Here is a 114,306-nt window from a genome sequence, read left to right as displayed (position 1 = left end):
CGCCTTGCCCTGGTTGGGATAAGTGATGAGTTTCTCTGCGCGGGATTTCTTGATGGCATTCCGCAGGGTGCGGAATACAAGGCGTCGCTTGCCGGCTGTTATGGTGGTACCGTCATGAGAGATCTCCACAGTGTGGTCGTCAGAAATTGTCCACGTGACTTTTAGGCGACGGGCTGCGCTTCTGGCCGCGGACCAAACTGATGAAATTGGGTTGGAGGTGCTCCTGGGAAAGTCTTCGTCACATCCCGAAAGGAAAGCTGCAATCTCAGAGAAGGAAGGAACCCTTTTCAGTCGTCCACTTACAAGTCGCGTAAGGTCCTCCCAAGCGAGCTGTTGTATCCCAGGGTCCAATGAAGTGAGCAACTTGAAAGCGCTGTCAATCCTTGCTATATCTGAGCTTTCGGCAGCCAGCGGGATACCAAAGCATGCAGATTCCTTCGCGCCGTAAAGATATTCATTTGCCGCCTCGGGAGGTAGGTTGAGAGTCCTCTTTAGTAGCGGGCGCACATGTGAGTCAATCTTTGCCCAGTCGGTTTTCTTCAACCGGGCCGTCCTCATATCAAAATCCATTGATGGAAACACAAAGGATTTGAGCGCGTCAATGCGCTGCCAGGGAGCAAGTGGCGAATTCAGGATCATCTCGCATTTCTGTAGGTAAGTATTGAGTGCCTCGATGTCCGGTGGTTGGTTGAATCCAATTGGTTTCCCCAAAAATTCCTCACCTTCACCCTCACGAAGACACCTGATGGCAGTGCCGTCGATCGAGAACTGAGAGTGGCGGACACCCGTTGGGCGAGCTCCGGAGATATGTAGGGAGAAGCATTTTCTGGGGTTGATGTAGAGGCCAAGCTTTCCAACCAGGTTGTGCGTCAGATTGAGTTGAGTTTGCAGCTCCGCAGGGGAGGGCGCGAGTAGCAGTAGGTCGTCGGCATACGCCAGTATGTGGTGTAGAGGACTTTGCCCTTGGACTGCGACAAGTATCGGGTTGATGGTTTAGTTGAACAACAGCCCACTTAGGGGGCAACCCTGACGTACTCCGATGTCAATTGGAATTGGATCCGTGCGGCCTTCCTCTGTGAAGACGCGTGTGGACGCATCCGTGTACAGCTCCTGTATCAGCTCGGTGAAATGATTCCCAACTCCAGAGGCTCGAAGCGCAGCAAAAATTGCATCGTGGGGCACGGATCCGAAGGCATTGGATAGGTCCAATGACGCCAGGCAGGTGTCAGATTGGCTGGTACGTGCTAGCTGGATTCTCTGCTGAACAACGAAGTTATTTTCAAACACCCCGTCGAAGGGTAGAAATCCCTTCTGTGACGGGGAAAGGATGCAGTTGTCGATGAGCCAAGAAGTGAACCGTCGTGCCAGGCAACCACAGAACAGCTTGGCAATCGTAACACTCAGCGAGATAGGACGCCAGTTTTTGATGTTATGCGGGTCACCCCCTTTGGGTAACAGGATAGTACGAGAGTCTTTCCAAGCTGCAGGGACTTTCCTAGCTTTCAAGCAGATGTTGAAGATGGCTGCGAGTACTGTACAGTCCGGATCAACGGCCTTCCAATGGTTGTATGAGAGTCGATCGTGTCCGGGTGCCGAGTTTTCAGCTGAATAGAGTTTCCTTGCGATCTCTGCAGGAGAAAATGGAGAGAGGTCAAGTTCTCTGGGGAGAGGGGATGGTGAGGTGTACACTGAGGTGTCAACTCGGTTGTTGCATAGGGCAGCAGCAAAGTGATCTTCTATATCCTGTCTTCCAATTGGGCATCTCTGTGAATCATCCCCGCAAATCAGTCGGACCGCTCTGCGTCGGTTACGACGGTAGAGTTTCTGGAGCAACTTTGGGTCATCACGTATCTTGGCGGAATTGTTGTTGTTTCCACTTACATCCTCGCTAGCGGGAGGAAGACGAACTGCACTCGCGGCGGCCATCAAGATCTCGTCAAGTAACGTGGAAAAGGCATCCCACTGCTCAGTGGTCATCGGGTCGGAAAACTCTTCCAGTCGTTCTACGAAGTGTTCAAGGGGGGACGTGACTTGTATTTCTACACCACCCAGTGGAGATCTCTCGGCATCATCCGATACGGCTTCTGGAACCGGTGAGTCGGGTGTAACTGTAGGACCGGTAGGTGAAGGCGAATCCGGGAAGGACGGCTCCGGGGAGTGTTCTTCAAAGGAAGGGTTGGTTCCCAGATTGTCAGTCAAAGGCGCATCAACCTGTGGGGTAGTCCTCGTGTCTGTTCCTGGAGGTGCGGCATCCTCTTGATAGGGCAAGGTATTAGGGTCTGTTGCACTTGTCGATTGGTAGGCAGTGGAAGGTCCATCAGTTCTAGCATCATCTTGGCGAGATGTACGGAATCGTGCAGTCCGTGCCTGTCGTCTTGCCGAGGTGGAGGGAAGGAGAGGCGTCACTAGAGGTGGCTGGAGTAAGCGCTGCCGTTCACGTCGGTGGCGTGCTTGGTGGTTAAGGAATCCACCCCGTGTTTGGCATGAGAAGTCGCACTGGGTACATCTCCAACGATGTTGAATGCCCGATTCGACGACTACGGGCCGGTCTCTAAAGCATTGATGGGTCGAGACCTTAACGGCGATGGGCAATAGGCAGTGTGCACACCAGTTCCGAGTGCTAGCAACATCTATGCCATGTGTGCACAAGAGGTGTCTGCAGAGCGAGTGGCGGAGTTGGGTCCAGCGTTTCGAATGGAATGTCCTATGGCAGTCCCTTTCGGTGCAGTGGAGTGTGTCTTGCATCGGGAAGAGTAGATGGACAATAGAGTCACGTCGGCAGGATGTCTCAGGGCAGGACTCATGATTCTCCACATGAGTGGGCATAGGCAAAGGCTCCCTCACTGACAGGTTCTGCAATGGCCTGCTAGGACGTGGGCCAGGTGCAATTTGCTCAGTAGAAGTCGTAGCAGCATGTGAGCGTATTACATTGCTGTCTGGTGCGGGCAATTCAGTAGAGAGCAGATCAGTCCTTTCTGAGGGAGTGAGGCATAGGATGAGGACGTCCGCATCAGTCGTGTCTCCAGCGCTGGAGGTAGTATCCAAGCGTGTCTGGCAGGGTACTTGAGGTGCGACATCGGATTCACCAGGTAGGTCTTTACTAGGCGAAGGGGTCACCGGGACAGTGGCAGTTAAAGCAGGTTGAGGAGCAGCGTCTGTTGAGCCAGAGGCAGTGCAGTCCGTGTGGACGGGGCCTGGTGCAGGAGCAGCGGGCGGTGAAGAAGCGGCGTCAGTCAGTGTCTCAGGAGTTGAGGAGGTAAAGTCATCGTCTCCAGGAGAGGTGGGAGGCGGAGCCTGTCTGTGACGGAGGTGACGATGGGACCGCAGCTGTTTCTTATTCAGGCAGGAGCGACCACAATCCGGGCAGGTGACGGCAGACGCCAGTTGAGGTGTGGAAGCATTAGTCTTTGGTCCAGGTATGACGGTGGGAATAGAATTCCTGGCCGGGAGGGTGAAGTATGGTGTCGACGGGATTGACGTCTCCGAAGGTGGCAGCAAGTTCCTTGTGTTCTCCGCAGGAAACACCTTGGATTTAGCAGGTACGTTGGACGTCAGAGACTCCGTCCCCGCGGTGGAGGTGATCACTGCGCAGAGAGGACCGGTTGAAGCAGGATGAGCAGAACTCTCTCTCATGGATGGCGAAGAAAGAGCTTCAGCGTAAGTGCGTGGGGGTGAGCTCGTGAGTGTGTTCGATGAGCAGGCATGACCAGCCGCCGTCCGAGCCCGTGTATGATGACATACGGGCGAGATCAATGACCCAGGAATGCTCGCAGCTACCCTTCTGTCAGGAGGTGGGTGGAGCTGACTGTCTTTCTCCTGCACGTGCGTCCTTGTATGCCTTCTGAGGCCCCTTCTGCTCGTACACTCCAATCCGCAGACGTAGCATGCGAATGTAGACTGGGGTGTGGTGGGCGTGTCCTTGGCAGAGGAGGACGTGTGAGCAGACTTGGCGAGTGATGAACCCTCTGGTGTCCTTCGTTCACTAGGTTGACAAGTGACCACAGGTAGGAGCGGTGTGCAGCCAGAAGTCTTGGCTTGAATTCTATCCAACAGTTGGCGTAAGTGTCCACCTTTGGAAAGGGGCGGTCCAGAGGGTGTAACGAAAGCTGGCACGTGTCTGGGCAAGGAGGACGACCCGGTGGGCGTGGCTTCACTAGTGGCGATACTCCCGTAGTAGTAGGTGGGCACACTCCTGGCAGACGAGCCGGCTCCGGGCAGGCAAGGCGTGGCACTAGGGACCACAGCGGCGACTCCAGGATGAGCAGTGGCACTAGAAGATGCAGGAACAGCTCTGGAACCTCCAGTGGCAATTTCGGGAGAGGCACTCGCTCCAAGGGCAAGAATAGCTCCGGCAGATCCAGCGACGACACAAGAGTTTCCATCGGAGGATCCATGGTCTGCAGCGGCGACTTGGGAAGTAGCCGGAACGGATTGGATCAATCCAGGGACAGATGCAACCGGGAAGGCTCCGGCCGTCACAGGGATGTCTTCAGAAGCTCCAGGGTAGGCAGGAATGGCCTCAGACAATCCGGGGGCCTCAGCTTCTGCATCAGGCGCACCAGGAGAGGCTCCAATAGATCCAGGGATGGCTTGGGAAGCATCAGCGGCTGATCCCGGAGCAAGAGGGACGACTCCATTGGATCCAGGGATAGCTCCAGCGGGAACGGCGGGCACTCCATGGTCAACAGCTGCTCCAGGGACTCCATGAACAGCACGGGAACAGGTTCCAATGGATCCAGCAACAGGACCTCCAGCGGGAACGGCAGGCACTCCACGGTCAACAGCTACAACAGGAACGTCTCCAGGGACTCCATGCACCGTATGGGAACCTGCTCCGGCATCCAGGACTCCAAAACTGGCTTCAGGAGGCGGTGAGCGTCTTCCAGGGCTCCGAACTCCAGGCGGTGGGCTGGGCCTCGGCGGTGGGCGAGGCCTAGAAACAGGAAACATCTTTAGCCACCAGTCTACCTGTAAAAACAGTAAGAAGTGACCAAAAAAGATGAAAAAGTATCGGCAACTCGACCGATTTACTACACTTTGATCTTAGCCAAAAGGCTACACTTTGATCTTAGCCAAAAGGCCGAGAAGCGATGCAGAATTCTCTGGCGTGATGAATTCACTTTCAATTTTTCATATTTCAAAAGTCCTGAGCATTCGTGCAGGGGGAGAAGGGGGTGCAGAAGACTCAGGTTAGCGAGTGCTGCTTGGGGGTTTTTTATGATATGTCGTTATTTCATCCTCCTCCTGTGTTACAAAAAAAGAGGTGTACAAGGATGACCAATTTCTGTCTAGTCAAGTGGATCATTTTGCGGTCCTTTCTAATGTTCCCATTCTGGAGGCGTCAGTCCCCTCCTCCTTGGGCGGGGCTAGTTTTAAAAAGCCAAGGACGTCAAAAGTTCATTTCATTCAAGATTCAATTGCAAATTTTATTCTTACTACAGCAAATGAACCACAATGCTGAAATATCCTCACAGATATTTCTACAATATCGCAATAACTTACAGTAGTTATATTGGACGTTTTACGGAAACGTTGGCCGGAACAAAATTCAAAGTAGAAAAAGTTAATCCGATCTCAACGCGAAATCGCTACAGTCAATAACAGCAGTAAGTAAACAACTGAATTCCGGTGTTTTCCTCCAGCTTTTATAAGCTTATGCACCATGCAACATAATATTCTCGTATTTTCTCAATTTTTTTTCTGATGGGAAAAGAGGACAATGAAATAAATATTCATGAAAGTGTTCATTTCTCTGGAGTAGCTTCCTCCTCCGAAAAATCTCATTCTTCACTGCAGGTGAATATAAAACAAATGTAATTACAAAGGCAATAAAAATAGCAAAACCAAAAATAAATAAATAAATATTCCTGGAGTTATCGAATGCCCATGCTTGGGAAGAAATTATTTTTTGTGATTAAACAAATATTGAGACAGTAAAATTTATCAGCCAAAACTGCATTACATAATGCCAGAGTTTGATTGACACAAACTCGACATGCACAGTCCAGCACATGGTTTCCAACTCAGAGATACTCTCTCTCTCTCTCTCTTCAGTTCAAACGTTGCACTTGAAAACACAGAGTGAAATATTAGGAACTTAAAACAATTAAACAAACAGAAAAATTACAAAAAACACTTTACAAATTCATTTGTAATATGTACAATAAAACAGTACTTTTTAATTTACAATTAATGATTACTTTGTATTCTACACTTCCACACTAGTGGCGGGCAAGCCATCTCAAAACTCAGAATAAACTGCTTCCTGCATAGTGCAGCCATCTATTGGCATTTTCCCGTTTGTTAATATTAATGTGCCAACAAAATAAATGAATGAATGAATAAAAACATAAATACAACAATCCTTAACAATAATTGTAGACCATTACAATTAGCTGGCGTTTAGAAATCATACAGAGACAAACAAAACATTAGGAAACAGACAGAAAAATCTTTGTTGCTGCAGTGTGCCTACAAACATTTTACACCCTTTTGAGAGTTATTTACAATAAAAAGGCTCGTGTGTTGAAAGAAGCAATGTGTATACGCGCGCTGTAGTGGGAAAGATCTGGCAAATGTGAATAGGAATTCTCTCAAACTTACATGAAATGAGACAAAAATGTTACTGCAAATGAAATTTGAGTGATATTTCGAGGCCGATCTTCCTTCAATCAGTCAGACAGAATGAGTAAGTTGTTAACAGTACGGGGAAAGAAATGTGGATTTTATGGGATTTCTGTAAATACGAATAAAACTTCGTATTTACAGAAACCAGAACGTGACACTGAAAAGAACGAGGGTTAAACCCGAGGCTCCAGAATGTTCCCATTCCGAGGAAAAGAACGAGGGGCCCGAGTTAAAAAAAAGGCAGGTCGCCGCACACTCGTACAAAGGTATGATGTTGTCAGACCTTCGGTTTTCTGAAATTTGAAGGGGCCATTTTAAAAGGACGTTTTCCTGAGGATGCAGTGGGTGAGTGAAGTTTCTGCTTTTTGGATATATTGTGGGCCGTATCCTGCAAGTAGTGCCATAGCAGGCCAACCCGTGGCGAGGGCGGAATAAATTCCTAACCACAAGCCTATCTGCAAAAATTAGTTTAATATCTTGACGTCATGTCGACGTCGTATCAGATATTAAGCTGATAAGAACAGATGTTTTTTATTGAACAATACTTTTGGCCACTTTACAGAAGAATGATATTTGCGTGGCAGAAATATCATTTTACAATTCTATTATACATTAATTTTCTATTTACAATTATTTACAGAGCGAAGCAGATATGTACAACAACTATTTTCAGAACCAAGCACTTATGTACAACATACTAGGTTTTTCTTTCTACTTACATATTTCGGGGGTTTGTACTTTGTGAACACTTAATCGGATAGTTCAGTGAGTCCATGTTAAATTTACCAGTTCTCCTGTCTGACGTCCGTGAGATGCTCCACATAGATATCCCTTGATTTACTTATTGTTTCACTTACGATGAGCTTTCGCATAAGTGATGCGTACTTCCTGCTGCAGATCCTGCTGAGAACTTTATCGTTGTTTGGATCCCATGATCCTAGTGCTCCGATTACAATTGCTTCTACGCGCACATCGTTGTATGTAGATTTCAGTGCTTCGATTAGCGGACGGTACTTGTTCATCTTCTCTCGGCGAGCAGCATCAAATGAAGACCGACGGTTGTCAAAAGCAACTGTTATGTCTAGGATGAGGCATGCGTTGTCTCTTGTTAGGATGATGTCCGGGCGTAGCGGGAGTCCTCTGACTGGCCGGTTCTCGGAGAGGAGCTGCCACCTTCCACTGGCTGCCTTTTTAATCCTCTCTACCACTGCATTGTGCCTCGCTTGGTAGAGACGGCTGTATCTCATGCAGTGGCAGAGGACATGCGGGAGGGTCTCGAGCTCAAAGTTGCATCTTCTGCAGCCACGGGAGCCATTCACATTGCGACGAACACCGTTCAGGGGGACGAGGTTTAGCCTTGCACGATGTATAAATCGCCAGTCGGCGAATCGTGTAAATGCCCCGTTCCGGAAAAAGTGAGAGCTTGCTTTGGCAGCCGCTGCGCATTCCATCGCCTTGCCCTGGTTGGGATAAGTGATGAGTTTCTCTGCGCGGGATTTCTTGATGGCATTCCGCAGGGTGCGGAATACAAGGCGTCGCTTGCCGGCTGTTATGGTGGTACCGTCATGAGAGATCTCCACAGTGTGGTCGTCAGAAATTGTCCACGTGACTTTTAGGCGACGGGCTGCGCTTCTGGCCGCGGACCAAACTGATGAAATTGGGTTGGAGGTGCTCCTGGGAAAGTCTTCGTCACATCCCGAAAGGAAAGCTGCAATCTCAGAGAAGGAAGGAACCCTTTTCAGTCGTCCACTTACAAGTCGCGTAAGGTCCTCCCAAGCGAGCTGTTGTATCCCAGGGTCCAATGAAGTGAGCAACTTGAAAGCGCTGTCAATCCTTGCTATATCTGAGCTTTCGGCAGCCAGCGGGATACCAAAGCATGCAGATTCCTTCGCGCCGTAAAGATATTCATTTGCCGCCTCGGGAGGTAGGTTGAGAGTCCTCTTTAGTAGCGGGCGCACATGTGAGTCAATCTTTGCCCAGTCGGTTTTCTTCAACCGGGCCGTCCTCATATCAAAATCCATTGATGGAAACACAAAGGATTTGAGCGCGTCAATGCGCTGCCAGGGAGCAAGTGGCGAATTCAGGATCATCTCGCATTTCTGTAGGTAAGTATTGAGTGCCTCGATGTCCGGTGGTTGGTTGAATCCAATTGGTTTCCCCAAAAATTCCTCACCTTCACCCTCACGAAGACACCTGATGGCAGTGCCGTCGATCGAGAACTGAGAGTGGCGGACACCTGTTGGGCGAGCTCCGGAGATATGTAGGGAGAAGCATTTTCTGGGGTTGATGTAGAGGCCAAGCTTTCCAACCAGGTTGTGCGTCAGATTGAGTTGAGTTTGCAGCTCCGCAGGGGAGGGCGCGAGTAGCAGTAGGTCGTCGGCATACGCCAGTATGCGGTGTAGAGGACTTTGCCCTTGGACTGCGACAAGTATCGGGTTGATGGTCAAGTTGAACAACAGCCCACTTAGGGGGCAACCCTGACGTACTCCGATGTCAATTGGAATTGGATCCGTGGGGCCTTCCTCTGTGAAGACGCGTGTGGACGCATCCGTGTACAGCTCCTGTATCAGCTCGGTGAAATGATTCCCAACTCCAGAGGCTCGAAGCGCAGCAAAAATTGCATCGTGGGGCACGGATCCGAAGGCATTGGATAGGTCCAATGACGCCAGGCAGGTGTCAGATTGGCTGGTCCGTGCTAGCTGGATTCTCTGCTGAACAACGAAGTTATTTTCAAACACCCCGTCGAAGGGCAGAAATCCCTTCTGTGACGGGGAAAGGATGCAGTTGTCGATGAGCCAAGAAGTGAACCGTCGTGCCAGGCAACCACAGAACAGCTTGGCAATCGTAACACTCAGCGAGATAGGACGCCAGTTTTTGATGTTATGCGGGTCACCCCCTTTGGGTAACAGGATAGTACGAGAGTCTTTCCAAGCTGCAGGGACTTTCCTAGCTTTCAAGCAGATGTTGAAGATGGCTGCGAGTACTGTACAGTCCGGATCAACGGCCTTCCAATGGTTGTATGAGAGTCGATCGTGTCCGGGTGCCGAGTTTTCAGCTGAATAGAGTTTCCTTGCGATCTCTGCAGGAGAAAATGGAGAGAGGTCAAGTTCTCTGGGGAGAGGGGATGGTGAGGTGTACACTGAGGTGTCAACTCGGTTGTTGCATAGGGCAGCAGCAAAGTGATCTTGTATATCCTGTCTTCCAATTGGGCATCTCTGTGAATCATCCCCGCAAATCAGTCGGACCGCTCTGCGTCGGTTACGACGGTAGAGTTTCTGGAGCAACTTTGGGTCATCACGTATCTTGGCGGAATTGTTGTTGTTTCCACTTACATCCTCGCTAGCGGGAGGAAGACGAACTGCACTCGCGGCGGCCATCAAGATCTCGTCAAGTAACGTGGAAAAGGCATCCCACTGCTCAGTGGTCATCGGGTCGGAAAACTCTTCCAGTCGTTCTACGAAGTGTTCAAGGGGGGACGTGACTTGTATTTCTACACCACCCAGTGGAGATCTCTCGGCATCATCCGATACGGCTTCTGGAACCGGTGAGTCGGGTGTAACTGTAGGACCGGTAGGTGAAGGCGAATCCGGGAAGGACGGCTCCGGGGAGTGTTCTTCAAAGGAAGGGTTGGTTCCCAGATTGTCAGTCAAAGGCGCATCAACCTGTGGGGTAGTCCTCGTGTCTGTTCCTGGAGGTGCGGCATCCTCTTGATAGGGCAAGGTATTAGGGTCTGTTGCACTTGTCGATTGGTAGGCAGTGGAAGGTCCATCAGTTCTAGCATCATCTTGGCGAGATGTACGGAATCGTGCAGTCCGTGCCTGTCGTCTTGCCGAGGTGGAGGGAAGGAGAGGCGTCACTAGAGGTGGCTGGAGTAAGCGCTGCCGTTCACGTCGGTGGCGTGCTTGGTGGTTAAGGAATCCACCCCGTGTTTGGCATGAGAAGTCGCACTGGGTACATCTCCAACGATGTTGAATGCCCGATTCGACGACTACGGGCCGGTCTCTAAAGCATTGATGGGTCGAGACCTTAACGGCGATGGGCAATAGGCAGTGTGCACACCAGTTCCGAGTGCTAGCAACATCTATGCCATGTGTGTACAAGAGGTGTCTGCAGAGCGAGTGGCGGAGTTGGGTCCAGCGTTTCGAATGGAATGTCCTATGGCAGTCCCTTTCGGTGCAGTGGAGTGTGTCTTGCATCGGGAAGAGTAGATGGACAATAGAGTCACGTCGGCAGGATGTCTCTGGGCAGGACTCATGATTCTCCACATGAGTGGGCATAGGCAAAGGCTCCCTCACTGACAGGTTCTGCAATGGCCTGCTAGGACGTGGGCCAGGTGCAATTTGCTCAGTAGAAGTCGTAGCAGCATGTGAGCGTATTACATTGCTGTCTGGTGCGGGCAATTCAGTAGAGAGCAGATCAGTCCTTTCTGAGGGAGTGAGGCATAGGATGAGGACCTCCGCATCAGTCGTGTCTCCCGCGCTGGAGGTAGTATCCAAGCGTGTCTGGCAGGGTACTTGAGGTGCGACATCGGATTCACCAGGTAGGTCTTTACTAGGCGAAGTGGTCACCGGGACAGTGGCAGTTAAAGCAGGTTGAGGAGCAGCGTCTGTTGAGCCAGAGGCAGTGCAGTCCGTGTGGACGGGGCCTGGTGCAGGAGCAGCGGGCGGTGAAGAAGCGGCGTCAGTCAGTGTCTCAGGAGTTGAGGAGGTAAAGTCATCGTCTCCAGGAGAGGTGGGAGGCGGAGCCTGTCTGTGACGGAGGTGACGATGGGACCGCAGCTGTTTCTTATTCAGGCAGGAGCGACCACAATCCGGGCAGGTGACGGCAGACGCCAGTTGAGGTGTGGAAGCATTAGTCTTTGGTCCAGGTATGACGGTGGGAGTAGAATTCCTGGCCGGGAGGGTGAAGTATGGTGTCGACGGGATTGACGTCTCCGAAGGTGGCAGCAAGTTCCTTGTGTTCTCCGCAGGAAACACCTTGGATTTAGCAGGTACGTTGGACGTCAGAGACTCCGTCCCCGCGGTGGAGGTGATCACTGCGCAGAGAGGACCGGTTGAAGCAGGATGAGCAGAACTCTCTCTCATGGATGGCGAAGAAAGAGCTTCAGCGTAAGTGCGTGGGGGTGAGCTCGTGAGTGTGTTCGATGAGCAGGCATGACCAGCCGCCGTCCGAGCCCGTGTATGATGACATACGGGCGAGATCAATGACCCAGGAATGCTCGCAGCTACCCTTCTGTCAGGAGGTGGGTGGAGCTGACTGTCTTTCTCCTGCACGTGCGTCCTTGTATGCCTTCTGAGGCCCCTTCTGCTCGTACACTCCAATCCGCAGACGTAGCATGCGAATGCAGACTGGGGTGTGGTGGGCGTGTCCTTGGCAGAGGAGGACGTGTGAGCAGACTTGGCGAGTGATGAACCCTCTGGTGTCCTTCGTTCACTAGGTTGACAAGTGACCACCGGTAGGAGCGGTGTGCAGCCAGAAGTCTTGGCTTGAATTCTATCCAACAGTTGGCGTAAGTGTCCACCTTTGGAAAGGGGCGGTCCAGAGGGTGTAACGAAAGCTGGCACGTGTCTGGGCAAGGAGGACAACCCGGTGGGCGTGGCTTCACTAGTGGCGATACTCCCGTAGTAGTAGGTGGGCACACTCCTGGCAGACGAGCCGGCTCCGGGCAGGCAAGGCGTGGCACTAGGGACCACAGCGGCGACTCCAGGATGAGCAGTGGCACTAGAAGATGCAGGAACAGCTCTGGAACCTCCAGTGGCAATTTCGGGAGAGGCACTCGCTCCAAGGGCAAGAATAGCTCCGGCAGATCCAGCGACGACACAAGAGTTTCCATCGGAGGATCCATGGTCTGCAGCGGCGACTTGGGAAGTAGCCGGAACGGATTGGATCAATCCAGGGACAGATGCAACCGGGAAGGCTCCGGCCGTCAGAGGGATGTCTTCAGAAGCTCCAGGGTAGGCAGGAATGGCCTCAGACAATCCGGGGGCCTCAGCTTCTGCATCAGGCGCACCAGGAGAGGCTCCAATAGATCCAGGGATGGCTTGGGAAGCATCAGCGGCTGATCCCGGAGCAAGAGGGACGACTCCATTGGATCCAGGGATAGCTCCAGCGGGAACGGCGGGCACTCCATGGTCAACAGCTGCTCCAGGGACTCCATGAACAGCACGGGAACAGGTTCCAATGGATCCAGCAACAGGACCTCCAGCGGGAACGGCAGGCACTCCACGGTCAACAGCTACAACAGGAACGTCTCCAGGGACTCCATGCACCGTATGGGAACCTGCTCCGGCATCCAGGACTCCAAAACTGGCTTCAGGAGGCGGTGAGCGTCTTCCAGGGCTCCGAACTCCAGGCGGTGGGCGGGGCCTCGGCGGTGGGCGAGGCCTAGAAACAGGAAACATCTTTAGCCACCAGTCTACCTGTAAAAACAGTAAGAAGTGACCAAAAAAGATGAAAAAGTATCGGCAACTCGACCGATTTACTACACTTTGATCTTAGCCAAAAGGCCGAGAAGCGATGCAGAATTCTCTGGCGTGATGAATTCACTTTCAATTTTTCATATTTCAAAAGTCCTGAGCATTCGTGCAGGGGGAGAAGGGGGTGCAGAAGACTCAGGTTAGCGAGTGCTGCTTGGGGGTTTTTTATGATATGTCGTTATTTCATCCTCCTCCTGTGTTACAAAAAAAGAGGTGTACAAGGATGACCAATTTCTGTCTAGTCAAGTGGATCATTTTGCGGTCCTTTCTAATGTTCCCATTCTGGAGGCGTCAGTCCCCTCCTCCTTGGGCGGGGCTAGTTTTAAAAAGCCAAGGACGTCAAAAGTTCATTTCATTCAAGATTCAATTGCAAATTTTATTCTTACTACAGCAAATGAACCACAATGCTGAAATATCCTCACAGATATTTCTACAATATCGCAATAACTTACAGTAGTTATATTGGACGTTTTACGGAAACGTTGGCCGGAACAAAATTCAAAGTAGAAAAAGTTAATCCGATCTCAACGCGAAATCGCTACAGTCAATAACAGCAGTAAGTAAACAACTGAATTCCGGTGTTTTCCTCCAGCTTTTATAAGCTTATGCACCATGCAACATAATATTCTCGTATTTTCTCAATTTTTTTTCAGATGGGAAAAGAGGACAATGAAATATTCATGAAAGTGTTCATTTCTCTGGAGTAGCTTCCTCCTCCGAAAAATCTCATTCTTCACTGCAGGTGAATATAAAACAAATGTAATTACAAAGGCAATAAAAATAGCAAAACCAAAAATAAATAAATAAATATTCCTGGAGTTATCGAATGCCCATGCTTGGGAAGAAATTATTTTTTGTGATTAAACAAATATTGAGACAGTAAAATTTATCAGCCAAAACTGCATTACATAATGCCAGAGTTTGATTGACACAAACTCGACATGCACAGTCCAGCACATGGTTTCCAACTCAGAGATACTCTCTCTCTCTCTCTCTTCAGTTCAAACGTTGCACTTGAAAACACAGAGTGAAATATTAGGAACTTAAAACAATTAAACAAACAGAAAAATTACAAAAAACACTTTACAAATTCATTTGTAATATGTACAATAAAACAGTACTTTTTAATTTACAATTAATGATTACTTTGTATTCTACACTTCCACACTAGTGGCGGGCAAGCCATCTCAAAACTCAGAATAAACTGCTTCCTGCATAGTGCAGCCATCTATTGGCATTTTCCCGTTTGTTAATATTAATGTGCCAACAAAATAAATGAATGAATGAATAAAAACATAAATACAACAATCCTTAACAATAATTGTAGACCATTACAATTAGCTGGCGTTTAGAAATCATACAGAGACAAACAAAACATTAGGAAACAGACAGAAAAATCTTTGTTGCTGCAGTGTGCCTACAAACATTTTACACCCTTTTGAGAGTTATTTACAATAAAAAGGCTCGTGTGTTGAAAGAAGCAATGTGTATACGCGCGCTGTAGTGGGAAAGATCTGGCAAATGTGAATAGGAATTCTCTCAAACTTACATGAAATGAGACAAAAATGTTACTGCAAATGAAATTTGAGTGATATTTCGAGGCCGATCTTCCTTCAATCAGTCAGACAGAATGAGTAAGTTGTTAACAGTACGGGGAAAGAAATGTGGATTTTATGGGATTTCTGTAAATACGAATAAAACTTCGTATTTACAGAAACCAGAACTTGACACTGAAAAGAACGAGGGTTAAACCCGAGGCTCCAGAATGTTCCCATTCCGAGGAAAAGAACGAGGGGCCCGAGTTAAAAAAAAGGCAGGTCGCCGCACACTCGTACAAAGGTATGATGTTGTCAGACCTTCGGTTTTCTGAAATTTGAAGGGGCCATTTTAAAAGGACGTTTTCCTGAGGATGCAGTGGGTGAGTGAAGTTTCTGCTTTTTGGATATATTGTGGGCCGTATCCTGCAAGTAGTGCCATAGCAGGCCAACCCGTGGCGAGGGCGGAATAAATTCCTAACCACAAGCCTATCTGCAAAAATTAGTTTAATATCTTGACGTCATGTCGACGTCGTATCAGATATTAAGCTGATAAGAACAGATACTACACTTTGATCTTAGCCAAAAGGCCGAGAAGCGATGCAGAATTCTCTGGCGTGATGAATTCACTTTCAATTTTTCATATTTCAAAAGTCCTGAGCATTCGTGCAGGGGGAGAAGGGGGTGCAGAAGACTCAGGTTAGCGAGTGCTGCTTGGGGGTTTTTTATGATATGTCGTTATTTCATCCTCCTCCTGTGTTACAAAAAAAGAGGTGTACAAGGATGACCAATTTCTGTCTAGTCAAGTGGATCATTTTGCGGTCCTTTCTAATGTTCCCATTCTGGAGGCGTCAGTCCCCTCCTCCTTGGGCGGGGCTAGTTTTAAAAAGCCAAGGACGTCAAAAGTTCATTTCATTCAAGATTCAATTGCAAATTTTATTCTTACTACAGCAAATGAACCACAATGCTGAAATATCCTCACAGATATTTCTACAATATCGCAATAACTTACAGTAGTTATATTGGACGTTTTACGGAAACGTTGGCCGGAACAAAATTCAAAGTAGAAAAAGTTAATCCGATCTCAACGCGAAATCGCTACAGTCAATAACAGCAGTAAGTAAACAACTGAATTCCGGTGTTTTCCTCCAGCTTTTATAAGCTTATGCACCATGCAACATAATATTCTCGTATTTTCTCAATTTTTTTTCAGATGGGAAAAGAGGACAATGAAATAATTATTCATGAAAGTGTTCATTTCTCTGGAGTAGCTTCCTCCTCCGAAAAATCTCATTCTTCACTGCAGGTGAATATAAAACAAATGTAATTACAAAGGCAATAAAAATAGCAAAACCAAAAATAAATAAATAAATATTCCTGGAGTTATCGAATGCCCATGCTTGGGAAGAAATTATTTTTTGTGATTAAACAAATATTGAGACAGTAAAATTTATCAGCCAAAACTGCATTACATAATGCCAGAGTTTGATTGACACAAACTCGACATGCACAGTCCAGCACATGGTTTCCAACTCAGAGATACTCTCTCTCTCTCTCTCTTCAGTTCAAACGTTGCACTTGAAAACACAGAGTGAAATATTAGGAACTTAAAACAATTAAACAAACAGAAAAATTACAAAAAACACTTTACAAATTCATTTGTAATATGTACAATAAAACAGTACTTTTTAATTTACAATTAATGATTACTTTGTATTCTACACTTCCACACTAGTGGCGGGCAAGCCATCTCAAAACTCAGAATAAACTGCTTCCTGCATAGTGCAGCCATCTATTGGCATTTTCCCGTTTGTTAATATTAATGTGCCAACAAAATAAATGAATGAATGAATAAAAACATAAATACAACAATCCTTAACAATAATTGTAGACCATTACAATTAGCTGGCGTTTAGAAATCATACAGAGACAAACAAAACATTAGGAAACAGACAGAAAAATCTTTGTTGCTGCAGTGTGCCTACAAACATTTTACACCCTTTTGAGAGTTATTTACAATAAAAAGGCTCGTGTTTTGAAAGAAGCAATGTGTATACGCGCGCTGTAGTGGGAAAGATCTGGCAAATGTGAATAGGAATTCTCTCAAACTTACATGAAATGAGACAAAAATGTTACTGCAAATGAAATTTGAGTGATATTTCGAGGCCGATCTTCCTTCAATCAGTCAGACAGAATGAGTAAGTTGTTAACAGTACGGGGAAAGAAATGTGGATTTTATGGGATTTCTGTAAATACGAATAAAACTTCGTATTTACAGAAACCAGAACTTGACACTGAAAAGAACGAGGGTTAAACCCGAGGCTCCAGAATGTTCCCATTCCGAGGAAAAGAACGAGGGGCCCGAGTTAAAAAAAAGGCAGGTCGCCGCACACTCGTACAAAGGTATGATGTTGTCAGACCTTCGGTTTTCTGAAATTTGAAGGGGCCATTTTAAAAGGACGTTTTCCTGAGGATGCAGTGGGTGAGTGAAGTTTCTGCTTTTTGGATATATTGTGGGCCGTATCCTGCAAGTAGTGCCATAGCAGGCCAACCCGTGGCGAGGGCGGAATAAATTCCTAACCACAAGCCTATCTGCAAAAATTAGTTTAATATCTTGACGTCATGTCGACGTCGTATCAGATATTAAGCTGATAAGAACAGATACTACACTTTGATCTTAGCCAAAAGGCCGAGAAGCGATGCAGAATTCTCTGGCGTGATGAATTCACTTTCAATTTTTCATATTTCAAAAGTCCTGAGCATTCGTGCAGGGGGAGAAGGGGGTGCAGAAGACTCAGGTTAGCGAGTGCTGCTTGGGGGTTTTTTATGATATGTCGTTATTTCATCCTCCTCCTGTGTTACAAAAAAAGAGGTGTACAAGGATGACCAATTTCTGTCTAGTCAAGTGGATCATTTTGCGGTCCTTTCTAATGTTCCCATTCTGGAGGCGTCAGTCCCCTCCTCCTTGGGCGGGGCTAGTTTTAAAAAGCCAAGGACGTCAAAAGTTCATTTCATTCAAGATTCAATTGCAAATTTTATTCTTACTACAGCAAATGAACCACAATGCTGAAATATCCTCACAGATATTTCTACAATATCGCAATAACTTACAGTAGTTATATTGGACGTTTTACGGAAACGTTGGCCGGAACAAAATTCAAAGTAGAAAAAGTTAATCCGATCTCAACGCGAAATCGCTACAGTCAATAACAGCAGTAAGTAAACAACTGAATTCCGGTGTTTTCCTCCAGCTTTTATAAGCTTATGCACCATGCAACATAATATTCTCGTATTTTCTCAATTTTTTTTCAGATGGGAAAAGAGGACAATGAAATAATTATTCATGAAAGTGTTCATTTCTCTGGAGTAGCTTCCTCCTCCGAAAAATCTCATTCTTCACTGCAGGTGAATATAAAACAAATGTAATTACAAAGGCAATAAAAATAGCAAAACCAAAAATAAATAAATAAATATTCCTGGAGTTATCGAATGCCCATGCTTGGGAAGAAATTATTTTTTGTGATTAAACAAATATTGAGACAGTAAAATTTATCAGCCAAAACTGCATTACATAATGCCAGAGTTTGATTGACACAAACTCGACATGCACAGTCCAGCACATGGTTTCCAACTCAGAGATACTCTCTCTCTCTCTCTCTTCAGTTCAAACGTTGCACTTGAAAACACAGAGTGAAATATTAGGAACTTAAAACAATTAAACAAACAGAAAAATTACAAAAAACACTTTACAAATTCATTTGTAATATGTACAATAAAACAGTACTTTTTAATTTACAATTAATGATTACTTTGTATTCTACACTTCCACACTAGTGGCGGGCAAGCCATCTCAAAACTCAGAATAAACTGCTTCCTGCATAGTGCAGCCATCTATTGGCATTTTCCCGTTTGTTAATATTAATGTGCCAACAAAATAAATGAATGAATGAATAAAAACATAAATACAACAATCCTTAACAATAATTGTAGACCATTACAATTAGCTGGCGTTTAGAAATCATACAGAGACAAACAAAACATTAGGAAACAGACAGAAAAATCTTTGTTGCTGCAGTGTGCCTACAAACATTTTACACCCTTTTGAGAGTTATTTACAATAAAAAGGCTCGTGTTTTGAAAGAAGCAATGTGTATACGCGCGCTGTAGTGGGAAAGATCTGGCAAATGTGAATAGGAATTCTCTCAAACTTACATGAAATGAGACAAAAATGTTACTGCAAATGAAATTTGAGTGATATTTCGAGGCCGATCTTCCTTCAATCAGTCAGACAGAATGAGTAAGTTGTTAACAGTACGGGGAAAGAAATGTGGATTTTATGGGATTTCTGTAAATACGAATAAAACTTCGTATTTACAGAAACCAGAACTTGACACTGAAAAGAACGAGGGTTAAACCCGAGGCTCCAGAATGTTCCCATTCCGAGGAAAAGAACGAGGGGCCCGAGTTAAAAAAAAGGCAGGTCGCCGCACACTCGTACAAAGGTATGATGTTGTCAGACCTTCGGTTTTCTGAAATTTGAAGGGGCCATTTTAAAAGGACGTTTTCCTGAGGATGCAGTGGGTGAGTGAAGTTTCTGCTTTTTGGATATATTGTGGGCCGTATCCTGCAAGTAGTGCCATAGCAGGCCAACCCGTGGCGAGGGCGGAATAAATTCCTAACCACAAGCCTATCTGCAAAAATTAGTTTAATATCTTGACGTCATGTCGACGTCGTATCAGATATTAAGCTGATAAGAACAGATTTTTTATATTTTCAATATTTCATGCCATTTTACAAAGCTATTGTTCTGATCATGGCACATCAGACAATAACGCACGCAGTGCGATTTTGATAATAATAGCATGAGTAAGATAAAGAGAAATTATAAAAAAATTGTCAAAATTTAGATTAGATATTTACATTAAACAAAGAATATTTACAGATGTGATGTGTACAGTTCCACACAGTATATACATGTAGTATAACTTTTTCAGGAGTGTCCATCTTTAATTTGTCTGCTGGGTCTGGCGAATTCCGGTAAGATGTTCGATGTATATATCCCTGGAATGTCTTATCGTCTCGCTGACGATGAGTTTTCTCATCAGGTTTGCATATTTATTTGAGCATAGTCTCCTGATGATCTTGTCGTTTTCTGGGTCCCATGATCCGAGCATACCAACAATGATAGCTTCGACGCGAACACTTCGGTAGGAACGGCGAAAGAGGTCGACGAGGGGAAGATATTTGTCCTCCTTGGCCTTCCTAGCGTCCCGAAAAGCTTGCCTCCGGTTTTCAAAGGGGACTGTGACGTCAATAATAATGCAGCAGTCATCCTTGGACAACACAAGGTCAGGCTTGAGGGAAGTCCCGGCAACGGTCTGGTTTTCATGTAGTACGTGCCATCTTCCGGAAGCGGCGTCTTTTATCCTTTTGACGATAGCGTTATGACGTTGCTGGTAGATTCTGGAGTTCCTCATGCAATGCCCAAGAACATGTGGAAGGGTCTCATCGGGGCAACGGCAGCGGCGACATCCCCTGCGTGAACGATCCCAGGGCTTGGCAGCATTCAAAGGTACCAGGTTAAGCCTGGCACGATGAACAAACCTCCAGTCGGCGAAGCGCAGAAAGGAACCATCTTGGAAAAAGTGTGAACTAGCCCGCGCAGCGGAGACACACTCCATGGCCTTTCCTTGATTTGGAAGCTGAATAAGATCCTGGAGCCTGGATGACCTTCTGAGGTGCCGAAAGGAGCTGAAGATGGTATTTCTGCCACTGGGGAAGATGGTGGACGTCCCACAGGAGATGGAAGGAGAGCCATGAGCATCCAGTGTCCAGGAAACGTGAAGACGGCGCGAGGCAGCACGTGCGGCGGACCAAAGAGAAGAGATGGGGTTGCTGGTGGCCGTGAACGGAGCTTCGTCCGAGGCGGAAAGGAACTGACTGACAAGTGCTGGGGAGGGCTCAAGATGAATCCGTGCCTTGATGTAGTTTCGCAGATCGTCCCAGGCAAGTTGGCGAACCAGGGGGTCCTTGGAGCAGAGTAACTTGAAAGCTCCATCCACAGCGGCAATGTCAGCATCCTCGGCAGCGATTGGAATCCCAAAAGCACCCTGTCCGGAAAGACCATAAAGATAATTGTTGGAGGCTTCCGGAGGAAGATTAAGGGTACGCTTGATGGCAGGCTTCAGGAAGTCATCTATCTTCTTCCAGTCCCCCTTCGAGAGCTGAGATGTTCTCATGTGAAAGAGGAGCGAAGGAAAGAAGAAGGTCTTTAGGGCGTTGATCCGTTGCCACGGAGCAAGCTTGGAATTCACAATGTCTTGGGCCAGAGAGAGGAAGTCCCGGAGCTGAGCACGAGCGGGGGGGAGATGGAACCCAATTGGCTTTCCCAGAAACCTGAAGAAGTCGCATTCCTTAAGGACAGGGATGGGAGTACTGTCAATGCAAAAGGTGGTCGGAAGAACCCTTGATCTGCGGACAGCAGAGAAGTGTAAGGAGCAACACTTCCTGGGGTTAAGGGCGAGACCAAGTCTTGTGCAGGCAGCATGAACTCTGTGGAGATTTTCTTGCAAGATGTCAGGAGATGGGGCCAGCAGAAGGATATCGTCAGCGTATGCGAGAATGGGCGGAACAGATGACGAAGTGTCAATACTGCGCAGGACAGGGTCAATAACAAGATTGAACAAGAGACCACTAAGGGGGCATCCTTGGCGTACACCGGCATTGATGTCCACAGGGCCAGACGTACCATCACTGGAGAGAAAGGTAGTGCTCGATCCACTGTAAAAAGACTTGATCAGAGAGACAAAGTCCTCACCAACTCCAGAGGAGGCGAGAGCAGAGAAGATGGCCAAGTGAGAGACGGAACCGAAGGCATTCGAAATATCTAAGGAAGCGAGGCAGAGACTGGATCTGGAACGTCGGGTAAGCTGTAGCTGACTGCTGACAATGAAGTTGTGCTCGAATACTCCATCATGAGCCATAAAGCCCTTCTGGCACGGACTAAGCACATCATTGGATGACAACCAGTTCGACAGGCGACGAGCCAAGCAGCCGGCAAAGAGTCTGGATATAGAAGAACTCAGGGCGATGGGTCTCCAGTTGTCAATATTATCTGCGTCACCATGCTTGTGGATCATGAAGGTGCGAGATAACTTCCAGGCAGGAGGAATCTTCTTGAACTTCATGCAGATGTTGAAGATGGCACATAGAGCTTTACAATCAGGATCAACTTCCTTCCAATGCAGAAAAGAGAGCCGGTCAGGGCCGGGCGCAGAATTCTCACAGGCAAGGAGTTTAGAACGAACTTCCATTGGAGAAAACGGTGACCAGTCCAGAGGAGGGCGATCCGCAGGGCACTGAGTGAAGATTGTAACATCGGCATCACGATGGGAGTACTTGTCAGTGAAGTAGGAAGCAAGTACTTCAGCAGGGATGGAGCAGAAGGAGGAAGAGTTAGAAGTGATCAATCGAAGAGCTCTTCTTCTGTTAGTACGATAAATCCGCTGGATAACTCGAGGATTGGAAGCATCAGGAGGGCGTCTGGCAACAGAGCCCGAGAAAGGCACAGGAGGCGGGAGCTTCACAAACTCTGCAGAAGAAGAGATGATGTAGTCGAGGCAGACCACGAACTCAGACCAGGACTCATCATTCACAGGCGAAGTCAGAAGGCGGGTGAGAGTGTCATTAAATTGTAGAAGCGGCGACTCGGGTGGCAGCAAGACATCAGTGGACGAGATCGGAGGTGAATCTTCTGCAGTCCCAGGAGGCGGGACAGAGTCAGAATCAGGCTGGAAATCCAACAAAGTGTCATCCATGGGAGCGGAAAGAGAGAGAGCAGGCGAAGAGCCTGAAGGCGAGGTCTGCAGAGAGGGAGTCCCAATGATCCGGGCAGGAGCGACGAAGTCCTGAGCAGGAGGAGAGGTGGAGCCAGTAGTGAGCGTCTGGGCTGGCGAAGTGTGGGCAGGCACAGCAAACAGGTCGGACACTCCAGACGGGCATGGAGGCGGGATGGGGCCAGAACAAGTCGGAAACGGCACAGAAGCTGAAGAAAGAGCAGGGGGAACATCAACGACAGGCGGAGGAGTCGTGCTGGAGTCACTGACGACAGGCGTGGTAGCGGCAGGAGCGCGTGACATGGAGGTGGTCAGTGGAGGCCGACGCGTAGTCCTTGATCTTTGAGACACAGGCCGAGGAAGGGGAATGGCATTCGACTCAGCATTTCGGGAAGCCCGTTGATGAAACGAGACGTGATTGAAGAGTCCCTTCTTGGATGGGCAGGAAAACGAGCATTCCGAACATTTCCAGCTAAAGGAGGCACCGGACGGGATCACAGTGGGAGAGTCTCTAAAACAGGAGTGCGTGGAAACCTTGTTAACGAGCAACGATGAGCAGAGACCACACCATTTCATGGTCGTCAGAATGGGAAGCTGATGCTCTTGAAGAAGGTGACGTACAAGAGACTTCTTCATCCGGGACCAAGAAGCACACTTGAACTGAAGACGGCAGTTCACCTCCGGGCAATCGAAGACATCTTTGACGGGGAAGACCAGATGAAGAAAGGAGTCGATACGGCATGTAGACGGCGGGCCCTGCGGTCCAATAGGAGGAGGCTCCAACGAGGTGGACGGTGATGTGCTGGTGACGCGAAGTGCATTAGAAGCAGGTAGCGAAGAAGTACCAACATCGGTAAAGTCATTCTCTCCCGGAGAGGCAGAGAGCCTGGTCAGTCCATGACGACGATATCTGTGGAAACGTAACTGCTTCTTGTTCAGGCAGGGTCTACCACATTCAGGACACGGAAAAGTCGGAGATGTAGGAACCGAAGCATCTTCAGGGGTGCAGGAAACCAGGTGAGGCAGAGTCATGGAAGCAGGAGTCCCAGAAGTAGGCTGACCGGCAGGCGCAGATTCCTGATGCAAGCAGGGCGTATCTGTGGACGACGAGGCAGCAGCGGAAAGAACCATGGCAGGCGGCGAAGTGAGGGAGGAGCATGCATGGCCGGCGGCTGCACGAGCACGCGTATGATGGCAAACAGGAGAGTGAGCAGGCAGGTCAGAAACAGTGTCAACAGTCGTCTGAACAGTCCCAGAGTGGGCGGAGTCATGCGTCAGCATGTGAGTCTGCAGGCGTTTCGCATTCGAGAAGATCATACCGCAAACGTAGCAAGAAAACTCCGAATGGCAGTCAGGAGTCCCGACAGGAACACGGTCATCATCCAGGCAAGCATGTGAGGAAGCCAAGCGAGGCGATGTGTCAGTCACAGCACTGGATGAAGGGCCCGGTAGCAAGGTTTCAGCGTGGGAAAGGACCGGTGAGGGAGTCTTAGCAGTGATTCTCGCAAGCAGCTGGCGCAGGTGACCACTTCGCAGCAGGGGTGGTCCAGACGGTGTGACGGAAGCAGCCACATGTCGACTAGGCACAGAGCATGAAGTACCAGCAGGGGGCGTGGCATCAGTTGCAGGCGTGTGAACAACACTGGAAGATGAAGGTCGCGCAGGGGACTTCCACGAAGCATAGTCATCAACCGGCACCAGAAGTGGCGTCGTAGGCATCGGCGGTAATCCAGGAGCAGTCGGAGAGCGAATCCGAGGAGGCCTCTCAGGCACTGGAAGGTCTTGTGAAGACATATCTGCATGGGAGTCACAGACAGGGCACAGACAAGTAGAACTGGCAAGATCAAAGCGGCACCAGAGAGCAAGAGCGTTCGACGGAACCAAGGGTCGACCTTAAAAAAAAATAGGAAGGGAGAAGAGAGAGACGGGTCGAGGAGGATAAGAAGACAGAGCGAAGAGGAAGAAACGAAGGAGTATACACGCCCACCACAAAGGGTAGGGTAGCGGAGAGGAAGAAAAGAGCTAATCACAACGAGAAAGACACTGCAAGCAGTGCTTTCCGAAATGAAAAGCGAGAAGTAATAGAAAAGAGACCACTTCCTTACTGAAAGAACTGTAAAACAGCCGAGACAGAAAGAAAAGGGGAGGGAAAGGAGAGACCCGTACAAACACCAAAGTAAGCTGCACGCAGCTTATTCAGTGGAGACGGGAAAGAACCGCTCACTCACAGGCAACCTGCTCGCTCGCAGGGGACAGGAAAGGGCCCCATTGAACGCAAGTAAAGAACGTATTCGAACCATCAAGCGTCAATGGGAAAAGAGGGAAATAAAGCAAAAAACATACTTACAGACAGCGTTGGCTCCGCCTTAGCTCCGCCCTCCAGAAGAGTGAAGTTAGTCCATCAGCATAGTCACCACTGTAAAAGTAAAAATAAAATAAGTGCACAAATTAAGCTGATAAGAACAGATACTACACTTTGATCTTAGCCAAAAGACCGAGAAGCGATGCAGAATTCTCTGGCGTGATGAATTCACTTTCAATTTTTCATATTTCAAAAGTCCTGAGCATTCGTGCAGGGGGAGAAGGGGGTGCAGAAGACTCAGGTTAGCGAGTGCTGCTTGGGGGTTTTTTATGATATGTCGTTATTTCATCCTCCTCCTGTGTTACAAAAAAAGAGGTGTACAAGGATGACCAATTTCTGTCTAGTCAAGTGGATCATTTTGCGGTCCTTTCTAATGTTCCCATTCTGGAGGCGTCAGTCCCCTCCTCCTTGGGCGGGGCTAGTTTTAAAAAGCCAAGGACGTCAAAAGTTCATTTCATTCAAGATTCAATTGCAAATTTTATTCTTACTACAGCAAATGAACCACAATGCTGAAATATCCTCACAGATATTTCTACAATATCGCAATAACTTACAGTAGTTATATTGGACGTTTTACGGAAACGTTGGCCGGAACAAAATTCAAAGTAGAAAACGTTAATCCGATCTCAACGCGAAATCGCTACAGTCAATAACAGCAGTAAGTAAACAACTGAATTCCGGTGTTTTCCTCCAGCTTTTATAAGCTTATGCACCATGCAACATAATATTCTCGTATTTTCTCAATTTTTTTTCAGATGGGAAAAGAGGACAATGAAATATTCATGAAAGTGTTCATTTCTCTGGAGTAGCTTCCTCCTCCGAAAAATCTCATTCTTCACTGCAGGTGAATATAAAACAAATGTAATTACAAAGGCAATAAAAATAGCAAAACCAAAAATAAATAAATAAATATTCCTGGAGTTATCGAATGCCCATGCTTGGGAAGAAATTATTTTTTGTGATTAAACAAATATTGAGACAGTAAAATTTATCAGCCAAAACTGCATTACATAATGCCAGAGTTTGATTGACACAAACTCGACATGCACAGTCCAGCACATGGTTTCCAACTCAGAGATACTCTCTCTCTCTCTCTCTTCAGTTCAAACGTTGCACTTGAAAACACAGAGTGAAATATTAGGAACTTAAAACAATTAAACAAACAGAAAAATTACAAAAAACACTTTACAAATTCATTTGTAATATGTACAATAAAACAGTACTTTTTAATTTACAATTAATGATTACTTTGTATTCTACACTTCCACACTAGTGGCGGGCAAGCCATCTCAAAACTCAGAATAAACTGCTTCCTGCATAGTGCAGCCATCTATTGGCATTTTCCCGTTTGTTAATATTAATGTGCCAACAAAATAAATGAATGAATGAATAAAAACATAAATACAACAATCCTTAACAATAATTGTAGACCATTACAATTAGCTGGCGTTTAGAAATCATACAGAGACAAACAAAACATTAGGAAACAGACAGAAAAATCTTTGTTGCTGCAGTGTGCCTACAAACATTTTACACCCTTTTGAGAGTTATTTACAATAAAAAGGCTCGTGTGTTGAAAGAAGCAATGTGTATACGCGCGCTGTAGTGGGAAAGATCTGGCAAATGTGAATAGGAATTCTCTCAAACTTACATGAAATGAGACAAAAATGTTACTGCAAATGAAATTTGAGTGATATTTCGAGGCCGATCTTCCTTCAATCAGTCAGACAGAATGAGTAAGTTGTTAACAGTACGGGGAAAGAAATGTGGATTTTATGGGATTTCTGTAAATACGAATAAAACTTCGTATTTACAGAAACCAGAACTTGACACTGAAAAGAACGAGGGTTAAACCCGAGGCTCCAGAATGTTCCCATTCCGAGGAAAAGAACGAGGGGCCCGAGTTAAAAAAAAGGCAGGTCGCCGCACACTCGTACAAAGGTATGATGTTGTCAGACCTTCGGTTTTCTGAAATTTGAAGGGGCCATTTTAAAAGGACGTTTTCCTGAGGATGCAGTGGGTGAGTGAAGTTTCTGCTTTTTGGATATATTGTGGGCCGTATCCTGCAAGTAGTGCCATAGCAGGCCAACCCGTGGCGAGGGCGGAATAAATTCCTAACCACAAGCCTATCTGCAAAAATTAGTTTAATATCTTGACGTCATGTCGACGTCGTATCAGATATTAAGCTGATAAGAACAGATGTTTTTTATTGAACAATATTTTTGGCCACTTTACAGAAGAATGATATTTGCGTGGCAGAAATATCATTTTACAATTCTATTATACATTAATTTTCTATTTACAATTATTTACAGAGCGAAGCAGATATGTACAACAACTATTTTCAGAACCAAGCACTTATGTACAACATACTAGGTTTTTCTTTCTACTTACATATTTCGGGGGTTTGTACTTTGTGAACACTTAATCGGATAGTTCAGTGAGTCCATGTTAAATTTACCAGTTCTCCTGTCTGACGTCCGTGAGATGCTCCACATAGATATCCCTTGATTTACTTATTGTTTCACTTACGATGAGCTTTCGCATAAGTGATGCGTACTTCCTGCTGCAGATCCTGCTGAGAACTTTATCGTTGTTTGGATCCCATGATCCTAGTGCTCCGATTACAATTGCTTCTACGCGCACATCGTTGTATGTAGATTTCAGTGCTTCGATTAGCGGACGGTACTTGTTCATCTTCTCTCGGCGAGCAGCATCAAATGAAGACCGACGGTTGTCAAAAGCAACTGTTATGTCTAGGATGAGGCATGCGTTGTCTCTTGTTAGGATGATGTCCGGGCGTAGCGGGAGTCCTCTGACTGGCCGGTTCTCGGAGAGGAGCTGCCACCTTCCACTGGCTGCCTTTTTAATCCTCTCTACCACTGCATTGTGCCTCGCTTGGTAGAGACGGCTGTATCTCATGCAGTGGCAGAGGACATGCGGGAGGGTCTCGAGCTCAAAGTTGCATCTTCTGCAGCCACGGGAGCCATTCACATTGCGACGAACACCGTTCAGGGGGACGAGGTTTAGCCTTGCACGATGTATAAATCGCCAGTCGGCGAATCGTGTAAATGCCCCGTTCCGGAAAAAGTGAGAGCTTGCTTTGGCAGCCGCTGCGCATTCCATCGCCTTGCCCTGGTTGGGATAAGTGATGAGTTTCTCTGCGCGGGATTTCTTGATGGCATTCCGCAGGGTGCGGAATACAAGGCGTCGCTTGCCGGCTGTTATGGTGGTACCGTCATGAGAGATCTCCACAGTGTGGTCGTCAGAAATTGTCCACGTGACTTTTAGGCGACGGGCTGCGCTTCTGGCCGCGGACCAAACTGATGAAATTGGGTTGGAGGTGCTCCTGGGAAAGTCTTCGTCACATCCCGAAAGGAAAGCTGCAATCTCAGAGAAGGAAGGAACCCTTTTCAGTCGTCCACTTACAAGTCGCGTAAGGTCCTCCCAAGCGAGCTGTTGTATCCCAGGGTCCAATGAAGTGAGCAACTTGAAAGCGCTGTCAATCCTTGCTATATCTGAGCTTTCGGCAGCCAGCGGGATACCAAAGCATGCAGATTCCTTCGCGCCGTAAAGATATTCATTTGCCGCCTCGGGAGGTAGGTTGAGAGTCCTCTTTAGTAGCGGGCGCACATGTGAGTCAATCTTTGCCCAGTCGGTTTTCTTCAACCGGGCCGTCCTCATATCAAAATCCATTGATGGAAACACAAAGGATTTGAGCGCGTCAATGCGCTGCCAGGGAGCAAGTGAGGAATTCAGGATCATCTCGCATTTCTGTAGGTAAGTATTGAGTGCCTCGATGTCCGGTGGTTGGTTGAATCCAATTGGTTTCCCCAAAAATTCCTCACCTTCACCCTCACGAAGACACCTGATGGCAGTGCCGTCGATCGAGAACTGAGAGTGGCGGACACCCGTTGGGCGAGCTCCGGAGATATGTAGGGAGAAGCATTTTCTGGGGTTGATGTAGAGGCCAAGCTTTCCAACCAGGTTGTGCGTCAGATTGAGTTGAGTTTGCAGCTCCGCAGGGGAGGGCGCGAGTAGCAGTAGGTCGTCGGCATACGCCAGTATGCGGTGTAGAGGACTTTGCCCTTGGACTGCGACAAGTATCGGGTTGATGGTCAAGTTGAACAACAGCCCACTTAGGGGGCAACCCTGACGTACTCCGATGTCAATTGGAATTGGATCCGTGGGGCCTTCCTCTGTGAAGACGCGTGTGGACGCATCCGTGTACAGCTCCTGTATCAGCTCGGTGAAATGATTCCCAACTCCAGAGGCTCGAAGCGCAGCAAAAATTGCATCGTGGGGCACGGATCCGAAGGCATTGGATAGGTCCAATGACGCCAGGCAGGTGTCAGATTGGCTGGTCCGTGCTAGCTGGATTCTCTGCTGAACAACGAAGTTATTTTCAAACACCCCGTCGAAGGGTAGAAATCCCTTCTGTGACGGGGAGAGGATGCAGTTGTCGATGAGCCAAGAAGTGAACCGTCGTGCCAGGCAACCACAGAACAGCTTGGCAATCGTAACACTCAGCGAGATAGGACGCCAGTTTTTGATGTTATACGGGTCACCCCCTTTGGGTAACAGGATAGTACGAGAGTCTTTCCAAGCTGCAGGGACTTTCCTAGCTTTCAAGCAGATGTTGAAGATGGCTGCGAGTACTGTACAGTCCGGATCAACGGCCTTCCAATGGTTGTATGAGAGTCGATCGTGTCCGGGTGCCGAGTTTTCAGCTGAATAGAGTTTCCTTGCGATCTCTGCAGGAGAAAATGGAGAGAGGTCAAGTTCTCTGGGGAGAGGGGATGGTGAGGTGTACACTGAGGTGTCAACTCGGTTGTTGCATAGGGCAGCAGCAAAGTGATCTTGTATATCCTGTCTTCCAATTGGGCATCTCTGTGAATCATCCCCGCAAATCAGTCGGACCGCTCTGCGTCGGTTACGACGGTAGAGTTTCTGGAGCAACTTTGGGTCATCACGTATCTTGGCGGAATTGTTGTTGTTTCCAGTTACATCCTCGCTAGCGGGAGGAAGACGAACTGCACTCGCGGCGGCCATCAAGATCTCGTCAAGTAACGTGGAAAAGGCATCCCACTGCTCAGTGGTCATCGGGTCGGAAAACTCTTCCAGTCGTTCTACGAAGTGTTCAAGGGGGGACGTGACTTGTATTTCTACACCACCCAGTGGAGATCTCTCGGCATCATCCGATACGGCTTCTGGAACCGGTGAGTCGGGTGTAACTGTAGGACCGGTAGGTGAAGGCGAATCCGGGAAGGACGGCTCCGGGGAGTGTTCTTCAAAGGAAGGGTTGGTTCCCAGATTGTCAGTCAAAGGCGCATCAACCTGTGGGGTAGTCCTCATGTCTGTTCCTGGAGGTGCGGCATCCTCTTGATAGGGCAAGGTATTAGGGTCTGTTGCACTTGTCGATTGGTAGGCAGTGGAAGGTCCATCAGTTCTAGCATCATCTTGGCGAGATGTACGGAATCGTGCAGTCCGTGCCTGTCGTCTTGCCGAGGTGGAGGGAAGGAGAGGCGTCACTAGAGGTGGCTGGAGTAAGCGCTGCCGTTCACGTCGGTGGCGTGCTTGGTGGTTAAGGAATCCACCCCGTGTTTGGCATGAGAAGTCGCACTGGGTACATCTCCAACGATGTTGAATGCCCGATTCGACGACTACGGGCCGGTCTCTAAAGCATTGATGGGTCGAGACCTTAACGGCGATGGGCAATAGGCAGTGTGCACACCAGTTCCGAGTGCTAGCAACATCTATGCCATGTGTGTACAAGAGGTGTCTGCAGAGCGAGTGGCGGAGTTGGGTCCAGCGTTTCGAATGGAATGTCCTATGGCAGTCCCTTTCGGTGCAGTGGAGTGTGTCTTGCATCGGGAAGAGTAGATGGACAATAGAGTCACGTCGGCAGGATGTCTCTGGGCAGGACTCATGATTCTCCACATGAGTGGGCATAGGCAAAGGCTCCCTCACTGACAGGTTCTGCAATGGCCTGCTAGGACGTGGGCCAGGTGCAATTTGCTCAGTAGAAGTCGTAGCAGCATGTGAGCGTATTACATTGCTGTCTGGTGCGGGCAATTCAGTAGAGAGCAGATCAGTCCTTTCTGAGGGAGTGAGGCATAGGATGAGGACGTCCGCATCAGTCGTGTCTCCAGCGCTGGAGGTAGTATCCAAGCGTGTCTGGCAGGGTACTTGAGGTGCGACATCGGATTCACCAGGTAGGTCTTTACTAGGCGAAGTGGTCACCGGGACAGTGGCAGTTAAAGCAGGTTGAGGAGCAGCGTCTGTTGAGCCAGAGGCAGTGCAGTCCGTGTGGACGGGGCCTGGTGCAGGAGCAGCGGGCGGTGAAGAAGCGGCGTCAGTCAGTGTCTCAGGAGTTGAGGAGGTAAAGTCATCGTCTCCAGGAGAGGTGGGAGGCGGAGCCTGTCTGTGACGGAGGTGACGATGGGACCGCAGCTGTTTCTTATTCAGGCAGGAGCGACCACAATCCGGGCAGGTGACGGCAGACGCCAGTTGAGGTGTGGAAGCATTAGTCTTTGGTCCAGGTATGACGGTGGGAGTAGAATTCCTGGCCGGGAGGGTGAAGTATGGTGTCGACGGGATTGACGTCTCCGAAGGTGGCAGCAAGTTCCTTGTGTTCTCCGCAGGAAACACCTTGGATTTAGCAGGTACGTTGGACGTCAGAGACTCCGTCCCCGCGGTGGAGGTGATCACTGCGCAGAGAGGACCGGTTGAAGCAGGATGAGCAGAACTCTCTCTCATGGATGGCGAAGAAAGAGCTTCAGCGTAAGTGCGTGGGGGTGAGATCGTGAGTGTGTTCGATGAGCAGGCATGACCAGCCGCCGTCCGAGCCCGTGTATGATGACATACGGGCGAGATCAATGACCCAGGAATGCTCGCAGCTACCCTTCTGTCAGGAGGTGGGTGGAGCTGACTGTCTTTCTCCTGCACGTGCGTCCTTGTATGCCTTCTGAGGCCCCTTCTGCTCGTACACTCCAATCCGCAGACGTAGCATGCGAATGTAGACTGGGGTGTGGTGGGCGTGTCCTTGGCAGAGGAGGACGTGTGAGCAGACTTGGCGAGTGATGAACCCTCTGGTGTCCTTCGTTCACTAGGTTGACAAGTGACCACAGGTAGGAGCGGTGTGCAGCCAGAAGTCTTGGCTTGAATTCTATCCAACAGTTGGCGTAAGTGTCCACCTTTGGAAAGGGGCGGTCCAGAGGGTGTAACGAAAGCTGGCACGTGTCTGGGCAAGGAGGACGACCCGGTGGGCGTGGCTTCACTAGTGGCGATACTCCCGTAGTAGTAGGTGGGCACACTCCTGGCAGACGAGCCGGCTCCGGGCAGGCAAGGCGTGGCACTAGGGACCACAGCGGCGACTCCAGGATGAGCAGTGGCACTAGAAGATGCAGGAACAGCTCTGGAACCTCCAGTGGCAATTTCGGGAGAGGCACTCGCTCCAAGGGCAGGAATAGCTCCGGCAGATCCAGCGACGACACAAGAGTTTCCATCGGAGGATCCATGGTCTGCAGCGGCGACTTGGGAAGTAGCCGGAACGGATTGGATCAATCCAGGGACAGATGCAACCGGGAAGGCTCCGGCCGTCACAGGGATGTCTTCAGAAGCTCCAGGGTAGGCAGGAATGGCCTCAGACAATCCGGGGGCCTCAGCTTCTGCATCAGGCGCACCAGGAGAGGCTCCAATAGATCCAGGGATGGCTTGGGAAGCATCAGCGGCTGATCCCGGAGCAAGAGGGACGACTCCATTGGATCCAGGGATAGCTCCAGCGGGAACGGCGGGCACTCCATGGTCAACAGCTGCTCCAGGGACTCCATGAACAGCACGGGAACAGGTTCCAATGGATCCAGCAACAGGACCTCCAGCGGGAACGGCAGGCACTCCACGGTCAACAGCTACAACAGGAACGTCTCCAGGGACTCCATGCACCGTATGGGAACCTGCTCCGGCATCCAGGACTCCAAAACTGGCTTCAGGAGACGGTGAGCGTCTTCCAGGGCTCCGAACTCCAGGCGGTGGGCGAGGCCTAGAAACAGGAAACATCTTTAGCCACCAGTCTACCTGTAAAAACAGTAAGAAGTGACCAAAAAAAGATGAAAAAGTATCGGCAACTCGACCGATTTACTACACTTTGATCTTAGCCAAAAGGCCGAGAAGCGATGCAGAATTCTCTGGCGTGATGAATTCACTTTCAATTTTTCATATTTCAAAAGTCCTGAGCATTCGTGCAGGGGGAGAAGGGGGTGCAGAAGACTCAGGTTAGCGAGTGCTGCTTGGGGTTTTTTTATGATATGTCGTTATTTCATCCTCCTCCTGTGTTACAAAAAAAGAGGTGTACAAGGATGACCAATTTCTGTCTAGTCAAGTGGATCATTTTGCGGTCCTTTCTAATGTTCCCATTCTGGAGGCGTCAGTCCCCTCCTCCTTGGGCGGGGCTAGTTTTAAAAAGCCAAGGACGTCAAAAGTTCATTTCATTCAAGATTCAATTGCAAATTTTATTCTTACTACAGCAAATGAACCACAATGCTGAAATATCCTCACAGATATTTCTACAATATCGCAATAACTTACAGTAGTTATATTGGACGTTTTACGGAAACGTTGGCCGGAACAAAATTCAAAGTAGAAAAAGTTAATCCGATCTCAACGCGAAATCGCTACAGTCAATAACAGCAGTAAGTAAACAACTGAATTCCGGTGTTTTCCTCCAGCTTTTATAAGCTTATGCACCATGCAACATAATATTCTCGTATTTTCTCAATTTTTTTTCAGATGGGAAAAGAGGACAATGAAATATTCATGAAAGTGTTCATTTCTCTGGAGTAGCTTCCTCCTCCGAAAAATCTCATTCTTCACTGCAGGTGAATATAAAACAAATGTAATTACAAAGGCAATAAAAATAGCAAAACCAAAAATAAATAAATAAATATTCCTGGAGTTATCGAATGCCCATGCTTGGGAAGAAATTATTTTTTGTGATTAAACAAATATTGAGACAGTAAAATTTATCAGCCAAAACTGCATTACATAATGCCAGAGTTTGATTGACACAAACTCGACATGCACAGTCCAGCACATGGTTTCCAACTCAGAGATACTCTCTCTCTCTCTCTCTTCAGTTCAAACGTTGCACTTGAAAACACAGAGTGAAATATTAGGAACTTAAAACAATTAAACAAACAGAAAAATTACAAAAAACACTTTACAAATTCATTTGTAATATGTACAATAAAACAGTACTTTTTAATTTACAATTAATGATTACTTTGTATTCTACACTTCCACACTAGTGGCGGGCAAGCCATCTCAAAACTCAGAATAAACTGCTTCCTGCATAGTGCAGCCATCTATTGGCATTTTCCCGTTTGTTAATATTAATGTGCCAACAAAATAAATGAATGAATGAATAAAAACATAAATACAACAATCCTTAACAATAATTGTAGACCATTACAATTAGCTGGCGTTTAGAAATCATACAGAGACAAACAAAACATTAGGAAACAGACAGAAAAATCTTTGTTGCTGCAGTGTGCCTACAAACATTTTACACCCTTTTGAGAGTTATTTACAATAAAAAGGCTCGTGTGTTGAAAGAAGCAATGTGTATACGCGCGCTGTAGTGGGAAAGATCTGGCAAATGTGAATAGGAATTCTCTCAAACTTACATGAAATGAGACAAAAATGTTACTGCAAATGAAATTTGAGTGATATTTCGAGGCCGATCTTCCTTCAATCAGTCAGACAGAATGAGTAAGTTGTTAACAGTACGGGGAAAGAAATGTGGATTTTATGGGATTTCTGTAAATACGAATAAAACTTCGTATTTACAGAAACCAGAACTTGACACTGAAAAGAACGAGGGTTAAACCCGAGGCTCCAGAATGTTCCCATTCCGAGGAAAAGAACGAGGGGCCCGAGTTAAAAAAAAGGCAGGTCGCCGCACACTCGTACAAAGGTATGATGTTGTCAGACCTTCGGTTTTCTGAAATTTGAAGGGGCCATTTTAAAAGGACGTTTTCCTGAGGATGCAGTGGGTGAGTGAAGTTTCTGCTTTTTGGATATATTGTGGGCCGTATCCTGCAAGTAGTGCCATAGCAGGCCAACCCGTGGCGAGGGCGGAATAAATTCCTAACCACAAGCCTATCTGCAAAAATTAGTTTAATATCTTGACGTCATGTCGACGTCGTATCAGATATTAAGCTGATAAGAACAGATACTACACTTTGATCTTAGCCAAGAGGCCGAGAAGCGATGCAGAATTCTCTGGCGTGATGAATTCACTTTCAATTTTTCATATTTCAAAAGTCCTGAGCATTCGTGCAGGGGGAGAAGGGGGTGCAGAAGACTCAGGTTAGCGAGTGCTGCTTGGGGGTTTTTTATGATATGTCGTTATTTCATCCTCCTCCTGTGTTACAAAAAAAGAGGTGTACAAGGATGACCAATTTCTGTCTAGTCAAGTGGATCATTTTGCGGTCCTTTCTAATGTTCCCATTCTGGAGGCGTCAGTCCCCTCCTCCTTGGGCGGGGCTAGTTTTAAAAAGCCAAGGACGTCAAAAGTTCATTTCATTCAAGATTCAATTGCAAATTTTATTCTTACTACAGCAAATGAACCACAATGCTGAAATATCCTCACAGATATTTCTACAATATCGCAATAACTTACAGTAGTTATATTGGACGTTTTACGGAAACGTTGGCCGGAACAAAATTCAAAGTAGAAAAAGTTAATCCGATCTCAACGCGAAATCGCTACAGTCAATAACAGCAGTAAGTAAACAACTGAATTCCGGTGTTTTCCTCCAGCTTTTATAAGCTTATGCACCATGCAACATAATATTCTCGTATTTTCTCAATTTTTTTTCAGATGGGAAAAGAGGACAATGAAATATTCATGAAAGTGTTCATTTCTCTGGAGTAGCTTCCTCCTCCGAAAAATCTCATTCTTCACTGCAGGTGAATATAAAACAAATGTAATTACAAAGGCAATAAAAATAGCAAAACCAAAAATAAATAAATAAATATTCCTGGAGTTATCGAATGCCCATGCTTGGGAAGAAATTATTTTTTGTGATTAAACAAATATTGAGACAGTAAAATTTATCAGCCAAAACTGCATTACATAATGCCAGAGTTTGATTGACACAAACTCGACATGCACAGTCCAGCACATGGTTTCCAACTCAGAGATACTCTCTCTCTCTCTCTCTTCAGTTCAAACGTTGCACTTGAAAACACAGAGTGAAATATTAGGAACTTAAAACAATTAAACAAACAGAAAAATTACAAAAAACACTTTACAAATTCATTTGTAATATGTACAATAAAACAGTACTTTTTAATTTACAATTAATGATTACTTTGTATTCTACACTTCCACACTAGTGGCGGGCAAGCCATCTCAAAACTCAGAATAAACTGCTTCCTGCATAGTGCAGCCATCTATTGGCATTTTCCCGTTTGTTAATATTAATGTGCCAACAAAATAAATGAATGAATGAATAAAAACATAAATACAACAATCCTTAACAATAATTGTAGACCATTACAATTAGCTGGCGTTTAGAAATCATACAGAGACAAACAAAACATTAGGAAACAGACAGAAAAATCTTTGTTGCTGCAGTGTGCCTACAAACATTTTACACCCTTTTGAGAGTTATTTACAATAAAAAGGCTCGTGTGTTGAAAGAAGCAATGTGTATACGCGCGCTGTAGTGGGAAAGATCTGGCAAATGTGAATAGGAATTCTCTCAAACTTACATGAAATGAGACAAAAATGTTACTGCAAATGAAATTTGAGTGATATTTCGAGGCCGATCTTCCTTCAATCAGTCAGACAGAATGAGTAAGTTGTTAACAGTACGGGGAAAGAAATGTGGATTTTATGGGATTTCTGTAAATACGAATAAAACTTCGTATTTACAGAAACCAGAACTTGACACTGAAAAGAACGAGGGTTAAACCCGAGGCTCCAGAATGTTCCCATTCCGAGGAAAAGAACGAGGGGCCCGAGTTAAAAAAAAGGCAGGTCGCCGCACACTCGTACAAAGGTATGATGTTGTCAGACCTTCGGTTTTCTGAAATTTGAAGGGGCCATTTTAAAAGGACGTTTTCCTGAGGATGCAGTGGGTGAGTGAAGTTTCTGCTTTTTGGATATATTGTGGGCCGTATCCTGCAAGTAGTGCCATAGCAGGCCAACCCGTGGCGAGGGCGGAATAAATTCCTAACCACAAGCCTATCTGCAAAAATTAGTTTAATATCTTGACGTCATGTCGACGTCGTATCAGATATTAAGCTGATAAGAACAGATGTTTTTTATTGAACAATATTTTTGGCCACTTTATAGAAGAATGATATTTGCGTGGCAGAAATATCATTTTACAATTCTATTATACATTAATTTTCTATTTACAATTATTTACAGAGCGAAGCAGATATGTACAACAACTATTTTCAGAACCAAGCACTTATGTACAACATACTAGGTTTTTCTTTCTACTTACATATTTCGGGGGTTTGTACTTTGTGAACACTTAATCGGATAGTTCAGTGAGTCCATGTTAAATTTACCAGTTCTCCTGTCTGACGTCCGTGAGATGCTCCACATAGATATCCCTTGATTTACTTATTGTTTCACTTACGATGAGCTTTCGCATAAGTGATGCGTACTTCCTGCTGCAGATCCTGCTGAGAACTTTATCGTTGTTTGGATCCCATGATCCTAGTGCTCCGATTACAATTGCTTCTACGCGCACATCGTTGTATGTAGATTTCAGTGCTTCGATTAGCGGACGGTACTTGTTCATCTTCTCTCGGCGAGCAGCATCAAATGAAGACCGACGGTTGTCAAAAGCAACTGTTATGTCTAGGATGAGGCATGCGTTGTCTCTTGTTAGGATGATGTCCGGGCGTAGCGGGAGTCCTCTGACTGGCCGGTTCTCGGAGAGGAGCTGCCACCTTCCACTGGCTGCCTTTTTAATCCTCTCTACCACTGCATTGTGCCTCGCTTGGTAGAGACGGCTGTATCTCATGCAGTGGCAGAGGACATGCGGGAGGGTCTCGAGCTCAAAGTTGCATCTTCTGCAGCCACGGGAGCCATTCACATTGCGACGAACACCGTTCAGGGGGACGAGGTTTAGCCTTGCACGATGTATAAATCGCCAGTCGGCGAATCGTGTAAATGCCCCGTTCCGGAAAAAGTGAGAGCTTGCTTTGGCAGCCGCTGCGCATTCCATCGCCTTGCCCTGGTTGGGATAAGTGATGAGTTTCTCTGCGCGGGATTTCTTGATGGCATTCCGCAGGGTGCGGAATACAAGGCGTCGCTTGCCGGCTGTTATGGTGGTACCGTCATGAGAGATCTCCACAGTGTGGTCGTCAGAAATTGTCCACGTGACTTTTAGGCGACGGGCTGCGCTTCTGGCCGCGGACCAAACTGATGAAATTGGGTTGGAGGTGCTCCTGGGAAAGTCTTCGTCACATCCCGAAAGGAAAGCTGCAATCTCAGAGAAGGAAGGAACCCTTTTCAGTCGTCCACTTACAAGTCGCGTAAGGTCCTCCCAAGCGAGCTGTTGTATCCCAGGGTCCAATGAAGTGAGCAACTTGAAAGCGCTGTCAATCCTTGCTATATCTGAGCTTTCGGCAGCCAGCGGGATACCAAAGCATGCAGATTCCTTCGCGCCGTAAAGATATTCATTTGCCGCCTCGGGAGGTAGGTTGAGAGTCCTCTTTAGTAGCGGGCGCACATGTGAGTCAATCTTTGCCCAGTCGGTTTTCTTCAACCGGGCCGTCCTCATATCAAAATCCATTGATGGAAACACAAAGGATTTGAGCGCGTCAATGCGCTGCCAGGGAGCAAGTGAGGAATTCAGGATCATCTCGCATTTCTGTAGGTAAGTATTGAGTGCCTCGATGTCCGGTGGTTGGTTGAATCCAATTGGTTTCCCCAAAAATTCCTCACCTTCACCCTCACGAAGACACCTGATGGCAGTGCCGTCGATCGAGAACTGAGAGTGGCGGACACCCGTTGGGCGAGCTCCGGAGATATGTAGGGAGAAGCATTTTCTGGGGTTGATGTAGAGGCCAAGCTTTCCAACCAGGTTGTGCGTCAGATTGAGTTGAGTTTGCAGCTCCGCAGGGGAGGGCGCGAGTAGCAGTAGGTCGTCGGCATACGCCAGTATGCGGTGTAGAGGACTTTGCCCTTGGACTGCGACAAGTATCGGGTTGATGGTCAAGTTGAACAACAGCCCACTTAGGGGGCAACCCTGACGTACTCCGATGTCAATTGGAATTGGATCCGTGGGGCCTTCCTCTGTGAAGACGCGTGTGGACGCATCCGTGTACAGCTCCTGTATCAGCTCGGTGAAATGATTCCCAACTCCAGAGGCTCGAAGCGCAGCAAAAATTGCATCGTGGGGCACGGATCCGAAGGCATTGGATAGGTCCAATGACGCCAGGCAGGTGTCAGATTGGCTGGTCCGTGCTAGCTGGATTCTCTGCTGAACAACGAAGTTATTTTCAAACACCCCGTCGAAGGGTAGAAATCCCTTCTGTGACGGGGAGAGGATGCAGTTGTCGATGAGCCAAGAAGTGAACCGTCGTGCCAGGCAACCACAGAACAGCTTGGCAATCGTAACACTCAGCGAGATAGGACGCCAGTTTTTGATGTTATACGGGTCACCCCCTTTGGGTAACAGGATAGTACGAGAGTCTTTCCAAGCTGCAGGGACTTTCCTAGCTTTCAAGCAGATGTTGAAGATGGCTGCGAGTACTGTACAGTCCGGATCAACGGCCTTCCAATGGTTGTATGAGAGTCGATCGTGTCCGGGTGCCGAGTTTTCAGCTGAATAGAGTTTCCTTGCGATCTCTGCAGGAGAAAATGGAGAGAGGTCAAGCTCTCTGGGGAGAGGGGATGGTGAGGTGTACACTGAGGTGTCAACTCGGTTGTTGCATAGGGCAGCAGCAAAGTGATCTTGTATATCCTGTCTTCCAATTGGGCATCTCTGTGAATCATCCCCGCAAATCAGTCGGACCGCTCTGCGTCGGTTACGACGGTAGAGTTTCTGGAGCAACTTTGGGTCATCACGTATCTTGGCGGAATTGTTGTTGTTTCCAGTTACATCCTCGCTAGCGGGAGGAAGACGAACTGCACTCGCGGCGGCCATCAAGATCTCGTCAAGTAACGTGGAAAAGGCATCCCACTGCTCAGTGGTCATCGGGTCGGAAAACTCTTCCAGTCGTTCTACGAAGTGTTCAAGGGGGGACGTGACTTGTATTTCTACACCACCCAGTGGAGATCTCTCGGCATCATCCGATACGGCTTCTGGAACCGGTGAGTCGGGTGTAACTGTAGGACCGGTAGGTGAAGGCGAATCCGGGAAGGACGGCTCCGGGGAGTGTTCTTCAAAGGAAGGGTTGGTTCCCAGATTGTCAGTCAAAGGCGCATCAACCTGTGGGGTAGTCCTCATGTCTGTTCCTGGAGGTGCGGCATCCTCTTGATAGGGCAAGGTATTAGGGTCTGTTGCACTTGTCGATTGGTAGGCAGTGGAAGGTCCATCAGTTCTAGCATCATCTTGGCGAGATGTACGGAATCGTGCAGTCCGTGCCTGTCGTCTTGCCGAGGTGGAGGGAAGGAGAGGCGTCACTAGAGGTGGCTGGAGTAAGCGCTGCCGTTCACGTCGGTGGCGTGCTTGGTGGTTAAGGAATCCACCCCGTGTTTGGCATGAGAAGTCGCACTGGGTACATCTCCAACGATGTTGAATGCCCGATTCGACGACTACGGGCCGGTCTCTAAAGCATTGATGGGTCGAGACCTTAACGGCGATGGGCAATAGGCAGTGTGCACACCAGTTCCGAGTGCTAGCAACATCTATGCCATGTGTGTACAAGAGGTGTCTGCAGAGCGAGTGGCGGAGTTGGGTCCAGCGTTTCGAATGGAATGTCCTATGGCAGTCCCTTTCGGTGCAGTGGAGTGTGTCTTGCATCGGGAAGAGTAGATGGACAATAGAGTCACGTCGGCAGGATGTCTCTGGGCAGGACTCATGATTCTCCACATGAGTGGGCATAGGCAAAGGCTCCCTCACTGACAGGTTCTGCAATGGCCTGCTAGGACGTGGGCCAGGTGCAATTTGCTCAGTAGAAGTCGTAGCAGCATGTGAGCGTATTACATTGCTGTCTGGTGCGGGCAATTCAGTAGAGAGCAGATCAGTCCTTTCTGAGGGAGTGAGGCATAGGATGAGGACGTCCGCATCAGTCGTGTCTCCAGCGCTGGAGGTAGTATCCAAGCGTGTCTGGCAGGGTACTTGAGGTGCGACATCGGATTCACCAGGTAGGTCTTTACTAGGCGAAGTGGTCACCGGGACAGTGGCAGTTAAAGCAGGTTGAGGAGCAGCGTCTGTTGAGCCAGAGGCAGTGCAGTCCGTGTGGACGGGGCCTGGTGCAGGAGCAGCGGGCGGTGAAGAAGCGGCGTCAGTCAGTGTCTCAGGAGTTGAGGAGGTAAAGTCATCGTCTCCAGGAGAGGTGGGAGGCGGAGCCTGTCTGTGACGGAGGTGACGATGGGACCGCAGCTGTTTCTTATTCAGGCAGGAGCGACCACAATCCGGGCAGGTGACGGCAGACGCCAGTTGAGGTGTGGAAGCATTAGTCTTTGGTCCAGGTATGACGGTGGGAGTAGAATTCCTGGCCGGGAGGGTGAAGTATGGTGTCGACGGGATTGACGTCTCCGAAGGTGGCAGCAAGTTCCTTGTGTTCTCCGCAGGAAACACCTTGGATTTAGCAGGTACGTTGGACGTCAGAGACTCCGTCCCCGCGGTGGAGGTGATCACTGCGCAGAGAGGACCGGTTGAAGCAGGATGAGCAGAACTCTCTCTCATGGATGGCGAAGAAAGAGCTTCAGCGTAAGTGCGTGGGGGTGAGATCGTGAGTGTGTTCGATGAGCAGGCATGACCAGCCGCCGTCCGAGCCCGTGTATGATGACATACGGGCGAGATCAATGACCCAGGAATGCTCGCAGCTACCCTTCTGTCAGGAGGTGGGTGGAGCTGACTGTCTTTCTCCTGCACGTGCGTCCTTGTATGCCTTCTGAGGCCCCTTCTGCTCGTACACTCCAATCCGCAGACGTAGCATGCGAATGTAGACTGGGGTGTGGTGGGCGTGTCCTTGGCAGAGGAGGACGTGTGAGCAGACTTGGCGAGTGATGAACCCTCTGGTGTCCTTCGTTCACTAGGTTGACAAGTGACCACAGGTAGGAGCGGTGTGCAGCCAGAAGTCTTGGCTTGAATTCTATCCAACAGTTGGCGTAAGTGTCCACCTTTGGAAAGGGGCGGTCCAGAGGGTGTAACGAAAGCTGGCACGTGTCTGGGCAAGGAGGACGACCCGGTGGGCGTGGCTTCACTAGTGGCGATACTCCCGTAGTAGTAGGTGGGCACACTCCTGGCAGACGAGCCGGCTCCGGGCAGGCAAGGCGTGGCACTAGGGACCACAGCGGCGACTCCAGGATGAGCAGTGGCACTAGAAGATGCAGGAACAGCTCTGGAACCTCCAGTGGCAATTTCGGGAGAGGCACTCGCTCCAAGGGCAGGAATAGCTCCGGCAGATCCAGCGACGACACAAGAGTTTCCATCGGAGGATCCATGGTCTGCAGCGGCGACTTGGGAAGTAGCCGGAACGGATTGGATCAATCCAGGGACAGATGCAACCGGGAAGGCTCCGGCCGTCACAGGGATGTCTTCAGAAGCTCCAGGGTAGGCAGGAATGGCCTCAGACAATCCGGGGGCCTCAGCTTCTGCATCAGGCGCACCAGGAGAGGCTCCAATAGATCCAGGGATGGCTTGGGAAGCATCAGCGGCTGATCCCGGAGCAAGAGGGACGACTCCATTGGATCCAGGGATAGCTCCAGCGGGAACGGCGGGCACTCCATGGTCAACAGCTGCTCCAGGGACTCCATGAACAGCACGGGAACAGGTTCCAATGGATCCAGCAACAGGACCTCCAGCGGGAACGGCAGGCACTCCACGGTCAACAGCTACAACAGGAACGTCTCCAGGGACTCCATGCACCGTATGGGAACCTGCTCCGGCATCCAGGACTCCAAAACTGGCTTCAGGAGACGGTGAGCGTCTTCCAGGGCTCCGAACTCCAGGCGGTGGGCGGGGCCTCGGCGGTGGGCGAGGCCTAGAAACAGGAAACATCTTTAGCCACCAGTCTACCTGTAAAAACAGTAAGAAGTGACCAAAAAAAGATGAAAAAGTATCGGCAACTTGACCGATTTACTACACTTTGATCTTAGCCAAAAGGCCGAGAAGCGATGCAGAATTCTCTGGCGTGATGAATTCACTTTCAATTTTTCATATTTCAAAAGTCCTGAGCATTCGTGCAGGGGGAGAAGGGGGTGCAGAAGACTCAGGTTAGCGAGTGCTGCTTGGGGTTTTTTTATGATATGTCGTTATTTCATCCTCCTCCTGTGTTACAAAAAAAGAGGTGTACAAGGATGACCAATTTCTGTCTAGTCAAGTGGATCATTTTGCGGTCCTTTCTAATGTTCCCATTCTGGAGGCGTCAGTCCCCTCCTCCTTGGGCGGGGCTAGTTTTAAAAAGCCAAGGACGTCAAAAGTTCATTTCATTCAAGATTCAATTGCAAATTTTATTCTTACTACAGCAAATGAACCACAATGCTGAAATATCCTCACAGATATTTCTACAATATCGCAATAACTTACAGTAGTTATATTGGACGTTTTACGGAAACGTTGGCCGGAACAAAATTCAAAGTAGAAAAAGTTAATCCGATCTCAACGCGAAATCGCTACAGTCAATAACAGCAGTAAGTAAACAACTGAATTCCGGTGTTTTCTCCAGCTTTTATAAGCTTATGCACCATGCAACATAATATTCTCGTATTTTCTCAATTTTTTTTCAGATGGGAAAAGAGGACAATGAAATATTCATGAAAGTGTTCATTTCTCTGGAGTAGCTTCCTCCTCCGAAAAATCTCATTCTTCACTGCAGGTGAATATAAAACAAATGTAATTACAAAGGCAATAAAAATAGCAAAACCAAAAATAAATAAATAAATATTCCTGGAGTTATCGAATGCCCATGCTTGGGAAGAAATTATTTTTTGTGATTAAACAAATATTGAGACAGTAAAATTTATCAGCCAAAACTGCATTACATAATGCCAGAGTTTGATTGACACAAACTCGACATGCACAGTCCAGCACATGGTTTCCAACTCAGAGATACTCTCTCTCTCTCTCTCTTCAGTTCAAACGTTGCACTTGAAAACACAGAGTGAAATATTAGGAACTTAAAACAATTAAACAAACAGAAAAATTACAAAAAACACTTTACAAATTCATTTGTAATATGTACAATAAAACAGTACTTTTTAATTTACAATTAATGATTACTTTGTATTCTACACTTCCACACTAGTGGCGGGCAAGCCATCTCAAAACTCAGAATAAACTGCTTCCTGCATAGTGCAGCCATCTATTGGCATTTTCCCGTTTGTTAATATTAATGTGCCAACAAAATAAATGAATGAATGAATAAAAACATAAATACAACAATCCTTAACAATAATTGTAGACCATTACAATTAGCTGGCGTTTAGAAATCATACAGAGACAAACAAAACATTAGGAAACAGACAGAAAAATCTTTGTTGCTGCAGTGTGCCTACAAACATTTTACACCCTTTTGAGAGTTATTTACAATAAAAAGGCTCGTGTGTTGAAAGAAGCAATGTGTATACGCGCGCTGTAGTGGGAAAGATCTGGCAAATGTGAATAGGAATTCTCTCAAACTTACATGAAATGAGACAAAAATGTTACTGCAAATGAAATTTGAGTGATATTTCGAGGCCGATCTTCCTTCAATCAGTCAGACAGAATGAGTAAGTTGTTAACAGTACGGGGAAAGAAATGTGGATTTTATGGGATTTCTGTAAATACGAATAAAACTTCGTATCTACAGAAACCAGAACTTGACACTGAAAAGAACGAGGGTTAAACCCGAGGCTCCAGAATGTTCCCATTCCGAGGAAAAGAACGAGGGGCCCGAGTTAAAAAAAAGGCAGGTCGCCGCACACTCGTACAAAGGTATGATGTTGTCAGACCTTCGGTTTTCTGAAATTTGAAGGGGCCATTTTAAAAGGACGTTTTCCTGAGGATGCAGTGGGTGAGTGAAGTTTCTGCTTTTTGGATATATTGTGGGCCGTATCCTGCAAGTAGTGCCATAGCAGGCCAACCCGTGGCGAGGGCGGAATAAATTCCTAACCACAAGCCTATCTGCAAAAATTAGTTTAATATCTTGACGTCATGTCGACGTCGTATCAGATATTAAGCTGATAAGAACAGATGTTTTTTATTGAACAATATTTTTGGCCACTTTACAGAAGAATGATATTTGCGTGGCAGAAATATCATTTTACAATTCTATTATACATTAATTTTCTATTTACAATTATTTACAGAGCGAAGCAGATATGTACAACAACTATTTTCAGAACCAAGCACTTATGTACAACATACTAGGTTTTTCTTTCTACTTACATATTTCGGGGGTTTGTACTTTGTGAACACTTAATCGGATAGTTCAGTGAGTCCATGTTAAATTTACCAGTTCTCCTGTCTGACGTCCGTGAGATGCTCCACATAGATATCCCTTGATTTACTTATTGTTTCACTTACGATGAGCTTTCGCATAAGTGATGCGTACTTCCTGCTGCAGATCCTGCTGAGAACTTTATCGTTGTTTGGATCCCATGATCCTAGTGCTCCGATTACAATTGCTTCTACGCGCACATCGTTGTATGTAGATTTCAGTGCTTCGATTAGCGGACGGTACTTGTTCATCTTCTCTCGGCGAGCAGCATCAAATGAAGACCGACGGTTGTCAAAAGCAACTGTTATGTCTAGGATGAGGCATGCGTTGTCTCTTGTTAGGATGATGTCCGGGCGTAGCGGGAGTCCTCTGACTGGCCGGTTCTCGGAGAGGAGCTGCCACCTTCCACTGGCTGCCTTTTTAATCCTCTCTACCACTGCATTGTGCCTCGCTTGGTAGAGACGGCTGTATCTCATGCAGTGGCAGAGGACATGCGGGAGGGTCTCGAGCTCAAAGTTGCATCTTCTGCAGCCACGGGAGCCATTCACATTGCGACGAACACCGTTCAGGGGGACGAGGTTTAGCCTTGCACGATGTATAAATCGCCAGTCGGCGAATCGTGTAAATGCCCCGTTCCGGAAAAAGTGAGAGCTTGCTTTGGCAGCCGCTGCGCATTCCATCGCCTTGCCCTGGTTGGGATAAGTGATGAGTTTCTCTGCGCGGGATTTCTTGATGGCATTCCGCAGGGTGCGGAATACAAGGCGTCGCTTGCCGGCTGTTATGGTGGTACCGTCATGAGAGATCTCCACAGTGTGGTCGTCAGAAATTGTCCACGTGACTTTTAGGCGACGGGCTGCGCTTCTGGCCGCGGACCAAACTGATGAAATTGGGTTGGAGGTGCTCCTGGGAAAGTCTTCGTCACATCCCGAAAGGAAAGCTGCAATCTCAGAGAAGGAAGGAACCCTTTTCAGTCGTCCACTTACAAGTCGCGTAAGGTCCTCCCAAGCGAGCTGTTGTATCCCAGGGTCCAATGAAGTGAGCAACTTGAAAGCGCTGTCAATCCTTGCTATATCTGAGCTTTCGGCAGCCAGCGGGATACCAAAGCATGCAGATTCCTTCGCGCCGTAAAGATATTCATTTGCCGCCTCGGGAGGTAGGTTGAGAGTCCTCTTTAGTAGCGGGCGCACATGTGAGTCAATCTTTGCCCAGTCGGTTTTCTTCAACCGGGCCGTCCTCATATCAAAATCCATTGATGGAAACACAAAGGATTTGAGCGCGTCAATGCGCTGCCAGGGAGCAAGTGAGGAATTCAGGATCATCTCGCATTTCTGTAGGTAAGTATTGAGTGCCTCGATGTCCGGTGGTTGGTTGAATCCAATTGGTTTCCCCAAAAATTCCTCACCTTCACCCTCACGAAGACACCTGATGGCAGTGCCGTCGATCGAGAACTGAGAGTGGCGGACACCCGTTGGGCGAGCTCCGGAGATATGTAGGGAGAAGCATTTTCTGGGGTTGATGTAGAGGCCAAGCTTTCCAACCAGGTTGTGCGTCAGATTGAGTTGAGTTTGCAGCTCCGCAGGGGAGGGCGCGAGTAGCAGTAGGTCGTCGGCATACGCCAGTATGCGGTGTAGAGGACTTTGCCCTTGGACTGCGACAAGTATCGGGTTGATGGTCAAGTTGAACAACAGCCCACTTAGGGGGCAACCCTGACGTACTCCGATGTCAATTGGAATTGGATCCGTGGGGCCTTCCTCTGTGAAGACGCGTGTGGACGCATCCGTGTACAGCTCCTGTATCAGCTCGGTGAAATGATTCCCAACTCCAGAGGCTCGAAGCGCAGCAAAAATTGCATCGTGGGGCACGGATCCGAAGGCATTGGATAGGTCCAATGACGCCAGGCAGGTGTCAGATTGGCTGGTCCGTGCTAGCTGGATTCTCTGCTGAACAACGAAGTTATTTTCAAACACCCCGTCGAAGGGTAGAAATCCCTTCTGTGACGGGGAGAGGATGCAGTTGTCGATGAGCCAAGAAGTGAACCGTCGTGCCAGGCAACCACAGAACAGCTTGGCAATCGTAACACTCAGCGAGATAGGACGCCAGTTTTTGATGTTATACGGGTCACCCCCTTTGGGTAACAGGATAGTACGAGAGTCTTTCCAAGCTGCAGGGACTTTCCTAGCTTTCAAGCAGATGTTGAAGATGGCTGCGAGTACTGTACAGTCCGGATCAACGGCCTTCCAATGGTTGTATGAGAGTCGATCGTGTCCGGGTGCCGAGTTTTCAGCTGAATAGAGTTTCCTTGCGATCTCTGCAGGAGAAAATGGAGAGAGGTCAAGCTCTCTGGGGAGAGGGGATGGTGAGGTGTACACTGAGGTGTCAACTCGGTTGTTGCATAGGGCAGCAGCAAAGTGATCTTGTATATCCTGTCTTCCAATTGGGCATCTCTGTGAATCATCCCCGCAAATCAGTCGGACCGCTCTGCGTCGGTTACGACGGTAGAGTTTCTGGAGCAACTTTGGGTCATCACGTATCTTGGCGGAATTGTTGTTGTTTCCAGTTACATCCTCGCTAGCGGGAGGAAGACGAACTGCACTCGCGGCGGCCATCAAGATCTCGTCAAGTAACGTGGAAAAGGCATCCCACTGCTCAGTGGTCATCGGGTCGGAAAACTCTTCCAGTCGTTCTACGAAGTGTTCAAGGGGGGACGTGACTTGTATTTCTACACCACCCAGTGGAGATCTCTCGGCATCATCCGATACGGCTTCTGGAACCGGTGAGTCGGGTGTAACTGTAGGACCGGTAGGTGAAGGCGAATCCGGGAAGGACGGCTCCGGGGAGTGTTCTTCAAAGGAAGGGTTGGTTCCCAGATTGTCAGTCAAAGGCGCATCAACCTGTGGGGTAGTCCTCATGTCTGTTCCTGGAGGTGCGGCATCCTCTTGATAGGGCAAGGTATTAGGGTCTGTTGCACTTGTCGATTGGTAGGCAGTGGAAGGTCCATCAGTTCTAGCATCATCTTGGCGAGATGTACGGAATCGTGCAGTCCGTGCCTGTCGTCTTGCCGAGGTGGAGGGAAGGAGAGGCGTCACTAGAGGTGGCTGGAGTAAGCGCTGCCGTTCACGTCGGTGGCGTGCTTGGTGGTTAAGGAATCCACCCCGTGTTTGGCATGAGAAGTCGCACTGGGTACATCTCCAACGATGTTGAATGCCCGATTCGACGACTACGGGCCGGTCTCTAAAGCATTGATGGGTCGAGACCTTAACGGCGATGGGCAATAGGCAGTGTGCACACCAGTTCCGAGTGCTAGCAACATCTATGCCATGTGTGTACAAGAGGTGTCTGCAGAGCGAGTGGCGGAGTTGGGTCCAGCGTTTCGAATGGAATGTCCTATGGCAGTCCCTTTCGGTGCAGTGGAGTGTGTCTTGCATCGGGAAGAGTAGATGGACAATAGAGTCACGTCGGCAGGATGTCTCTGGGCAGGACTCATGATTCTCCACATGAGTGGGCATAGGCAAAGGCTCCCTCACTGACAGGTTCTGCAATGGCCTGCTAGGACGTGGGCCAGGTGCAATTTGCTCAGTAGAAGTCGTAGCAGCATGTGAGCGTATTACATTGCTGTCTGGTGCGGGCAATTCAGTAGAGAGCAGATCAGTCCTTTCTGAGGGAGTGAGGCATAGGATGAGGACGTCCGCATCAGTCGTGTCTCCAGCGCTGGAGGTAGTATCCAAGCGTGTCTGGCAGGGTACTTGAGGTGCGACATCGGATTCACCAGGTAGGTCTTTACTAGGCGAAGTGGTCACCGGGACAGTGGCAGTTAAAGCAGGTTGAGGAGCAGCGTCTGTTGAGCCAGAGGCAGTGCAGTCCGTGTGGACGGGGCCTGGTGCAGGAGCAGCGGGCGGTGAAGAAGCGGCGTCAGTCAGTGTCTCAGGAGTTGAGGAGGTAAAGTCATCGTCTCCAGGAGAGGTGGGAGGCGGAGCCTGTCTGTGACGGAGGTGACGATGGGACCGCAGCTGTTTCTTATTCAGGCAGGAGCGACCACAATCCGGGCAGGTGACGGCAGACGCCAGTTGAGGTGTGGAAGCATTAGTCTTTGGTCCAGGTATGACGGTGGGAGTAGAATTCCTGGCCGGGAGGGTGAAGTATGGTGTCGACGGGATTGACGTCTCCGAAGGTGGCAGCAAGTTCCTTGTGTTCTCCGCAGGAAACACCTTGGATTTAGCAGGTACGTTGGACGTCAGAGACTCCGTCCCCGCGGTGGAGGTGATCACTGCGCAGAGAGGACCGGTTGAAGCAGGATGAGCAGAACTCTCTCTCATGGATGGCGAAGAAAGAGCTTCAGCGTAAGTGCGTGGGGGTGAGATCGTGAGTGTGTTCGATGAGCAGGCATGACCAGCCGCCGTCCGAGCCCGTGTATGATGACATACGGGCGAGATCAATGACCCAGGAATGCTCGCAGCTACCCTTCTGTCAGGAGGTGGGTGGAGCTGACTGTCTTTCTCCTGCACGTGCGTCCTTGTATGCCTTCTGAGGCCCCTTCTGCTCGTACACTCCAATCCGCAGACGTAGCATGCGAATGTAGACTGGGGTGTGGTGGGCGTGTCCTTGGCAGAGGAGGACGTGTGAGCAGACTTGGCGAGTGATGAACCCTCTGGTGTCCTTCGTTCACTAGGTTGACAAGTGACCACAGGTAGGAGCGGTGTGCAGCCAGAAGTCTTGGCTTGAATTCTATCCAACAGTTGGCGTAAGTGTCCACCTTTGGAAAGGGGCGGTCCAGAGGGTGTAACGAAAGCTGGCACGTGTCTGGGCAAGGAGGACGACCCGGTGGGCGTGGCTTCACTAGTGGCGATACTCCCGTAGTAGTAGGTGGGCACACTCCTGGCAGACGAGCCGGCTCCGGGCAGGCAAGGCGTGGCACTAGGGACCACAGCGGCGACTCCAGGATGAGCAGTGGCACTAGAAGATGCAGGAACAGCTCTGGAACCTCCAGTGGCAATTTCGGGAGAGGCACTCGCTCCAAGGGCAGGAATAGCTCCGGCAGATCCAGCGACGACACAAGAGTTTCCATCGGAGGATCCATGGTCTGCAGCGGCGACTTGGGAAGTAGCCGGAACGGATTGGATCAATCCAGGGACAGATGCAACCGGGAAGGCTCCGGCCGTCACAGGGATGTCTTCAGAAGCTCCAGGGTAGGCAGGAATGGCCTCAGACAATCCGGGGGCCTCAGCTTCTGCATCAGGCGCACCAGGAGAGGCTCCAATAGATCCAGGGATGGCTTGGGAAGCATCAGCGGCTGATCCCGGAGCAAGAGGGACGACTCCATTGGATCCAGGGATAGCTCCAGCGGGAACGGCGGGCACTCCATGGTCAACAGCTGCTCCAGGGACTCCATGAACAGCACGGGAACAGGTTCCAATGGATCCAGCAACAGGACCTCCAGCGGGAACGGCAGGCACTCCACGGTCAACAGCTACAACAGGAACGTCTCCAGGGACTCCATGCACCGTATGGGAACCTGCTCCGGCATCCAGGACTCCAAAACTGGCTTCAGGAGACGGTGAGCGTCTTCCAGGGCTCCGAACTCCAGGCGGTGGGCGGGGCCTCGGCGGTGGGCGAGGCCTAGAAACAGGAAACATCTTTAGCCACCAGTCTACCTGTAAAAACAGTAAGAAGTGACCAAAAAAAGATGAAAAAGTATCGGCAACTTGACCGATTTACTACACTTTGATCTTAGCCAAAAGGCCGAGAAGCGATGCAGAATTCTCTGGCGTGATGAATTCACTTTCAATTTTTCATATTTCAAAAGTCCTGAGCATTCGTGCAGGGGGAGAAGGGGGTGCAGAAGACTCAGGTTAGCGAGTGCTGCTTGGGGTTTTTTTATGATATGTCGTTATTTCATCCTCCTCCTGTGTTACAAAAAAAGAGGTGTACAAGGATGACCAATTTCTGTCTAGTCAAGTGGATCATTTTGCGGTCCTTTCTAATGTTCCCATTCTGGAGGCGTCAGTCCCCTCCTCCTTGGGCGGGGCTAGTTTTAAAAAGCCAAGGACGTCAAAAGTTCATTTCATTCAAGATTCAATTGCAAATTTTATTCTTACTACAGCAAATGAACCACAATGCTGAAATATCCTCACAGATATTTCTACAATATCGCAATAACTTACAGTAGTTATATTGGACGTTTTACGGAAACGTTGGCCGGAACAAAATTCAAAGTAGAAAAAGTTAATCCGATCTCAACGCGAAATCGCTACAGTCAATAACAGCAGTAAGTAAACAACTGAATTCCGGTGTTTTCCTCCAGCTTTTATAAGCTTATGCACCATGCAACATAATATTCTCGTATTTTCTCAATTTTTTTTCAGATGGGAAAAGAGGACAATGAAATATTCATGAAAGTGTTCATTTCTCTGGAGTAGCTTCCTCCTCCGAAAAATCTCATTCTTCACTGCAGGTGAATATAAAACAAATGTAATTACAAAGGCAATAAAAATAGCAAAACCAAAAATAAATAAATAAATATTCCTGGAGTTATCGAATGCCCATGCTTGGGAAGAAATTATTTTTTGTGATTAAACAAATATTGAGACAGTAAAATTTATCAGCCAAAACTGCATTACATAATGCCAGAGTTTGATTGACACAAACTCGACATGCACAGTCCAGCACATGGTTTCCAACTCAGAGATACTCTCTCTCTCTTCAGTTCAAACGTTGCACTTGAAAACACAGAGTGAAATATTAGGAACTTAAAACAATTAAACAAACAGAAAAATTACAAAAAACACTTTACAAATTCATTTGTAATATGTACAATAAAACAGTACTTTTTAATTTACAATTAATGATTACTTTGTATTCTACACTTCCACACTAGTGGCGGGCAAGCCATCTCAAAACTCAGAATAAACTGCTTCCTGCATAGTGCAGCCATCTATTGGCATTTTCCCGTTTGTTAATATTAATGTGCCAACAAAATAAATGAATGAATGAATAAAAACATAAATACAACAATCCTTAACAATAATTGTAGACCATTACAATTAGCTGGCGTTTAGAAATCATACAGAGACAAACAAAACATTAGGAAACAGACAGAAAAATCTTTGTTGCTGCAGTGTGCCTACAAACATTTTACACCCTTTTGAGAGTTATTTACAATAAAAAGGCTCGTGTGTTGAAAGAAGCAATGTGTATACGCGCGCTGTAGTGGGAAAGATCTGGCAAATGTGAATAGGAATTCTCTCAAACTTACATGAAATGAGACAAAAATGTTACTGCAAATGAAATTTGAGTGATATTTCGAGGCCGATCTTCCTTCAATCAGTCAGACAGAATGAGTAAGTTGTTAACAGTACGGGGAAAGAAATGTGGATTTTATGGGATTTCTGTAAATACGAATAAAACTTCGTATTTACAGAAACCAGAACTTGACACTGAAAAGAACGAGGGTTAAACCCGAGGCTCCAGAATGTTCCCATTCCGAGGAAAAGAACGAGGGGCCCGAGTTAAAAAAAAGGCAGGTCGCCGCACACTCGTACAAAGGTATGATGTTGTCAGACCTTCGGTTTTCTGAAATTTGAAGGGGCCATTTTAAAAGGACGTTTTCCTGAGGATGCAGTGGGTGAGTGAAGTTTCTGCTTTTTGGATATATTGTGGGCCGTATCCTGCAAGTAGTGCCATAGCAGGCCAACCCGTGGCGAGGGCGGAATAAATTCCTAACCACAAGCCTATCTGCAAAAATTAGTTTAATATCTTGACGTCATGTCGACGTCGTATCAGATATTAAGCTGATAAGAACAGATACTACACTTTGATCTTAGCCAAGAGGCCGAGAAGCGATGCAGAATTCTCTGGCGTGATGAATTCACTTTCAATTTTTCATATTTCAAAAGTCCTGAGCATTCGTGCAGGGGGAGAAGGGGGTGCAGAAGACTCAGGTTAGCGAGTGCTGCTTGGGGGTTTTTTATGATATGTCGTTATTTCATCCTCCTCCTGTGTTACAAAAAAAGAGGTGTACAAGGATGACCAATTTCTGTCTAGTCAAGTGGATCATTTTGCGGTCCTTTCTAATGTTCCCATTCTGGAGGCGTCAGTCCCCTCCTCCTTGGGCGGGGCTAGTTTTAAAAAGCCAAGGACGTCAAAAGTTCATTTCATTCAAGATTCAATTGCAAATTTTATTCTTACTACAGCAAATGAACCACAATGCTGAAATATCCTCACAGATATTTCTACAATATCGCAATAACTTACAGTAGTTATATTGGACGTTTTACGGAAACGTTGGCCGGAACAAAATTCAAAGTAGAAAAAGTTAATCCGATCTCAACGCGAAATCGCTACAGTCAATAACAGCAGTAAGTAAACAACTGAATTCCGGTGTTTTCCTCCAGCTTTTATAAGCTTATGCACCATGCAACATAATATTCTCGTATTTTCTCAATTTTTTTTCAGATGGGAAAAGAGGACAATGAAATATTCATGAAAGTGTTCATTTCTCTGGAGTAGCTTCCTCCTCCGAAAAATCTCATTCTTCACTGCAGGTGAATATAAAACAAATGTAATTACAAAGGCAATAAAAATAGCAAAACCAAAAATAAATAAATAAATATTCCTGGAGTTATCGAATGCCCATGCTTGGGAAGAAATTATTTTTTGTGATTAAACAAATATTGAGACAGTAAAATTTATCAGCCAAAACTGCATTACATAATGCCAGAGTTTGATTGACACAAACTCGACATGCACAGTCCAGCACATGGTTTCCAACTCAGAGATACTCTCTCTCTCTCTCTCTTCAGTTCAAACGTTGCACTTGAAAACACAGAGTGAAATATTAGGAACTTAAAACAATTAAACAAACAGAAAAATTACAAAAAACACTTTACAAATTCATTTGTAATATGTACAATAAAACAGTACTTTTTAATTTACAATTAATGATTACTTTGTATTCTACACTTCCACACTAGTGGCGGGCAAGCCATCTCAAAACTCAGAATAAACTGCTTCCTGCATAGTGCAGCCATCTATTGGCATTTTCCCGTTTGTTAATATTAATGTGCCAACAAAATAAATGAATGAATGAATAAAAACATAAATACAACAATCCTTAACAATAATTGTAGACCATTACAATTAGCTGGCGTTTAGAAATCATACAGAGACAAACAAAACATTAGGAAACAGACAGAAAAATCTTTGTTGCTGCAGTGTGCCTACAAACATTTTACACCCTTTTGAGAGTTATTTACAATAAAAAGGCTCGTGTGTTGAAAGAAGCAATGTGTATACGCGCGCTGTAGTGGGAAAGATCTGGCAAATGTGAATAGGAATTCTCTCAAACTTACATGAAATGAGACAAAAATGTTACTGCAAATGAAATTTGAGTGATATTTCGAGGCCGATCTTCCTTCAATCAGTCAGACAGAATGAGTAAGTTGTTAACAGTACGGGGAAAGAAATGTGGATTTTATGGGATTTCTGTAAATACGAATAAAACTTCGTATTTACAGAAACCAGAACTTGACACTGAAAAGAACGAGGGTTAAACCCGAAGCTCCAGAATGTTCCCATTCCGAGGAAAAGAACGAGGGGCCCGAGTTAAAAAAAAGGCAGGTCGCCGCACACTCGTACAAAGGTATGATGTTGTCAGACCTTCGGTTTTCTGAAATTTGAAGGGGACATTTTAAAAGGACGTTTTCCTGAGGATGCAGTGGGTGAGTGAAGTTTCTGCTTTTTGGATATATTGTGGGCCGTATCCTGCAAGTAGTGCCATAGCAGGCCAACCCGTGGCGAGGGCGGAATAAATTCCTAACCACAAGCCTATCTGCAAAAATTAGTTTAATATCTTGACGTCATGTCGACGTCGTATCAGATATTAAGCTGATAAGAACAGATTCTTTATTTAAAATATTCCATGCCATTTTACACAGCATTGATCTGATCATGGCGTGTCAGACAATGACGCACGCAGTGCGATTTTCGTTATTAATAAATAATATAAAGAATTTCGACAAAAAGATAAAACAATGAAGACGTAACAATATAATTTCTTTAACGTTATTTACAATAAAATATTTAGCATTATGTACATCACTGGTTGTTTTGATTGTTTTGGCGTGTGCCTGTTAAATGTTCGATATAAATGTCTCTCGATGCCCGGATGGTTTCGCTAACAATAAGTTTGCGCATTAAGTTTGCATACTTATTTGTGCAGAGACGTCTCACAACTCTGTCATTTGCCGGATCCCATGATCCTAGAGCACCAACAACAATGGCCTCGGTACGAACATTTCTAAACTTTCTTCTTAGAAGGTCGGCAACAGGACGATATTTGGTCTCCTTCTCAGTTCTTGCATGTTGAAAAGAGGCGAGTCGATTCTCAAAGGCGACGGTCACATCAATAATGAGGCAAGAGTCGTCTTTGGAAAGGACAAGATCGGGTCTCAGGGAAGATCCTTCAATAGCCAGATTCTCAGAAAGGACGTTCCAGCGACCAGAAGCAGCATCCTTTAGCCTCTTGACGATGGAATTGTGCCTGTTCTGGTAGAGCCGCGAATACTTCATGCAATGACAGATTACATGAGGCAGAGTCTCCTCTGGAAAGGGGCAGCGACGACATGCACGGCGAGTGCGATCCCATGGTTTGGAGGCGTTCAGTGGCACGAGGTTGAGGCGGGCGCGGTGGATAAAGCGCCAGTCGGCAAAGCGAATGAACGATCCCTCATGGAAGAAGTGTGAGCTTGCACGTGCAGCCGAAACGCATTCCATGGATTTTCCTTGACTTGGGAGATTCACCAAATCTTGGAGCCTGCAAGATCTTCTAAGGTGACGAAAGGATTTGAAAATAGAGTTCCTGTTGCTAGGAAAGATGGTAGAATTCCCACAGGAGATGGAAGGGCAGCCGTCGTTGTCAAAGCTCCAGGAGATGTTAAGGCGGCGAGAGGCAGCGCGGGCAGCAGACCATAGTGAAGAGGTGGGGTTGCTGGTGGCGGCGAATGGTCCCTCATCCGATGCAGAAAGGAACTGGCTGACGATAGAAGGAGATGGAGACAGCTGGATCCGAGCGCGAATGTATCCACAAAGATCATCCCAAGCAAGCTTGCGAACGAGTGGGTCCCTAGATGTTAGGAGCTTAAACGCACCGTCCACAGCAGCAATGTCGGAGTCTTCGGCGGCAAGAGGGACACCGAAGGAACCTTTCCCGGAGAGGCCGTAGAGATAGTTATTGGAGGCTTCTGGGGGGAGGTTCAGGGTCCTTTTAATGGCAGGCTTGAGGAGATCGTCGATCTTTTTCCAGTCAGTTTTGGAGAACTGAGACGTCCTCATGTGAAACAGGAGCGACGGGAAGAAGAAGGTCTTAAGAGCATCAATCCGTTGCCAGGGTGCCAGCTTAGATTCAGAAATACACTTGGCCAGTGACAAGAAGTCGCGGAGTTGGGCACGTGCAGGCGGGAGGTTGAAGCCAATGGGCTTACCAAGAAACTTGAAGAATTCACCCTCTTTAAGTGCAGGAATTGGAACTTCAGAGATGTAGAAGGCAGTCGGAAGAACACGGGAGGAGCGAACAGCAGAGAAGTGGAAGGAGCGGCACTTCTTGGGGTTCAGCAAGAGATTGAGCCTGGAACATGCATCTTGGACCCGGAGGAGGTCATGCTGGAGTGCTTCAGGAGAAGGCGCCAACAGGAGGAGGTCATCAGCATAGGCCAGAATCTTTGGAACCGGAGACATCGATTCAACACAGCGAAGGACGGGGTCGATGACAAGGTTGAATAGGAGTCCGCTAAGTGGGCAGCCTTGGCGAACCCCAGCGTGGATGTCGACAGGACAGGACGTGCCATCACTTGACAAGAAGGAGGTGGTAGAGCCACTGTAGAAGGACCTGATGAGGGAAGAGAAGTCGTCACCAACACCGGAGTCAGAGAGAGCAGCATAGATGGCTGAGTGTGGCACGGATCCAAAGGCATTAGAAATGTCTAAGGATGCTAAGCACAATTCAGACCTGGATCGACGAGCTAATTGGAGTTGACTGTGGAGGATGAAATTGTGTTCAAAGACACCATCATGAGCAAGGAAACCTTTCTGGCAGGGGCTGAGAACGTCGTGTGTAGAAAGCCAGCTGGAGAAACGACGTGCCATGCAACCAGCAAAGAGCCTTGATATGCACGAGCTAAGGGCGATGGGTCGCCAGTTGTCAATAACGGAGGGGTCCCCATCCTTGAAGATAAGAAACGTGCGAGAGGACTTCCAAGAGGCCGGAATGCGTCGCAGCTTCAAGCAGATGTTAAAAATAGCACAAAGTGCCTTGCATTCGGGGTCGACATCTCTCCAGTGTCTGTAAGAAAGCCGATCAGGGCCAGGCGCGGAATTTTCACAAGCCATCAGCTTGGAACGCACTTCAGAAGGGGAGAACGGCGACATGTCAACAGGAGGACGATCAGAAGCATGCTGGCAGAAGATGGAAGTGTCTGCATCCCGTGGAGAGTACTTTTCAGAGAAGTGGGCAGCAAGATCTTCCGCAGGAATCGCACAGAAAGAGGAGTCACGTTGGGTGATGAGTCGGAGGGCTCTCCGACGATTCATCCGGTAGATCCTCTGTATGACACGGGGATTGGAGGCGTCCGGTGTGCGGCGAAACCCAGACTCTTCAGGAGGCACAGGTGGAGGGAGCTTGACAGTATCAGAGGCAGAGGAGATGATGGCATCAAGGCAGGTCTCGAATTCGGACCAGGTGTTATTGTCATCTGGAGCAGAGGAGAGGCGCTGGAGGGTCTCGCTGAACTGCAGCAGTGGGGAATCATCCGGAAGCAGGGTGTCAATGGAGGGAACAGTCGCGGAGTCACGAAGGCTACCGGAAGGAACGGAGAATCCATCATCAAGGAAGCTTGAATTGAGAAAGTCGTCCGCTGGAGCAGAGAGCGAGAGAGCCGGCGAGGAAAGTGCAGGAGAGACTGGAGAAGCAGAAGGAGATGATCTTCTGGCAGGAGAAGCAGGAGTACCAGGTGAAGAAGTAGGAGATGAGTGAGGACGCTCTGGAGAGACTGCAGCAGAAGGAACAGGAGGCGAGGGTGCGGCAGTCGAGGCAAGAGCATCATTCATAGGAACGGCGGGTACAGCAGGCGGAGGAGCAGGCACCGTGGAAGCAGCAGCAGGAGAAACCTGGGTAGGTTGTTGGCGTGGTCTTCTCGGTCTTTGAGGGACAGGAAGAGGGAGAGCAATATTATCAGAGGTAGCATTACGTTCAGCTCGCTGATGGAAGGCAGAGTGGTTGAAGAGACCTTTTCTGGAAGGACAGGAGAAGGGACACACTGAACATTTCCACCGGAACGAAGCACCAGACGAGAGGACAGTAGGAGAAGAACGGAAGCAGGAATGGGAAGACACCTTGTTCACCAAGAGCATGCAACAGTGACTGCACCATTTCATGCAGGAAGAGATGGGAAGCTGATGCTCCTGGAGAAGGTGGCGTGTGAGAGACTTCTTCATCCTTGACCAGGAGTTGGACCTAAATAGAAGGCTGCAGTTTACTTCCGTGCAGGAGAAGACGTCGTTGACAGGAAAGACGAGATGCAGCGTAGAGTCGACCCGACAAGTGGAATCATGACCGTGAGGGCCGATGTAGGTGGTGTCAAGGCCAGGAAAACTGGGAGGAGGCGAAGTTCTGGGGGCGGCAGTCGGAGAATCAGAAGCAGGAAGCCGGAAATCACGAGGAGAGTCAGAGCTGGGAGAGGATCTGTGACGTCGGTACCAGTGGAAGCGCAGCTGTTTCTTGTTGATACAGGACATTCCATAGTCACCACAGATGATCAAGGCAGGCGGAGGAGGAGAAGGGGAAACGGAGGTGCTGGCATCCGGCAGACAGGAGGACACGGCAGTCGGATCACTGGCGCAAGATGAGGAACCTGGGGCAGACGTCACAGGGCAGACAGGAGGCAAGATGTCGCCGCTAGGTGCAGGGACAACTGTGCAATCAGGAGACATCGTGGAAGGAGATCCAGGAGGAGGCGGTCCAGAGCAGGTATGTTTGACAGCAGCACGCGAACGAGTGTGGTGGCACACTGGCGAGTCAGAGGAAACATCAAAGAGAGAAGAGGCAGGCGAGTCAGACGAAGATCCAGTGGGATGAAGATCCAAGGTGGGAGACTGTGAAGAGCGGGGTCCAGGAGGTGAGCCACAAGAGCGACGGTAAACTGAGTCAGGCGACCTTTCGTAGATCTTTGCTAGGAGTTGCCTGAGATTACCACCTCGTAGCAGTGGAGGACCGGAAGGCGTGGCAGCCGCAGCAACATGTCGGACAGGAGGTCTTGAGCTGGAACGCATAGCAGAAGCATGGTTTTCAACAGGCAGACAGGTGACAGAGCAGGGCTGAGGTGACGACACATCAAGAGAGGAGCGCATATCCACAGCAGGTATCGTAGAAGCCGTAGGCAACATCCGAGGTAGGCCAGGAGTTGTTGGCGACGGGATTCTGGGCGGACGAACCGGAACTGGAATGTAGTCACTCGAGGAGCCGGCATCATTCGGTGGTCCAGGCATAGCTGAAAAAAAATGGAGAGAAACACAGCAGCACAAAAAGCAAGAACAAAGCACTTTTGGCAAGATCAAACATAAAACAGTCAGAGGGCAAGAGCAACTGTCGAAGCTTTGGGTGGATCTGGTAGGAAAAAAAAAAAAAAAAAAAAAAACATAACCAGGGTAGGCGGAGAAACTAGCGCGTGCAACTAGCCGATTTGGATGGAAATTGGTGTCGAGCTAAGGATTCACTCAGCCGAGTGGCTTGTCTGCTAAGACACCAATGGAGGTAAGTCCCTGGACCCACGACGAACTGGGGGTCGAGGCACCTATCGAGACTAAATACTCGAAAGGAAAAACCATTGACAGGAGAGCAAAGACGATGACCAGGACTTGGAAGATTACGCCCCACTAAAGGCCGTACCCAGCCGGGTGTCCTTTTCACATGGATGGGTAATCGGAAGCTTACTCGATCCCTGACCTGTGGCAGAACACAGGCTAAGGGCTCACGGCTACTCCGGGACACTAATCCGAGTAAGCATAAAAACCAACCAGTTAGATCGAAACTAACCTGGACATGGGAAAAATAAATAAAACGAAACAAACGATAGCGGAAGGAGCAAAGAGATAGGGATGAAATAAAGGAAAGACCACGCCCACCATAATAGTGAGTTTGTGCAAAGGAAAAAACTAAGGGCTCAACGAAAGCATTTTAACACTAAATAGCGAAAAAATACTAAAGAAGAGCAAGAATAGACAGGAAAGAGGTAGAAAAAGTTAGACCCCACCCATCACATGGATTAACCGAAAACGGCTAGTTCGGTGATAGCGGGAAAAGACACCTGCACGCTCACAGGGAAAGGAAAGGTTCCTACTGACGCAAGTAAAGGTCACCAACCCATCAAGCATCAGTAGGAGAAAAAGAGACAAAATAAAGCAAAACTTACCAAAGATCCACCTTGGCTCCGCCCTCCGGACGAGGCAACTACTCTATCAGCATATCCACCGGTGAACCTATAAAAATAAATCAAACCGGCAAATTAAGCTGATAAGAACAGATGTTTTTTATTGAACAATATTTTTGGCCACTTTACAGAAGAATGATATTTGCGTGGCAGAAATATCATTTTACAATTCTATTATACATTAATTTTCTATTTACAATTATTTACAGAGCGAAGCAGATATGTACAACAACTATTTTCAGAACCAAGCACTTATGTACAACATACTAGGTTTTTCTTTCTACTTACATATTTCGGGGATTTGTACTTTGTGAACACTTAATCGGATAGTTCAGTGAGTCCATGTTAAATTTACCAGTTCTCCTGTCTGACGTCCGTGAGATGCTCCACATAGATATCCCTTGATTTACTTATTGTTTCACTTACGATGAGCTTTCGCATAAGTGATGCGTACTTCCTGCTGCAGATCCTGCTGAGAACTTTATCGTTGTTTGGATCCCATGATCCTAGTGCTCCGATTACAATTGCTTCTACGCGCACATCGTTGTATGTAGATTTCAGTGCTTCGATTAGCGGACGGTACTTGTTCATCTTCTCTCGGCGAGCAGCATCAAATGAAGACCGACGGTTGTCAAAAGCAACTGTTATGTCTAGGATGAGGCATGCGTTGTCTCTTGTTAGGATGATGTCCGGGCGTAGCGGGAGTCCTCTGACTGGCCGGTTCTCGGAGAGGAGCTGCCACCTTCCACTGGCTGCCTTTTTAATCCTCTCTACCACTGCATTGTGCCTCGCTTGGTAGAGACGGCTGTATCTCATGCAGTGGCAGAGGACATGCGGGAGGGTCTCGAGCTCAAAGTTGCATCTTCTGCAGCCACGGGAGCCATTCACATTGCGACGAACACCGTTCAGGGGGACGAGGTTTAGCCTTGCACGATGTATAAATCGCCAGTCGGCGAATCGTGTAAATGCCCCGTTCCGGAAAAAGTGAGAGCTTGCTTTGGCAGCCGCTGCGCATTCCATCGCCTTGCCCTGGTTGGGATAAGTGATGAGTTTCTCTGCGCGGGATTTCTTGATGGCATTCCGCAGGGTGCGGAATACAAGGCGTCGCTTGCCGGCTGTTATGGTGGTACCGTCATGAGAGATCTCCACAGTGTGGTCGTCAGAAATTGTCCACGTGACTTTTAGGCGACGGGCTGCGCTTCTGGCCGCGGACCAAACTGATGAAATTGGGTTGGAGGTGCTCCTGGGAAAGTCTTCGTCACATCCCGAAAGGAAAGCTGCAATCTCAGAGAAGGAAGGAACCCTTTTCAGTCGTCCACTTACAAGTCGCGTAAGGTCCTCCCAAGCGAGCTGTTGTATCCCAGGGTCCAATGAAGTGAGCAACTTGAAAGCGCTGTCAATCCTTGCTATATCTGAGCTTTCGGCAGCCAGCGGGATACCAAAGCATGCAGATTCCTTCGCGCCGTAAAGATATTCATTTGCCGCCTCGGGAGGTAGGTTGAGAGTCCTCTTTAGTAGCGGGCGCACATGTGAGTCAATCTTTGCCCAGTCGGTTTTCTTCAACCGGGCCGTCCTCATATCAAAATCCATTGATGGAAACACAAAGGATTTGAGCGCGTCAATGCGCTGCCAGGGAGCAAGTGAGGAATTCAGGATCATCTCGCATTTCTGTAGGTAAGTATTGAGTGCCTCGATGTCCGGTGGTTGGTTGAATCCAATTGGTTTCCCCAAAAATTCCTCACCTTCACCCTCACGAAGACACCTGATGGCAGTGCCGTCGATCGAGAACTGAGAGTGGCGGACACCCGTTGGGCGAGCTCCGGAGATATGTAGGGAGAAGCATTTTCTGGGGTTGATGTAGAGGCCAAGCTTTCCAACCAGGTTGTGCGTCAGATTGAGTTGAGTTTGCAGCTCCGCAGGGGAGGGCGCGAGTAGCAGTAGGTCGTCGGCATACGCCAGTATGCGGTGTAGAGGACTTTGCCCTTGGACTGCGACAAGTATCGGGTTGATGGTCAAGTTGAACAACAGCCCACTTAGGGGGCAACCCTGACGTACTCCGATGTCAATTGGAATTGGATCCGTGGGGCCTTCCTCTGTGAAGACGCGTGTGGACGCATCCGTGTACAGCTCCTGTATCAGCTCGGTGAAATGATTCCCAACTCCAGAGGCTCGAAGCGCAGCAAAAATTGCATCGTGGGGCACGGATCCGAAGGCATTGGATAGGTCCAATGACGCCAGGCAGGTGTCAGATTGGCTGGTCCGTGCTAGCTGGATTCTCTGCTGAACAACGAAGTTATTTTCAAACACCCCGTCGAAGGGTAGAAATCCCTTCTGTGACGGGGAGAGGATGCAGTTGTCGATGAGCCAAGAAGTGAACCGTCGTGCCAGGCAACCACAGAACAGCTTGGCAATCGTAACACTCAGCGAGATAGAACGCCAGTTTTTGATGTTATACGGGTCACCCCCTTTGGGTAACAGGATAGTACGAGAGTCTTTCCAAGCTGCAGGGACTTTCCTAGCTTTCAAGCAGATGTTGAAGATGGCTGCGAGTACTGTACAGTCCGGATCAACGGCCTTCCAATGGTTGTATGAGAGTCGATCGTGTCCGGGTGCCGAGTTTTCAGCTGAATAGAGTTTCCTTGCGATCTCTGCAGGAGAAAATGGAGAGAGGTCAAGTTCTCTGGGGAGAGGGGATGGTGAGGTGTACACTGAGGTGTCAACTCGGTTGTTGCATAGGGCAGCAGCAAAGTGATCTTTTATATCCTGTCTTCCAATTGGGCATCTGTGAATCATCCCCGCAAATCAGTCGGACCGCTCTGCGTCGGTTACGACGGTAGAGTTTCTGGAGCAACTTTGGGTCATCACGTATCTTGGCGGAATTGTTGTTGTTTCCAGTTACATCCTCGCTAGCGGGAGGAAGACGAACTGCACTCGCGGCGGCCATCAAGATCTCGTCAAGTAACGTGGAAAAGGCATCCCACTGCTCAGTGGTCATCGGGTCGGAAAACTCTTCCAGTCGTTCTACGAAGTGTTCAAGGGGGGACGTGACTTGTATTTCTACACCACCCAGTGGAGATCTCTCGGCATCATCCGATACGGCTTCTGGAACCGGTGAGTCGGGTGTAACTGTAGGACCGGTAGGTGAAGGTGAATCCGGGAAGGACGGCTCCGGGGAGTGTTCTTCAAAGGAAGGGTTGGTTCCCAGATTGTCAGTCAAAGGCGCATCAACCTGTGGGGTAGTCCTCATGTCTGTTCCTGGAGGTGCGGCATCCTCTTGATAGGGCAAGGTATTAGGGTCTGTTGCACTTGTCGATTGGTAGGCAGTGGAAGGTCCATCAGTTCTAGCATCATCTTGGCGAGATGTACGGAATCGTGCAGTCCGTGCCTGTCGTCTTGCCGAGGTGGAGGGAAGGAGAGGCGTCACTAGAGGTGGCTGGAGTAAGCGCTGCCGTTCACGTCGGTGGCGTGCTTGGTGGTTAAGGAATCCACCCCGTGTTTGGCATGAGAAGTCGCACTGGGTACATCTCCAACGATGTTGAATGCCCGATTCGACGACTACGGGCCGGTCTCTAAAGCATTGATGGGTCGAGACCTTAACGGCGATGGGCAATAGGCAGTGTGCACACCAGTTCCGAGTGCTAGCAACATCTATGCCATGTGTGTACAAGAGGTGTCTGCAGAGCGAGTGGCGGAGTTGGGTCCAGCGTTTCGAATGGAATGTCCTATGGCAGTCCCTTTCGGTGCAGTGGAGTGTGTCTTGCATCGGGAAGAGTAGATGGACAATAGAGTCACGTCGGCAGGATGTCTCTGGGCAGGACTCATGATTCTCCACATGAGTGGGCATAGGCAAAGGCTCCCTCACTGACAGGTTCTGCAATGGCCTGCTAGGACGTGGGCCAGGTGCAATTTGCTCAGTAGAAGTCGTAGCAGCATGTGAGCGTATTACATTGCTGTCTGGTGCGGGCAATTCAGTAGAGAGCAGATCAGTCCTTTCTGAGGGAGTGAGGCATAGGATGAGGACGTCCGCATCAGTCGTGTCTCCAGCGCTGGAGGTAGTATCCAAGCGTGTCTGGCAGGGTACTTGAGGTGCGACATCGGATTCACCAGGTAGGTCTTTACTAGGCGAAGTGGTCACCGGGACAGTGGCAGTTAAAGCAGGTTGAGGAGCAGCGTCTGTTGAGCCAGAGGCAGTGCAGTCCGTGTGGACGGGGCCTGGTGCAGGAGCAGCGGGCGGTGAAGAAGCGGCGTCAGTCAGTGTCTCAGGAGTTGAGGAGGTAAAGTCATCGTCTCCAGGAGAGGTGGGAGGCGGAGCCTGTCTGTGACGGAGGTGACGATGGGACCGCAGCTGTTTCTTATTCAGGCAGGAGCGACCACAATCCGGGCAGGTGACGGCAGACGCCAGTTGAGGTGTGGAAGCATTAGTCTTTGGTCCAGGTATGACGGTGGGAGTAGAATTCCTGGCCGGGAGGGTGAAGTATGGTGTCGACGGGATTGACGTCTCCGAAGGTGGCAGCAAGTTCCTTGTGTTCTCCGCAGGAAACACCTTGGATTTAGCAGGTACGTTGGACGTCAGAGACTCCGTCCCCGCGGTGGAGGTGATCACTGCGCAGAGAGGACCGGTTGAAGCAGGATGAGCAGAACTCTCTCTCATGGATGGCGAAGAAAGAGCTTCAGCGTAAGTGCGTGGGGGTGAGATCGTGAGTGTGTTCGATGAGCAGGCATGACCAGCCGCCGTCCGAGCCCGTGTATGATGACATACGGGCGAGATCAATGACCCAGGAATGCTCGCAGCTACCCTTCTGTCAGGAGGTGGGTGGAGCTGACTGTCTTTCTCCTGCACGTGCGTCCTTGTATGCCTTCTGAGGCCCCTTCTGCTCGTACACTCCAATCCGCAGACGTAGCATGCGAATGTAGACTGGGGTGTGGTGGGCGTGTCCTTGGCAGAGGAGGACGTGTGAGCAGACTTGGCGAGTGATGAACCCTCTGGTGTCCTTCGTTCACTAGGTTGACAAGTGACCACAGGTAGGAGCGGTGTGCAGCCAGAAGTCTTGGCTTGAATTCTATCCAACAGTTGGCGTAAGTGTCCACCTTTGGAAAGGGGCGGTCCAGAGGGTGTAACGAAAGCTGGCACGTGTCTGGGCAAGGAGGACGACCCGGTGGGCGTGGCTTCACTAGTGGCGATACTCCCGTAGTAGTAGGTGGGCACACTCCTGGCAGACGAGCCGGCTCCGGGCAGGCAAGGCGTGGCACTAGGGACCACAGCGGCGACTCCAGGATGAGCAGTGGCACTAGAAGATGCAGGAACAGCTCTGGAACCTCCAGTGGCAATTTCGGGAGAGGCACTCGCTCCAAGGGCAGGAATAGCTCCGGCAGATCCAGCGACGACACAAGAGTTTCCATCGGAGGATCCATGGTCTGCAGCGGCGACTTGGGAAGTAGCCGGAACGGATTGGATCAATCCAGGGACAGATGCAACCGGGAAGGCTCCGGCCGTCACAGGGATGTCTTCAGAAGCTCCAGGGTAGGCAGGAATGGCCTCAGACAATCCGGGGGCCTCAGCTTCTGCATCAGGCGCACCAGGAGAGGCTCCAATAGATCCAGGTATGGCTTGGGAAGCATCAGCGGCTGATCCCGGAGCAAGAGGGACGACTCCATTGGATCCAGGGATAGCTCCAGCGGGAACGGCGGGCACTCCATGGTCAACAGCTGCTCCAGGGACTCCATGAACAGCACGGGAACAGGTTCCAATGGATCCAGCAACAGGACCTCCAGCGGGAACGGCAGGCACTCCACGGTCAACAGCTACAACAGGAACGTCTCCAGGGACTCCATGCACCGTATGGGAACCTGCTCCGGCATCCAGGACTCCAAAACTGGCTTCAGGAGGCGGTGAGCGTCTTCCAGGGCTCCGAACTCCAGGCGGTGGGCGGGGCCTCGGCGGTGGGCGAGGCCTAGAAACAGGAAACATCTTTAGCCACCAGTCTACCTGTAAAAACAGTAAGAAGTGACCAAAAAAAGATGAAAAAGTATCGGCAACTTGACCGATTTACTACACTTTGATCTTAGCCAAAAGGCCGAGAAGCGATGCAGAATTCTCTGGCGTGATGAATTCACTTTCAATTTTTCATATTTCAAAAGTCCTGAGCATTCGTGCAGGGGGAGAAGGGGGTGCAGAAGACTCAGGTTAGCGAGTGCTGCTTGGGGGTTTTTTATGATATGTCGTTATTTCATCCTCCTCCTGTGTTACAAAAAAAGAGGTGTACAAGGATGACCAATTTCTGTCTAGTCAAGTGGATCATTTTGCGGTCCTTTCTAATGTTCCCATTCTGGAGGCGTCAGTCCCCTCCTCCTTGGGCGGGGCTAGTTTTAAAAAGCCAAGGACGTCAAAAGTTCATTTCATTCAAGATTCAATTGCAAATTTTATTCTTACTACAGCAAATGAACCACAATGCTGAAATATCCTCACAGATATTTCTACAATATCGCAATAACTTACAGTAGTTATATTGGACGTTTTACGGAAACGTTGGCCGGAACAAAATTCAAAGTAGAAAAAGTTAATCCGATCTCAACGCGAAATCGCTACAGTCAATAACAGCAGTAAGTAAACAACTGAATTCCGGTGTTTTCCTCCAGCTTTTATAAGCTTATGCACCATGCAACATAATATTCTCGTATTTTCTCAATTTTTTTTCAGATGGGAAAAGAGGACAATGAAATATTCATGAAAGTGTTCATTTCTCTGGAGTAGCTTCCTCCTCCGAAAAATCTCATTCTTCACTGCAGGTGAATATAAAACAAATGTAATTACAAAGGCAATAAAAATAGCAAAACCAAAAATAAATAAATAAATATTCCTGGAGTTATCGAATGCCCATGCTTGGGAAGAAATTATTTTTTGTGATTAAACAAATATTGAGACAGTAAAATTTATCAGCCAAAACTGCATTACATAATGCCAGAGTTTGATTGACACAAACTCGACATGCACAGTCCAGCACATGGTTTCCAACTCAGAGATACTCTCTCTCTCTTCAGTTCAAACGTTGCACTTGAAAACACAGAGTGAAATATTAGGAACTTAAAACAATTAAACAAACAGAAAAATTACAAAAAACACTTTACAAATTCATTTGTAATATGTACAATAAAACAGTACTTTTTAATTTACAATTAATGATTACTTTGTATTCTACACTTCCACACTAGTGGCGGGCAAGCCATCTCAAAACTCAGAATAAACTGCTTCCTGCATAGTGCAGCCATCTATTGGCATTTTCCCGTTTGTTAATATTAATGTGCCAACAAAATAAATGAATGAATGAATAAAAACATAAATACAACAATCCTTAACAATAATTGTAGACCATTACAATTAGCTGGCGTTTAGAAATCATACAGAGACAAACAAAACATTAGGAAACAGACAGAAAAATCTTTGTTGCTGCAGTGTGCCTACAAACATTTTACACCCTTTTGAGAGTTATTTACAATAAAAAGGCTCGTGTTTTGAAAGAAGCAATGTGTATACGCGCGCTGTAGTGGGAAAGATCTGGCAAATGTGAATAGGAATTCTCTCAAACTTACATGAAATGAGACAAAAATGTTACTGCAAATGAAATTTGAGTGATATTTCGAGGCCGATCTTCCTTCAATCAGTCAGACAGAATGAGTAAGTTGTTAACAGTACGGGGAAAGAAATGTGGATTTTATGGGATTTCTGTAAATACGAATAAAACTTCGTATTTACAGAAACCAGAACTTGACACTGAAAAGAACGAGGGTTAAACCCGAGGCTCCAGAATGTTCCCATTCCGAGGAAAAGAACGAGGGGCCCGAGTTAAAAAAAAGGCAGGTCGCCGCACACTCGTACAAAGGTATGATGTTGTCAGACCTTCGGTTTTCTGAAATTTGAAGGGGACATTTTAAAAGGACGTTTTCCTGAGGATGCAGTGGGTGAGTGAAGTTTCTGCTTTTTGGATATATTGTGGGCCGTATCCTGCAAGTAGTGCCATAGCAGGCCAACCCGTGGCGAGGGCGGAATAAATTCCTAACCACAAGCCTATCTGCAAAAATTAGTTTAATATCTTGACGTCATGTCGACGTCGTATCAGATATTAAGCTGATAAGAACAGATGTTTTTTATTGAACAATATTTTTGGCCACTTTACAGAAGAATGATATTTGCGTGGCAGAAATATCATTTTACAATTCTATTATACATTAATTTTCTATTTACAATTATTTACAGAGCGAAGCAGATATGTACAACAACTATTTTCAGAACCAAGCACTTATGTACAACATACTAGGTTTTTCTTTCTACTTACATATTTCGGGGGTTTGTACTTTGTGAACACTTAATCGGATAGTTCAGTGAGTCCATGTTAAATTTACCAGTTCTCCTGTCTGACGTCCGTGAGATGCTCCATATAGATATCCCTTGATTTACTTATTGTTTCACTTACGATGAGCTTTCGCATAAGTGATGCGTACTTCCTGCTGCAGATCCTGCTGAGAACTTTATCGTTGTTTGGATCCCATGATCCTAGTGCTCCGATTACAATTGCTTCTACGCGCACATCGTTGTATGTAGATTTCAGTGCTTCGATTAGCGGACGGTACTTGTTCATCTTCTCTCGGCGAGCAGCATCAAATGAAGACCGACGGTTGTCAAAAGCAACTGTTATGTCTAGGATGAGGCATGCGTTGTCTCTTGTTAGGATGATGTCCGGGCGTAGCGGGAGTCCTCTGACTGGCCGGTTCTCGGAGAGGAGCTGCCACCTTCCACTGGCTGCCTTTTTAATCCTCTCTACCACTGCATTGTGCCTCGCTTGGTAGAGACGGCTGTATCTCATGCAGTGGCAGAGGACATGCGGGAGGGTCTCGAGCTCAAAGTTGCATCTTCTGCAGCCACGGGAGCCATTCACATTGCGACGAACACCGTTCAGGGGGACGAGGTTTAGCCTTGCACGATGTATAAATCGCCAGTCGGCGAATCGTGTAAATGCCCCGTTCCGGAAAAAGTGAGAGCTTGCTTTGGCAGCCGCTGCGCATTCCATCGCCTTGCCCTGGTTGGGATAAGTGATGAGTTTCTCTGCGCGGGATTTCTTGATGGCATTCCGCAGGGTGCGGAATACAAGGCGTCGCTTGCCGGCTGTTATGGTGGTACCGTCATGAGAGATCTCCACAGTGTGGTCGTCAGAAATTGTCCACGTGACTTTTAGGCGACGGGCTGCGCTTCTGGCCGCGGACCAAACTGATGAAATTGGGTTGGAGGTGCTCCTGGGAAAGTCTTCGTCACATCCCGAAAGGAAAGCTGCAATCTCAGAGAAGGAAGGAACCCTTTTCAGTCGTCCACTTACAAGTCGCGTAAGGTCCTCCCAAGCGAGCTGTTGTATCCCAGGGTCCAATGAAGTGAGCAACTTGAAAGCGCTGTCAATCCTTGCTATAGCTGAGCTTTCGGCAGCCAGCGGGATACCAAAGCATGCAGATTCCTTCGCGCCGTAAAGATATTCATTTGCCGCCTCGGGAGGTAGGTTGAGAGTCCTCTTTAGTAGCGGGCGCACATGTGAGTCAATCTTTGCCCAGTCGGTTTTCTTCAACCGGGCCGTCCTCATATCAAAATCCATTGATGGAAACACAAAGGATTTGAGCGCGTCAATGCGCTGCCAGGGAGCAAGTGGCGAATTCAGGATCATCTCGCATTTCTGTAGGTAAGTATTGAGTGCCTCGATGTCCGGTGGTTGGTTGAATCCAATTGGTTTCCCCAAAAATTCCTCACCTTCACCCTCACGAAGACACCTGATGGCAGTGCCGTCGATCGAGAACTGAGAGTGGCGGACACCCGTTGGGCGAGCTCCGGAGATATGTAGGGAGAAGTATTTTCTGGGATTGATGTAGAGGCCAAGCTTTCCAACCAGGTTGTGCGTCAGATTGAGTTGAGTTTGCAGCTCCGCAGGGGAGGGCGCGAGTAGCAGTAGGTCGTCGGCATACGCCAGTATGCGATGTAGAGGACTTTGCCCTTGGACTGCGACAAGTATCGGGTTGATGGTCAAGTTGAACAACAGCCCACTTAGGGGGCAACCCTGACGTACTCCGATGTCAATTGGAAATGGATCCGTGGGGCCTTCCTCTGTGAAGACGCGTGTGGACGCATCCGTGTACAGCTCCTGTATCAGCTCGGTGAAATGATTCCCAACTCCAGAGGCTCGAAGCGCAGCAAAAATTGCATCGTGGGGCACGGATCCGAAGGCATTGGATAGGTCCAATGACGCCAGGCAGGTGTCAGATTGGCTGGTCCGTGCTAGCTGGATTCTCTGCTGAACAACGAAGTTATTTTCAAACACCCCGTCGAAGGGTAGAAATCCCTTCTGTGACGGGGAGAGGATGCAGTTGTCGATGAGCCAAGAAGTGAACCGTCGTGCCAGGCAACCACAGAACAACTTGGCAATCGTAACACTCAGCGAGATAGGACGCCAGTTTTTGATGTTATGCGGGTCACCCCCTTCGGGTAACAGGATAGTACGAGAGTCTTTCCAAGCTGCAGGGACTTTCCTAGCTTTCAAGCAGATGTTGAAGATGGCTGCGAGTACTGTACAGTCCGGATCAACGGCCTTCCAATGGTTGTATGAGAGTCGATCGTGTCCGGGTGCCGAGTTTTCAGCTGAATAGAGTTTCCTTGCGATCTCTGCAGGAGAAAATGGAGAGAGGTCAAGTTCTCTGGGGAGAGGGGATGGTGAGGTGTACACTGAGGTGTCAACTCGGTTGTTGCATAGGGCAGCAGCAAAGTGATCTTGTATATCCTGTCTTCCAATTGGGCATCTCTGTGAATCATCCCCGCAAATCAGTCGGACCGCTCTGCGTCGGTTACGACGGTAGAGTTTCTGGAGCAACTTTGGGTCATCACGTATCTTGGCGGAATTGTTGTTGTTTCCAGTTACATCCTCGCTAGCGGGAGGAAGACGAACTGCACTCGCGGCGGCCATCAAGATCTCGTCAAGTAACGTGGAAAAGGCATCCCACTGCTCAGTGGTCATCGGGTCGGAAAACTCTTCCAGTCGTTCTACGAAGTGTTCAAGGGGGGACGTGACTTGTATTTCTACACCACCCAGTGGAGATCTCTCGGCATCATCCGATACGGCTTCTGGAACCGGTGAGTCGGGTGTAACTGTAGGACCGGTAGGTGAAGGCGAATCCGGGAAGGACGGCTCCGGGGAGTGTTCTTCAAAGGAAGGGTTGGTTCTCAGATTGTCAGTCAAAGGCGCATCAACCTGTGGGGTAGTCCTCATGTCTGTTCCTGGAGGTGCGGCATCCTCTTGATAGGGCAAGGTATTAGGGTCTGTTGCACTTGTCGATTGGTAGGCAGTGGAAGGTCCATCAGTTCTAGCATCATCTTGGCGAGATGTACGGAATCGTGCAGTCCGTGCCTGTCGTCTTGCCGAGGTGGAGGGAAGGAGAGGCGTCACTAGAGGTGGCTGGAGTAAGCGCTGCCGTTCACGTCGGTGGCGTGCTTGGTGGTTAAGGAATCCACCCCGTGTTTGGCATGAGAAGTCGCACTGGGTACATCTCCAACGATGTTGAATGCCCGATTCGACGACTACGGGCCGGTCTCTAAAGCATTGATGGGTCGAGACCTTAACGGCGATGGGCAATAGGCAGTGTGCACACCAGTTCCGAGTGCTAGCAACATCTATGCCATGTGTGTACAAGAGGTGTCTGCAGAGCGAGTGGCGGAGTTGGGTCCAGCGTTTCGAATGGAATGTCCTATGGCAGTCCCTTTCGGTGCAGTGGAGTGTGTCTTGCATCGGGAAGAGTAGATGGACAATAGAGTCACGTCGGCAGGATGTCTCTGGGCAGGACTCATGATTCTCCACATGAGTGGGCATAGGCAAAGGCTCCCTCACTGACAGGTTCTGCAATGGCCTGCTAGGACGTGGGCCAGGTGCAATTTGCTCAGTAGAAGTCGTAGCAGCATGCGAGCGTATTACATTGCTGTCTGGTGCGGGCAATTCAGTAGAGAGCAGATCAGTCCTTTCTGAGGGAGTGAGGCATAGGATGAGGACGTCCGCATCAGTCGTGTCTCCAGCGCTGGAGGTAGTATCCAAGCGTGTCTGGCAGGGTACTTGAGGTGCGACATCGGATTCACCAGGTAGGTCTTTACTAGGCGAAGTGGTCACCGGGACAGTGGCAGTTAAAGCAGGTTGAGGAGCAGCGTCTGTTGAGCCAGAGGCAGTGCAGTCCGTGTGGACGGGGCCTGGTGCAGGAGCAGCGGGCGGTGAAGAAGCGGCGTCAGTCAGTGTCTCAGGAGTTGAGGAGGTAAAGTCATCGTCTCCAGGAGAGGTGGGAGGCGGAGCCTGTCTGTGACGGAGGTGACGATGGGACCGCAGCTGTTTCTTATTCAGGCAGGAGCGACCACAATCCGGGCAGGTGACGGCAGACGCCAGTTGAGGTGTGGAAGCATTAGTCTTTGGTCCAGGTATGACGGTGGGAGTAGAATTCCTGGCCGGGAGGGTGAAGAATGGTGTCGACGGGATTGACGTCTCCGAAGGTGGCAGCAAGTTCCTTGTGTTCTCCGCAGGAAACACCTTGGATTTAGCAGGTACGTTGGACGTCAGAGACTCCGTCCCCGCGGTGGAGGTGATCACTGCGCAGAGAGGACCGGTTGAAGCAGGATGAGCAGAACTCTCTCTCATGGATGGCGAAGAAAGAGCTTCAGCGTAAGTGCGTGGGGGTGAGATCGTGAGTGTGTTCGATGAGCAGGCATGACCAGCCGCCGTCCGAGCCCGTGTATGATGACATACGGGCGAGATCAATGACCCAGGAATGCTCGCAGCTACCCTTCTGTCAGGAGGTGGGTGGAGCTGACTGTCTTTCTCCTGCACGTGCGTCCTTGTATGCCTTCTGAGGCCCCTTCTGCTCGTACACTCGAATCCGCAGACGTAGCATGCGAATGTAGACTGGGGTGAGGTGGGCGTGTCCTTGGCAGAAGAGGACGTGTGAGCAGACTTGGCGAGTGATGAACCCTCTGGTGTCCTTCGTTCACTAGGTTGACAAGTGACCACAGGTAGGAGCGGTGTGCAGCCAGAAGTCTTGGCTTGAATTCTATCCAACAGTTGGCGTAAGTGTCCACCTTTGGAAAGGGGCGGTCCAGAGGGTGTAACGAAAGCTGGCACGTGTCTGGGCAAGGAGGACGACCCGGTGGGCGTGGCTTCACTAGTGGCGATACTCCCGTAGTAGTAGGTGGGCACACTCCTGGCAGACGAGTCGGCTCCGGGCAGGCAAGGCGTGGCACTAGGGACCACAGCGGCGACTCCAGGATGAGCAGTGGCACTAGAAGATGCAGGAACAGCTCTGGAACCTCCAGTGGCAATTTCGGGAGAGGCACTCGCTCCAAGGGCAGGAATAGCTCCGGCAGATCCAGCGACGACACAAGAGTTTCCATCGGAGGATCCATGGTCTGCAGCGGCGACTTGGGAAGTAGCCGGAACGGATTGGATCAATAAAGGGACAGATGCAACCGGGAAGGCTCGGGCCGTCACAGGGATGTCTTCAGAAGCTCCAGGGTAGGCAGGAATGGCCTCAGACAATCCGGGGGCCTCAGCTTCTGCATCAGGCGCACCAGGAGAGGCTCCAATAGATCCAGGGATGGCATGGGAAGCATCAGCGGCTGATCCCGGAGCAAGAGGGACGACTCCATTGGATCCAGGGATAGCTCCAGCGGGAACGGCGGGCACTCCATGGTCAACAGCTGCTCCAGGGACTCCATGAACAGCACGGGAACAGGTTCCAATGGATCCAGCAACAGGACCTCCAGCGGGAACGGCAGGCACTCCACGGTCAACAGCTACAACAGGAACGTCTCCAGGGACTCCATGCACCGTATGGGAACCTGCTCCGGCATCCAGGACTCCAAAACTGGCTTCAGGAGGCGGTGAGCGTCTTCCAGGGCTCCGAACTCCAGGCGGTGGGCGGGGCCTCGGCGGTGGGCGAGGCCTAGAAACAGAAAACATCTTTAGCCACCAGTCTACCTGTAAAAACAGTAAGAAGTGACCAAAAAAGATGAAAAAGTATCGGCAACTTGACCGATTTACTACACTTTGATCTCAGCCAAAAGGCCGAGAAGCGATGCAGAATTCTCTGGCGTGATGAATTCACTTTCAATTTTTCATATTTCAAAAGTCCTGAGCATTCGTGCAGGGGGAGAAGGGGGTGCAGAAGACTCAGGTTAGCGAGTGCTGCTTGGGGGGTTTTTATGATATGTCGTTATTTCATCCTCCTCCTGTGTTACAAAAATAGAGGTGTACAAGGATGACCAATTTCTGTCTAGTCAAGTGGATCATTTTGCGGTCCTTTCTAATGTTCCCATTCTGGAGGCGTCAGTCCCCTCCTCCTTGGGCGGGGCTAGTTTTAAAAAGCCAAGGACGTCAAAAGTTCATTTCATTCAAGATTCAATTGCAAATTTTATTCTTACTACAGCAAATGAACCACAATGCTGAAATATCCTCACAGATATTTCTACAATATCGCAATAACTTACAGTAGTTATATTGGACGTTTTACGGAAACGTTGGCCGGAACAAAATTCAAAGTAGAAAAAGTTAATCCGATCTCAACGCGAAATCGCTACAGTCAATAACAGCAGTAAGTAAACAACTGAATTCCGGTGTTTTCCTCCAGCTTTTATAAGCTTATGCACCATGCAACATAATATTCTCGTATTTTCTCAATTTTTTTTCAGATGGAAAAAGAGGACAATGAAATATTCATGAAAGTGTTCATTTCTCTGGAGTCGCTTCCTCCTCCGAAAAATCTCATTCTTCACTGCAGGTGAATATAAAACAAATGTAATTACAAAGGCAATAAAAATAGCAAAACCAAAAATAAATAAATAAATATTCCTGGAGTTATCGAATGCCCATGCTTGGGAAGAAATTATTTTTTGTGATTAAACAAATATTGAGACAGTAAAATTTATCAGCCAAAACTGCATTACATAATGCCAGAGTTTGATTGACACAAACTCGACATGCACAGTCCAGCACATGGTTTCCAACTCAGAGATACTCTCTCTCTCTCTTCAGTTCAAACGTTGCACTTGAAAACACAGAGTGAAATATTAGGAACTTAAAACAATTAAACAAACAGAAAAATTACAAAAAACACTTTACAAATTCATTTGTAATATGTACAATAAAACAGTACTTTTTAATTTACAATTAATGATTACTTTGTATTCTACACTTCCACACTAGTGGCGGGCAAGCCATCTCAAAACTCAGAATAAACTGCTTCCTGCATAGTGCAGCCATCTATTGGCATTTTCCCGTTTGTTAATATTAATGTGCCAACAAAATAAATGAATGAATGAATAAAAACATAAATACAACAATCCTTAACAATAATTGTAGACCATTACAATTAGCTGGCGTTTAGAAATCATACAGAGACAAACAAAACATTAGGAAACAGACAGAAAAATCTTTGTTGCTGCAGTGTGCCTACAAACATTTTACACCCTTTTGAGAGTTATTTACAATAAAAAGGCTCGTGTGTTGAAAGAAGCAATGTGTATACGCGCGCTGTAGTGGGAAAGATCTGGCAAATGTGAATAGGAATTCTCTCAAACTTACATGAAATGAGACAAAAATGTTACTGCAAATGAAATTTGAGTGATATTTCGAGGCCGATCTTCCTTCAATCAGTCAGACAGAATGAGTAAGTTGTTAACAGTACGGGGAAAAAATGTGGATTTTATGGGATTTCTGTAAATACGAATAAAACTTCGTATTTACAGAAACCAGAACTTGACACTGAAAAGAACGAGGGTTAAACCCGAGGCTCCAGAATGTTCCCATTCCGAGGAAAAGAACGAGGGGCCCGAGCAATAGCAAGTTAAAAAAAAGGCAGGTCGCCGCACACTCGTACAAAGGTATGATGTTGTCAGACCTTCGGTTTTCTGAAATTTGAAGGGGCCACTTTAAAAGGACGTTTTCCTGAGGATGCAGTGGGTGAGTGAAGTTTCTGCTTTTTGGATATATTGTGGGCCGTATCCTGCAAGTAGTGCCATAGCAGGCCAACCCGTGGCGAGGGCGGAATAAATTCCTAACCACAAGCCTATCTGCAAAAATTAGTTTAATATCTTGACGTCATGTCGACGTCGTATCAGATATTAAGCTGATAAGAACAGATGTTTTTTATTGAACAATACTTTTGGCCACTTTACAGAAGAATGATATTTGCGTGGCAGAAATATCATTTTACAATTCTATTATACATTAATTTTCTATTTACAATTATTTACAGAGCGAAGCAGATATGTACAACAACTATTTTCAGAACCAAGCACTTATGTACAACATACTAGGTTTTTCTTTCTACTTACATATTTCGGGGGTTTGTACTTTGTGAACACTTAATCGGATAGTTCAGTGAGTCCATGTTAAATTTACCAGTTCTCCTGTCTGACGTCCGTGAGATGCTCCACATAGATATCCCTTGATTTACTTATTGTTTCACTTACGATGAGCTTTCGCATAAGTGATGCGTACTTCCTGCTGCAGATCCTGCTGAGAACTTTATCGTTGTTTGGATCCCATGATCCTAGTGCTCCGATTACAATTGCTTCTACGCGCACATCGTTGTATGTAGATTTCAGTGCTTCGATTAGCGGACGGTACTTGTTCATCTTCTCTCGGCGAGCAGCATCAAATGAAGACCGACGGTTGTCAAAAGCAACTGTTATGTCTAGGATGAGGCATGCGTTGTCTCTTGTTAGGATGATGTCCGGGCGTAGCGGGAGTCCTCTGACTGGCCGGTTCTCGGAGAGGAGCTGCCACCTTCCACTGGCTGCCTTTTTAATCCTCTCTACCACTGCATTGTGCCTCGCTTGGTAGAGACGGCTGTATCTCATGCAGTGGCAGAGGACATGCGGGAGGGTCTCGAGCTCAAAGTTGCATCTTCTGCAGCCACGGGAGCCATTCACATTGCGACGAACACCGTTCAGGGGGACGAGGTTTAGCCTTGCACGATGTATAAATCGCCAGTCGGCGAATCGTGTAAATGCCCCGTTCCGGAAAAAGTGAGAGCTTGCTTTGGCAGCCGCTGCGCATTCCATCGCCTTGCCCTGGTTGGGATAAGTGATGAGTTTCTCTGCGCGGGATTTCTTGATGGCATTCCGCAGGGTGCGGAATACAAGGCGTCGCTTGCCGGCTGTTATGGTGGTACCGTCATGAGAGATCTCCACAGTGTGGTCGTCAGAAATTGTCCACGTGACTTTTAGGCGACGGGCTGCGCTTCTGGCCGCGGACCAAACTGATGAAATTGGGTTGGAGGTGCTCCTGGGAAAGTCTTCGTCACATCCCGAAAGGAAAGCTGCAATCTCAGAGAAGGAAGGAACCCTTTTCAGTCGTCCACTTACAAGTCGCGTAAGGTCCTCCCAAGCGAGCTGTTGTATCCCAGGGTCCAATGAAGTGAGCAACTTGAAAGCGCTGTCAATCCTTGCTATATCTGAGCTTTCGGCAGCCAGCGGGATACCAAAGCATGCAGATTCCTTCGCGCCGTAAAGATATTCATTTGCCGCCTCGGGAGGTAGGTTGAGAGTCCTCTTTAGTAGCGGGCGCACATGTGAGTCAATCTTTGCCCAGTCGGTTTTCTTCAACCGGGCCGTCCTCATATCAAAATCCATTGATGGAAACACAAAGGATTTGAGCGCGTCAATGCGCTGCCAGGGAGCAAGTGGCGAATTCAGGATCATCTCGCATTTCTGTAGGTAAGTATTGAGTGCCTCGATGTCCGGTGGTTGGTTGAATCCAATTGGTTTCCCCAAAAATTCCTCACCTTCACCCTCACGAAGACACCTGATGGCAGTGCCGTCGATCGAGAACTGAGAGTGGCGGACACCCGTTGGGCGAGCTCCGGAGATATGTAGGGAGAAGCATTTTCTGGGGTTGATGTAGAGGCCAAGCTTTCCAACCAGGTTGTGCGTCAGATTGAGTTGAGTTTGCAGCTCCGCAGGGGAGGGCGCGAGTAGCAGTAGGTCGTCGGCATACGCCAGTATGCGGTGTAGAGGACTTTGCCCTTGGACTGCGACAAGTATCGGGTTGATGGTCAAGTTGAACAACAGCCCACTTAGGGGGCAACCCTGACGTACTCCGATGTCAATTGGAATTGGATCCGTGGGGCCTTCCTCTGTGAAGACGCGTGTGGACGCATCCGTGTACAGCTCCTGTATCAGCTCGGTGAAATGATTCCCAACTCCAGAGGCTCGAAGCGCAGCAAAAATTGCATCGTGGGGCACGGATCCGAAGGCATTGGATAGGTCCAATGACGCCAGGCAGGTGTCAGATTGGCTGGTCCGTGCTAGCTGGATTCTCTGCTGAACAACGAAGTTATTTTCAAACACCCCGTCGAAGGGTAGAAATCCCTTCTGTGACGGGGAGAGGATGCAGTTGTCGATGAGCCAAGAAGTGAACCGTCGTGCCAGGCAACCACAGAACAGCTTGGCAATCGTAACACTCAGCGAGATAGGACGCCAGTTTTTGATGTTATACGGGTCACCCCCTTTGGGTAACAGGATAGTACGAGAGTCTTTCCAAGCTGCAGGGACTTTCCTAGCTTTCAAGCAGATGTTGAAGATGGCTGCGAGTACTGTACAGTCCGGATCAACGGCCTTCCAATGGTTGTATGAGAGTCGATCGTGTCCGGGTGCCGAGTTTTCAGCTGAATAGAGTTTCCTTGCGATCTCTGCAGGAGAAAATGGAGAGAGGTCAAGTTCTCTGGGGAGAGGGGATGGTGAGGTGTACACTGAGGTGTCAACTCGGTTGTTGCATAGGGCAGCAGCAAAGTGATCTTGTATATCCTGTCTTCCAATTGGGCATCTCTGTGAATCATCCCCGCAAATCAGTCGGACCGCTCTGCGTCGGTTACGACGGTAGAGTTTCTGGAGCAACTTTGGGTCATCACGTATCTTGGCGGAATTGTTGTTGTTTCCAGTTACATCCTCGCTAGCGGGAGGAAGACGAACTGCACTCGCGGCGGCCATCAAGATCTCGTCAAGTAACGTGGAAAAGGCATCCCACTGCTCAGTGATCATCGGGTCGGAAAACTCTTCCAGTCGTTCTACGAAGTGTTCAAGGGGGGACGTGACTTGTATTTCTACACCACCCAGTGGAGATCTCTCGGCATCATCCGATACGGCTTCTGGAACCGGTGAGTCGGGTGTAACTGTAGGACCGGTAGGTGAAGGCGAATCCGGGAAGGACGGCTCCGGGTAGTGTTCTTCAAAGGAAGGTTTGGTTCCCAGATTGTCAGTCAAAGGCGCATCAACCTGTGGGGTAGTCCTCATGTCTGTTCCTGGAGGTGCGGCATCCTCTTGATAGGGCAAGGTATTAGGGTCTGTTGCACTTGTCGATTGGTAGGCAGTGGAAGGTCCATCAGTTCTAGCATCATCTTGGCGAGATGTACGGAATCGTGCAGTCCGTGCCTGTCGTCTTGCCGAGGTGGAGGGAAGGAGAGGCGTCACTAGAGGTGGCTGGAGTAAGCGCTGCCGTTCACGTCGGTGGCGTGCTTGGTGGTTAAGGAATCCACCCCGTGTTTGGCATGAGAAGTCGCACTGGGTACATCTCCAACGATGTTGAATGCCCGATTCGACGACTACGGGCCGGTCTCTAAAGCATTGATGGGTCGAGACCTTAACGGCGATGGGCAATAGGCAGTGTGCACACCAGTTCCGAGTGCTAGCAACATCTATGCCATGTGTGTACAAGAGGTGTCTGCAGAGCGAGTGGCGGAGTTGGGTCCAGCGTTTCGAATGGAATGTCCTATGGCAGTCCCTTTCGGTGCAGTGGAGTGTGTCTTGCATCGGGAAGAGTAGATGGACAATAGAGTCACGTCGGCAGGATGTCTCTGGGCAGGACTCATGATTCTCCACATGAGTGGGCATAGGCAAAGGCTCCCTCACTGACAGGTTCTGCAATGGCCTGCTAGGACGTGGGCCAGGTGCAATTTGCTCAGTAGAAGTCGTAGCAGCATGTGAGCGTATTACATTGCTGTCTGGTGCGGGCAATTCAGTAGAGAGCAGATCAGTCCTTTCTGAGGGAGTGAGGCATAGGATGAGGACGTCCGCATCAGTCGTGTCTCCAGCGCTGGAGGTAGTATCCAAGCGTGTCTGGCAGGGTACTTGAGGTGCGACATCGGATTCACCAGGTAGGTCTTTACTAGGCGAAGTGGTCACCGGGACAGTGGCAGTTAAAGCAGGTTGAGGAGCAGCGTCTGTTGAGCCAGAGGCAGTGCAGTCCGTGTGGACGGGGCCTGGTGCAGGAGCAGCGGGCGGTGAAGAAGCGGCGTCAGTCAGTGTCTCAGGAGTTGAGGAGGTAAAGTCATCGTCTCCAGGAGAGGTGGGAGGCGGAGCCTGTCTGTGACGGAGGTGACGATGGGACCGCAGCTGTTTCTTATTCAGGCAGGAGCGACCACAATCCGGGCAGGTGACGGCAGACGCCAGTTGAGGTGTGGAAGCATTAGTCTTTGGTCCAGGTATGACGGTGGGAGTAGAATTCCTGGCCGGGAGGGTGAAGTATGGTGTCGACGGGATTGACGTCTCCGAAGGTGGCAGCAAGTTCCTTGTGTTCTCCGCAGGAAACACCTTGGATTTAGCAGGTACGTTGGACGTCAGAGACTCCGTCCCCGCGGTGGAGGTGATCACTGCGCAGAGAGGACCGGTTGAAGCAGGATGAGCAGAACTCTCTCTCATGGATGGCGAAGAAAGAGCTTCAGCGTAAGTGCGTGGGGGTGAGATCGTGAGTGTGTTCGATGAGCAGGCATGACCAGCCGCCGTCCGAGCCCGTGTATGATGACATACGGGCGAGATCAATGACCCAGGAATGCTCGCAGCTACCCTTCTGTCAGGAGGTGGGTGGAGCTGACTGTCTTTCTCCTGCACGTGCGTCCTTGTATGCCTTCTGAGGCCCCTTCTGCTCGTACACTCCAATCCGCAGACGTAGCATGCGAATGTAGACTGGGGTGTGGTGGGCGTGTCCTTGGCAGAGGAGGACGTGTGAGCAGACTTGGCGAGTGATGAACCCTCTGGTGTCCTTCGTTCACTAGGTTGACAAGTGACCACAGGTAGGAGCGGTGTGCAGCCAGAAGTCTTGGCTTGAATTCTATCCAACAGTTGGCGTAAGTGTCCACCTTTGGAAAGGGGCGGTCCAGAGGGTGTAACGAAAGCTGGCACGTGTCTGGGCAAGGAGGACGATCCGGTGGGCGTGGCTTCACTAGTGGCGATACTCCCGTAGTAGTAGGTGGGCACACTCCTGGCAGACGAGCCGGCTCCGGGCAGGCAAGGCGTGGCACTAGGGACCACAGCGGCGACTCCAGGATGAGCAGTGGCACTAGAAGATGCAGGAACAGCTCTGGAACCTCCAGTGGCAATTTTGGGAGAGGAACTCGCTCCAAGGGCAGGAATAGCTCCGGCAGATCCAGCGACGACACAAGAGTTTCCATCGGAGGATCCATGGTCTGCAGCGGCGACTTGGGAAGTAGCCGGAACGGATTGGATCAATCCAGGGCAGATGCAACCGGGAAGGCTCCGGCCGTCACAGGGATGTCTTCAGAAGCTCCAGGGTAGGCAGGAATGGCCTCAGACAATCCGGGGGCCTCAGCTTCTGCATCAGGCGCACCAGGAGAGGCTCCAATAGATCCAGGGATGGCTTGGGAAGCATCAGCGGCTGATCCCGGAGCAAGAGGGACGACTCCATTGGATCCAGGGATAGCTCCAGCGGGAACGGCGGGCACTCCATGGTCAACAGCTGCTCCAGGGACTCCATGAACAGCACGGGAACAGGTTCCAATGGATCCAGCAACAGGACCTCCAGCGGGAACGGCAGGCACTCCACGGTCAACAGCTACAACAGGAACGTCTCCAGGGACTCCATGCACCGTATGGGAACCTGCTCCGGCATCCAGGACTCCAAAACTGGCTTCAGGAGGCGGTGAGCGTCTTCCAGGGCTCCGAACTCCAGGCGGTGGGCGGGGCCTCGGCGGTGGGCGAGGCCTAGAAACAGGAAACATCTTTTACCACCAGTCTACCTGTAAAAACAGTAAGAAGTGACCAAAAAAGATGAAAAAGTATCGGTAACTCGACCGATTTACTACACTTTGATCTTAGCCAAAAGGCCGAGAAGCGATGCAGAATTCTCTGGCGTGATGAATTCACTTTCAATTTTTCATATTTCAAAAGTCCTGAGCATTCGTGCAGGGGGAGAAGGGGGTGCAGAAGACTCAGGTTAGCGAGTGCTGCTTGGGGGTTTTTTATGATATGTCGTTATTTCATCCTCCTCCTGTGTTACAAAAAAAGAGGTGTACAAGGATGACCAATTTCTGTCTAGTCAAGTGGATCATTTTGCGGTCCTTTCTAATGTTCCCATTCTGGAGGCGTCAGTCCCCTCCTCCTTGGGCGGGGCTAGTTTTAAAAAGCCAAGGACGTCAAAAGTTCATTTCATTCAAGATTTAATTGCAAATTTTATTCTTACTACAGCAAATGAACCACAATGCTGAAATATCCTCACAGATATTTCTACAATATCGCAATAACTTACAGTAGTTATATTGGACGTTTTACGGAAACGTTGGCCGGAACAAAATTCAAAGTAGAAAAAGTTAATCCGATCTCAACGCGAAATCGCTACAGTCAATAACAGCAGTAAGTAAACAACTGAATTCCGGTGTTTTCCTCCAGCTTTTATAAGCTTATGCACCATGCAACATAATATTCTCGTATTTTCTCAATTTTTTTTCAGATGGGAAAAGAGGACAATGAAATATTCATGAAAGTGTTCATTTCTCTGGAGTCGCTTCCTCCTCCGAAAAATCTCATTCTTCACTGCAGGTGAATATAAAACAAATGTAATTACAAAGGCAATAAAAATAGCAAAACCAAAAATAAATAAATAAATATTCCTGGAGTTATCGAATGCCCATGCTTGGGAAGAAATTATTTTTTGTGATTAAACAAATATTGAGACAGTAAAATTTATCAGCCAAAACTGCATTACATAATGCCAGAGTTTGATTGACACAAACTCGACATGCACAGTCCAGCACATGGTTTCCAACTCAGAGATACTCTCTCTCTCTCTTCAGTTCAAACGTTGCACTTGAAAACACAGAGTGAAATATTAGGAACTTAAAACAATTAAACAAACAGAAAAATTACAAAAAACACTTTACAAATTCATTTGTAATATGTACAATAAAACAGTACTTTTTAATTTACAATTAATGATTACTTTGTATTCTACACTTCCACACTAGTGGCGGGCAAGCCATCTCAAAACTCAGAATAAACTGCTTCCTGCATAGTGCAGCCATCTATTGGCATTTTCCCGTTTGTTAATATTAATGTGCCAACAAAATAAATGAATGAATGAATAAAAACATAAATACAACAATCCTTAACAATAATTGTAGACCATTACAATTAGCTGGCGTTTAGAAATCATACAGAGACAAACAAAACATTAGGAAACAGACAGAAAAATCTTTGTTGCTGCAGTGTGCCTACAAACATTTTACACCCTTTTGAGAGTTATTTACAATAAAAAGGCTCGTGTGTTGAAAGAAGCAATGTGTATACGCGCGCTGTAGTGGGAAAGATCTGGCAAATGTGAATAGGAATTCTCTCAAACTTACATGAAATGAGACAAAAATGTTACTGCAAATGAAATTTGAGTGATATTTCGAGGCCGATCTTCCTTCAATCAGTCAGACAGAATGAGTAAGTTGTTAACAGTACGGGGAAAAAAATGTGGATTTTATGGGATTTCTGTAAATACGAATAAAACTTCGTATTTACAGAAACCAGAACTTGACACTGAAAAGAACGAGGGTTAAACCCGAGGCTCCAGAATGTTCCCATTCCGAGGAAAAGAACGAGGGGCCCGAGCAATAGCAAGTTAAAAAAAAGGCAGGTCGCCGCACACTCGTACAAAGGTATGATGTTGTCAGACCTTCGGTTTTCTGAAATTTGAAGAGGCCACTTTAAAAGGACGTTTTCCTGAGGATGCAGTGGGTGAGTGAAGTTTCTGCTTTTTGGATATATTGTGGGCCGTATCCTGCAAGTAGTGCCATAGCAGGCCAACCCGTGGCGAGGGCGGAATAAATTCCTAACCACAAGCCTATCTGCAAAAATTAGTTTAATATCTTGACGTCATGTCGACGTCGTATCAGATATTAAGCTGATAAGAACAGATGTTTTTTATTGAACAATACTTTTGGCCACTTTACAGAAGAATGATATTTGCGTGGCAGAAATATCATTTTACAATTCTATTATACATTAATTTTCTATTTACAATTATTTACAGAGCGAAGCAGATATGTACAACAACTATTTTCAGAACCAAGCACTTATGTACAACATACTAGGTTTTTCTTTCTACTTACATATTTCGGGGGTTTGTACTTTGTGAACACTTAATCGGATAGTTCAGTGAGTCCATGTTAAATTTACCAGTTCTCCTGTCTGACGTCCGTGAGATGCTCCACATAGATATCCCTTGATTTACTTATTGTTTCACTTACGATGAGCTTTCGCATAAGTGATGCGTACTTCCTGCTGCAGATCCTGCTGAGAACTTTATCGTTGTTTGGATCCCATGATCCTAGTGCTCCGATTACAATTGCTTCTACGCGCACATCGTTGTATGTAGATTTCAGTGCTTCGATTAGCGGACGGTACTTGTTCATCTTCTCTCGGCGAGCAGCATCAAATGAAGACCGACGGTTGTCAAAAGCAACTGTTATGTCTAGGATGAGGCATGCGTTGTCTCTTGTTAGGATGATGTCCGGGCGTAGCGGGAGTCCTCTGACTGGCCGGTTCTCGGAGAGGAGCTGCCACCTTCCACTGGCTGCCTTTTTAATCCTCTCTACCACTGCATTGTGCCTCGCTTGGTAGAGACGGCTGTATCTCATGCAGTGGCAGAGGACATGCGGGAGGGTCTCGAGCTCAAAGTTGCATCTTCTGCAGCCACGGGAGCCATTCACATTGCGACGAACACCGTTCAGGGGGACGAGGTTTAGCCTTGCACGATGTATAAATCGCCAGTCGGCGAATCGTGTAAATGCCCCGTTCCGGAAAAAATGAGAGCTTGCTTTGGCAGCCGCTGCGCATTCCATCGCCTTGCCCTGGTTGGGATAAGTGATGAGTTTCTCTGCGCGGGATTTCTTGATGGCATTCCGCAGGGTGCGGAATACAAGGCGTCGCTTGCCGGCTGTTATGGTGGTACCGTCATCAGAGATCTCCACAGTGTGGTCGTCAGAAATTGTCCACGTGACTTTTAGGCGACGGGCTGCGCTTCTGGCCGCGGACCAAACTGATGAAATTGGGTTGGAGGTGCTCCTGGGAAAGTCTTCGTCACATCCCGAAAGGAAAGCTGCAATCTCAGAGAAGGAAGGAACCCTTTTCAGTCGTCCACTTACAAGTCGCGTAAGGTCCTCCCAAGCGAGCTGTTGTATCCCAGGGTCCAATGAAGTGAGCAACTTGAAAGCGCTGTCAATCCTTGCTATATCTGAGCTTTCGGCAGCCAGCGGGATACCAAAGCATGCAGATTCCTTCGCGCCGTAAAGATATTCATTTGCCGCCTCGGGAGGTAGGTTGAGAGTCCTCTTTAGTAGCGGGCGCACATGTGAGTCAATCTTTGCCCAGTCGGTTTTCTTCAACCGGGCCGTCCTCATATCAAAATCCATTGATGGAAACACAAAGGATTTGAGCGCGTCAATGCGCTGCCAGGGAGCAAGTGGCGAATTCAGGATCATCTCGCATTTCTGTAGGTAAGTATTGAGTGCCTCGATGTCCGGTGGTTGGTTGAATCCAATTGGTTTCCCCAAAAATTCCTCACCTTCACCCTCACGAAGACACCTGATGGCAGTGCCGTCGATCGAGAACTGAGAGTGGCGGACACCCGTTGGGCGAGCTCCGGAGATATGTAGGGAGAAGCATTTTCTGGGGTTGATGTAGAGGCCAAGCTTTCCAACCAGGTTGTGCGTCAGATTGAGTTGAGTTTGCAGCTCCGCAGGGGAGGGCGCGAGTAGCAGTAGGTCGTCGGCATACGCCAGTATGCGGTGTAGAGGACTTTGTCCTTGGACTGCGACAAGTATCGGGTTGATGGTCAAGTTGAACAACAGCCCACTTAGGGGGCAACCCTGACGTACTCCGATGTCAATTGGAATTGGATCCGTGGGGCCTTCCTCTGTGAAGACGCGTGTGGACGCATCCGTGTACAGCTCCTGTATCAGCTCGGTGAAATGATTCCCAACTCCAGAGGCTCGAAGCGCAGCAAAAATTGCATCGTGGGGCACGGATCCGAAGGCATTGGATAGGTCCAATGACGCCAGGCAGGTGTCAGATTGGCTGGTCCGTGCTAGCTGGATTCTCTGCTGAACAACGAAGTTATTTTCAAACACCCCGTCGAAGGGTAGAAATCCCTTCTGTGACGGGGAGAGGATGCAGTTGTCGATGAGCCAAGAAGTGAACCGTCGTGCCAGGCAACCACAGAACAGCTTGGCAATCGTAACACTCAGCGAGATAGGACGCCAGTTTTTGATGTTATACGGGTCACCCCCTTTGGGTAACAGGATAGTACGAGAGTCTTTCCAAGCTGCAGGGACTTTCCTAGCTTTCAAGCAGATGTTGAAGATGGCTGCGAGTACTGTACAGTCCGGATCAACGGCCTTCCAATGGTTGTATGAGAGTCGATCGTGTCCGGGTGCCGAGTTTTCAGCTGAATAGAGTTTCCTTGCGATCTCTGCAGGAGAAAATGGAGAGAGGTCAAGTTCTCTGGGGAGAGGGGATGGTGAGGTGTACACTGAGGTGTCAACTCGGTTGTTGCATAGGGCAGCAGCAAAGTGATCTTGTATATCCTGTCTTCCAATTGGGCATCTCTGTGAATCATCCCCGCAAATCAGTCGGACCGCTCTGCGTCGGTTACGACGGTAGAGTTTCTGGAGCAACTTTGGGTCATCACGTATCTTGGCGGAATTGTTGTTGTTTCCAGTTACATCCTCGCTAGCGGGAGGAAGACGAACTGCACTCGCGGCGGCCATCAAGATCTCGTCAAGTAACGTGGAAAAGGCATCCCACTGCTCAGTGGTCATCGGGTCGGAAAACTCTTCCAGTCGTTCTACGAAGTGTTCAAGGGGGGACGTGACTTGTATTTCTACACCACCCAGTGGAGATCTCTCGGCATCATCCGATACGGCTTCTGGAACCGGTGAGTCGGGTGTAACTGTAGGACCGGTAGGTGAAGGCGAATCCGGGAAGGACGGCTCCGGGTAGTGTTCTTCAAAGGAAGGTTTGGTTCCCAGATTGTCAGTCAAAGGCGCATCAACCTGTGGGGTAGTCCTCATGTCTGTTCCTGGAGGTGCGGCATCCTCTTGATAGGGCAAGGTATTAGGGTCTGTTGCACTTGTCGATTGGTAGGCAGTGGAAGGTCCATCAGTTCTAGCATCATCTTGGCGAGATGTACGGAATCGTGCAGTCCGTGCCTGTCGTCTTGCCGAGGTGGAGGGAAGGAGAGGCGTCACTAGAGGTGGCTGGAGTAAGCGCTGCCGTTCACGTCGGTGGCGTGCTTGGTGGTTAAGGAATCCACCCCGTGTTTGGCATGAGAAGTCGCACTGGGTACATCTCCAACGATGTTGAATGCCCGATTCGACGACTACGGGCCGGTCTCTAAAGCATTGATGGGTCGAGACCTTAACGGCGATGGGCAATAGGCAGTGTGCACACCAGTTCCGAGTGCTAGCAACATCTATGCCATGTGTGTACAAGAGGTGTCTGCAGAGCGAGTGGCGGAGTTGGGTCCAGCGTTTCGAATGGAATGTCCTATGGCAGTCCCTTTCGGTGCAGTGGAGTGTGTCTTGCATCGGGAAGAGTAGATGGACAATAGAGTCACGTCGGCAGGATGTCTCTGGGCAGGACTCATGATTCTCCACATGAGTGGGCATAGGCAAAGGCTCCCTCACTGACAGGTTCTGCAATGGCCTGCTAGGACGTGGGCCAGGTGCAATTTGCTCAGTAGAAGTCGTAGCAGCATGTGAGCGTATTACATTGCTGTCTGGTGCGGGCAATTCAGTAGAGAGCAGATCAGTCCTTTCTGAGGGAGTGAGGCATAGGATGAGGACGTCCGCATCAGTCGTGTCTCCAGCGCTGGAGGTAGTATCCAAGCGTGTCTGGCAGGGTACTTGAGGTGCGACATCGGATTCACCAGGTAGGTCTTTACTAGGCGAAGTGGTCACCGGGACAGTGGCAGTTAAAGCAGGTTGAGGAGCAGCGTCTGTTGAGCCAGAGGCAGTGCAGTCCGTGTGGACGGGGCCTGGTGCAGGAGCAGCGGGCGGTGAAGAAGCGGCGTCAGTCAGTGTCTCAGGAGTTGAGGAGGTAAAGTCATCGTCTCCAGGAGAGGTGGGAGGCGGAGCCTGTCTGTGACGGAGGTGACGATGGGACCGCAGCTGTTTCTTATTCAGGCAGGAGCGACCACAATCCGGGCAGGTGACGGCAGACGCCAGTTGAGGTGTGGAAGCATTAGTCTTTGGTCCAGGTATGACGGTGGGAGTAGAATTCCTGGCCGGGAGGGTGAAGTATGGTGTCGACGGGATTGACGTCTCCGAAGGTGGCAGCAAGTTCCTTGTGTTCTCCGCAGGAAACACCTTGGATTTAGCAGGTACGTTGGACGTCAGAGACTCCGTCCCCGCGGTGGAGGTGATCACTGCGCAGAGAGGACCGGTTGAAGCAGGATGAGCAGAACTCTCTCTCATGGATGGCGAAGAAAGAGCTTCAGCGTAAGTGCGTGGGGGTGAGATCGTGAGTGTGTTCGATGAGCAGGCATGACCAGCCGCCGTCCGAGCCCGTGTATGATGACATACGGGCGAGATCAATGACCCAGGAATGCTCGCAGCTACCCTTCTGTCAGGAGGTGGGTGGAGCTGACTGTCTTTCTCCTGCACGTGCGTCCTTGTATGCCTTCTGAGGCCCCTTCTGCTCGTACACTCCAATCCGCAGACGTAGCATGCGAATGTAGACTGGGGTGTGGTGGGCGTGTCCTTGGCAGAGGAGGACGTGTGAGCAGACTTGGCGAGTGATGAACCCTCTGGTGTCCTTCGTTCACTAGGTTGACAAGTGACCACAGGTAGGAGCGGTGTGCAGCCAGAAGTCTTGGCTTGAATTCTATCCAACAGTTGGCGTAAGTGTCCACCTTTGGAAAGGGGCGGTCCAGAGGGTGTAACGAAAGCTGGCACGTGTCTGGGCAAGGAGGACGATCCGGTGGGCGTGGCTTCACTAGTGGCGATACTCCCGTAGTAGTAGGTGGGCACACTCCTGGCAGACGAGCCGGCTCCGGGCAGGCAAGGCGTGGCACTAGGGACCACAGCGGCGACTCCAGGATGAGCAGTGGCACTAGAAGATGCAGGAACAGCTCTGGAACCTCCAGTGGCAATTTTGGGAGAGGAACTCGCTCCAAGGGCAGGAATAGCTCCGGCAGATCCAGCGACGACACAAGAGTTTCCATCGGAGGATCCATGGTCTGCAGCGGCGACTTGGGAAGTAGCCGGAACGGATTGGATCAATCCAGGGCAGATGCAACCGGGAAGGCTCCGGCCGTCACAGGGATGTCTTCAGAAGCTCCAGGGTAGGCAGGAATGGCCTCAGACAATCCGGGGGCCTCAGCTTCTGCATCAGGCGCACCAGGAGAGGCTCCAATAGATCCAGGGATGGCTTGGGAAGCATCAGCGGCTGATCCCGGAGCAAGAGGGACGACTCCATTGGATCCAGGGATAGCTCCAGCGGGAACGGCGGGCACTCCATGGTCAACAGCTGCTCCAGGGACTCCATGAACAGCACGGGAACAGGTTCCAATGGATCCAGCAACAGGACCTCCAGCGGGAACGGCAGGCACTCCACGGTCAACAGCTACAACAGGAACGTCTCCAGGGACTCCATGCACCGTATGGGAACCTGCTCCGGCATCCAGGACTCCAAAACTGGCTTCAGGAGGCGGTGAGCGTCTTCCAGGGCTCCGAACTCCAGGCGGTGGGCGGGGCCTCGGCGGTGGGCGAGGCCTAGAAACAGGAAACATCTTTTACCACCAGTCTACCTGTAAAAACAGTAAGAAGTGACCAAAAAAGATGAAAAAGTATCGGTAACTCGACCGATTTACTACACTTTGATCTTAGCCAAAAGGCCGAGAAGCGATGCAGAATTCTCTGGCGTGATGAATTCACTTTCAATTTTTCATATTTCAAAAGTCCTGAGCATTCGTGCAGGGGGAGAAGGGGGTGCAGAAGACTCAGGTTAGCGAGTGCTGCTTGGGGGTTTTTTATGATATGTCGTTATTTCATCCTCCTCCTGTGTTACAAAAAAAGAGGTGTACAAGGATGACCAATTTCTGTCTAGTCAAGTGGATCATTTTGCGGTCCTTTCTAATGTTCCCATTCTGGAGGCGTCAGTCCCCTCCTCCTTGGGCGGGGCTAGTTTTAAAAAGCCAAGGACGTCAAAAGTTCATTTCATTCAAGATTTAATTGCAAATTTTATTCTTACTACAGCAAATGAACCACAATGCTGAAATATCCTCACAGATATTTCTACAATATCGCAATAACTTACAGTAGTTATATTGGACGTTTTACGGAAACGTTGGCCGGAACAAAATTCAAAGTAGAAAAAGTTAATCCGATCTCAACGCGAAATCGCTACAGTCAATAACAGCAGTAAGTAAACAACTGAATTCCGGTGTTTTCCTCCAGCTTTTATAAGCTTATGCACCATGCAACATAATATTCTCGTATTTTCTCAATTTTTTTTCAGATGGGAAAAGAGGACAATGAAATATTCATGAAAGTGTTCATTTCTCTGGAGTAGCTTCCTCCTCCGAAAAATCTCATTCTTCACTGCAGGTGAATATAAAACAAATGTAATTACAAAGGCAATAAAAATAGCAAAACCAAAAATAAATAAATAAATATTCCTGGAGTTATCGAATGCCCATGCTTGGGAAGAAATTATTTTTTGTGATTAAACAAATATTGAGACAGTAAAATTTATCAGCCAAAACTGCATTACATAATGCCAGAGTTTGATTGACACAAACTCGACATGCACAGTCCAGCACATGGTTTCCAACTCAGAGATACTCTCTCTCTCTCTTCAGTTCAAACGTTGCACTTGAAAACACAGAGTGAAATATTAGGAACTTAAAACAAATAAACAAACAGAAAAATTACAAAAAACACTTTACAAATTCATTTGTAATATGTACAATAAAACAGTACTTTTTAATTTACAATTAATGATTACTTTGTATTCTACACTTCCACACTAGTGGCGGGCAAGCCATCTCAAAACTCAGAATAAACTGCTTCCTGCATAGTGCAGCCATCTATTGGCATTTTCCCGTTTGTTAATATTAATGTGCCAACAAAATAAATGAATGAATGAATAAAAACATAAATACAACAATCCTTAACAATAATTGTAGACCATTACAATTAGCTGGCGTTTAGAAATCATACAGAGACAAACAAAACATTAGGAAACAGACAGAAAAATCTTTGTTGCTGCAGTGTGCCTACAAACATTTTACACCCTTTTGAGAGTTATTTACAATAAAAAGGCTCGTGTGTTGAAAGAAGCAATGTGTATACGCGCGCTGTAGTGGGAAAGATCTGGCAAATGTGAATAGGAATTCTCTCAAACTTACATGAAATGAGACAAAAATGTTACTGCAAATGAAATTTGAGTGATATTTCGAGGCCGATCTTCCTTCAATCAGTCAGACAGAATGAGTAAGTTGTTAACAGTACGGGGAAAAAAATGTGGATTTTATGGGATTTCTGTAAATACGAATAAAACTTCGTATTTACAGAAACCAGAACTTGACACTGAAAAGAACGAGGGTTAAACCCGAGGCTCCAGAATGTTCCCATTCCGAGGAAAAGAACGAGGGGCCCGAGCAATAGCAAGTTAAAAAAAGGCAGGTCGCCGCACACTCGTACAAAGGTATGATGTTGTCAGACCTTCGGTTTTCTGAAATTTGAAGGGGCCACTTTAAAAGGACGTTTTCCTGAGGATGCAGTGTGTGAGTGAAGTTTCTGCTTTTTGGATATATTGTGGGCCGTATCCTGCAAGTAGTGCCATAGCAGGCCAACCCGTGGCGAGGGCGGAATAAATTCCTAACCACAAGCCTATTTGCAAAAATTAGTTTAATATCTTGACGTCATGTCGACGTCGTATCAGATATTAAGCTGATAAGAACAGATGTTTTTTATTGAACAATATTTTTGGCCACTTTACAGAAGAATGATATTTGCGTGGCAGAAATATCATTTTACAATTCTATTATACATTAATTTTCTATTTACAATTATTTACAGAGCGAAGCAGATATGTACAACAACTATTTTCAGAACCAAGCACTTATGTACAACATACTAGGTTTTTCTTTCTACTTACATATTTCGGGGGTTTGTACTTTGTGAACACTTAATCGGATAGTTCAGTGAGTCCATGTTAAATTTACCAGTTCTCCTGTCTGACGTCCGTGAGATGCTCCACATAGATATCCCTTGATTTACTTATTGTTTCACTTACGATGAGCTTTCGCATAAGTGATGCGTACTTCCTGCTGCAGATCCTGCTGAGAACTTTATCGTTGTTTGGATCCCATGATCCTTGTGCTCCGATTACAATTGCTTCTACGTGCACATCGTTGTATGTAGATTTCAGTGCTTCGATTAGCGGACGGTACTTGTTCATCTTCTCTCGGCGAGCAGCATCAAATGAAGACCGACGGTTGTCAAAAGCAACTGTTATGTCTAGGATGAGGCATGCGTTGTCTCTTGTTAGGATGATGTCCGGGCGTAGCGGGAGTCCTCTGACTGGCCGGTTCTCGGAGAGGAGCTGCCACCTTCCACTGGCTGCCTTTTTAATCCTCTCTACCACTGCATTGTGCCTCGCTTGGTAGAGACGGCTGTATCTCATGCAGTGGCAGAGGACATGCGGGAGGGTCTCGAGCTCAAAGTTGCATCTTCTGCAGCCACGGGAGCCATTCACATTGCGACGAACACCGTTCAGGGGGACGAGGTTTAGCCTTGCACGATGTATAAATCGCCAGTCGGCGAATCGTGTAAATGCCGCGTTCCGGAAAAAGTGAGAGCTTGCTTTGGCAGCCGCGGCGCATTCCATCGCCTTGCCCTGGTTGGGATAAGTGATGAGTTTCTCTGCGCGGGATTTCTTGATGGCATTCCGCAGGGTGCGGAATACAAGGCGTCGCTTGCCGGCTGTTATGGTGGTACCGTCATGAGAGATCTCCACAGTGTGGTCGTCAGAAATTGTCCACGTGACTTTTAGGCGACGGGCTGCGCTTCTGGCCGCGGACCAAACAGATGAAATTGGGTTGGAGGTGCTCCTGGGAAAGTCTTCGTCACATCCCGAAAGGAAAGCTGCAATCTCAGAGAAGGAAGGAACCCTTTTCAGTCGTCCACTTACAAGTCGCGTAAGGTCCTCCCAAGCGAGCTGTTGTATCCCAGGGTCCAATGAAGTGAGCAACTTGAAAGCGCTGTCAATCCTTGCTATATCTGAGCTTTCGGCAGCCAGCGGGATACCAAAGCATGCAGATTCCTTCGCGCCGTAAAGATATTCATTTGCCGCCTCGGGAGGTAGGTTGAGAGTCCTCTTTAGTAGCGGGCGCACATGTGAGTCAATCTTTGCCCAGTCGGTTTTCTTCAACCGGGCCGTCCTCATATCAAAATCCATTGATGGAAACACAAAGGATTTGAGCGCGTCAATGCGCTGCCAGGGAGCAAGTGAGGAATTCAGGATCATCTCGCATTTCTGTAGGTAAGTATTGAGTGCCTCGATGTCCGGTGGTTGGTTGAATCCAATTGGTTTCCCCAAAAATTCCTCACCTTCACCCTCACGAAGACACCTGATGGCAGTGCCGTCGATCGAGAACTGAGAGTGGCGGACACCCGTTGGGCGAGCTCCGGAGATATGTAGGGAGAAGCATTTTCTGGGGTTGATGTAGAGGCCAAGCTTTCCAACCAGGTTGTGCGTCAGATTGAGTTGAGTTTGCAGCTCCGCAGGGGAGGGCGCGAGTAGCAGTAGGTCGTCGGCATACGCCAGTATGCGGTGTAGAGGACTTTGTCCTTGGACTGCGACAAGTATCGGGTTGATGGTCAAGTTGAACAACAGCCCACTTAGGGGGCAACCCTGACGTACTCCGATGTCAATTGGAATTGGATCCGTGGGGCCTTCCTCTGTGAAGACGCGTGTGGACGCATCCGTGTACAGCTCCTGTATCAGCTCGGTGAAATGATTCCCAACTCCAGAGGCTCGAAGCGCAGCAAAAATTGCATCGTGGGGCACGGATCCGAAGGCATTGGATAGGTCCAATGACGCCAGGCAGGTGTCAGATTGGCTGGTCCGTGCTAGCTGGATTCTCTGCTGAACAACGAAGTTATTTTCAAACACCCCGTCGAAGGGTAGAAATCCCTTCTGTGACGGGGAGAGGATGCAGTTGTCGATGAGCCAAGAAGTGAACCGTCGTGCCAGGCAACCACAGAACAGCTTGGCAATCGTAACACTCAGCGAGATAGGACGCCAGTTTTTGATGTTATACGGGTCACCCCCTTTGGGTAACAGGATAGTACGAGAGTCTTTCCAAGCTGCAGGGACTTTCCTAGCTTTCAAGCAGATGTTGAAGATGGCTGCGAGTACTGTACAGTCCGGATCAACGGCCTTCCAATGGTTGTATGAGAGTCGATCGTGTCCGGGTGCCGAGTTTTCAGCTGAATAGAGTTTCCTTGCGATCTCTGCAGGAGAAAATGGAGAGAGGTCAAGTTCTCTGGGGAGAGGGGATGGTGAGGTGTACACTGAGGTGTCAACTCGGTTGTTGCATAGGGCAGCAGCAAAGTGATCTTGTATATCCTGTCTTCCAATTGGGCATCTCTGTGAATCATCCCCGCAAATCAGTCGGACCGCTCTGCGTCGGTTACGACGGTAGAGTTTCTGGAGCAACTTTGGGTCATCACGTATCTTGGCGGAATTGTTGTTGTTTCCAGTTACATCCTCGCTAGCGGGAGGAAGACGAACTGCACTCGCGGCGGCCATCAAGATCTCGTCAAGTAACGTGGAAAAGGCATCCCACTGCTCAGTGGTCATCGGGTCGGAAAACTCTTCCAGTCGTTCTACGAAGTGTTCAAGGGGGGACGTGACTTGTATTTCTACACCACCCAGTGGAGATCTCTCGGCATCATCCGATACGGCTTCTGGAACCGGTGAGTCGGGTGTAACTGTAGGACCGGTAGGTGAAGGCGAATCCGGGAAGGACGGCTCCGGGGAGTGTTCTTCAAAGGAAGGGTTGGTTCCCAGATTGTCAGTCAAAGGCGCATCAACCTGTGGGGTAGTCCTCATGTCTGTTCCTGGAGGTGCGGCATCCTCTTGATAGGGCAAGGTATTAGGGTCTGTTGCACTTGTCGATTGGTAGGCAGTGGAAGGTCCATCAGTTCTAGCATCATCTTGGCGAGATGTACGGAATCGTGCAGTCCGTGCCTGTCGTCTTGCCGAGGTGGAGGGAAGGAGAGGCGTCACTAGAGGTGGCTGGAGTAAGCGCTGCCGTTCACGTCGGTGGCGTGCTTGGTGGTTAAGGAATCCACCCCGTGTTTGGCATGAGAAGTCGCACTGGGTACATCTCCAACGATGTTGAATGCCCGATTCGACGACTACGGGCCGGTCTCTAAAGCATTGATGGGTCGAGACCTTAACGGCGATGGGCAATAGGCAGTGTGCACACCAGTTCCGAGTGCTAGCAACATCTATGCCATGTGTGTACAAGAGGTGTCTGCAGAGCGAGTGGCGGAGTTGGGTCCAGCGTTTCGAATGGAATGTCCTATGGCAGTCCCTTTCGGTGCAGTGGAGTGTGTCTTGCATCGGGAAGAGTAGATGGACAATAGAGTCACGTCGGCAGGATGTCTCTGGGCAGGACTCATGATTCTCCACATGAGTGGGCATAGGCAAAGGCTCCCTCACTGACAGGTTCTGCAATGGCCTGCTAGGACGTGGGCCAGGTGCAATTTGCTCAGTAGAAGTCGTAGCAGCATGTGAGCGTATTACATTGCTGTCTGGTGCGGGCAATTCAGTAGAGAGCAGATCAGTCCTTTCTGAGGGAGTGAGGCATAGGATGAGGACGTCCGCATCAGTCGTGTCTCCAGCGCTGGAGGTAGTATCCAAGCGTGTCTGGCAGGGTACTTGAGGTGCGACATCGGATTCACCAGGTAGGTCTTTACTAGGCGAAGTGGTCACCGGGACAGTGGCAGTTAAAGCAGGTTGAGGAGCAGCGTCTGTTGAGCCAGAGGCAGTGCAGTCCGTGTGGACGGGGCCTGGTGCAGGAGCAGCGGGCGGTGAAGAAGCGGCGTCAGTCAGTGTCTCAGGAGTTGAGGAGGTAAAGTCATCGTCTCCAGGAGAGGTGGGAGGCGGAGCCTGTCTGTGACGGAGGTGACGATGGGACCGCAGCTGTTTCTTATTCAGGCAGGAGCGACCACAATCCGGGCAGGTGACGGCAGACGCCAGTTGAGGTGTGGAAGCATTAGTCTTTGGTCCAGGTATGACGGTGGGAGTAGAATTCCTGGCCGGGAGGGTGAAGTATGGTGTCGACGGGATTGACGTCTCCGAAGGTGGCAGCAAGTTCCTTGTGTTCTCCGCAGGAAACACCTTGGATTTAGCAGGTACGTTGGACGTCAGAGACTCCGTCCCCGCGGTGGAGGTGATCACTGCGCAGAGAGGACCGGTTGAAGCAGGATGAGCAGAACTCTCTCTCATGGATGGCGAAGAAAGAGCTTCAGCGTAAGTGCGTGGGGGTGAGATCGTGAGTGTGTTCGATGAGCAGGCATGACCAGCCGCCGTCCGAGCCCGTGTATGATGACATACGGGCGAGATCAATGACCCAGGAATGCTCGCAGCTACCCTTCTGTCAGGAGGTGGGTGGAGCTGACTGTCTTTCTCCTGCACGTGCGTCCTTGTATGCCTTCTGAGGCCCCTTCTGCTCGTACACTCCAATCCGCAGACGTAGCATGCGAATGTAGACTGGGGTGTGGTGGGCGTGTCCTTGGCAGAGGAGGACGTGTGAGCAGACTTGGCGAGTGATGAACCCTCTGGTGTCCTTCGTTCACTAGGTTGACAAGTGACCACAGGTAGGAGCGGTGTGTAGCCAGAAGTCTTGGCTTGAATTCTATCCAACAGTTAGCGTAACTGTCCACCTTTGGAAAGGGGCGGTCCAGAGGGTGTAACGAAAGCTGGCACGTGTCTGGGCAAGGAGGACGACCCGGTGGGCGTGGCTTCACTAGTGGCGATACTCCCGTAGTAGTAGGTGGGCACACTCCTGGCAGACGAGCCGGCTCCGGGCAGGCAAGGCGTGGCACTAGGGACCACAGCGGCGACTCCAGGATAAGCAGTGGCACTAGAAGATGCAGGAACAGCTCTGGAACCTCCAGTGGCAATTTCGGGAGAGGCACTCGCTCCAAGGGCAGGAATAGCTCCGGCAGATCCAGCGACGACACAAGAGTTTCCATCGGAGGATCCATGGTCTGCAGCGGCGACTTGGGAAGTAGCCGGAACGGATTGGATCAATCCAGGGACAGATGCAACCGGGAAGGCTCCGGCCGTCACAGGGATGTCTTCAGAAGCTCCAGGGTAGGCAGGAATGGCCTCAGACAATCCGGGGGCCTCAGCTTCTGCATCAGGCGCACCAGGAGAGGCTCCAATAGATCCAGGGATGGCTTGGGAAGCATCAGCGGCTGATCCCGGAGCAAGAGGGACGACTCCATTGGATCCAGGGATAGCTCCAGCGGGAACGGCGGGCACTCCATGGTCAACAGCTGCTCCAGGGACTCCATGAACAGCACGGGAACAGGTTCCAATGGATCCAGCAACAGGACCTCCAGCGGGAACGGCAGGCACTCCACGGTCAACAGCTACAACAGGAACGTCTCCAGGGACTCCATGCACCGTATGGGAACCTGCTCCGGCATCCAGGACTCCAAAACTGGCTTCAGGAGGCGGTGAGCGTCTTCCAGGGCTCCGAACTCCAGGCGGTGGGCGGCCTCGGCGGTGGGCGAGGCCTAGAAACAGGAAACATCTTTAGCCACCAGTCTACCTGTAAAAACAGTAAGAAGTGACCAAAAAAGATGAAAAAGTATCGGCAACTTGACCGATTTACTACACTTTGATCTTAGCCAAAAGGCCGAGAAGCGATGCAGAATTCTCTGGCGTGATGAATTCACTTTCAATTTTTCATATTTCAAAAGTCCTGAGCATTCGTGCAGGGGGAGAAGGGGGTGCAGAAGACTCAGGTTAGCGAGTGCTGCTTGGAGGGTTTTTATGATATGTCGTTATTTCATCCTCCTCCTGTGTTACAAAAATAGAGGTGTACAAGGATGACCAATTTCTGTCTAGTCAAGTGGATCATTTTGCGGTCCTTTCTAATGTTCCCATTCTGGAGGCGTCAGTCCCCTCCTCCTTGGGCGGGGCTAGTTTTAAAAAGCCAAGGACGTCAAAAGTTCATTTCATTCAAGATTCAATTGCAAATTTTATTCTTACTACAGCAAATGAACCACAAAAAGTTAATCTGATCTCAACGCGAAATCGCTACAGTCAATAACAGCAGTAAGTAAACAACTGAATTCCGGTGTTTTCCTCCAGCTTTTATAAGCTTATGCACCATGCAACATAATATTCTCGTATTTTCTCAATTTTTTTTCAGATGGGAAAAGAGGACAATGAAATATTCATGAAAGTGTTCATTTCTCTGGAGTAGCTTCCTCCTCCGAAAAATCTCATTCTTCACTGCAGGTGAATATAAAACAAATGTAATTACAAAGGCAATAAAAATAGCAAAACCAAAAATAAATAAATAAATATTCCTGGAGTTATCGAATGCCCATGCTTGGGAAGAAATTATTTTTTGTGATTAAACAAATATTGAGACAGTAAAATTTATCAGCCAAAACTGCATTACATAATGCCAGAGTTTGATTGACACAAACTCGACATGCACAGTCCAGCACATGGTTTCCAACTCAGAGATACTCTCTCTCTCTCTTCAGTTCAAACGTTGCACTTGAAAACACAGAGTGAAATATTAGGAACTTAAAACAATTAAACAAACAGAAAAATTACAAAAAACACTTTACAAATTCATTTGTAATATGTACAATAAAACAGTACTTTTTAATTTACAATTAATGATTACTTTGTATTCTACACTTCCACACTAGTGGCGGGCAAGCCATCTCAAAACTCAGAATAAACTGCTTCCTGCATAGTGCAGCCATCTATTGGCATTTTCCCGTTTGTTAATATTAATGTGCCAACAAAATAAATGAATGAATGAATAAAAACATAAATACAACAATCCTTAACAATAATTGTAGACCATTACAATTAGCTGGCGTTTAGAAATCATACAGAGACAAACAAAACATTAGGAAACAGACAGAAAAATCTTTGTTGCTGCAGTGTGCCTACAAACATTTTACACCCTTTTGAGAGTTATTTACAATAAAAAGGCTCGTGTGTTGAAAGAAGCAATGTGTATACGCGTGCTGTAGTGGGAAAGATCTGGCAAATGTGAATAGGAATTCTCTCAAACTTACATGAAATGAGACAAAAATGTTACTGCAAATGAAATTTGAGTGATATTTCGAGGCCGATCTTCCTTCAATCAGTCAGACAGAATGAGTAAGTTGTTAACAGTACGGGGAAAAAAATGTGGATTTTATGGGATTTCTGTAAATACGAATAAAACTTCGTATTTACAGAAACCAGAACTTGACACTGAAAAGAACGAGGGTTAAACCCGAGGCTCCAGAATGTTCCCATTCCGAGGAAAAGAACGAGGGGCCCGAGCAATAGCAAGTTAAAAAAAAGGCAGGTCGCCGCACACTCGTACAAAGGTATGATGTTGTCAGACCTTCGGTTTTCTGAAATTTGAAGGGGCCATTTTAAAAGGACGTTTTCCTGAGGATGCAGTGGGTGAGTGAAGTTTCTGCTTTTTGGATATATTGTGGGCCGTATCCTGCAAGTAGTGCCATAGCAGGCCAACCCGTGGCGAGGGCGGAATAAATTCCTAACCACAAGACTATCTGCAAAAATTAGTTTAATATCTTGACGTCATGTCGACGTCGTATCAGATATTAAGCTGATAAGAACAGATGTTTTTTATTGAACAATATTTTTGGCCACTTTACAGAAGAATGATATTTGCGTGGCAGAAATATCATTTTACAATTCTATTATACATTAATTTTCTATTTACAATTATTTACAGAGCGAAGCAGATATGTACAACAACTATTTTCAGAACCAAGCACTTATGTACAACATACTAGGTTTTTCTTTCTACTTACATATTTCGGGGGTTTGTACTTTGTGAACACTTAATCGGATAGTTCAGTGAGTCCATGTTAAATTTACCAGTTCTCCTGTCTGACGTCCGTGAGATGCTCCACATAGATATCCCTTGATTTACTTATTGTTTCACTTACGATGAGCTTTCGCATAAGTGATGCGTACTTCCTGCTGCAGATCCTGCTGAGAACTTTATCGTTGTTTGGATCCCATGATCCTAGTGCTCCGATTACAATTGCTTCTACGCGCACATCGTTGTATGTAGATTTCAGTGCTTCGATTAGCGGACGGTACTTGTTCATCTTCTCTCGGCGAGCAGCATCAAATGAAGACCGACGGTTGTCAAAAGCAACTGTTATGTCTAGGATGAGGCATGCGTTGTCTCTTGTTAGGATGATGTCCGGGCGTAGCGGGAGTCCTCTGACTGGCCGGTTCTCGGAGAGGAGCTGCCACCTTCCACTGGCTGCCTTTTTAATCCTCTCTACCACTGCATTGTGCCTCGCTTGGTAGAGACGGCTGTATCTCATGCAGTGGCAGAGGACATGCGGGAGGGTCTCGAGCTCAAAGTTGCATCTTCTGCAGCCACGGGAGCCATTCACATTGCGACGAACACCGTTCAGGGGGACGAGGTTTAGCCTTGCACGATGTATAAATCGCCAGTCGGCGAATCGTGTAAATGCCCCGTTCCGGAAAAAGTGAGAGCTTGCTTTGGCAGCCGCTGCGCATTCCATCGCCTTGCCCTGGTTGGGATAAGTGATGAGTTTCTCTGCGCGGGATTTCTTGATGGCATTCCGCAGGGTGCGGAATACAAGGCGTCGCTTGCCGGCTGTTATGGTGGTACCGTCATGAGAGATCTCCACAGTGTGGTCGTCAGAAATTGTCCACGTGACTTTTAGGCGACGGGCTGCGCTTCTGGCCGCGGACCAAACTGATGAAATTGGGTTGGAGGTGCTCCTGGGAAAGTCTTCGTCACATCCCGAAAGGAAAGCTGCAATCTCAGAGAAGGAAGGAACCCTTTTCAGTCGTCCACTTACAAGTCGCGTAAGGTCCTCCCAAGCGAGCTGTTGTATCCCAGGGTCCAATGAAGTGAGCAACTTGAAAGCGCTGTCAATCCTTGCTATATCTGAGCTTTCGGCAGCCAGCGGGATACCAAAGCATGCAGATTCCTTCGCGCCGTAAAGATATTCATTTGCCGCCTCGGGAGGTAGGTTGAGAGTCCTCTTTAGTAGCGGGCGCACATGTGAGTCAATCTTTGCCCAGTCGGTTTTCTTCAACCGGGCCGTCCTCATATCAAAATCCATTGATGGAAACACAAAGGATTTGAGCGCGTCAATGCGCTGCCAGGGAGCAAGTGGCGAATTCAGGATCATCTCGCATTTCTGTAGGTAAGTATTGAGTGCCTCGATGTCCGGTGGTTGGTTGAATCCAATTGGTTTCCCCAAAAATTCCTCACCTTCACCCTCACGAAGACACCTGATGGCAGTGCCGTCGATCGAGAACTGAGAGTGGCGGACACCCGTTGGGCGAGCTCCGGAGATATGTAGGGAGAAGCATTTTCTGGGGTTGATGTAGAGGCCAAGCTTTCCAACCAGGTTGTGCGTCAGATTGAGTTGAGTTTGCAGCTCCGCAGGGGAGGGCGCGAGTAGCAGTAGGTCGTCGGCATACGCCAGTATGCGGTGTAGAGGACTTTGCCCTTGGACTGCGACAAGTATCGGGTTGATGGTCAAGTTGAACAACAGCCCACTTAGGGGGCAACCCTGACGTACTCCGATGTCAATTGGAATTGGATCCGTGGGGCCTTCCTCTGTGAAGACGCGTGTGGACGCATCCGTGTACAGCTCCTGTATCAGCTCGGTGAAATGATTCCCAACTCCAGAGGCTCGAAGCGCAGCAAAAATTGCATCGTGGGGCACGGATCCGAAGGCATTGGATAGGTCCAATGACGCCAGGCAGATGTCAGATTGGCTGGTCCGTGCTAGCTGGATTCTCTGCTGAACAACGAAGTTATTTTCAAACACCCCGTCGAAGGGTAGAAATCCCTTCTGTGACGGGGAGAGGATGCAGTTGTCGATGAGCCAAGAAGTGAACCGTCGTGCCAGGCAACCACAGAACAGCTTGGCAATCGTAACACTCAGCGAGATAGGACGCCAGTTTTTGATGTTATGCGGGTCACCCCCTTTGGGTAACAGGATAGTACGAGAGTCTTTCCAAGCTGCAGGGACTTTCCTAGCTTTCAAGCAGATGTTGAAGATGGCTGCGAGTACTGTACAGTCCGGATCAACGGCCTTCCAATGGTTGTATGAGAGTCGATCGTGTCCGGGTGCCGAGTTTTCAGCTGAATAGAGTTTCCTTGCGATCTCTGCAGGAGAAAATGGAGAGAGGTCAAGTTCTCTGGGGAGAGGGGATGGTGAGGTGTACACTGAGGTGTCAACTCGGTTGTTGCATAGGGCAGCAGCAAAGTGATCTTGTATATCCTGTCTTCCAATTGGGCATCTCTGTGAATCATCCCCGCAAATCAGTCGGACCGCTCTGCGTCGGTTACGACGGTAGAGTTTCTGGAGCAACTTTGGGTCATCACGTATCTTGGCGGAATTGTTGTTGTTTCCAGTTACATCCTCGCTAGCGGGAGGAAGACGAACTGCACTCGCGGCGGCCATCAAGATCTCGTCAAGTAACGTGGAAAAGGCATCCCACTGCTCAGTGGTCATCGGGTCGGAAAACTCTTCCAGTCGTTCTACGAAGTGTTCAAGGGGGGACGTGACTTGTATTTCTACACCACCCAGTGGAGATCTCTCGGCATCATCCGATACGGCTTCTGGAACCGGTGAGTCGGGTGTAACTGTAGGACCGGTAGGTGAAGGCGAATCCGGGAAGGACGGCTCCGGGGAGTGTTCTTCAAAGGAAGTGTTGGTTCCCAGATTGTCAGTCAAAGGCGCATCAACCTGTGGGGTAGTCCTCATGTCTGTTCCTGGAGGTGCGGCATCCTCTTGATAGGGCAAGGTATTAGGGTCTGTTGCACTTGTCGATTGGTAGGCAGTGGAAGGTCCATCAGTTCTAGCATCATCTTGGCGAGATGTACGGAATCGTGCAGTCCGTGCCTGTCGTCTTGCCGAGGTGGAGGGAAGGAGAGGCGTCACTAGAGGTGGCTGGAGTAAGCGCTGCCGTTCACGTCGGTGGCGTGCTTGGTGGTTAAGGAATCCACCCCGTGTTTGGCATGAGAAGTCGCACTGGGTACATCTCCAACGATGTTGAATGCCCGATTCGACGACTACGGGCCGGTCTCTAAAGCATTGATGGGTCGAGACCTTAACGGCGATGGGCAATAGGCAGTGTGCACACCAGTTCCGAGTGCTAGCAACATCTATGCCATGTGTGTACAAGAGGTGTCTGCAGAGCGAGTGGCGGAGTTGGGTCCAGCGTTTCGAATGGAATGTCCTATGGCAGTCCCTTTCGGTGCAGTGGAGTGTGTCTTGCATCGGGAAGAGTAGATGGACAATAGAGTCACGTCGGCAGGATGTCTCTGGGCAGGACTCATGATTCTCCACATGAGTGGGCATAGGCAAAGGCTCCCTCACTGACAGGTTCTGCAATGGCCTGCTAGGACGTGGGCCAGGTGCAATTTGCTCAGTAGAAGTCGTAGCAGCATGTGAGCGTATTACATTGCTGTCTGGTGCGGGCAATTCAGTAGAGAGCAGATCAGTCCTTTCTGAGGGAGTGAGGCATAGGATGAGGACGTCCGCATCAGTCGTGTCTCCAGCGCTGGAGGTAGTATCCAAGCGTGTCTGGCAGGGTACTTGAGGTGCGACATCGGATTCACCAGGTAGGTCTTTACTAGGCGAAGTGGTCACCGGGACAGTGGCAGTTAAAGCAGGTTGAGGAGCAGCGTCTGTTGAGCCAGAGGCAGTGCAGTCCGTGTGGACGGGGCCTGGTGCAGGAGCAGCGGGCGGTGAAGAAGCGGCGTCAGTCAGTGTCTCAGGAGTTGAGGAGGTAAAGTCATCGTCTCCAGGAGAGGTGGGAGGCGGAGCCTGTCTGTGACGGAGGTGACGATGGGACCGCAACTGTTTCTTATTCAGGCAGGAGCGACCACAATCCGGGCAGGTGACGGCAGACGCCAGTTGAGGTGTGGAAGCATTAGTCTTTGGTCCAGGTATGACGGTGGGAGTAGAATTCCTGGTCGGGAGGGTGAAGTATGGTGTCGACGGGATTGACGTCTCCGAAGGTGGCAGCAAGTTCCTTGTGTTCTCCGCAGGAAACACCTTGGATTTAGCAGGTACGTTGGACGTCAGAGACTCCGTCCCCGCGGTGGAGGTGATCACTGCGCAGAGAGGACCGGTTGAAGCAGGATGAGCAGAACTCTCTCTCATGGATGGCGAAGAAAGAGCTTCAGCGTATGTGCGTGGGGGTGAGATCGTGAGTGTGTTCGATGAGCAGGCATGACCAGCCGCCGTCCGAGCCCGTGTATGATGACATACGGGCGAGATCAATGACCCAGGAATGCTCGCAGCTACCCTTCTGTCAGGAGGTGGGTGGAGCTGACTGTCTTTCTCCTGCACGTGCGTCCTTGTATGCCTTCTGAGGCCCCTTCTGCTCGTACACTCCAATCCGCAGACGTAGCATGCGAATGTAGACTGGGGTGTGGTGGGCGTGTCCTTGGCAGAGGAGGACGTGTGAGCAGACTTGGCGAGTGATGAACCCTCTGGTGTCCTTCGTTCACTAGGTTGACAAGTGACCACAGGTAGGAGCGGTGTGCAGCCAGAAGTCTTGGCTTGAATTCTATCCAACAGTTGGCGTAAGTGTCCACCTTTGGAAAGGGGCGGTCCAGAGGGTGTAACGAAAGCTGGCACGTGTCTGGGCAAGGAGGACGACCCGGTGGGCGTGGCTTCACTAGTGGCGATACTCCCGTAGTAGTAGGTGGGCACACTCCTGGCAGACGAGCCGGCTCCGGGCAGGCAAGGCGTGGCACTAGGGACCACAGCGGCGACTCCAGGATGAGCAGTGGCACTAGAAGATGCAGGAACAGCTCTGGAACCTCCAGTGGCAATTTCGGGAGAGGCACTCGCTCCAAGGGCAGGAATAGCTCCGGCAGATCCAGCGACGACACAAGAGTTTCCATCGGAGGATCCATGGTCTGCAGCGGCGACTTGGGAAGTAGCCGGAACGGATTGGATCAATCCAGGGACAGATGCAACCGGGAAGGCTCCGGCCGTCACAGGGATGTCTTCAGAAGCTCCAGGGTAGGCAGGAATGGCCTCAGACAATCCGGGGGCCTCAGCTTCTGCATCAGGCGCACCAGGAGAGGCTCCAATAGATCCAGGGATGGCTTGGGAAGCATCAGCGGCTGATCCCGGAGCAAGAGGGACGACTCCATTGGATCCAGGGATAGCTCCAGCGGGAACGGCGGGCACTCCATGGTCAACAGCTGCTCCAGGGACTCCATGAACAGCACGGGAACAGGTTCCAATGGATCCAGCAACAGGACCTCCAGCGGGAACGGCAGGCACTCCACGGTCAACAGCTACAACAGGAACGTCTCCAGGGACTCCATGCACCGTATGGGAACCTGCTCCGGCATCCAGGACTCCAAAACTGGCTTCAGGAGGCGGTGAGCGTCTTCCAGGGCTCCGAACTCCAGGCGGTGGGCGGGGCCTCGGCGGTGGGCGAGGCCTAGAAACAGGAAACATCTTTAACCACCAGTCTACCTGTAAAAACAGTAAGAAGTGACCAAAAAAGATGAAAAAGTATCGGTAACTCGACCGATTTACTACACTTTGATCTTAGCCAAAAGGCCGAGAAGCGATGCAGAATTCTCTGGCGTGATGAATTCACTTTCAATTTTTCATATTTCAAAAGTCCTGAGCATTCGTGCAGGGGGAGAAGGGGGTGCAGAAGACTCAGGTTAGCGAGTGCTGCTTGGGGGTTTTTTATGATATGTCGTTATTTCATCCTCCTCCTGTGTTACAAAAAAAGAGGTGTACAAGGATGACCAATTTCTGTCTAGTCAAGTGGATCATTTTGCGGTCCTTTCTAATGTTCCCATTCTGGAGGCGTCAGTCCCCTCCTCCTTGGGCGGGGCTAGTTTTAAAAAGCCAAGGACGTCAAAAGTTCATTTCATTCAAGATTCAATTGCAAATTTTATTCTTACTACAGCAAATGAACCACAATGCTGAAATATCCTCACAGATATTTCTACAATATCGCAATAACTTACAGTAGTTATATTGGACGTTTTACGGAAACGTTGGCCGGAACAAAATTCAAAGTAGAAAAAGTTAATCCGATCTCAACGCGAAATCGCTACAGTCAATAACAGCAGTAAGTAAACAACTGAATTCCGGTGTTTTCCTCCAGCTTTTATAAGCTTATGCACCATGCAACATAATATTCTCGTATTTTCTCAATTTTTTTTCAGATGGGAAAAGAGGACAATGAAATATTCATGAAAGTGTTCATTTCTCTGGAGTAGCTTCCTCCTCCGAAAAATCTCATTCTTCACTGCAGGTGAATATAAAACAAATGTAATTACAAAGGCAATAAAAATAGCAAAACCAAAAATAAATAAATAAATATTCCTGGAGTTATCGAATGCCCATGCTTGGGAAGAAATTATTTTTTGTGATTAAACAAATATTGAGACAGTAAAATTTATCAGCCAAAACTGCATTACATAATGCCAGAGTTTGATTGACACAAACTCGACATGCACAGTCCAGCACATGGTTTCCAACTCAGAGATACTCTCTCTCTCTCTTCAGTTCAAACGTTGCACTTGAAAACACAGAGTGAAATATTAGGAACTTAAAACAATTAAACAAACAGAAAAATTACAAAAAACACTTTACAAATTCATTTGTAATATGTACAATAAAACAGTACTTTTTAATTTACAATTAATGATTACTTTGTATTCTACACTTCCACACTAGTGGCGGGCAAGCCATCTCAAAACTCAGAATAAACTGCTTCCTGCATAGTGCAGCCATCTATTGGCATTTTCCCGTTTGTTAATATTAATGTGCCAACAAAATAAATGAATGAATGAATAAAAACATAAATACAACAATCCTTAACAATAATTGTAGACCATTACAATTAGCTGGCGTTTAGAAATCATACAGAGACAAACAAAACATTAGGAAACAGACAGAAAAATCTTTGTTGCTGCAGTGTGCCTACAAACATTTTACACCCTTTTGAGAGTTATTTACAATAAAAAGGCTCGTGTGTTGAAAGAAGCAATGTGTATACGCGCGCTGTAGTGGGAAAGATCTGGCAAATGTGAATAGGAATTCTCTCAAACTTACATGAAATGAGACAAAAATGTTACTGCAAATGAAATTTGAGTGATATTTCGAGGCCGATCTTCCTTCAATCAGTCAGACAGAATGAGTAAGTTGTTAACAGTACGGGGAAAAAAATGTGGATTTTATGGGATTTCTGTAAATACGAATAAAACTTCGTATTTACAGAAACCAGAAATTGACACTGAAAAGAACGAGGGTTAAACCCGAGGCTCAGAATGTTCCCATTCCGAGGAAAAGAACGAGGGGCCCGAGCAATAGCAAGTTAAAAAAAAGGCAGGTCGCCGCACATTCGTACAAAGGTATGATGTTGTCAGACCTTCGGTTTTCTGAAATTTGAAGGGGCCATTTTAAAAGGACGTTTTCCTGAGGATGCAGTGGGTGAGTGAAGTTTCTGCTTTTTGGATATATTGTGGGCCGTATCCTGCAAATAGTGCCATAGTAGGCCAACCCGTGGCGAGGGCGGAATAAATTCCTAACCACAAGCCTATCTGCAAAAATTAGTTTAATATCTTGACGTCATGTCGACGTCGTATCAGATATTAAGCTGATAAGAACAGATGTTTTTTATTGAACAATATTTTTGGCCACTTTACAGAAGAATGATATTTGCGTGGCAGAAATATCATTTTACAATTCTATTATACATTAATTTTCTATTTACAATTATTTACAGAGCGAAGCAGATATGTACAACAACTATTTTCAGAACCAAGCACTTATGTACAACATACTAGGTTTTTCTTTCTACTTACATATTTCGGGGGTTTGTACTTTGTGAACACTTAATCGGATAGTTCAGTGAGTCCATGTTAAATTTACCAGTTCTCCTGTCTGACGTCCGTGAGATGCTCCACATAGATATCCCTTGATTTACTTATTGTTTCACTTACGATGAGCTTTCGCATAAGTGATGCGTACTTCCTGCTGCAGATCCTGCTGAGAACTTTATCGTTGTTTGGATCCCATGATCCTAGTGCTCCGATTACAATTGCTTCTACGCGCACATCGTTGTATGTAGATTTCAGTGCTTCGATTAGCGGACGGTACTTGTTCATCTTCTCTCGGCGAGCAGCATCAAATGAAGACCGACGGTTGTCAAAAGCAACTGTTATGTCTAGGATGAGGCATGCGTTGTCTCTTGTTAGGATGATGTCCGGGCGTAGCGGGAGTCCTCTGACTGGCCGGTTCTCGGAGAGGAGCTGCCACCTTCCACTGGCTGCCTTTTTAATCCTCTCTACCACTGCATTGTGCCTCGCTTGGTAGAGACGGCTGTATCTCATGCAGTGGCAGAGGACATGCGGGAGGGTCTCGAGCTCAAAGTTGCATCTTCTGCAGCCACGGGAGCCATTCACATTGCGACGAACACCGTTCAGGGGGACGAGGTTTAGCCTTGCACGATGTATAAATCGCCAGTCGGCGAATCGTGTAAATGCCCCGTTCCGGAAAAAGTGAGAGCTTGCTTTGGCAGCCGCTGCGCATTCCATCGCCTTGCCCTGGTTGGGATAAGTGATGAGTTTCTCTGCGCGGGATTTCTTGATGGCATTCCGCAGGGTGCGGAATACAAGGCGTCGCTTGCCGGCTGTTATGGTGGTACCGTCATGAGAGATCTCCACAGTGTGGTCGTCAGAAATTGTCCACGTGACTTTTAGGCGACGGGCTGCGCTTCTGGCCGCGGACCAAACTGATGAAATTGGGTTGGAGGTGCTCCTGGGAAAGTCTTCGTCACATCCCGAAAGGAAAGCTGCAATCTCAGAGAAGGAAGGAACCCTTTTCAGTCGTCCACTTACAAGTCGCGTAAGGTCCTCCCAAGCGAGCTGTTGTATCCCAGGGTCCAATGAAGTGAGCAACTTGAAAGCGCTGTCAATCCTTGCTATATCTGAGCTTTCGGCAGCCAGCGGGATACCAAAGCATGCAGATTCCTTCGCGCCGTAAAGATATTCATTTGCCGCCTCGGGAGGTAGGTTGAGAGTCCTCTTTAGTAGCGGGCGCACATGTGAGTCAATCTTTGCCCAGTCGGTTTTCTTCAACCGGGCCGTCCTCATATCAAAATCCATTGATGGAAACAAAGGATTTGAGCGCGTCAATGCGCTGCCAGGGAGCAAGTGGCGAATTCAGGATCATCTCGCATTTCTGTAGGTAAGTATTGAGTGCCTCGATGTCCGGTGGTTGGTTGAATCCAATTGGTTTCCCCAAAAATTCCTCACCTTCACCCTCACGAAGACACCTGATGGCAGTGCCGTCGATCGAGAACTGAGAGTGGCGGACACCCGTTGGGCGAGCTCCGGAGATATGTAGGGAGAAGCATTTTCTGGGGTTGATGTAGAGGCCAAGCTTTCCAACCAGGTTGTGCGTCAGATTGAGTTGAGTTTGCAGCTCCGCAGGGGAGGGCGCGAGTAGCAGTAGGTCGTCGGCATACGCCAGTATGCGGTGTAGAGGACTTTGCCCTTGGACTGCGACAAGTATCGGGTTGATGGTCAAGTTGAACAACAGCCCACTTAGGGGGCAACCCTGACGTACTCCGATGTCAATTGGAATTGGATCCGTGGGGCCTTCCTCTGTGAAGACGCGTGTGGACGCATCCGTGTACAGCTCCTGTATCAGCTCGGTGAAATGATTCCCAACTCCAGAGGCTCGAAGCGCAGCAAAAATTGCATCGTGGGGCACGGATCCGAAGGCATTGGATAGGTCCAATGACGCCAGGCAGATGTCAGATTGGCTGGTCCGTGCTAGCTGGATTCTCTGCTGAACAACGAAGTTATTTTCAAACACCCCGTCGAAGGGTAGAAATCCCTTCTGCGACGGGGAGAGGATGCAGTTGTCGATGAGCCAAGAAGTGAACCGTCGTGCCAGGCAACCACAGAACAGCTTGGCAATCGTAACACTCAGCGAGATAGGACGCCAGTTTTTGATGTTATGCGGGTCACCCCCTTTGGGTAACAGGATAGTACGAGAGTCTTTCCAAGCTGCAGGGACTTTCCTAGCTTTCAAGCAGATGTTGAAGATGGCTGCGAGTACTGTACAGTCCGGATCAACGGCCTTCCAATGGTTGTATGAGAGTCGATCGTGTCCGGGTGCCGAGTTTTCAGCTGAATAGAGTTTCCTTGCGATCTCTGCAGGAGAAAATGGAGAGAGGTCAAGTTCTCTGGGGAGAGGGGATGGTGAGGTGTACACTGAGGTGTCAACTCGGTTGTTGCATAGGGCAGCAGCAAAGTGATCTTGTATATCCTGTCTTCCAATTGGGCATCTCTGTGAATCATCCCCGCAAATCAGTCGGACCGCTCTGCGTCGGTTACGACGGTAGAGTTTCTGGAGCAACTTTGGGTCATCACGTATCTTGGCGGAATTGTTGTTGTTTCCAGTTACATCCTCGCTAGCGGGAGGAAGACGAACTGCACTCGCGGCGGCCATCAAGATCTCGTCAAGTAACGTGGAAAAGGCATCCCACTGCTCAGTGGTCATCGGGTCGGAAAACTCTTCCAGTCGTTCTACGAAGTGTTCAAGGGGGGACGTGACTTGTATTTCTACACCACCCAGTGGAGATCTCTCGGCATCATCCGATACGGCTTCTGGAACCGGTGAGTCGGGTGTAACTGTAGGACCGGTAGGTGAAGGCGAATCCGGGAAGGACGGCTCCGGGGAGTGTTCTTCAAAGGAAGGGTTGGTTCCCAGATTGTCAGTCAAAGGCGCATCAACCTGTGGGGTAGTCCTCATGTCTGTTCCTGGAGGTGCGGCATCCTCTTGATAGGGCAAGGTATTAGGGTCTGTTGCACTTGTCGATTGGTAGGCAGTGGAAGGTCCATCAGTTCTAGCATCATCTTGGCGAGATGTACGGAATCGTGCAGTCCGTGCCTGTCGTCTTGCCGAGGTGGAGGGAAGGAGAGGCGTCACTAGAGGTGGCTGGAGTAAGCGCTGCCGTTCACGTCGGTGGCGTGCTTGGTGGTTAAGGAATCCACCCCGTGTTTGGCATGAGAAGTCGCACTGGGTACATCTCCAACGATGTTGAATGCCCGATTCGACGACTACGGGCCGGTCTCTAAAGCATTGATGGGTCGAGACCTTAACGGCGATGGGCAATAGGCAGTGTGCACACCAGTTCCGAGTGCTAGCAACATCTATGCCATGTGTGTACAAGAGGTGTCTGCAGAGCGAGTGGCGGAGTTGGGTCCAGCGTTTCGAATGGAATGTCCTATGGCAGTCCCTTTCGGTGCAGTGGAGTGTGTCTTGCATCGGGAAGAGTAGATGGACAATAGAGTCACGTCGGCAGGATGTCTCTGGGCAGGACTCATGATTCTCCACATGAGTGGGCATAGGCAAAGGCTCCCTCACTGACAGGTTCTGCAATGGCCTGCTAGGACGTGGGCCAGGTGCAATTTGCTCAGTAGAAGTCGTAGCAGCATGTGAGCGTATTACATTGCTGTCTGGTGCGGGCAATTCAGTAGAGAGCAGATCAGTCCTTTCTGAGGGAGTGAGGCATAGGATGAGGACGTCCGCATCAGTCGTGTCTCCAGCGCTGGAGGTAGTATCCAAGCGTGTCTGGCAGGGTACTTGAGGTGCGACATCGGATTCACCAGGTAGGTCTTTACTAGGCGAAGTGGTCACCGGGACAGTGGCAGTTAAAGCAGGTTGAGGAGCAGCGTCTGTTGAGCCAGAGGCAGTGCAGTCCGTGTGGACGGGGCCTGGTGCAGGAGCAGCGGGCGGTGAAGAAGCGGTGTCAGTCAGTGTCTCAGGAGTTGAGGAGGTAAAGTCATCGTCTCCAGGAGAGGTGGGAGGCGGAGCCTGTCTGTGACGGAGGTGACGATGGGACCGCAGCTGTTTCTTATTCAGGCAGGAGCGACCAAAATCCGGGCAGGTGACGGCAGACGCCAGTTGAGGTGTGGAAGCATTAGTCTTTGGTCCAGGTATGACGGTGGGAGTAGAATTCCTGGCCGGGAGGGTGAAGTATGGTGTCGACGGGATTGACGTCTCCGAAGGTGGCAGCAAGTTCCTTGTGTTCTCCGCAGGAAACACCTTGGATTTAGCAGGTACGTTGGACGTCAGAGACTCCGTCCCCGCGGTGGAGGTGATCACTGCGCAGAGAGGACCGGTTGAAGCAGGATGAGCAGAACTCTCTCTCATGGATGGCGAAGAAAGAGCTTCAGCGTAAGTGCGTGGGGGTGAGATCGTGAGTGTGTTCGATGAGCAGGCATGACCAGCCGCCGTCCGAGCACGTGTATGATGACATACGGGCGAGATCAATGACCCAGGAATGCTCGCAGCTACCCTTCTGTCAGGAGGTGGGTGGAGCTGACTGTCTTTCTCCTGCACGTGCGTCCTTGTATGCCTTCTGAGGCCCCTTCTGCTCGTACACTCCAATCCGCAGACGTAGCATGCGAATGTAGACTGGGGTGTGGTGGGCGTGTCCTTGGCAGAGGAGGACGTGTGAGCAGACTTGGCGAGTGATGAACCCTCTGGTGTCCTTCGTTCACTAGGTTGACAAGTGACCACAGGTAGGAGCGGTGTGCAGCCAGAAGTCTTGGCTTGAATTCTATCCAACAGTTGGCGTAAGTGTCCACCTTTGGAAAGGGGCGGTCCAGAGGGTGTAACGAAAGCTGGCACGTGTCTGGGCAAGGAGGACGACCCGGTGGGCGTGGCTTC

At 48.7% G+C, this 114,306-nt stretch overlaps 5 non-coding genes and 23 pseudogenes across 5 annotated transcripts; all 28 read right to left on the bottom strand.

Moving 5' to 3' along the window:
* Nucleotides 1-4,917: 4,917 nt before the first annotated feature.
* Nucleotides 4,918-5,092, bottom strand: LOC146994667 (U2 spliceosomal RNA; annotated as a pseudogene).
* A 1,906-nt stretch (nt 5,093-6,998) lies between these two features.
* LOC146994666 (U2 spliceosomal RNA) lies at nt 6,999-7,200 on the bottom strand (annotated as a pseudogene).
* A 5,795-nt stretch (nt 7,201-12,995) lies between these two features.
* Nucleotides 12,996-13,145, bottom strand: LOC146994665 (U2 spliceosomal RNA; annotated as a pseudogene).
* A 1,902-nt stretch (nt 13,146-15,047) lies between these two features.
* Nucleotides 15,048-15,240, bottom strand: LOC146994664 (U2 spliceosomal RNA). The gene has a single exon (XR_015044213.1). It is a non-coding gene; the product is annotated as a U2 spliceosomal RNA (small nuclear RNA).
* A 1,906-nt stretch (nt 15,241-17,146) lies between these two features.
* LOC146994663 (U2 spliceosomal RNA) lies at nt 17,147-17,339 on the bottom strand. The gene has a single exon (XR_015044212.1). It is a non-coding gene; the product is annotated as a U2 spliceosomal RNA (small nuclear RNA).
* A 1,906-nt stretch (nt 17,340-19,245) lies between these two features.
* LOC146994662 (U2 spliceosomal RNA) lies at nt 19,246-19,441 on the bottom strand. Its single transcript, XR_015044293.1, has one exon. It is a non-coding gene; the product is annotated as a U2 spliceosomal RNA (small nuclear RNA).
* Nucleotides 19,442-24,855: 5,414 nt separating this feature from the next.
* LOC146994661 (U2 spliceosomal RNA) lies at nt 24,856-24,979 on the bottom strand (annotated as a pseudogene).
* A 1,902-nt stretch (nt 24,980-26,881) lies between these two features.
* On the bottom strand, nt 26,882-27,055 carry LOC146994660 (U2 spliceosomal RNA; annotated as a pseudogene).
* Nucleotides 27,056-32,860: 5,805 nt separating this feature from the next.
* Nucleotides 32,861-33,011, bottom strand: LOC146994659 (U2 spliceosomal RNA; annotated as a pseudogene).
* A 1,902-nt stretch (nt 33,012-34,913) lies between these two features.
* On the bottom strand, nt 34,914-35,106 carry LOC146994658 (U2 spliceosomal RNA). The gene has a single exon (XR_015044233.1). It is a non-coding gene; the product is annotated as a U2 spliceosomal RNA (small nuclear RNA).
* A 1,902-nt stretch (nt 35,107-37,008) lies between these two features.
* Nucleotides 37,009-37,182, bottom strand: LOC146994657 (U2 spliceosomal RNA; annotated as a pseudogene).
* Nucleotides 37,183-43,005: 5,823 nt separating this feature from the next.
* LOC146994656 (U2 spliceosomal RNA) lies at nt 43,006-43,156 on the bottom strand (annotated as a pseudogene).
* Nucleotides 43,157-45,057: 1,901 nt separating this feature from the next.
* LOC146994655 (U2 spliceosomal RNA) lies at nt 45,058-45,231 on the bottom strand (annotated as a pseudogene).
* A 5,823-nt stretch (nt 45,232-51,054) lies between these two features.
* On the bottom strand, nt 51,055-51,205 carry LOC146994654 (U2 spliceosomal RNA; annotated as a pseudogene).
* Nucleotides 51,206-53,101: 1,896 nt separating this feature from the next.
* On the bottom strand, nt 53,102-53,294 carry LOC146994653 (U2 spliceosomal RNA). Its single transcript, XR_015044232.1, has one exon. It is a non-coding gene; the product is annotated as a U2 spliceosomal RNA (small nuclear RNA).
* Nucleotides 53,295-55,196: 1,902 nt separating this feature from the next.
* On the bottom strand, nt 55,197-55,377 carry LOC146994652 (U2 spliceosomal RNA; annotated as a pseudogene).
* An 11,488-nt stretch (nt 55,378-66,865) lies between these two features.
* On the bottom strand, nt 66,866-67,016 carry LOC146994651 (U2 spliceosomal RNA; annotated as a pseudogene).
* Nucleotides 67,017-68,912: 1,896 nt separating this feature from the next.
* LOC146994650 (U2 spliceosomal RNA) lies at nt 68,913-69,086 on the bottom strand (annotated as a pseudogene).
* Nucleotides 69,087-74,909: 5,823 nt separating this feature from the next.
* On the bottom strand, nt 74,910-75,059 carry LOC146994649 (U2 spliceosomal RNA; annotated as a pseudogene).
* Nucleotides 75,060-76,966: 1,907 nt separating this feature from the next.
* On the bottom strand, nt 76,967-77,168 carry LOC146994648 (U2 spliceosomal RNA; annotated as a pseudogene).
* Nucleotides 77,169-82,962: 5,794 nt separating this feature from the next.
* Nucleotides 82,963-83,112, bottom strand: LOC146994647 (U2 spliceosomal RNA; annotated as a pseudogene).
* A 1,908-nt stretch (nt 83,113-85,020) lies between these two features.
* On the bottom strand, nt 85,021-85,222 carry LOC146994646 (U2 spliceosomal RNA; annotated as a pseudogene).
* A 5,794-nt stretch (nt 85,223-91,016) lies between these two features.
* LOC146994645 (U2 spliceosomal RNA) lies at nt 91,017-91,166 on the bottom strand (annotated as a pseudogene).
* A 1,907-nt stretch (nt 91,167-93,073) lies between these two features.
* LOC146994644 (U2 spliceosomal RNA) lies at nt 93,074-93,247 on the bottom strand (annotated as a pseudogene).
* A 5,821-nt stretch (nt 93,248-99,068) lies between these two features.
* LOC146994643 (U2 spliceosomal RNA) lies at nt 99,069-99,218 on the bottom strand (annotated as a pseudogene).
* Nucleotides 99,219-101,022: 1,804 nt separating this feature from the next.
* Nucleotides 101,023-101,196, bottom strand: LOC146994642 (U2 spliceosomal RNA; annotated as a pseudogene).
* A 5,823-nt stretch (nt 101,197-107,019) lies between these two features.
* Nucleotides 107,020-107,169, bottom strand: LOC146994641 (U2 spliceosomal RNA; annotated as a pseudogene).
* A 1,907-nt stretch (nt 107,170-109,076) lies between these two features.
* Nucleotides 109,077-109,250, bottom strand: LOC146994640 (U2 spliceosomal RNA; annotated as a pseudogene).
* Between the last annotated feature and the right edge of the window lie 5,056 nt (nt 109,251-114,306).

Source organism: Stegodyphus dumicola, chromosome 11 (genome assembly GCF_044657685.1).
Source record: "Stegodyphus dumicola isolate Sdum_Otavi_A_Nest chromosome 11, ASM4465768v1".
Taxonomy (NCBI): domain Eukaryota; kingdom Metazoa; phylum Arthropoda; class Arachnida; order Araneae; family Eresidae; genus Stegodyphus; species Stegodyphus dumicola.
The sequence above is the reverse complement of the archived record's forward strand: the minus strand, read 5'-3'. Positions and strand labels throughout refer to the sequence as shown.